The sequence below is a fragment of the Pelmatolapia mariae genome, linkage group LG20 (assembly GCF_036321145.2).
Source record: "Pelmatolapia mariae isolate MD_Pm_ZW linkage group LG20, Pm_UMD_F_2, whole genome shotgun sequence".
In the NCBI taxonomy this organism is placed as follows: domain Eukaryota; kingdom Metazoa; phylum Chordata; class Actinopteri; order Cichliformes; family Cichlidae; genus Pelmatolapia; species Pelmatolapia mariae.
The window spans coordinates 7,104,511-7,237,680 of record NC_086244.1 but is presented as its reverse complement, the minus strand read 5'-3'; the positions used below and the strand labels follow the sequence as shown (position 1 = coordinate 7,237,680).

The following is a 133,170-nucleotide window of genomic DNA, read 5'->3' as shown; positions in this document are numbered from 1 at the left end:
AGGTCTCTCTTGGAAATGAGATTTTTAATCTCAATGAGATTTTTACCTGGATAAATAAAGATCTAATAAAAATAAATTTAAAAAAAACAAAACAAAAAACAAAAAAACACTCAGTGTCAGGGAACTCCAGTGTGGGAACTAGTGGCTGGTTAGATGCATTTGATCCCATGCTGTCTTTAACTAAATGACTTGGTTCACTTTATGGCTCAGCTGTATGTGGGGTTATATCATGTTATTTGGGCACCTGTCCCCTGTTAGGCTTAGCAATTCCTCCAAGAGTTTCTCGATGAGTAGAGCTTCTAGCTCTTCTAGCTCATCTGTGGCTGTGAAGGCTGCCAGTTTTTGGCTTGCTCTTATTACCCCACTGGTTATGAGTATGCAAATACCCCCAGTAGTTATCTTGGGCTGCAGTTAACTTCAGAGGAAGGGGTCGGTCTCCCATGACAAGATAAAAAACAATTATCTGGGATACATAAATATCATAAAATATGCATATATCTCTATCAAATCTGACCTGAGGTCTGCCATGTTTTTTTAATTCAGTTCTCTCAGAACTTTTGGATCTAAATTATCAATGGGTTTTAAAATTGTGCTTTAAATATAAAAAGTTACCAATATTTTACTAAATGTTGTAAAAAAAAAATTGACTTGAAAAAACATGTTTTTGTAAGGTTTTGAGCTAAATGTGGAAAAATGTTGCCTTTAATTTCAGCATGTTTCACTTTACAAACGGCGCCCCATATACATGTAGCTGTCCTCCTATGTCAGCTAACACATTGACATTTCTGTCACAATTCTGCACTTGTCTGTCTGGGTTCCCATTTTTAGAATTCTTACTTACTGGAGTTCCCCCATGAATGAAATCAGTTCTTCAGGTGACTCAGGAGTCACCTGCCAGATACTGTCCTGGAAAATGTTTAACAAATACAAGACTGCTATATAAATGATGATTACGTTAAAAGCAAATATTAAGTATTGCTGCCCACCTTTGTTTCTGATAATGTCACTTTTAAAAAATCTTATCCCATCAACTCTCATGGGTGAAGTTTGGCTTTGAGGGTTGGGGAGGAGAAAAAGCTTTTGAGGACCTTTTGATTTCCAATCCAGTTCTGCGTTAAAGGATTAAAGATGAAGCAACAGTACTTCTCTTTGCTCTTCTGAAAGAAGTTTGAAGATGATACCACAAACATAAATTATTCACAGAAACACAGCGTAGAAGGTAACTAGACTTTACAAACAACCATCAGTCATAATGCTAAATTTGCATCTTCAAAACTCTCTGAGCTGTCTTCAACCTGTTTTCAACAAATTCAATGCAACTTGACTGAAATCCTGATTCTAAATGTTCAGCAAACACACACAGTCAGAGAGGTACTGTTTGAAGTTAAGAGTTAACCTGAGTCACTGATCATTTACAGTATTACAGAGTCTGGCAGTCTTTGCATGATGTAAACGTTACTGTAGGTTTCTAGCTGACTCTCAGGTGTGCCAGCAGGAAAGAGGCTCAATAAACCTGCACCCTGAGGTTTCTCATGCAGGATTGAAGGAGCCAGACTTTGTTCAGACAGCTAGGATTGTATTTTTACACTGACCCTGGGTCAGCATGAGTATCATACAGTTTAAATGAAACACGGGAACTAGCACATATTTATTATAGATTCAGTGAAGCTAATTGGGAAATTTACTGTGAATCTGTGGCAGTGATTAATCTCTTTACTGGTAACTTTATTAACTAGTAACGTAATTAGTCATGGCAGAAGCTAATATTTCTGTCCTAACATTGTTTAAACAGTAATTGCTTTACTACAATATAAGCAAATGTTTACACCGTAACTAGCACCATAAAGATGGTAAAACATGTAATAATAGGTATGTCCCAATTCATAGGCCGCATCCTTCGGAGGACCCGGACTTCACGGTCTATGTGGGCCAGGTCCTTCGAAGGCCGGAAGTGCAAGGCTGTGAAATGGGACAGTCGAGCCTTCCGATTTGCATCACCTGTCAGGCTCAGGAGAGACTCGGAGGCAGACCGTCACTAGAGTTCACAATTTATTTACACACACAGACACCAGGTGCGAATATATACAGGTGAGGGGGCACAGGAAGAGGGTCTCCAGGGAACACAGGCACGGGAAGGGACGGGGCTATGTACACAATCCTTGCAGGGGCTCAGGTTGGCTCGGACTCCGGCTTTTAGCTCACCCAATGGTGGTCCTCAGGCTGGCGAGAATCTGGCACAGGGAGGAAGGACAGGTAAGTTGCAGCACAAAGAAACTCGAGAAGAAAGCTTGACTTGCAGTGACAATGACGAGTGTTACACAATAATCCAGCGAAGAAGCCTTCTCAACCGCCGCCTTAAGAAGTGAGCGTGGTGATGAGATGATTACTCCCAGGTGTCCGAGCCAGGGGCTGGAGCCGTCATGACTCCGCCCCAGTAGAGCGCAGTGCGCAGGAGGGAAGAGAGAGACGCAACATACTTGTAGCCATACAGAGACAGCCGAGAAGGCACAGGGTCATGACAGTACCCCCCCCCCCCCCCCCCCCCCCCTCAACGGGAGCCTCTCAGCGACCCACCAGGCTTACCCGGATGCCGCCGGTGAAACTCGCGGAGCAGACCAGGAGCCAGAACCGCCGACCGGGGCACCCAGGAACGTTCTTTTGGCCCGTAGCCCTCCCAGTCCACCAGGTACTGAACGCCCCTCCCCCGCCGCCGAGAGTCCATAATGCGGGTGATGTTAAACACTTCCTGCCCATCCACGAGCCGGGCGGGCGGAGGGGGCCCGGAAGGAGGGCACAACGGGCTGGAGAGCACGGGTTTGACCTGGGAGACATGAAAAACATTATTGATACGCATGTTGCGAGGCAGCTTTAGACGGACTGACACAGGGTTGACCAGGGCCTCGATCTCGAATGGACCGATGAACGCTGGGGAAAGTTTCTTTGACTCAGCACGAATGGGAATAAAGCGCGAGGAGAGCCATACCTTTTGCCCAACCGTATAGTCCGGCGCAGGGATCCGGCGGCGGTCGGCGAGCGCCTTGTTGCGCTCCGCTGTCCGTAGCAGAGCGGCTTGGGTGGACCGCCAGGCCCGGCGGCACCTGCGGAAATGATGTTGTACTGAAGGGACGGTATGCTCACCTTCCACGGCTGGGAACAGGGGTGGTTGGTAGCCTAGTGAGGCTTCGAATGGCGACAGTCCCGTGGCTGATGAGGTCAGGCAGTTGTGGGCGTACTCAATCCAGGGAAGTTGCTCGCTCCAAGTGGTCTGGTTGTGAGAGACGACACAGCGGAGTGCTGCTTCGAGCTCTTGGTTGGTACGCTCAGTATGTCCATTGCTCTGAGGGTGGAAGCCCAAAGAGAGACTGACCTTGGCGCCGATCTGCGTGCAGAATTTCTTCCAAGCCCGAGAGGTGAATTGGGGCCCGCGGTCAGAGACGATGTCCATCGGGATGCCGTGAAGCCGGAAGACGTGGGTGGTGAGCAGCCGGGCGGTCTCCAGGGCCGTAGGAAGCTTCGGGAGGGCGATGAAATGAGCTGCCTTAGAAAAACGATCAACGACGGTTAGGATGGTGGTGTTACCTGATGACGGTGGAAGCCCCGTAATGAAGTCCAGAGCTATGTGGGACCAGGGTCGCCCTGGCGTGGGGAGCGGTTGAAGAAGCCCGGCGGGTGGTTGGTTGGGACGCTTGTTCCGGGCGCATGTCCTAAACAGGACAGGAGCAGACTGCAGCGGACTGTACGGGCAGCAGAAAGGATCATCGGTGCCCCCCTGCCCTCCATCCAGGATCTGTACCTCTCAAGAACCAGGAAACGGGCAGGGAAAATCGTCACAGACCCCTCACACCCTGGACACAGACTTTTTGACCTGCTGCCCTCTGGCAGACGGTACAGAAGCCTGCAAACCAAGACCACCCGACACAGGAACACTTTCTTTCCCCTCGCCATCTCCCTCCTAAACAGTTGACCTGTCACACTGCTTCCCACTGCCAGACTGCAACTGCACCTTATGTACATTCTGTAGTATTCATTCCACCTCATTTCATTTCTGTATTTTATGTACATAAGTTTAGTTATTTATAGTTGGTTTACACAGCTTTGTGTATGTATGTGTATGCATGCGTAATGTACATATAGGTGTGTGTGTGTGTGTGTGTGTGTGTGTGTGTGTGTGTGTGTGTGTGTGTGTGTGTGTGTGTGTGTGTGTGTGTGTGTGTGTTTTTACATTGCTGTGCTTGAGAGCCACCATCTACCGGAACCAAATTCCTTGTATTTGTCTGCACATATACTTGGCCAATAAACACGATTCTGATTCTGATTCTGATTCTGATGTGGCGCATGCCCTAACGTACTCCCTGGCGTCCTTGTCCAAGGAGGGCCACCAGAAGAATCGCCGGAGGAAGGTGATGGTGCGGCGGGCTCCGAGATGACAGGTGAACCGGGCAGTGTGGCCCCAGTGCAGCACTTGGGCGCGGACGGCAGCAGGGACAAACAACCGACCAGGGAGGCCCGTGCCCGGGTCGGGGTCAGTATCCTGGGCCTCTCGCACGAGAGCTTCGATCTCCCACATGACAGCTCCAATAACACAGGTAGCTGGTAGAATCGGTTCAGGATCAGGGTCTCCCTCCGTACTGGAGAACTGACGGGAGAGCGCATCGGGCTTCACGTTGCGGGACCCAGGCCTGTAGGTGATGGAAAAATTGAATCTTGTGAAGAAGAGGGCCCACCTGGCTTGCCGGGAGTTTAGGCGTTTGGCGGACCGGATGTACTCAAGGTTCTTATGGTCGGTCCACACGATGAACGGGTGTTCCGCGCCTTCGAGCCAGTGCCTCCACTCCTCCAGAGCCAGTTTGACCGCTAGCAACTTCCGATCACCGATGCCGTAGTTCTGTTCTGCAGGTGAGAGACGACGAGAAAAGAATGCACAGGGATGGAGTGTACCTTCGAATCTTTGTGACAGAACAGCTCCCACTCCAGTGTCAGAAGCATCTACCTCCACCACGAACGGTTGCCTGAGGTCGGGTTGACGGAGGATGGGGGCAGTAGCGAACTTCTCCTTTAGCAGGGAAAAGGCCTCCTGTGCAGAGAGGTCCCACTTAAAAGGAACTTTGGGAGAGGTAAGTTTAGTGAGAGGTGAAGCAATCTTACTGTAGTCCTTTATGAAGCGTCGGTAGAAGTTGGCGAATCCTAGGAACCGTTGGAGTTGCTGGCGGTTTGGTGGTTGGGGCCAGTCCACAGCCTGGACCTTTTCAGGGTCAGGTTTGAGATCCCCACGAGAGATGATATAGCCAAGGAAGGCCACCGTGTCCACATGAAATTCACATTTCTCTGCCTTCACGAACAGCCGGTTCTCCAGGAGGCGCTGCAGGACCTGCCTCACGTGACTCTCGTGCTCAGCCTGAGATTTAGAGAAAATGAGAATGTCATCAAGGTAAACAAAAGCACATCGATTAATAAAATCCCTCAAAACATCGTTAACTAGAGCCTGGAAGACCGCGGGCGCATTGGTTAAGCCAAAGGGCATGACGAGATACTCGAAGTGTCCGATATGTGTGTTGAAGGCGGTCTTCCACTCATCTCCTTCACGGATTCTCACCAGGTGGTATGTGTTTCGCAGGTCTAGTTTGCTGAACACTGTGGCCCCCTGGAGCAGTTCGAAAGCGGAATTCAGGAGGGGAAGAGGGTATTTGTTTTTTACTGTGATCTTGTTGAGGCCGAGGAAATCAATACACGGCCGGAGCGTTTTGTCTTTTTTGTCAACAAAGAAGAAACCTGCCCCCACTGGAGAAGACGACGGACGAATTATCCCAGCTGCCAGAGAGTCATTGATGTATCTCTCCATGGTTTCCCTTTCGGGCTGTGTGAGGCTGTAAAGGCCAGAGGGCAGGGGAGCCCCAGGGAGAAGATCGATGGCGCAGTCATAGGGCGTGTTGGAAGCGAGCTCGCCTGATCCTTACTAAAAACTGCTGCGAGGTCATGATAGACGGGAGGAACTGCCGATAACTCTGGCGCTTTTGAAGACTTCTCGGGGAGGGGAGAAGGGACAGACAGCGAGGCGGCCCGAAGGCAGGTCATGTGGCAGTCTGTACTCCACCCCATAATTTGCTCCTTCTTCTAGTCAATATGGGGGTTGTGTAGTGAAAGCCAAGGATAACCTAGTACGAGCGGGGTCACTGGTGCTTTAAACACACAGAAGCAAATGTTCTCAACGTGGTTACCGGACAGAGTGAGTGTGACAGGTAAGGTGATGTGTGTTATGTCTGGCAGCCGGTGACCGGACAGGGCGGACACGCGTAGAGGATGAGGCAGTGGCCGTGTGCTGATGCAGAACTTGGAGACCAGCGACGCATCAATGAAATTCTGTTCTGCACCAGAGTCAATTAACACAGAGAGGGAATGGGACATCGACCGGAGGGTGAGTTTTGCAGACAGCAAGAGACGGGGAAGAGGTTTGTTGCCGGACAGGTTGCCCACCAGTACCCCCTCCATTACTGGCGGGCGCCTCCTTTTGCCAGTGCCGGGCAGGCAGAGATGTAATGCCCCTTGCGACTGCAATACAAACACTCACCCACGGAAAACCGGCGTTGACGTTCCGCAGGAGTGAGTCGAGAGCGTCCCAGCTGCATGGGTACCTCCTCCTCAGTTCCGGAGGCTCTAGCCTCCCGTGCGTCGGGCTGGGGGTCCCGAGAAGCCAGAGGCTCGCGAAACGGCTGTCTTCGTGAGCTCTGGCGCGCCCGCAGGCGATCATCCACCTGAATACACAGGGACATTAAAGCGTTAAGAGAAGCAGGAAGCTCACGCATCATTATCTCATCCTTGAGCTCTTCACGGATATTATTTAACAGAGTGGTCTTCAGAGCCTCAGGTCCCCACTTGGTTTGTGCAGCTAGGGTCCAGAAATCAACAGAAAAGTCAGCCATGCTTCGCCTACCTTGCTTCAGATTAATCAAACGATAGCCAGCAGCCTCCGTACTAGAGCCTTTGTCAAACACCGACTTGAAGCGAGACAGGAAGTCATCGTAAGACATTCCGGGGCAAGCCTGCAGCTGGGCCTGGGCCCAGGCCAGGGCTCGATCTCGTAGTAGCTGGGTGACGTAAGCAATCTTAACTCCGTCAGTAACAAACACATGCGGTAGTAATTGAAACTGCATAGAACACTGCAACAAAAATCCCGCACATTTTCCCATCTCCCCAGAAAAGGCCTCAGGTGAAGGTAAAAGCTTATCCAGCGACACCGCGGAAGCTACTGAAGCTACCGCGCTAGCAGCCGGAGTAGCAGTGGCTGCAGTAGTGACGGCAGGAGCGTGTGTTACCTGGGGAGGGGCCACAGAAAGCGGGTTGTCGGCCAGAGGAATCCGCTGGGCGAAAGCCTGAGTCAGAGATGCCACTTCTCCACTGAGCCTTACTAGCATTTGTTCGTGTCAGTGCAGAAGCTCCTCCAGAGACATGGGGGCTGTCGCTGCCGAGGCTGGGTCTGCCGAGTCCATAACGATGGCTGGATTATTCTGTCAGGCTCAGGAGAGACTCGGAGGCAGACCGTCACTAGAGTTCACAATTTATTTACACACACAGACACCAGGTGCAAATATATACAGGTGAGGGGGCACAGGAAGAGGGTCTCCGGGGAACACAGGCACGGGAAGGGACGGGGCTATGTACACAATCCTTGCAGGGGCTCAGGTTGGCTCGGACTCCGGCTTTTAGCTCACCCAATGGTGGTCCTCAGGCTGGCGAGAATCTGGCACAGGGAGGAAGGACAGGTAAGTTGCAGCACAAAGAAACTCGAGAAGAAAGCTTGACTTACAGTGACACTGACGAGTGTTACACAATAATCCAGCGAAGAAGCCTTCTCAACCACCGCCTTAAGAAGTGAGCGTGGTGATGAGATGATTACTCACAGGTGTCCGAGCCAGGGGCTGGAGCCGTCATGACTCCGCCCCGGTAGAGCGCAGTGCGCAGGAGGGGAGAGAGAGACGCAACATACTTGTAGCCATACAGAGACAGCCGAGAAGGCACAGGGTCATGACATCACCAGCTGTCTCGGTGGATTTTAATAAGCCGTGTGCTCCTTGCTCGCTAATGTATAGCAGGACATCGGAGTAAATTCTCGATCCTTCACACTTTGTTTAATCAGTTTTCTGTTTGACGTTTATTCAGCTGTGTGAAAACTATAACTTTAATCTCAACCAAACTAATTTACTCAGGAACAAATAAAACACTGAAAAAAGCCAAACAATAAGATTTTTATGGTATCTAAGTGACTTATTTATCATGTTTAACCTGCTTTACCAGCTATCGAACTTGTGGGTAACAGACATCTCCGAAAACGTCGGAGCACTTTTGCAAATATGTGCTGTCTTGATAATCCGAGCAGATATTTGAAGTTTACACAGCTACATTCCTCCTTGAAAATATGTTAAAAGTGTATTTTGTGACTCGGAAACAGTAATAAAAGTAATATTAAAACTACGTAGCATCTGGACTTCTTTAAGTTGCTTGAAGATGTTTCACCTCTCATCCGAGAGGCTTCTTCAGCTCTAGGGTCAAATACTGGACTGGGACTCTGGGACTCTCCACCATTTGACCCTAGAACTGAATAAGCTTCTCGAATGAGAGGTGAAACATCTTCAAGCAAATTAAAGAAGTCCAGATGCTTTTCTTTACAAGCATCTCAAAGCTATTATATTAGCATTTGCTGTATTACTCCGCACAAGCACATTAACATTATTGACACTGCTGACTTTTTATAGTCACTCTATAAATGCTGCCCATTTAAATGGTCTTACCTGTAAACACTTCCGTATCCACCAGATTCCAGTGAGTGTGCATTCGGGAGTCTTCCCATCCTCCTGTTAGTGATCCTCCATCTGGATGGATGATAACAACCTTCTGAACAAACTAGCAGGTGGAGATGGCCCCTACTGGCCCGTATCTATGGGGCTGATATCTGCTAATAATGCCCATTGTATGGACTGAAACAACAACAACAACAACAAAAACACAAGAGATAAATGACTACAAAAATGAAACAGGAAATAACACAACAGGCGAATACAGGCAACAGTAGAAAAACACAGAGACAACAGCTAAACCAAGTGACAAGAAAAACTATGGAGACTACATGAAAACAAAAACATGAATGAATTCAAAGTAGAATAATAATTCTAACACAACTCAGAATGGAAGAACATTAATAGAAAGAATAGTAAAACTCAACCTACAATAGTAATTAAAACTAAAGCTGTGGAATAATAATTAAAAGCAAACTGAAAACTTTCAATAACAACCTGAAATCACAAAATAACCCATCAAGACTCACAGGCAATGACATATTTAGGACTTATGTTAAATGATGTTTTCGGTCATAAATGGTTTAAAATGCAGCTACTAGTGTGTGCAAAACTACCACAAAAGGGAGCTTATTAAATGCCCATCTGTTTGGATCACAAAGCTCTGCTGTCAACCAAAGTGTTTACTGATAAATAATAATATGCATCTGCATTTCATATGCTAAACTCACTTTTACACAGGGTGTTACATGCTCCTATGTGCCTAAGTTGCCAGATCTCCATAATAAATTTGTCTAAAAGCCATAGTTTTATCAATAGTGAGTCTTTTGGACTGGGAAAAACATAATCCTGCCACTTTTACTTACCACTGATGTTTGATGAGGTTCCTTTGCTGGAATGTAGCATTTTCTTTGTTCCAAACATGATGCTGCTAATTTAAAGCAAATTACCATACATTACAATACATTTGCGAATATCTCGACTTTAATGACAAAGTATAATGTCAATAGTGCTTCTAATAACAACCCTAGAGGCTTTAAAGCTTTAGGGGTGCATTTACTTTGCTATCTGTGGTAAACAAACGTCTGCGTAACATATACACGCATGGTGAGAGCGGAAAAACTGCGCGTTCACTTCTTAGAGAGGAAAATAGATATAGGTGTTACCATAATTGTACATGAGATATCCCGTGGCATTTTAGAATAGAATAGAATAGAATTCAACTTTATTGTCATTGCACATGTCACAAGTACAAGGCAACGAAATGCAGTCAGAGGATATCAGAATTGTCTACATTACAGTTCACGGTTTCACAAAAACTCGTCCTGTGTATTCTTGCAATCTTAAATTGTATTCTTGAATTGATTTGCCCCCTTTAAAAATATTTGCAGAGCTGATTTTCCTCAAATATTTGAAACATTTATCTTCAGTTGCTGAAATGTGTTGGGCTTTAAGGGAAGTACATTAAAAACAAAAATGAGATCTAGACAAAACAGTTTATTTTACTAAAAAAAACGTAAAAACACAGACTTTTTTTTAAAGCATCAACAATGCACTTATTATCAAAAATATGGGAAATTTGAAAGAAAAGCCTTTAGTTATAGTTAGACAGCAGAACAAGAATGAGGAGGCTTGAATTCAAATGCTCAAAGTATAGATATACAGTATATACAACATAATCAAAACTGACCTTGACTTTCAGCGCGTGTACATACATGTGACATGCTGTTAACATTAACCTTCTGTCAGCAGTGAAGCATGCAGTATCATATCCTATTTGTTTTTCACACATTCAAGCTGCAAACCTCCCATGCATGACACCATGCAACTACATCACAAATGCAATAACTCGTCTTTTAAGCTTTTTAAGTATTATTTTTATGTTTCTTACACAAGTCTCAGATGAGTCTCAGATCATGCGTACTCCTCATGTTCATCGGCACATTTCAAGTATCCGTGACTGAAGTTTGGTTAGAGGTGTACAGACTAGTGACAGCTTGGCGAGCTTGTTGGAATAGCTGTCTGAGCTGAGAACAAATATCTTCACTTACATGCAGGTAAACTAGAGGATTGAGTGCACTGTTCAGACACACAAGGCCACGGCTTATTTGATGACCAACATAGACTCCATTAGACCATTTATGACATGTCCCCTTGATTACACTTAGTCTTGACAAGAGGTTGAGATTTTTTAATATATGATAGGGGATGTAACAAACAGAGAACAGAAGAATCAAGATGAATAACAACTTTAAGCTTCTTTGTTTCACTACTTCATCAATGTTATCATTGCGGCAGAGGACAGCAATCATATGTCCATAGCAGCTGAGGGTGATGAACAGGGGGACGCAAAAACCAGTGAGTGTCCGTCCCAAGCTGTATTTCAGATAATCTTCAATGCACTCATCAGAGGTTGTATCAAAGCACTTTGCACTAGTATTGTTTGTGGGTGATTTGGGGAAGAACATGTCTGGAAGACTTTGAACACTCACCAACAGCCAAACCATGACTGAGATAGCCACAGAATGAGTCACAGTTATTCTCCCCATCATCCTCATTGGATGGACAATAGCCAAGTACCTGTACACACTGATACAGGTGAGGAATCCAATGCTGCCGTATAAATTCAGGTTGAAGCAGAATCTTGTTATCTTGCAAAAGGCTTCTCCAAATATCCATTGATCATCCTTGAAGTAGTACACCATCAGAAAAGGGAGTGTGAGCAAATACAAAATGTCTGCAAGTCCAAGGTTGAAAACAAAGACAGAGACATTCCCCAGTTTCTCCCATTTCTGCAGCACTGACTTCAATCCCAGTCCGTTAGCCACCATGCCAGTGATAAATACTAAAATGTAGACAGGTGGCAGGAATTTTCCTGTAAAGTCAAAGCTGATGCAAGAAGAGTTGTTCATTGTGTCCTTGATAGCAGTCGGTACAATTTCTCCTCCTCGATGAGTGAGAGCCTTCACTGCACAGATCAAAGCACACACACATTTATACACTTCCTGAGTTGCGTCTGTGGGCTATGAGATAACTGACTCACCTCTTTCACTGAAAACAGGAAAATGTGACCATGCTGTGCAGAAGTGGCAGTTTTCACACGTTTATACACTCTTTTGTTTGCTCTCTTTCCTGACAAACCCATATGAGAAGTGAAAGTTCAGCTCTAGTTTTGTAGCCTATGCGTCCACAGTCTGAATCTGTGGGTTTTCAACATTTATCTTATGCCTGTTCTACAGTTTGGTTCTGTCCTGCCAGTTTAGCAAAAATGAGCCTGCTATGCAACAGAAAATGACAACACAATTAGCTTGTAAAAGAGGTTTCAAAACTTAAATTAACAAACCAGAAAATCATTTGCGTGGATGTTACTCTAACACATACTGCCCATATTGATACTGTTGCAGCCTTACCCCAATGGTAGCGGGTTCTCCCAGTAGCACACTGCTCCCCCCTTTCCTTTGGGACCTGTGCGGTAGCAGTGTGGGCAGACCTACAAAGCAGAGAGGTCCACAGTGTACCCACAGTATAGCATGCATTCCCACATTTGAAGCCAGTATCAAGGGTCCAGTGGGTGATCTATTTGGGCCCCACAGTGCAGGGCCCACGTGTACTCCACGGTACATTACAGCCACCAGTTGTTAGGAAGTGTGGACCAGAAAGTTACCTACGCTTTTTAAAAATATAGTTTTGTCACTTTGTTGTTTACAAGGTGTCACCACACGTTTGATTTGGCACTACATTATGGAGGCTTTTGCCATCAAAGAAAGAATAATTTACTGTAATAACTGTAATGTAATAAAGTCTGAATTCTGAGTTATTTTGCAGCACATCAAAATGATCCAGTTTAACATTCTTTTGTTTTTTAAGTTTTAACCTTTTTCTCAATTTTAGATTTCTAACAGTGTAATAAAATATCTTCAGTGAATTCATTTTCATGTTTGGTTCATGTTTTTTATTATAAATTATATTGCGTCAAACATATCCATAGATTGCTTTGCTTAGTGATGCCAAAACCAAATACAATATTAGTTCCAGATACTAACACTGTACCTCGAGCTCCCCAGACCACAAATTAGTATATATAAATGGACTTTTAATAGAGATCATGTTCACTTTTTTCATTTCAGAATGTATCTTTATGTTCAGCTCATGCTGCTCATGAACCCACAACATCCTTATATCCACCACTGTAGATTTCTAAGCATACTAGGTATTTTTAAGTGAGACTGAAAAAACCCCTTAAAGGAACAATAAAGAAATATAACACACTAAGCCAGTATCATAATAAGAGTTATTAAAAGTTAAATTTATCCTCAGTGTGTATTTTGCTGTGCTACAAGCAAGTTTTAACAGCTCATCAGCAGCAGAAAGTCATGACAGATGAAGTGACAGAATTAAAAGCTACAGTTTGAACAATGTAACTATTTATATAAAAATAATAACCAAAAAAGCACAAAGTCCAGTAGGAGTAAAAATACAGGGCACACTTTAAAAAAAAATCACTGTACATGAGACACCTCTTTACAGTTATTTACATCAGAATAATACATGAAAGTGCAATGTCATCCCATTATGTCACACACACACACACACACACACACACACACATACACACACACACACACACATACAAAAAGTTCAAAAGTTAAAAGCTGCATTGCTCACGTCAGAGAATATCTAGAAATTGTCATTACAAAAGTTGTAATCGTTCTGTGGGTTATGTCTTTAACAAATACATATTTCTACATCACTGAAAGTTGAATTTATAGACATAAGTTACAAGTTAGAAATAAAAAAATCAGTCTTTAAAAGTATCTTTATGACCGGTTGACATCATGGTCAACTGTCTTCAACTTACAATATAGATTTTAGGTGACATGCTTCTCTTTTTACAGGCCAGATTTCAACAATATTGGATGAGTTTAAGCTGATCCATTTGCCCAAAACTGAATAATAGTATATCTACATAGTGTTTAACTTTAGCCTAAAGATTTGGGAAAAGTCTAGATGTTTTCAGTGATTTTAAAATATTACTTTTGATATCCAAGGCGAAACATTATTGGGAATCACTGTACTGAACAATTCTGGGAGGAAAAAAGAAATCAAATCAGTGCACATCGGAAAGTTATTTGTAAAAGTATTTCTAGAACTTACTTTGTGAGATATACATGTATATTACAGTCCCTAGCTCTCCTGCATTTATGTTTCTTTTCTCCCTTTCTTGTAAAACACGTCTACTTGTTTTCTATTGACTCTCAGATGAAGTCACAAACTGGCAGAATGATGCTTTCCAGAAGTTGTGAGCTGTAAATAAGTGCAGACATATTCATCCAAAATCAGTCACAGTTTCTAAAATGATACTATTCTCTTTCAGTGTCCATTCGTTGTTTACGTCAATCCACCTGGGGTACTTTTATTGTGCAGCCATTGAAACATTCACTGAAGTCTATATTTTTAGTGAGTCCGTGCTCTTACACACTGATCAGGGTCTGTATCCCCACAGAGCAGGATTTGTAAAAGGTGCATAGGGGCAGTTATTATGACAGGCGCATGACTGGATCATCATTACAGCTCGTTGCAGCAGTCTGCCAGTGGGACATCGGAAGGTCACATCAGCAGTGCTGGTTTGGTAAGGTGTGCAGCATCGCGAGTCAGTGCACTGACCACAGTAACGGACTCGGTAGGCATGAGTGCTGTAGCAGCCCTGGTGAACTAGCCGAATGGGTCCTGGTGACATGTAGCTGGCCTTGCACTTTCCTTTCTGTCCCCACTGAAACAACAGTGAAAAGAAGAAAAAGCAGGTAATCAGTGTAATGATTCAGTAAGGCTAAAGATTCAAGATGTTTAGGTAGCCTTCATGACAATATGAATTTTTTAATATATTTTATCTGCACATCAGTGACATAGGCCTACAAAGCCTCTAAAAAATCTCTAGAGCCTCAAAGCCTCTAAAAATAATCGATGGTAAAAACAGTGGTTAAAAAAAAGGTCAGTGAAAGGTTGTAGTTCTCTTAGTTAACAAGTATAAACATTGACTGCAGATTTACAGGAAGGCCGACTCCACTCTGCTGCATGAAAGTGGGACCCACAGTTTTCAGTGACTAGTGGGAACTACTTTATAAAGTCACTTTTAGTACTTTTAACACTGAAATGTTTAATTTTTTTTAATGTAGTCTGGGTTTAGAGGAACCCCTCCCCCATCTGATTGATGAAATCTGTTTCAGTATCGTTCTGTGTCAAAAGGCAGACCAGAGAAACGAAACAAAAAGTGGAATTGTTCTGTCACTGCTTCATTGTGGTGTCTAACTAGACAGATTCTTATCACTGTTTTCATAGTTGCCTTAAAATATCTTTTTACCTTTTGTGATATTGTGTTAAAAATGATGACATATCTCTGAAAACTTAACATACTTTGTGTGACCCGGTGAACTTTCTCGTTACAGTTTTGAAAGAAGCAACATGTGAAACTGCAATCAAAGGTAAAACCTGACAGTACGTGTAAATGTACACATTTACAGGATGTGGGTTTTGTTAGCGCTCACCATGGGCTTCCTTGGTGCCAGCTGGAAAGTGTGGCAAGGTCGCACCTTACACAGGCGAGTTTCTATTTGCAGTTTGCATGCAGGATTCTGGTTAGAAACCCGTGTGGAGACCCCCGCCCCACAGATCTGGGAACAGGCACTCCACTGGGTGCTCTGCTCTACACAAGAGGAGGCAGGTGAAGACTTGTTGTTTTGAAGGCGATGCCTCTGCAAAGATGGCCATAACTGATCCAGTTTCATTGCTGGGTGGGGAGGGAAACCACACAAACTAATGAGTACAATAATAGAAAAATTCATGTCCAAAGTTCATGTTGCATTAAGTAGACAAATGTGATTCTAGTCTTTGTGAAAATTTAGCACTTATTAAATTTCTTAATGAAAGTTTAAATACCTCAATAAATGTATTTATTTATTCATTTACTTTAATAAAGCTTGTTACCTGTTTTCTTAGCATATAAACTATATGAAGTATTGCAATTATCTATGCATAGTGTGTTACACTTAGAGCTACAACTTGTTTAGTCTGCACAATTACACCTAGAGCCTAGGGTCTTAACAGTGGGTAGACCACGGACACAGATGCCGTTCTCCATGTGCCCTGATGGGCTGTTTGTATTTTACTCTGGGCAACTTTTTTCATTTATAGTAAGTGTATTATAAGAGCAGCTTTTTCCTTTACGGTAGTCAATTATCACATGATACTGCTCAGCCAATCAGATCATTTAGCACGGGGAAAACACAGCTCCCTGAGTAGACGTGATGCAGAACAGGAAACTGAGAGTAGAAGGGGTAAAGCAGAGATGATTTATATGTAGAATGTAGCTAAGAAGAAAAAACAGAAGGGGGGACTCAAACTACACCTTTCATCATTTTTAAATCAGTTTATTTGAAGACAACTTTATCAAAAGTTCTTTTTCATTATTGAATGCAAACCTTATTATGCTTGAAATTAGCAAAGAACTTTTTAGTATTATATTATTATTAGAATAAAATAATAGTAAAGATTGTTGAAATACTGTTGAATTGTATTTTCTTTTGTTTGACAGTTTCTGACTATATACTGGCATCGATACAACTGTAAGCATACTTCAAAATATATTGCATTTACTTAGAGTGTGGGACTTTATGATGTTGTGGACCTTTGTTTGAGGAAATTTTCTCAGTGGACTTCCTTAAATTTCAATTGAATATCCCTGCTCTTGCTGAAGTGATTAATCACTGTGGGATCCTGCGTTGAGGTGGCCCATTGCTAACTACCTTAAGTCTGAGCTACACAAATACTGGAAATGCATCAAACCTTTAGAACAATCAAAGTCTAAATGCACCGAAGCTAAAACAACAATGATCTGAGACCGCATCATTTCATCAATGCTGAAGATTCCCTGCCTACCATACAGGAATTTAGTCCTGAAACCAGGATATCTAGATGTGAATGAGTTTGGCATATTTTAGAGAAAATGAAAACCATCTCTCTAAGTTTTTATTTAAATTTGTGTCAAATCTTACCAACACCAATAATCCTTCCAACTCTAAAAGTTACTTTTAAGTTGGGCAAATCCCCACGTTTGCCAAAACGTTCATGGAGATCTTTTCATAACTTCTGAATAATCACGCTACCAAACAAACAACTACCAGTGCAGAACTGTTCACAATCTGAGCAGCTGACTCCTCTCATTACCTCAGTACTTACATATTTATGGTGAATAGCCTGCTTATATAGCTTCCCAACAGAGTTTGAAAACCTTTATTTTAAAGTAAAGTAAAATAGATCCTGTTTGGACTTTTTCACCTCTCTGGTTCTTTTTTTGCTCACATCAAATTTTAAAGCTACATTTAGTGCATTTTTGTGCAAATAAAGCCCGCAAAACTAACATGTAGAAGTCATAATAACCGGCTAATTTTCAACGATGACACAGTAGGTTTTGTATTGAAGAACAAAATGTTCCTTTGCCGTTCTCATAACTTAGTTTGAGTCAGACAGTGTTTGGAATTCCAGATGTTTTCAGACTGGCTTCATTTCCCTAACACCCATGTCATGTGCTCACACACCCTTTAATGAAGTAATGAGGTCTTGACATGGCTTCATATATTTAATTGTCACACAGCTTTGGTTGTTGTTATGAAACTGGGAAGCATGGTGACTGAGGGAAAAAAAAGGATGTTTTCACCAAGAAAAATGTGGTTTATATTTGGATTTTGGGAGTTTTCCTTTTGCTTGACACACCCCGTTTAATGCACAAATGCTCCAGTAAAAACTTCCAGACATGACCGCCAGTAACAGAGCTCATAAAAAGGAATGAAGGATTATATTACATATGGATTGATCATCAGTGAGGAGCAACTAAGACTCATACACTACATGAACATACGTTTGGCACTAGAATCCAGACACTGGAAAATATGTTGCAGACATCCAGCTCTGATGTCAGGAAAATTTAAAGGAATCATTAAACATGTCAGGCTAGCTCTTTTCCCCACCTGTAAAACATCAAAATACATCTGTATCAGAGAGTCATGCAGCCATTACCTGTAATTGCATCCTGAATGACTGTGTTTTCAAGGTTTTCACACACCCATTCCTTGCAGCATTTCCCAGGTACTCGGATGTGTTGTGGGTTGGGACAGTCTGGAGTGGGAAGACGAGCATTCAGCGGACAAGCTGGCACGCAGGTCACCCCGCCCCCCCTGCAGCGGCAGTAAGTGTCACAGGAGGGCTGGAACGACTGCCCCTCCTGGTAAAAGATCCCATTGACCTCACAGCCCAGATCCTTCTGACCTGTTAGAAACACAGAAGCCATCTTTGCTTACCCAACTTAATCAGGAAATGGACAGATTAAGTTAGGTGGAAGAAGCAGAAGAAAACAAGAGAGAGGTGAGGACACAGGAGCTGCTGTCCCTTCAAGTGGTTGCATCACTTTATGGAAAAGCAAGTCTCTTCAGTGAGACACTGTGAAGTTGTTTTTCATTTGGAGTGTTGTCTCTGCAATTTATCATGCTCATGGGTAATCATTACAGGAAATGTGTCAACAGCGGTCCTGAATCCACTCAGCTAAGCAGACTAACATTAAGTGTCAGTCTGTGTGTCCCAGTCATGCAAACTGGCTGAGGCTCTATCTACTCCCTCCCTATGTGTCCTCCACCCTAATAACCTACCCACACAGACATGGGCCTGGTTGTTTGCTTGTTAGAAGTGACACTCACTGACACACTCCCCAGGTAACCCAGGGAAGCTGGCGCTGTAGTCGCACTGAAGCCCTCGCAGGTTGTCACAGGGAAACATCTCAGTACAGGACTCGCCTAGTTGCCGGGCACACACCTGGCAACACCGGCAGCCATCCAGCACCAGGGGTACTCCTGTGGGGCACTGAGGGACAGGACTGGGGCAAAGGCATGGCCTGTCACACAACTGGCACAGCACCTGGAGGAGCAAGAAAAATAAGTTAGAAGGTATGACAATACGACAAAACCTGAAAAGATGAGAGAAAATCATCATAAATCAGTCTTCTGATGCTGAGATCATTTCAGTACCAAAATTATTACTCTCATTCCTTATGAAAAGAAGCAAAGAAAATATTATAAGCATTCTCAGAAGCTGAATCGGTATCCAACGCACTAAAGCCAAACCACTGCTTCCAATTACATGTGTCTGAAGGAGCCAAAACACAGGCGAGGTCTGGCCAAGTCCACTTTCACTTTACAAGAGAAGCCTTCAAGGTTTTACAACAAAGTTACTGTAAAGAAATGCAGTCAACAACTTTTCTAATACACAACTGCAAAAAAACACAGGTGGGACTTCTTATTAATATTTTACATCATATTCAAGGAAAAAAATGTAGTCCCGCCTTTTATGTTGTAAGAGTTTTCTGTCTGTATTTGTGATGTTACCATAACACTGAATGTCTGCTGGTTTCTAACAGTCGGCTAGACAAAAAGTTGATGACAAGTAAACTGTGATTTCACTTCAATTTCTGGCATTTGATCAACCAAAAAGGACATTAACAATTAGGTAAAAATAAAAATATTAACAACAGTCTTGCTTGTCTAATAAATCACCTTTTCTTGATGGATGACTTTAATCATCTCATCTTTATTTCAAATCATTGTAATAAAATCAAGGCAAATGCCGTCTTTGTTTCAGAAAACATTAACAAATACTCTAAAAAGGAAATGTATTGATCAATGAAGGACGAAAACAAACAATTCAGCATTACATACCTACAATACTCTCTGATAAAAGTCTCATTCAGAATCGATTACTGTAAATAAGCTGGAGGAGGCCTCACCTGTGTAGCCACACACAGCAGTACAGCCAAAGCAATCACACAGTCACACAGTTGTCGGTCCATGGGGGCTTGTGTTGCTGATGGAGCTCGGTCTGTCTCACTGAACTGTGTGACGGTGTGGTGTGACCAGTGCAGCTGTTTGCTAACTGCTCCTTCTTGCGCCTCCTGACATTTATAAAGTCTGGACTCTGATGTCACGGGCTGACTACTGTGTAAACAGCCACTGGACTAGTATCAAATGTTTTACATTCCTCCTCCCTGCTGCCCATTTCCACTTCCATACACACACTCTTTTTCCTCTCCTCCCTCTCTTTCCAGTCTTGCGGGGTTCTAAGTTTGCACAGCTTCACATAAGCTAAGGAGGGAAAAATACATTAGCAAGGTTGTCAACAAGTCAAACAACTTTCAGGGCTTTTGTGGTAACAATTCTGATTTAAGTGGAGAAGAATTTATGTAGCTTATGTTTACATAATCTGCTGGTCAGTCAGATATAGTTCATCTTTTCACAGAATGAATATAGAGCAGATATTTTCACGGTTTTTCATTCCCAGATCCCTCAAATGCTTGTGAAACCCAAATATGTTGAGGGGTCAGACTCAAAAGAGACTTAATCCTTCTCTTAGCTGTGGTTTCCATGGTGTAAAGGTGGCATGTCAGAGGTTTGCATGAATTTGAATCATTGTGATCTCTTGTGAGAGAAAATGAATGGGAACCTGAAGGCAAAAAGCAGAAAGAAAAGTGAGGCAGATGAGACAAATTCAGTTTAGGTTGAATACGAAGTACATGAAGTACTAACCAGGAACTTGAAACGTGAGGCTTATTTGAAATCACTATGTTGGTGTTGTTCTTAAACATCATAATTAAAGTCAGGACTGGACCATCATTGCAATCATGTTGATGTGATGTAATACCTTTGTGACCTGTGGAAAAACACAGCAGCTGGAAAACCTTTTGGCAGAAACATTTTAAATCCAAAAACCTTTCTGATGTCTAGTGAGGCGATATAAAGAGCAACAAAGTTAGTGTAAGAGTCAGAATGTGGTGGATAAACAATTCCATTTCATTTGGGAAACTGGACTTTGTGTCAAACCAAAAGGTCAGCGGTGATTTTTGTTGACTACCTCTTTTTCAATATTATTTTCATTTTCAGTTGCAGTTTTGTTATGTTCAAGCAAACAAAACACAGAGGTTTGAACTAAAATAAACATTTTAATAAATCACAAATGTGTTGGAAAGTCAACTTCACACACACTCACACCCAACACAGTTTCAAAAATATTTAAGACTAGTTTTAGATGAAGTATTTTTCCTCATTTACAAAGCTGTGACATCACAACAACCATTTGGTCAGATTCACCTGTAAGACTTGAGCATCATGGTGACCTCTAAAGTGAAGCTGTATCACAGGGTAAGCCCTTTATCACCCTTGCTAACTCTAAATGGTACTATCATTCACAAAATAAACATCAACATTTCTGATAAGACTTAGACCATGAACTCATTAGAAACCTTCCAGATATCTGTACAACAAGATTTTATTTTGAAACTGGAAGTTTTGCCCCTGTCAACCATTAGAAAGAATCCAGTTTTAAGACACTTCCCCATTAATTAGGACTATAACTTGTGTTACAATTCACTCTGAGAGGACATGAGCAAGCAAAACCACCAAGTTACTGGTTAGACATGATTCATAACCACAATCCTTACATCATGATGGCAGCAAAAGTAAAATCAGCAGATTACCAAAGCAATTAAAAAACTGTTTAGTAACCAAGTTGGTTTCAGTTTGTTTTTTTTCTCCGCTCCTTCATGCCGATGTGGTGATATTTCCCTGGATAAGCAGAGGCTTTGACCTGTTTCTACAGCAACGTTAAGAACATATCTTACAAAAGTGACATTAAATAAAAAAAACATTTTTTACCACTATTATATACACAAATTATAACAATCATTCATGTTGTGGCCACATTTGTAAAATTATAGCAAAAAGATTGCAGACAGTCATCAATAGAAAGTAATTCATCATTATAAAAGAATTCAGTCTAAGGTAAACTAGGAACAGATGACTAAGATTCAACAGTACCCATTTCTCACATGCCTGGACGGTTATGCTAGATGAAAATCAGTAATTCATCAGGAAGAAATCGCTATGTGTGTCACATTTCATTAGGATGTTGAAATGTTAAGTCTGAATCAAGAAGTTTTGTTTTCATTCTAGAAATAAATATAATTTGCTTTTATAGCACTGTAACACAAAATATAACAATGATACAGTCAAAGCCACAGCGTCCCTTGACCTAAACAAAAATACTCAAGCCACTGACTTAAATAGAAAGCAAGCCTTTCATTAGAAAACAATTCAGTCAGAGGAACACTAGGAATGGATTCCTAAGTTTCAACATCAACTTTTTCTCACATTATATGGGTGGGCAAGAAAGACATCCAGTCATGACTTCTAAATAAAAGGAGACAGACAGAAAGATAGAGAAGAGGAAAGAATGTGTGTAGCTTACAGGTGGACTCCAGGTGGCCTGCCAGTATGGACATACTGCTGGGGCTCAAACTGAGCTTTCTCTGAAACTATGCTTTCCTGGCTGCTACCATGTGTTTTCCATGCCCTCCAAAAATGACCGAACCTGGAAGGATTGCATTGTAATAGCTGCTAGCACCACTGTAACATGCAGCAAGTTTAAGCAACTACTCCAAAGATCTCAGATAAAAGTAGAGGTTTTCTTCAGTGAATCCCACATACTGAGACAGTATAATAAGTTATTGTGGCGAGTGGAGATTTTTTTAAAAGAGTGGATATTAAAGCCATAAACATATGTATAAAAAGTAGAGGAAAAATATGAGGTTTAAGCTGAATATGGGCAGCAAGTTCACAGACTGTCGGTCAAGCTTCATTATTCTTGTTCTTTGATCAAACATGTATGAAAGGGATGTAGTCAGCCAGTATCAGACACAGTGAAATCATATCTGCCAATTTAAACTGAGACTAGCAAAAAAGGCTCAACACATTTTTCCAAAGCCTACAGATGTTGGAAATGTCCCAGACAGTGAAGTATCACTGTCACTCGCAATGAACTCCTTTGAAGAAACCCCCAAATCCAAATCCTGCACAATAACCTCCATTCAGTTTGGGTGAATATTGTTTTGGTATGTGACGGTATGCAGGAAAGTCTTTTGGATTCCTTGTTGATTTATGAATGCAAAACCTACAGGGCAAAGTAATGAAAATATTATTTGTCCTATAAATGTTACTAAAGAATTCATTGATCTGTGTGCTGAAAGAAAGCCCGGTCACTCTACCAAATCTGTCACTGTGAACCAGAAATGTCTAACACATGTTCAGGGAGAGTGGTCCAACAACCCCAAAATTCCTCAGCGTGCAAGTAATACAAAATACAAGGCAGGTTCAGTCTGTGGTGCAGATACTCTGTGCTGATACTCTAACATTGTAAAGTTCTTTAATCATATGTACACATGTGATAATCAAATGGGCATGATTTGTCTGAAATCAGACAGTATCCTGCACTCATTAAGGTTAAAAAAGTGCTTCCACATTATTCTTTTTTTATTCTTACTTGAAAATTAATCAATTTAAATATCTGATTGGCAGCTGAATATTGTTTTTCCATGTAGACGACACATCATAGAACCTGTTACACGTGTTTATTTCTATTAAATAACTAAATTAACAGTTCAGAAAACGTGTGGTGGAAACGGTTTATTTGCTCTCTGAACAAATGTACACTTTGGTTTGTTTCTTATTTATTAAAATGAACAACTTTAAAACAAAGCATTCAGCATCAGGAACTATAATAACATATGTATATGTTAATATCATGTTTTAAAATGAATAAATGTGTATGTAAATAAACTGCCCACTGAATTTGTTCTTCTTCCAAAAATAAGTTTTTGTACCATCAACAGTTGACCGAGACAATATTTAGCTCTGCCAGTTTGTGGGTTTGGGTGGTGCCAACTAGCTGCCTCTGACTGATTTAAGTGTCTCAGAATAAACATGGTTTGTGCTGTAAAAGCCCTGAATAATACTAAAATCTTCTCCCAGAACAACATTTGACACGTATTCAGTGAAATGCAGAGCACTTCAATTGGTGTCTAAGGTTTTGGCTCTTAGAGTCACTGAAAGTTTGCACTGGCAGGTTTGGCTCTGCCAGATCTGCAGGTACTCTTTCAACAAGGTGGGCAAATCAGCCTTGAGTGCTGGAACTTCCACAAATAGCAAAAACATCCGACTTGCTGTCTAGTCATGGTTGACTTTACTAAGCTATACTGAGTCATTATTCCAGGATCGCCACCACACCCTGCAGAGGTCACAGACTGAGCAGTCCTCCATCCAAAACAAAATAAAACCTCAAACTGCCTTTTCTTTTATGTCTGATTCCTTCGGCTCTGGTGCACCTCCCCTCAGATTGTCAATAACACCGTCTTTCAGTGAAGCTGAAAAACTTCTGAACACATTTTTAATTTACTGAATGAAAACTCAAGGATGTAGAGCAGGAGCTCATGAAAAATACAGTTGTCAAAAACATCTTTCTAATATGTTTGATCAGAAGATGGTGGTTTATTTCAGCAAATGCCTTTTTTTTCTGGTGTATGGTTCGTTAATAGTTTTTTAGGTGGCTATTACCTTTCTTGACACCCAAGATGTGTGTGCTCTCTTTCTATCACATAAACTATGGATGAATGAAATACACAGTCCTGATTTCTTTCCTAGTTGTACTTCCAGACCACATAAGTTGTTCCCACCAGCCACGACAGCCTAACTGGTGTGAATCTCAGAAGCAGCCAAAAAGCGCAGCTTAAAAAATATTTTCCTAAAATTTTCAATAGGAAGGAAACAGACAAGATGAAGGGGTGAACATTTAAGCAGATGAAAAATGTTCCCAAACATTTATTGAAGTGAAGCGCAATAAAAGTGCTCTCACCCCTCAAGTCCATGTGTTTCCTCTGAAATACCTTCTGCAGAGGAAGTGCCACAGGTGCAGTGCAAAGCTATTACATGATGTAATGTACAACTTAGATTGAATAAAGAGGTCTACATCTATCCAAAATAAACAACTGAGACATGATTTAATTCTGCCAAGACACTTAGCCAGACACTAAATAGAGTAATTACCAAAGTTCCACACACCAGTATCTAAAAATGTCCTAAGACAGAACTGAAAACCACAAAATGAAAACCATACCAGTGAGAAAGAATTTTGATGTATGATTTAACATGATAATATGATAAATTTAGTCCAGATGTCAGGAGGCACCGTAGGACACAGACGCACACTTATAGTCAGTACTCTTCCAACATGAATTTCTCATGCTGCTGGTTTTGCTTAAAATTATACCTGAATTCCAGGCATTCCAGCACAATGTGTGAAAGTCGAACAGAGTTGCCACAGGAACGCTCGTAGCAGGCGATAAGGACATCGTCAGGTCCTAAGGTCACTTCCTGACGTACACGGGGCCGAGGTCACTGCCGTGTCCACAGCGGAAAAAGAAAAACACAGCTCGTCTAGACACACATCCACACCCACTCATCATGACTGCTTCACTGCGTGGGTAGAGGTGGAAACAACTGTCTGTGCAATGACAAATCACAGCTCTGCACAGCTCCATGTGTCAGTTCCTCGTGAAATTATAATGCTCTATGTTAAGTAATATAATGGCAGGAATCACATGTAGACTCAGGGCTATCCCTACTGTGGAAAAAATGGTGGCCAGACCACCATTTTTTCCTTAGGGAAATATTGCTACTATTGGATGGATTTCTGTTACGTTTCTGCACATGTTCAAGATTTTATTGAATTCACCCAAGCAGTTTTACTCATATATCCAAACATTTGCCAGGTACATTTTTCAGGAATTTTTCTGTAATAAGACCATAAGACTGACCTTAAATTAAACAACCAGTATGCACTTACAGCTCACCTGGTTGAGCAAGCAACCCATAAGAATAAAAGTATGAAACTAGGCAGAGAAAGCATGGGAGAAACTCTATACATGTAAGGGTTGAAGTCTGTCAAATAAATTGAGAAAAGCAAAGAACAGGTGGACACAGACACACGCCTTGATCAGTTAGAGAGATTCAAGTGATGTCAAAAACTAATGCTTGGGTTCCCTAAAATTATTTGTACCTTCTTTCATATTCCTTTCAAGATGACCCACCAGCTTCCCATCAACCACAGCTCTGTACTCTGTGATTAGTGCTGCCAAAGAACTTCTAAAAACGTAAGAACTTGTGCCCGCCTAACTGTTAGTTTCCTAGCATAAACATTTATCTTCCCCTGACACCACCTTGCAATCTTCTGCCTCTTTCATATTGCACCTCTCATATAGAATATAATCCACCTTTGTGTACATTCCTTCACTCTTATACGTCACCTTATGTTCCTCACTCTTCATGAACTCGTCACCACAGCCAATTTCATCCTATCTGCAAAATCTACTTCTCTCTGCCCATCCACATTTCTTTTCTTAAAATCATACCTACTCACCACCTCCTCAGCACCTCAACACATGTCCAGTTAATGTGCTTTTTGGCAGATATTCAACGTCACCCCAGCTTCAAAATCTCCTCATCCTGTTTGACTTTTCATCCACAACACTGTTCACACTGTTCACTTGCTCTTCTTTCAAGATTACCCCTACTCAAGTTCTATCCACATATATATATATATGTATATGTATATATATATATATATATATGCTAGATGATGTTAATGCAGCACTACGGATGATACCTACAACCACGATTACCGACACTAACAAGCTGATCTACAATACAGCAGCAGTGATCAGTGAGATGCTTGGCTATAAGTTGAACAGCCACAAGGGGCAGTACCCCCCATGGAGAAGGAGGCTAGAGGGCAAGATCAAAGTAGCACAAAGGGAGGTTAGCCAACTAACGGAGTTGCAGAAAGGCGCGACAAAGAAGGTGCATAAGAAATACAGCAAGCTGTCCATACCTGAGGCCTTGGAAACTGCCAAGCAAAGACTCACAGCCTTGGCCAGCCGCTTGAGAAGGTACACCAGAGAGATAGAAGGCAGGAGAATAAACCAGCTGTTCTCCACAGAACCAGCAAAGGTGTACTCTCAGTGGCAAGGGAACAATAAGAGAACAGCACCACCAAGGCTGGAGACGGAGCAATACCGGAAGAGCATATGGGAGAAGGACGCAACCCATAACGGCAATGCTCAGTGGCTAGTGGATCTGAGGGCAGACCATAGCGACCTCCCTGAACAGGGTCCAGTAACCATCACAGTGGCAGACATCCAAGAAAGGGTCTCCAGTATGAAGAGTTGGACAGCACCAGGGCCCGACATGGTTCATGCCTACTGGCTGAAGAAGCTGACTGCACTCCACAAGCGTCTGGCAGCACAAATGAACCAGCTGCTAGTTAACGAGAGACACCCGGAATGGCTAACCGAAGGTCGGACGGTCCTGATCCTCAAGGACCCCAAGAAGGGACCGGTCCCATCCAACTACCGACCAATAACCTGCCTCAGTACTACATGGAAGCTCCTGTCAGGCATCATATCGGCTAAGATGAACAGGCACAGGGTACAATACATGAGCGGGGCACAGAAAGGGATTGGCAAGAATACCAGAGGCGCAAAACACCAGCTACTGGTAGACAGAACAGTCAGCCGAGACTGCAAGACCAGACTGACCAACCTGTGCACAGAATGGATTGATTACAAGAAGGCCTATGACTCAGTGCCCCACAGCTGGATACTGGAATGCCTAGAATTGTACAAGATCAACAGGACCCTAAGAGCCTTCATCAGGAACTCAATGGGGATGTGGCGTACAACACTAGAGGCCAACTCCAAGCCCATAGCACAAGTCACCATCAAGTGCGGGATCTACCAAGGAGATGCTCTGTCCCCACTGCTGTTCTGCATAGGCCTGAACCCCCTCAGTGAGATCATTAACAAGACTGGCTACGGATACCGACTACGAAACGGAGCGGTTGTCAGCCACCTCCTGTACACGGATGACATCAAGCTGTATGCCAAGAGTGAACGAGACATCGATTCACTGATACACACTACCAGGCTATACAGCAATGACATTGGAATGTCATTCGGACTGGAGAAGTGTAGTCGGATGGTAACAAAGAGAGGGAAGGTAGTCAGAACTGAAGGGATTGAACTACCAGAAGGCAACATTGCAGACATAGAGGACAGTTACAAGTACCTGGGGATCCCGCAGGCGAATGGGAACCATGAAGAGGCCACTAGGAAAGCTGCAACCACCAAGTACCTGCAGAGGGTCAGGCAAGTCCTGAGGAGTCAGCTGAACGGTAAGAACAAGATCCGGGCCATCAACACCTACGCCCTGCCCGTGATCAGGTACCCTGCTGGGGTAATAGGCGGGCCAAAGGAGGAGATAGAAGCCACTGACATAAAGACAAGAAAGCTCCTGACCATGCATGGAGGGTTTCACCCCAAGTCCAGCACCCTGAGGCTGTACGCTAAGCGGAAGGAAGGGGGCCGGGGACTGGTAAGTGTCAGCACCACAGTCCAGGATGAGACAAGAAACATCCACGAATACATCACGAAGATGGCCCCAACTGACAGCGTGCTCAGTGAATACCTCAGGCAGCAGAAACCCAAGAAAGAGGAGGAAGGCGAGGAACCATCATGGAAGGACAGGCCCCTGCACGGTATGTACCACCGGCAGATAGAGGAGGTGGCTGATATCCAGAAATCCTACCAGTGGCTGGACAAAGCTGGACTGAAAGACAGCACAGAGGCACTAATCATGGCAGCACAAGAACAAGCTCTGAGTACAAGATCCATAGAGGCTGGGGTCTATCACACCAGGCAAGACCCCAGGTGCAGGCTGTGTAAAGATGCCCCAGAGACAATCCAGCACATAACAGCAGGGTGCAAGATGCTAGCAGGCAAGGCATACATGGAACGCCATAACCAAGTGGCCGGCATAGTGTACAGGAACATCTGTGCCGAGTATAACCTGGAAGTCCCGAGGTCAAAATGGGAGATGCCCCCAAGGGTGATAGAGAATGACCGAGCTAAGATCCTGTGGGACTTCCAGATACAGACGGACAAAATGGTGGTGGCTAACCAACCGGACATAGTGGTGGTAGACAAACAGAAGAAGACGGCCGTAGTGATCGATGTAGCGGTTCCGAATGACAGCAATATCAGGAAGAAGGAACACGAGAAGCTGGAGAAATACCAAGGGCTCAGAGAAGAGCTCGAGAGGATGTGGAGGGTGAAGGTAACGGTGGTCCCCGTGGTAATCGGAGCACTAGGTGCGGTGACTCCCAAGCTAGGCGAGTGGCTCCAGCAGATCCCGGGAACAACATCGGAGATCTCTGTCCAGAAGAGCGCAGTCCTGGGAACAGCTAAGATACTGCGCAGGACCCTCAAGCTCCCAGGCCTCTGGTAGAGGGTTAGGATAAAATCGCCCGCAGGGACGAGATGGGTGTTTTTATTTATATATATATATATATATATATATATATATATATATATATATATATATATATATATATATATATATATATATATATATGTATATATACATATATATATATATATATATATGTGTGTGTGTGTGTGTGTGTGTGTGTGTGTGTGTGTGTGTGTGTGTGTGTATGCAGATGCTTGCTTTTCTTTATCTCTTGATGTCTCTAACATGCCTTCCGCCTCTCATATTTCTTAGTCTTAAGCCAACAGTAAAACCCTGATGGCCACGCACCATTTCATTGTTGAAATCAAATATTTGATGTTTGCATGTTTGATTTAGCAAAGATTTTATGCTAGATGCCCTTTATGACACATACCTCCATATGTTCTTGGGAATGACAGTAGGAGTACACTGGCTTGTGGCCCCTCTGTGGCTGGGTTAGTTTCAGTAAGGCAGGATTTATAGCAGTGGCTATGAATTAAATGACCAATTCAATTACCACATAAACTAGCAACTAGGTACATGCCTACCCAGCATCAGTACACTAGCACTCTATTGCTGATGTACAGATTTAACTCAAAGCCCCACAGAGTTGCTAGGATGGCTGTAAACTTAGTCTTGCTTCCTTATGTCCTATTTTTAGGTGTTAGATTTTCCCTCTTTTCCACCAAAATTACTTACATATACTGCTATCTCATCATCCTCGTGTCTGCTTACTTTTTTCATCTGACCCTGGGTTCAGAAGGGTGTTTTTGGAGAGCTGATTGTAGCAACATGGAATAAAAATATTCTGCTGCATTTGTTTACTCACCTAAACCAACAGCATATCCATTTCTAGTTTCATTTACTAAAAATAAATCAGAACAAATAAATACGGAACAAGGTCTCAATTCATGAAGGCAACCACATCCTAGCATGGCACTCAGAGGCTGTATTTTTAGTTGAAATTGTTGCTAACTTCAGTTAGAGGAAAGATACAATCTGCTGCAGCTGCAGAAGTTTAAAACACAGAAAGATTGTATGTATGTATCTAAAGCATAATTTAGAGCTGTGGACTTATCTCATGTTACGCAATATAATGATAATTAAAGCAAACAGTACTGAGGAACAGTTGGATGAACATTTAGCAGGAGTTAAGGACACATTTCCAATGAAATGTTTAATTTACTTTCCAGTTAGACTTCAGTTGTAAGATAAACAGTCTAGTCTTCTCTAGATCTGCATCGGCAGTTAGATCTTTCACTGATGGCACGCAGGCACCTGTCTCGGTGCGTGGGAGTACTCAGACTGAGCTGTTTTCATTGTGGTAGTTCAGAAGCCGGTGTCACAGTTCCTTATCACAATGCAATTAAAAAAATATTTTGATTTACAGAGAGGGCAATGCAGCATAATCTGGCTTCTAAACCTGAAAGACTGGTTTTGAATGATTTAAAGTGTTGACAGTTCTTTGGAATACTTTTTTCACTTCTCTGTTTGTTATAAGTAATATCTTATTATATCATTATATCTTACCTGCACTTAGTTTATTCCGCACTAGCGGTCAAAGGAGTAATCAAAGTTTCTGTCAGTTATTTCCAGAAAATACACCTGAAAATTGGACCCTGAAAATTATTATAAAAATTCCATCCAAAAACAGCTTTCATTTCTTTAATATACGTTATAAAATAAGATGATTTCTTTCTTCTTTTTTGTGCCTATTGTGAAGCGTTCTAACTATCGCAGATGCTCTTGAACCACTAAAAGGCGAGAGAGACCTCTAGTGGCCAGAGTGAGTATAAAATGCAGTTTGCCCTTTATCTTTTGACTCTGATAAAAATCAGCTTTCTCATATCCTGACATGCAGAGATAAATGCACAAAAACACAAACTCATCAGCGTTAAATTGTTTCTACTTTGAAGCTCAAGCGTAAAACTTTTTTTTCTGATAAAGCTGATGACCCGAGTCATTCCTCTGTTTGGATCAAGTCATTCACATTTGTCTAGTCACTATACTGGCTTTGGTCTATGTGTTGTTTGTGGTTTCTCTGTACTTATCTTTTCTCTCTGCACTTTCCCCTCTCCCTGCACTGCAGATGGCTGCCCCTCCCTGAGCCTGGTTCAGCCCAAAGTCTCTTCTTAAGAAAAACGTTATGTAATGCCAGCTCTGCATTTTGTTATAATTTGGTCATTTGCAAAAACACCAACTAGTGACAATGTAACATCTTTGCTTAATGGCAGAAAAATAATCGGACCACTGAGCTTTTCCTTCGTACATTTAACAAATGTTAGCTCACTGTCTTATCAGTGAGGTTCTTTCTTAAGGTTGAATAGTCTTTATCTTACAATAAAAAAATCACATTGGGACAACTTTTGTTAAGTTAGCTTAACTGAATTAAATACATGGTTCAATTTATAGATCTAAGTTCAATTTACAGATTTCAGTTTCAGGGTTCTGGTATTTCCCTTTTCCACAGGCAGAGCTGAGGCATGGCCAGAAGTGACTAAAGCCACAAGTCTGCCCATCTCACCCAATGGTAAGGACAAGATGAAGTCTCTGCTATGATACTAAGGTGCCCATTAAACAGTGATGCTTCCAAAACAAGTCATACTCGTTCTGTCTTTTTGTAGTTTCACTGTCATGAACTTGACTCTGTAGGTCCTATTTTGTTTTGTTTGTTTGGTTTGGGTTTTTTTTGTTGTTGTTGTTGTTTTTTTGCAGTTTTTAGAATTACTTGGTCTGCTTTCCCAGGAAAGAGTTTCTTTGGAACATCCATTCCTGGGAAAACAGAAGGCAATGATTTACAAATCTGATAAACCCATATGTTTTTTACAATGGAACATAGAAAACATATGAAGTGCTTAAACTGTGACATCGTATTAAAAACAGCTTATTTTGAATTGGATGGCAGCATCGTGTCTCAAAAAGCTGGGATGGGGCAAAAAAAAAGGCTAGAAATATAAGGGCTGCTGCAAAGAATCTGCTGGAGCAAAACTTTGCAACTAATTTGGTTAACTGACAACAAGTCATTAACATTAGAAGTTTTGCTGGTTGACTGCTACAGCTGTCTCTCAGGGCCTCCTGGGGACTGTGCAGTTAGCCTCATGGTAGTAAAACTAAAAAGAAGAATGAAAAATGTTCTGCTCTTCTCCCCTCACTCTGCTTCCCTTTTCTGGGAGGCAGTGGGGAGGTAGAGCGTACAGCCCTATCCGGCGGGGAGGTGTCGGAAACCAGATTGGGCGCCCCCTTCCGGCTCTCCTCTCTGCTCGCTCCTATCTTATCTTATCTTACTTGTCTTACTCCTCTCTGTCACCTTTTCTGTCCCTTTGAAGAAATGAGACTCCATAAATGCTAAAGAGGTAAGTATTTCTCAGTTGCAGTGAATAGATAGAATAAACTGTAGAAAATTAAACAGGAGAAAGAAGAAGAAAAACAATTTTAACATAAATCATTGACACACTCCGGGGCCTGATCAGCCCTGGCAGGGCCTCCTTGGATGAGGGTATCTAGTGACAATGGCCGAGACACCCGATGAATCCAAGGTCCACTACTGACGATGTGTCCCAAATTTTAACAATTTAGATCAGATATCTAATCCCTAAACCTAACCAGGGAAAATGGCAGGCTAGCTTGGGTAAAAGAACGAAAGTTGAGGCACACAATGATGTGTGCTGCTGGTACTCTGGTCTGCTTTCCTCATAACAGCCATCCCTCAAGAATTTCTCCATTAAAAGCAATGCATTGTCCTGGATTGTAACATCTAGTCCTTTACTGAACCATTACTGGGTATAAAAAGAGCATCTTAGAGAGGCTGAGGTTCTCAGACGTAACAATAGGCAGAGGTTCATGCATCTACGATCTGAAGATGCAAATTGTTTCAGAATAATGTTCCTAAATGTAAACTTGCAAAGAGAGAGAGAGAGAGAGCCTTTATTTGTCAGTTGCAGTTGCCCACACTGAGATGACAGACCTTGCCAACCGTACATACAATACAAAACATCACATTGGGGAGACAGGTCAGGCTAGGTAGCAAGGAAAAACACCGAAATTTGTAAAACAAAAGGTCAGACCAGGAGAAAAAAAGAATTTCTGCTCATACTGATCCCTGATACTCATACTGAGTCAGCATGAGGAGAATACAAAAAACTCCAGCACATAAAAAGCACAAACGTCATCACATCATGGTGATGGTGTGGCGTGTCAGTATCAGTGCACATGTGTGCGTGCGTGTCAGCATGTGTGTCCTGTGTTCAGCCTGAGAAAGTGTTCTTTCACCCATTAGGCGAAGATCAACAGTCCGCAGCCTACGCAGGTGGCCTTGAGGGATCGGGCGAGAGAGACGGTTTGTTCTCGTTATCATATCTCTTGGAAGAATTGCTGTTGTACTCGTTGGCGTCAACCTTCAAGCGCATCCAGCTGGCGCAGTCGGGGTGGGGGGTAGCCGAATGAAAGATGATGGATATGTTGTTTTAGAGAGAACACACTGCATCAATTTTACAGTTGTTCTAGCATCCATCACTGGTCTCCAGGTTTATCTCCCGTTTAAGAGCTGTAAGCTCCCCCAAGATCTTTCCCATAATACGTTCAGTATGAGCGCTTTTCCCACATTTTCAATCAAAGCGGCCAGTCTTGTGGGGTTTTGAACAGCAGACTTTAAATATCAAATAATCTACAGTACATAATATCCACAATATAGATTTCTGGTGAAATCTGTGTTTGCAAGGGAAAAGGTCAAAAATCTGTATCACATGCCCACGATGAGTGGATCCTCCAGTTGCACTGCATTAAAAACAGACACGATTCTGTCATGGAAATCTCTGCATGGCATCAGGGACACTTCCAGACATCAGTGTCTATGAACAAAGTTCACAGTGCCATCCAAAAATGCAGGTCAAAGCTCTATCATGAAAAGAAGAAGCCATGTGTGAATGTGACAACTTTTGTGGTCGCGTTATCTGAAATTTAAAATAATTTTTCTTTTTGGGTGTGAGCAACATATGCTCACATTTTTTCAGGCATGTCTTGTGTAATGCATTCAATACAACTGCATGGCTTTGCAGTAGAAGAATCCAAGTGATAACGTTGACCTTTCAACAACTGAAAACAAATTTCCCACGCATGGGACTAATAAAGGTTATCTTATCTTAAAACTTTTGGCAAATCACGAAATGAAAAATGCAAAGAAAAGCAGCTAGACATCTCTATCAAACAACAACATTCCTCTCCCAAAATCCAGCAGTTGGTCTCCTCAGTTCCCAGACATTTACAGACTTTTGTTAAAATAAAAGAGAATGCTGCACAGTGGTAAACATGGGCCTGTCGTGTTGCCGACATCAAACTTAAAAAGACTTTGTTTCCTTCTTTAAAATTTTTTCTCATTATTTCAGTGTAAACATTTAACATTTTGTTTCGCTTTATTGTAAATAAAATATGGGTTTATGATCTTTGCAAGTCATCAAACTCTTTTTTTATTTACGCACTATTCCAATTTTTTTGCAATCAGGGTTGTATTTTCTGTGATACTTTTGAACATCTGCAACATAAGACATGGAGATGAAATTAGCTATGTAAATTTACGTTTTCATCAATATGTCCTGTCACATTGAGGAATGTGGTCATGTTTGCAGCTTTCCTTTGCATAACAACATGTGAGATTTGTGAATGTGAGAATATTTGTAGGAGGAGAAACCCAAACAGCAAATCAAAAGTGTGCCAAAGACAACACCCACCCTCCTTCTCCCTCACATAGGGCTGTTGGTGCTGCTTTGTTCGGGTTGAACAGCCTGGTGTAGTTTTGAAAACCCAAGATCACCAAAATGAGAAGCAGCACCTTCCTGATGGCAGGACTAAAACTCCACAACTGAACAAGACCTTTTGAAAATTTACCAAGTAGTTTGCATAGTTTATGTCCAGTATATACAAAAGCATATAACACCACATGGTAGAAAGTAAATCTACCTTTGGTTTGAGTAGACATTTTAGGTTATGTTTCACTGCCACCTGCTGGAAATTTGCTGGGCTTTCTATTAGCAGCTATAACACCTGTCCAGCCTCTGCTGCACAGACTTTGCCATCATGTCCAGTCACAATGATTTTGGCAGTGCACTAATGAGTGTATAAATCCTGTCTTTATTTTCTTGTTACTTGTGACAACTCTGAAGGCCAAGCAGGTGTTTCCAAGTGACGCCTAGCTGTGAATGTTCACTGCTGATTTGTCAGTTTCTCTTCCATTTTCTGTTCTAAACACTGGATAAGATTTAACCACCAGACTTAAAAAAAATCAATTTAAACAGAAACAGTTTGTACTGAACTAAAGAAGCAAATAAATGTTCTCTAAAATGACTAGAAACAGCAAGCCACAAGCACATCTGTTAGTAATTATCATGTCATTCAGAGAATATGTGAAGTATTGCAAGATTAAAGCAAAGTCATAAAGTGATATTTATGACAACCGTTTTGTGGGAACAGTTTGGGGGAAAACCTGTATCCTGTTGACAACATGTCCGTGGTGCTGTCCATAAATAAAAGGTTGTCTAAGCTGTAAAAGGAAAGAAAGTAAGAAAGGAGAGAGCTCCTTCCTGGATTGCACAAACTAACTTTGAGTGAGGTCCTGGCCAATATCACTTTTGGACTATAGTAAAACTTTTGTGGCTGAATGAAATCAAATCTGTGTAGTTTGTAGCATCTGCTTAACGGCATGTCTGAATCTCATTGATTAAAATGACATGTACCATTTCCAACATTACTGTATTTGTCAAACATCAAAGCAAACTTGTCATTTTTGATACCCTACAAGGAGCAACAAAAAGCAAATATTTAAGATATGTGTAGGCCCTTTCTTTCGATATGAATATTTGTTTATTCTTTAAGACAAAGACTTCTCTGTTTCTTATGAACAAGATAAAAAAGGAAATGGGAACTGTCGACCATGCATGTTTTTCTCTCATTTCTCCTGTGCCTCCACAAAACGTTTTTCAAAGCATTATCTAATCAACCTCGCTAAAAAAAAACTTTATGTGTAAGGCCTTAGATGTTAAAGACACATCAGATTTATAGGTTCACATCTGTAGTGCAGCTTTTTTAAAGCATGATGCCATTGTCTCTACATTAATGGGGCAGATGAGCTAACAGCTGTTAACAGTTAAAATGTCAGACTTGTGTTGACCAAGAGTCAGTCCAGTTCTTGCACAAGCGTCCTTATCTTTATTAAATGCTGCACTGTTTACATGATAATAAGCATGTAATGGAGACTTATTTATGGAAGAGGAAAGGAGTGAAGCGAGGCACTCAGATATTTTTTCACACTGGCTCATTGGAATGTTTTCTTAATTGAAAATGGATTCTTTGTTGATGAAAAATTGTAGGATTGCTCTGAGTTACAACCACTTGTTGATGCTAGGAAGTGAAGAGAGGAACCTCTGTGTACGCTCGGTCTTGAAGAGGCTTTAAACAGAAACTGTGTCTTCAGCACCGGTGGATATAACAAAGTAACTCCAGTATTGCTTAAATACATATCTGCATAACCTTTTTTTTTATGAAAATAATAAGTACAATTTCGGATAATTCTACAGTTGTTTTTAATGAAGGAACATTGCTAGTGTATGTCTTTGAGTACTTGTTGCATTAGTATTTTTACATAAAGGACGGGGATAGCCACTTCCTCCACCACTGGTTTTCAGTGATAAAAAGGTTCTTGAGAAAACTGCTCACAGCAACACAGACAGATTATCTGGACAAAGAAGGACTCTGGAGCTGCTCAAATCTAATTTTCCAGCTTTAGGCCTCACAAATAAAATTCTTCTGGCCCGTTTAGTTGGAAGCAGGACATTCAAAACCTCAGCAAAGAAAACTAAATTACTATCTCATAACGAAAATGCTGATGATTTATAATAGAAAAAGAACAAGGGGCTCATACAGAAATGTCATTATTATGAATCATTTTAGTGTTTTTTGTCAGCAAACAGAAGGCTTCTGTGGATTGAAAGTAGAAACTAAGTGGAGAGTGGTCACATGTGACTGGTGATGATGATTGGGCTGATTTCAGTGGAGGCTAGCATTGGTTAAAATGCAAAATCTGCTGCCAAAGCAGATTGAAAATACAGCACGCAAGTTTGACATTCTGCTCACAGCTGTTTGGACTCTGATTTCACCCAATGGAGTGTCAAGTTAAAAGAGGATGTACTCACTTTGTTTAGATTCCCATGGACCAAACTGTTCTTTGTGTAAAAAAGAAAATACAGTTTTTAAAAAGTGTTGTCAAAGCAGACAACAAAATTTTTGATTAGGCAGAAATATTATTGAAATTTGAGCATCACCTAAAACAGGTTTTTGTACTCATGCATAACAATTCATTTTCTGCTTCACTGAATTCACATGATAAGGTTGATCCTCTTCATTAGATTTCACCATCGCATCCTGTTATAATGCTCACATGTCACACCTCCGCCATACACACAGAGATGTTTTTCCTTTAGGCAGGCTTCTATAAATTTCACTCAACTAATTATTATATCACATTAAAATTGGGGGAAAACAATGTGTTTAATAAAGCTTTAACGTTTTCCTTCCAAATGCTTTCCTAGTAAATAATATTACTGTCACGGTTTGGCAGGGCAAACCGTGGGGGTGTAGGGAAGGAGGACCCAGGCGCGGTGCTCTGTGTATAAGCAGTGCGTTTATTTACAGTGTGGTAAATATCGATGCACAATTAATCCTCGTGCTCCCCAAGACTCCCGTGTGTGTCTTCCAGTGGCGTCCGTGTTCGTGCTCCCCGCTGTCGTGACTCTGCACACCCTGTGCATGCTGTCCTTCCTCTCCACGCTCCTCCTGGGGGAAAACAATGGAAGCAGCCGTTAGACACTGACCCTTGCGGGCAAACACGATCAGTACTTCCTGGACTAACACACTGACTTGGGAGTCTAACTCAATGATCCCGCGTCGGTGGGAGCTCCAAGACTCTCCTAAGTAGCTCCCCCGACGAGCCCTGATCAGCAGCAGGTGTGTGGCTTCGGGTGTGGCCAGTCACCTAGCAGGGCCACACCCACCAGGCCTGAAGGCGCCTGTAAACAAGTGTTCAGACACACCTGCACCCATACACACACACACACACTCATATCTACAAGCATAGAGAAGAGGGGCAGCAACACCAAAAATACATATAATATAACGAGTCCATAACTGCTCAGGGATCCTGGGTCGCTCAGACCCAGGACCCTGACAATTACATGTTTATTGTAGAATAAGCATGCAGTAATATATATTTCTTTCAGTTATATATAAAAAAATGCAAAAGTAAGCAAATTATATGATACATGATACAGCAGAGGCATCAAGCAGTTGCAATGGCGTGTGTAACATCCAACAACAGATTAAAGAGAGGCTTGATGCTGCAGTGTTACTGACCCGGGGGCTTCCATGCAGTCAAATGTTGATCAAAATGGACTAGAACTGTGATCTGATCCAGGGTTTTTTATTCATATACCTTTTATTCAAATTTTATTTAACTTTATTCAATAGTGCATCAGTTACAGTTATGTGTTAAACAGTTAGGCAAACAGCTTCTTTGCGTCACTGCATTGCATAATTTATCACAATCCACTAAAAGACTGCTATCTGGGTTTTTTGTTTTTTGTTTTTTTTAATGGAGACTACCACATAATTTTCTGTACTTATACATCGGTTAACCAGTTGCCTGCTTTCTGCAGACAGAAATGACATTGCAGTAATTCTGCATCTATGTGAAGTTGTTTTTAAAAGCGATAACAACAGCCTCAGAGATGCAGATTAGTGATAAACATTTAAAGAGAAACACGATGTCTTTATAGTTGCAGACGATGGAAACCAAAGCTGTGAATGTGCTTTTTACATTTTCTGTAAGTGGTATGAGAAACTGGGACCAGCTGGTTAAGAGAGTAAGCATTTTATCTTTGTGATATGAAATCTGAAAATACAAAAAGAATGAAAGAAAGAAATTATGATATGTTTATATTGGCAAACTAAAATCTAAATCTATTTGATTTACAGCTTGATTTGAGCATCTACAGAGGTCTGATTCATTCCAATATAATGAAATCTCTATAATGCATAGGTGTTTTTAGGTGCTCTCAATCTAAGTGCCCTGTGACTAACACACTGGGGCTTCTGTGGGTAGAGATTCAGCTACAAAGCTGTGGCACTGGTTTACCTTCCTATGAACAGTTTGTGCAACTGAAGAAGCTGGTCGTTATTAAAGCTCCGACTAACAATAAGCTGTCAATAAGGAATAAAGAAATCTGGTTAACATATCATCTGAAAATACAAAACAATCCTCAAATTCCCACTGCCATATGCTGCCATTATTATTGTTTCCCAACTAAAACCTAAAGATAAACTACACCGGTTTCAGCCCTTAATTTAGGTCTGAGTTCAACACTTTTAATGCTGACAGAAAAAGAGTCTAACCTGTTGTTGGGATTAGGAGGTTGTGCACTTTCCACAGGCAGCTATTTGAAGCATTGAAGTAGGCCAATGGCCCTTGAGGTAAATGGATTCTTTTAAAAGCTCCAAATTGTCAAAGTGAAGTTTATTACAACAAAATTAATATTTCTGTTTGTGATTATTGTTCTTTTCTGGGGTCTCAGTGATCAGAGATTTGAATAAATGCAAATGAATTCGCTGTTTCATAACCTGGTTTCATATTATTAGGCTAATTAGATGGCTGCAAAGCTCCCATCACATGGGTGCAAAGCTGCTGCCACAGACAACAGAGCCATTAATCCTTCTGCTCGCTGTTGTTAAGGCTACGCATGTTTAATGCACACTAAAGCGCACAGCCTGTTGCTGATCTGCACACTATCACTTCTCACTTTGTAGTACAGCAGAAGCAGCCCTTTGGCGCTGCTTTTTGCATTCGGGAGGGGAAAAAAGGCGTGTCCCCGAGTCATGCATATAATAGCAAGGCGAGCGGCGATAAGCTTCGGTTCTCCACTCGTCAGCTCTCTGTACACCAGCAGGCTCAGCCACAACCGCGCATACTCTACGATGGCCGATCGCTCATCTGAACAAGTAGTATTCAACAAGCCGAAGGTACGTTCACAGCTCAGCCGGCTCACTGTAGTGTGAGCTTTAATAATTCAAGCGGAAAGTGGGTGAATTATTGAAGGGGCAGAATTTTCCATGGTTTTACGCCCGGTACTCCTGCTTTGACACTGTTTGGAAACCCTATTGTGAGAACCCCCTCGACAAAAAAGGACTCAAAAGAAAGGTTTAAAAATTAAACATAAAATAAAGTTTAACTTTTTTTTAAACAACTTCCTTCCTGCTGTCGTAATACCCGCACTCAAACACGGAAAAACTTTATTTTTCTTGCTTGGAGTTTGAAATTTGGCTACCCTCCTTTAAACGGACAAAACCCGGTGTATGAATGAAAGGAGCCGTGTGCAGCACCTTTCATTTCAATGCCCTTTTGCCGCAAAGCAAAGAAATTGGGGAAGGTCTCCAAACTTGATCGTGGCAGTTAAAAATTGATGAATTAATGTCCACTCGTGGCATAAAAGGCTTTATGCGCCGGATTCTATCCTCGCTGAATAATAAACAAACGAAACACAACTTTTACATTATTTTCCTAATATAGCTTATCAATAATACTTTTAAAGGGATGATACTGACAACCGATGACCATACCAAAGTTTAACAGTCAAATGAACGTTTATTAGTCAGACAGTTTGACATGCAAATCAGGCCCACAGGCATGAAGTGTATATTGGTGCTCTTTGGAGCCTGGTACCTGTTCTTCTTAGAAGCAGACAGAGGCAGAGAAAAAGATGTGGGTTCTGTTGCCATGCAGTGTTGAGGTCACGTGATGTTGGTTTGTGAAAATTTTGTAAATTGAGATAACCTAACCTCAGGGTGCGGTGGCTGCTGGAAGAGATAATCTCATTACACACTAATATGCAGTTGAAGAACTCATTGTGTGCAGCAACAACTGTCACCGGTTCACCAAACACGTTTTACTGTATATGCTGAATGCGACACAGTGCTGTAGTTCAGGATTAGTGCGGTATGTGATCATTGGGTTTTGTTTGCTAAACTATGGTTGTTAAGCGAATTAACTCCACCTATGAGGCTACATGACTTGTTTTGTTTGTCTGTTGCTTAGTTGGATTACTCAAAAAGAGTTTAATTAATTTTTGTAGAATCGATGTTTGGCCCAACCTAGAAGTTCTGGATCTGGATTAAAGTTTCAGTAGTTTCACATCACATCTAAATGAGACTGAAAAAATGAATAAATAAATGGGAGAAATTTTGTCTTCACGTTCCAAAGAAGGACAAACTAATCCAGATGCAGATAGCGCTCTGGGTCCAAGAATTGAATCTATGCATATTGTCATATTTGGCAACCTGGCATATGTATTTTTAATATTTAATATTTAACTTCCAATCGCATAAAACTGCATAAAGTGTTGAACAGTACTGTTATGACCAAGTTTCACATTACTTTTTCTGCAGACTGGTGCTTAAATTTTCAGGAAGTTTGGTCAGACAGACTAGTTTCAGCGGGTTTCTTTGCTGTCTTAGGTCTGGTCTCTGCTAATGTAATAATTCATTTCTTAAAGAAATGGCTCATAACACATACATCATTACAAAAACACTAAACATTTTGCATCTGTGCATGTCTTATTTTATCAGACCACCCATTCTAAACCAAACATATTCAGTGTACGATCCTATAAGGCAAAGTAGCAAATGATCACCACTGATTGATTATTTTTGTTGATCACACAATGATTGCTTCATCTATAAAATAGCAGAAATCTCTGAAAGGTTTCAGAAAGACAGAATAGTGTGCTCTCATTGAGCTTCTGTTATGTTTTAGTGCTGCACAGCTGCATCACATTAAACGTGCAGCAGACAAATAGAAATATAAAGTTTTGTGCAATGACAGAAGTCAAATGTTGCTTCAAAATAGACCCAACTGGAATCCTGTCCAAACTTCTTTTTTTTTTAAACTTTCTATTTTAGGATTGCCTAACAATTGCAGAGTAGATAAGTGGTCATTTTCTTAAAAAACAGCTTCACAAACAGCTTGTTTGTGACACTGGTTTGTATAAGGCACACAATGTACTAGAGGAACTGCCATTTTACTGAAAGAACTACCGCATAAATCCCTGAACTTGAACTTGATTATCCAGCTGTCTCCTGTCTGCAGACAGCCATCAGGCTGCAATATTGCTGACACGCTCGGCTTTTGTGTGGTGTTGTAGGCAAGAGACATCAACAACCTCAAAGATGCACACTCATTTCTGTGGTGAACATTTGGATAGAAACATCTGCTCTTTGGTTTCCATTGTCACACCAAAAAAGATGCTGCTACTGAGCTGTGTAGACGGTTCATGTAATAGAAGCAAATCTTGCTCCAACTAGCAATTTTCTACTAAGTTGTTGTGTTTCAATAGGATATTACTGGACTCTGAAAAAAGTCTTTAAAAAGTGCAAGGTTGTGTCATTGAAGATTTTTTGCGGGCAGAAAAAGATCATAGCGAGAAATACTTAATTCATCTCATATTTGGGAATTTCTATGCAGTTATACAGTTAAGTGGTTGAAACTTTTTAAATTTTCAGTTTCTTCTTTGATGGGTGACACACCTGCTCTGAAGAGTCTGACACCATGATTGCAGCAGAAATACCTGCATATCTATTTAACAAAACTCTTATATAAAAACTTTCAGCTTCATGCTAACTTTCGAAGTCATGCTTACTATACAAAAAAGAGGAAAATATGTATTCATGTATATATAATACATGATGGCTTTTGGTGGTTATGTTGTTATTTGTTATGTTTTGGCATGACAATATAAAACAGAAAACAGCATAAAGCCGTACCTGTAGAGCTGGAAGCTAATAGTGTGAAACGCCTTAGGCAACTTGTAAGTATTAATAGTTGCTACTTTTCCGTCTCAGTTAATTTATGAACTTTAATCTGGAGCCTTTAAAGTACCAGAGTTACTGAAAACTGAGTAGTGTTACTCATTTTTCTAAAGTGATCAATAGACAAAGACAGACTTTGTAATCTTTCCATAAAATTGGGATTTCATGGCTCTGTCACAAGTTTCACAGGCCAGCATTGCAGCACACTTAAATTCAGAACATTTGATGCAATGGAACTACTGGGCTGAAGTTGTTTTTAACATTACTCACAGCTTAGGCTTGTTCTTAGACAGAAGTATGATAAGAAGGTTGTGTGGCTCCACTTAACTGACATAACTTCATTTAATACAGCATAAAGCCTCTTTCTGCCAAGTGCAGAGCTACAGATAGGATATTGCAGATCTGTATTTTAACAGCTCCAATTAAATCATTAATGTTCATTGTTATTATTGAAAGTTCTGATATGAAAATTTTTTTAGAAAACCGCACAGAGATTTGCCATATTTCCAAACCCATCATTTAACAGGTGCCAGTGGCATCAAGCCTTTGAATTCCCTTTTATGTTGGAAACACGCTTTGAACCATATGAGATGAAGCCAGACTTTTCCAGGTGTAAAAGATGCAAACCCACAACATCTGGCATTTTCCAGGGAACCAGTAGGACATCTGAAATCCCAGTGCTCTTAAATTCAGCTGTACAGGGTTTAATAAGTCTTTTCAGAGCCTGACACTTTTCTCTATAATATTTATTTAATGTGAAATATCAGTTTCTAAAGAAGCAAAAAAGGGTGAATAAACATCCCAGCTGTCAGAATGTGATGATTTTGGAGCTTGAAAGTGAGTACATCAGCTTTTCCCACTGAGCCCTGCTTGCTTCAGAGCAATAAAAACATGAGCTTTTTTTTACATGTGCACTGCAGTATAAACCTTTGTAAACACTGATAGAGGTGCACATGAGAATACAGCCAATGTGAGAACTGTGCTAATAATCACAGTGCACATGTAGTTACCATGTGTTCTGCCTTCACCCTACCTCATCTTTGGATAATGTCCTAAACTGTCCCAAGTTTCTCTGATTTTAAGCTTTAGCAAAAACAGTGTCCTGTGTAGGTTCCCACTGCTCAATCAGAAGCGGATTAAGGCATATTAATCAGTTGATTAATGCAATAAAAAGATTCAACTTTTATTGAAACAAGTTTCAATAACCTTGCCTAGTTCTTTGCTCATCATCACTTCTAACCAGAGGTTAGAATTAAATGTCTGTGGTAGGAAAATTTTCATTTGAACCTCACTGTGACAACCAAGGTCTCAGCTGTTAAGGGAGGGGCAGAGATTTATCATTTGTCATCTGGTTGGATAAATCAGCACTCACAACGATGGAAGGAGAGCCAGAATACTTATTGTGACCCTTCCCTGGCACTGCTGGCCTTTTCACCACTTGTTGCTCTGTCATGCATACTGCATTCACGATGGGCTGCAGCCAAATCACAGAATTGCAACACCACCCCTGCTCTTGCTTGCTGCTCCACTGACATCATATTTATCTTCTATAAACTCAGGTTTATCACCACCAGGTTTCTGCATGGAAGTATTTTTGATAATCAGTTTATTTGGTAACAAACTTTCTCATTCACAGGTTGAGCTGCATGTGCACCTGGATGGAGCCATCAGGGTGCAGACCATTATGGATGTTGCCAAGTGAGTTAAATTTTATTAGTTTTTTCATTATTGACTATTTATATTAACTTTTTGAGCACTGTTTTATTTGTTATGCTGATTAACTTTAGATATGGATGGATAAATGAAAGTCAGTAAATAATAAAGTAGAGCAGAGTCATGGCAGGTGTTTTGGACGATACAGGCCAAAGAAAATTCTGCAGCTTTATTTTCATAAGGCGTTGGCCCATTAGGAATTGTGTTTTGGGAAATTATAATATGGAGTGTGAACTAGGATGGCAGAATTTTTTTTACATGGTACCAAAATCAGTGACTCTTGATACCGTTTTTGATGGTAAAAATAAAAGATATTCCCACTTAAACATAAACATAAACTCCGTTATTAGAAAGTAGTTTTAAATCACTGATATGGTCATGGCGGACAAATGAGTTAAAATCTTAAGATTATATTTTGTTGACAGGACACAGACTGAAATTAGGATGGTTGTCAAGTCGCCTACTAACATTATTGCAAGGTATAAGGCCGGTGTCCTGCAGGTTTTAGATGTTACCCTGGCTCAACACACCTGAATCACATGATTAGTTCATCACTAAGCCTCTGGAGAACTTCAGGACATGTTGAGGAGGTCATTTAGCCATTTTAATCAGCTGTGTTGGATCAAGGACACATCTAAAACCTGCAGGACACCGGCCCTCGAGGCCTGGAGTTGCCCACCTCTGGTATAATGTTAATTGCATTATGTTAGCGTGCGCATTTAGCCGTTGCAAACATGGAGCATAGTTGATTTCATAATGTCACTACCTGCTGTCTCAAAAAAAGTGGTAACTTGTATTTGAGGAAAACATCAAAAGGTATTTTTATGCCTGTCTGTAACTTCCTTTCTTATCAGTGAGTCAGGGCGTAGTTATTGTCAGAGCTGCTCTCTAGTCGCCATCTTTCTAGTGTAGTTTTTGCAGTGGCTTGTGGGCAGTTTTCTTCTTCAGCATGTAAGGGTATTACAAAAACATTGGCAGGTGTATGCTGTCCATGTCAATTCTGAGCAATGTGAGCCTCGGTACATACGCTGCTGACACTGTCTGCGTTGTTCCTTAAAAACTGTAATATCAAAAGATTAGTTCTGGTGACATGCCTAGTGTAGATTAATTTAAGAAACCAATGCTACAGCAGCAGTTGCATTGTTTTCCAAGAGAATACCTGCAGAGAAAAATTGGTAGTTTCTTAGCTTTATTGTTAGAAGCCCATACTCACTGAGCAGACAACACATGCTACCATATGAGCATTCGCTCATATGGTAGCCGTGCCCTGAATCTTAACTACTTTGAAAATTTTAAATTCCAACCAGAGGAGCCGACCCTGCTGGCAGTTAGAAAGAGTGGACGTTTAAGTCACTTATTGGCTTTACATTTTATTTCAGGAGGCTACAACCTTCCTTTATATACAGGCTATATTTTTTACGACATTTGTCTACCATTTTTTCCTAGTCAGGTAGTTCTCATCTCATTTGATTAGGCTAAAATAGCAATATACTCCATCTCAGAAGGCTTGGGATTGAAGTGGTGAATATCAGTCACCAAAACAGTCAAATGTTTTTATTCAAATTTTTAATGGTTTATGTCACACAAATTACTGCTGTTCCACTTTTCTTTTAAACAAAGTACACAACTCAGTTAAAAAAAACATTTATACAGGCTAAAATTAAATGTTTACATTTCAATGCAGTTTTTAATTTTTTTTCTTTCTTTTTTGTGCCCTATGTTAGGAGGCGTGGTATACCTCTGCCAGTGAATACTGTGGAGGAGATGAAGCAGAGGATCATTGTTGCAGAGCCTGGCACCCTCACTAGTTTCTTAGAAAAGTTCAATGAGTATATGCACGTAATTGCGTAAGTGCCGCCGTGCCACATTTCAGTTGCATACTTAGCTAAGGTGTTTCCCTCTTGATCAGCTGACCCTGGGTGCAAAGAACGAGTTACTAATAGCCTAGTTAAGCAGTTTGTTATCACACAAATGTAGCTACTACAGTCATAGTGCATCCAAAGTCTTTGAAATCAGGATGTGTGGTATAGTTTGTGACTGATGATACTGACCTGGCAGGATTATGCAATATAATTGTGCACCATGACATGGGGTTGATTTTAAATGTCAAACATACAGAAGAGGAACACATCATTACAGAGATCAAGTTCCACCTCAGCAGCCAAATTAAAAGGAGAGTGAAGTTGTTCAGGGTTCCTTTCCGATGTCACTCTGTCTTATAATTAGTCCCCGCAGTAACTGGGCTCAACCATTTAAAAAGACCGAGTACAGGCCTTCAAATGTTCAGTGGCCATAAAAGAATTCAACAATGACGGCCTGTATAATGTCTGTAATGCTTCATGCAGTTGTGCTGAATGGACTCTTCTGAATCAAGGCGCTTAAAGCCAGGACAGCTTCAACAACACAGGGAACCTGCTAGGCTGGGTTGAGCTTAGGCCGAATTGTTGTATGAGCTTGGCAGTGATGAGGCTGTGTGTGTTCTGAGGGGGTTACTGTGAGGACACTGCAGAACATGCATTCAAGGCTGGTCAATGAGCTTTCGCTTTCATTGTAAATGCTGGAAGCAGCGTTGTTCGCAGTCACATGATGTGCAAGTGAAAATGTGCTGCTGGAAAAGAAGGAAAGCTCTAATTCTCTCAGTATTCACCCAGTATGAAAGTATTGTATTGTCATGTAGAAAATTATGGAACTATTTCATCTGAAAAGAAAAAGTGTTTTACAAATTCCCCTAACAAATGAGACCCCCTGGATTGATCCCAGGAGGAGACACAAATTCCTTTGACATTGTGTCAAGAAGGGCATTCAACATTTTGGGGTCCAGAGTCCTTAAAGTCCTTATACTTATGCCTCTCCAATGTGCACTGAATCTCCTACAGTGTGTCAACACCAAGTATTAAACATAATTTCAATAAGGTGAGATCACTTGGAAGAATTTGCACATTCTTGTCAGTGTAACTGATAAAAATAACTGATAAAAATGTTTTGCTTATTTCACCTGGTTTTAAATTGTAAAAGAAGGCACAGAGGATCATTATGCACAACATGGAATAGTTGTCAGTGTCAGCGAATTTAATCTAATACAGATTATAAGTCAATCAGCACCATTAACGTGCAGAAAAATACGTCCCATATCATATATCATATCAATAACACTTGTGCTAACTCCTAGAAATGCTTATACGGCGCATTGTGAAAGACAGTAATGTATAGATAGCTGGTTAGGAGTGGCCAGTGGTTTTGCTTTTTTTTATCATTGAGATAAGCTTATCAGAGCTAATGGGCATTTTAATTTGTTCTGTGTTTTTCTGTTTCAATTCTCAGTGGAGACCGAGAGGCCATTAAAAGGATAGCCTGTGAGTTTGTTGAAGACAAAGCCAAGGAAGGAGTGATTTATGTTGAAGTTAGATACAGCCCACATCTTCTAGCTAACAGTGGAGTGAAGCCAATTCCATGGAACCAGGAAGAGTAGGTATTTAGTTTGCACAGCTCAAATAAAGGATCAAATAAACTTCTGATTCATTTACTGGAACTTTTCTTGTTGTCTTTGCTCAGGGGTGACTTAAACCCAGATGAGGTGGTGAGACTGGTTAACGAGGGCCTCTGCGAGGGGGAGAGGGAATTCAATATCAAAGCCAGGTCCATTCTATGCTGCATGCGCCACATGCCAAGTAATGAACTGTTCATGCTCCTGTCTGCTCACACAACCTTGTGAGATAAGGTTTCTTGCTGTACTGTGTTCTGTCTTGTCTTAGCCTCTGCCTCAGTTATTGTTTTTAGAAAATAATTAGAAAATAAACACAAGTGCCACAGAAAAACACAACATGCTAACTTAATTTATACTATGTGTATATATATATATATATATATATATATGTATATATATATATATATGTATGTGTGTATATATATATATATATATATATGTATGTGTGTGTGTGTGCACGCAAACCTTTCGTATTTCCTTCAAATGAATATGCTACAAATTGTTGGTCTCCAATGAGCACTGTATAAAAATGTCTGATGGACTGTTTTAGACAAAAGCACTTTGAGCTCATGAAATGAAATTGCTAACATGACTGTGTTAGTTCAGGGGATGCCACGGTAATGTAGTAGTTAGCATTGCACCTCACATCCAGAGGTTTCTGAGGTCAAACCATCTAGGTGGATGGAGCCTTTATGTGAGGAGTTTGCATGTTTTCCCACTTAGGTAGAGCCTGAACGATAGTGGATTTGCCACTGTTTGGTGGTTTAAAAATCCAATATATGAGCCAATATTCTCCTCTCAGATACACAATATATAAACAGATTTGTGTAGATGTTTACGAGGTTTTACAAAGATCTTAGAAAAATGACAGTGCAGTATAAATATATTTTTAAAAGTCCTGGATTACTTATTTATTCTCCTTGGCTCTGCCTGGTTAGCTGGTTGTTAAGTTTGTGGTGTATTAAATGTACAATGTAAATGTGCTACACACAAGGAAGCTACAGAATTCCCTTCTGGCAGACAAACTAAGGGTGGTTCCCATGTCTGCTTTGCTTTATTCCTTTTTATTTATTGGCTGTCATTAATAGTAATACTAATACATCAGCAAGTAGCTAATATCAGCTGATATATTGGCCTCACTGGGTGATTCAGGTGCTTAACTTTTCCCACAGTCAGGTTATTTGGTCATTCTAAATTAGCTGTATGTGAAGATGGTAGTCCATCCCTCTGTGTCAGCATCATCTACCTAAACCCTTGGCCCAGTGTCATCAGACATACTCTCTATCCTGTGACCCATCATTTATATGTCCCAGAATCATGTGACAAACAGCATGTGATTTAGTGTTGTGATGTTATGGGCATTACTGTCTGAAAAAGACCAGGGGTACTCAAAACATCACAGTTTTTGTGGTGTAGTATTTAGGTATAACTGGAGACCCACAGTTTGTAAACTATTCATTTTTCTACATCTGTCACAAGCTGTGATAAACCAGTAACATGTCCAGGGTGTTCTGCCACTCCTTGACAGCTGAGATAGGCTGAATTTGATAAACAGTTAAGAAAATGGAGGAACGGATGATCATAGATAAACATTCCCTAATTAGCACTTAAAAGGATATCTTAGGCTAATGAGAAAGCCTCAAGTTTTGGTATTTCCTCTCAGTGGTTATTGATTAAATACTTCCAAAGTAATTAGGATTAATCCTCAGAAGGATTTGATCACTGAACATTTGTTGAGGTTTTTGGCCATCAAAGAAAATAACAATATTACTTGTATTTAGAGGCAATAAAACATCAAGGATTATATTTTTTTTTAAAAAAAGCATTAGAGATCCACAGCTTTCACAGGAGAGGGCTAACGAGTGCTGTGTTACTGCTATCTGCACAAGTACACACTTCAAACTGTTGTATCAGTAATTCTAACTGTGGTAACATGAGCAGTTACCGTTAGCAGCAGCAGCAGCACTGATCGTAGAGACGTGTCCTGCAGCTGTTTCCTGTATAACCGTCAAGTGAAATTCATATCTGCCATCGTGCATTTTCTAGTACAACTCTCACAAAAACAGGCTGAAACTGTTTACATTTTATTTTCATTTGGGACTTTGTGAACGGGACATCTGAATTTGTTATGGTTTTTAGACAGCGAATACAGATACATTACAAGCTGTAGCATGCAGGTAGAGTAGTTTATGCTTAAACGCTTTACAGTGCATACATATGTAACTTTGGATTTATGTGAAAGTAGAATATATATCAGTGAAGCAATAACAGACAGGATGTGACGCGCCAAGTTGAGGAAACACTTTATTTCTTTCGTGCTGAACATTAGATAAGAAAAGTGACTCCACTGTGTTTTTGCAATAAATATAAAACCAGGAGATTAAGAACAGCATGGAGCAACCACGTTTGTATGTTCAAAGGTTACAAAGGTCACAAGTTGCTGGCACTGGTTTCACATTGACTTTACAGACTATTTCATTAAGAACAAAACCTCTGTTATTATCAGCCAGGTGAATACAGTTATGAATGTTCATTAATGTTGTCTTGAACTTGTCATGCAAGAAGATTAATCATGTCGTCACATTTATGTATCATTTAGCATGTGTGCTATCAGTTAGCAGGACCAAGCTGTTTAGTAACACATGTATGTTTTAAATTCTCCAGGCTGGTCAAAGGATGTTGTGGAGCTGTGTAAGAAATATAAGGATGAGGGAGTGGTTGCCATTGATTTGGCAGGTGATGAGTCGCTCAACTGTGAAGCCAATCCAGAACACAAGAAGGCCTATGAGGTGAGCTTGTTGAAACACCAGTATGATAAACATCATCCATCAGAGGGAACTTTAAATTGTCTTTGTTTCACAACAATGCCATATAATCCAGCCTCACCCCCTTCAGCTGTAACAATAAAGTATTATGTCATTTTGAGGTCATAAAAATACCTTTACAGTCGTAAAAAATCTAAAAAGAAATGCCTAACTACAATACCTTTAAAAAAACACCTTTACAGTCGTAGAGTCTGTCATGCTCCGAGTGGCTACGGCCAGATAAATATAGCTGCTTTTTTTGCACCATCAACTTTCAGGCATCCTTAGAGTATTGGAAGCTTTATTTTACAGCTACATGGAGAGAGACGTTTGTGGGATCGTAATTTTCCACAGTCAAAATTCATAACCGTTGGATGCATCACCATGAAATCCTTTGGGAACCTTAAAATAAATGGTCCCCAAAGGATAGATTCTATTGACCTGCATTTTAATGCAACACTGTCAGCGAATGATGTTTATCCCTTACATGGTAAGATGTCTTACATACAGATTTAGGAGAAAATGCTTCTCAGATGCTATTTTGGTCATGCCCCGACTTTTCCTCTAGCACCACAGGATGTAAACATTTTTGCACATTTTAAATGTTTTTAGTACTTTTTAAGAAATTGGTTTGGTGCAAATGTATTTCTAAGTCAGACTGGAATAAAGACTTTATCATCTCACAGAAATATATGGTAAAAACTTCAGCTGGTACAATATTTTTGTTTTACAACAGTTTACCTAATAAGATGCCTGACAGCCTTGATCGTAGTTCCTAGTTAGCAAGCTCGAGCATGCACAGACACTTAACTAAGCGGTTGATTGTGTTTATGTTTACACTTTGCATTAATGTTTTAGCAATATCACTGTGGGCATGTAATCATTGTGGATTTAATTGGTGTATAACTTCTATGGAATGGGGGCTCTAGGACATCGTTAGTCTATTTGCTGGTCTGCTGAAATATCCTGACAGCTGTAGGACGGATTGACATATAATCTGTTTTTCCCAATCATAGATTTTCTTTGGTAATGCCCTGACTTTGCCTTCTTCTTGTTGTTATAGGTAAAATGTCTCAAACTATTGGCCCTTATTGCAATATGATAAAGACGCTCTCCTTAGAATTGATCACTTTGATTTTCTCTGCCCTTTTAACTATCACCGATTTTAGTTGCATATTTAGAGGAGCACGCAGTAAAATTTAATTTATATTGTGTATTTTATCATAATCCTAGTTTTCTTTTGACGCTGCAGCTAAGTACAGCCGCACAGAGCTGCCAGCAGGCTGTAAATTTTCTCAGTGAGAAAGTTGTATTTATTTATTGGCATAGAACACTATATAGAGAATTTATGTACTGATGCATATCTCTATCCAGCAAAATATGGGAGAAAAATCTAATTTCCCCAAACCAATTTCCTCTTATGCAGTGAAGCTTGTCAGAAAAATCCAATTTCATTTTCTGCCAGCCAGTATTGATTGATTCTGGGAACACCACAGTAAGTAATCAGTTTTCCCTGTCAGACCTTAATGAAGGAAGTAGATTAATCACTTAATGCACTGAAGTGCTGGATATTTTACATCAGTTAATTACATCAATTTTACATTAATTACATTCTGAAAGACAGGAGGGGTTATGATTAACAGCATGGGTAGGTATCATAATTTGTATTTCATACTTTTTTAGTATGAAAACAAAAGAGTAGCAATAATAATAGAGCTAAATACTCCCTAAGAGATCTGACTGTGGCCGTTTGTTTTGGTATTCTGTTGTTACTGTCAGTGATGCACAGGAGAGAAACTGTAGCAAAAATCTGGCAAAGAGAATACAAGAATTGGAAAGGCAGGAAAAACACACTTGGTGGTGATTAGAAATCAGAATCAGAATATCTTTATTGGCATTGCACACTAAGAAATGAAGTGCAGTACCCTTTAAGGTATAAACGTTATATATACAAAATAAATAAAACAAAATATAAATAGGGAAGGCTAAACAAAAAGACAGACATTCAGAAAATGTGCACAGCAGTGCCTTCATATCCTGCGTCATCTTCCTGATGGCAGCAGTTCAAACACATTATGATTTGGGTGTGATGAGTTACGTCAAATATTTTGAGCTTTTCTGAGAAGTTCCTCCAGAGAGTGGGAACTTCACAGCAGCAACCTTTAAACAACATTTAAATGAGAAGTAGGTAGGAACAATTAAACACACGTGAAACAAACGAGGGCATACGGTTGCAGAGGCAGAAAAAAAGAAGAAAATCATAAAGAAAGAATCTAAAAAGTAAGAATCTAAAAACACAAATAACTAACAAAGACTAAGGCATGAAAACACAAAAGTCTGGGGGAAAATAACTCTAGAAATTATTAATAACTAATGGATACCTCAGAAAGAATCACAATTTCAAACCCTTGAAGTCTTTTTGAGTCACGTGCAGTTAAACATTACAGTAAGTAATGAGTTTAGCCTAACTTGTCCTCACTGGATGCTTGAATCATTTACTAAGCTGCTGTTTTAATATTAATACCCCCCCCCCCCCCCCCCCCCCCCCAAAACACTACGTGTTGATGTAGTAATAGTATAAGTAAACACTACATGAACTTTCATCTGTGAACATGAAAAAAATTCCTTTCAGTCACTGCCTCGGCTTGTGCGTCAATGAAAATATGCGTCATTTAAGGTGAGCAGTAAGTAATTCATAAGCTAGTTGTAAACCGTGTTGTGCAGTTCCAGTGCAGCATCTGCAGATGTTGCATGAATTTTGTTGGCTGGCTCATTATTCATTAAGCATCAACAGAAACTACAATACCATCTGAATGACTGAAGCATTTCTGTAATGTTATTCAGTGTAGGTTAAACAGCCTGCATGCGTATATGTGTGTATAGATAGGTAAATATTACAGTTGCAGCTTACATGCACTCATCTTGGATATGAATGTTTGGGCTTGCAGTGATTTCTGTGAACTGTTCTTTTTCTTTGGAGTCATTGCACAACATCTAGAAAAAAACCTGACTAACTTCTTGAGGCCAAGGTCTCTCAAATTTCTGTTAATGCTCGTGATTAAATACAGCTGGGCTTGTTTTACCACACTCACAGGACTGACAAACACATACAAATACATCTAGTACAACTAATAATACCCAAATTTTGTTTAAAGTACCTAAGAATGCTCATGTTGACCAAACGCTTTCAACCAACTTCTGGCATAATAATCTAAGGGGTTTTGTTTGTATTTTCTAACCCTGTATACAGAATTTTTATTTCAGACAACCCCAAACTTTGAGTGAAGATACGTGGTGTACAATCGTTAAGCACTAGAATAATTCACAGAAAACCTTTCAGTGCAACTGTATGTGCATTAAGTAAATTTACAGTTTACATTATTTGTATTCATTGCATACATTTTATTTGTTACATTGTTGTCATCCTCTTTGTTTTTCCTTTAGAGAGACATTGTTTTTCTAGCATCTCTTTATGACGAGCAGTATTTATCACTATCTGCTGTGAAATGTATATACAAGCCCCCACACTGTACAGGAGAGCTGTAATCTTGAGGTGAATCTATATTGATGGAATAACTTTCCTTCAATTATTAACGAGTACCAGAGCTGACAGACCAAAGTCCTCCCTAATATTGAAGGTTATCTTCATATGTGATCATTAGATGCATGCAGTATGTGCTGATTAAGCACGACACACTCGGTGTGCCAGAGGTTGTGGATGCTAAAATGAAACCAGATGTTCAAACCAGAGTAATGCCTTCTCTATATTTAGTTTCCTTCGATGACAAATTAAACATTCATTTTTATTTCAATGTGTACCCACTGGGGGAACATTTATTAAAGTTTTCACTTCTGCCAAAATAAGTGTGTACAAGAACCTGTCTACATTATAAATGGCACCCCAGCCAGTGGTACACATTACAGATGTGAAAACCAAATGTTTGGCTGAGTTATTTGATTGCTGATGCGTTTCATGATTGATTTTGTTCCCAGGAAGCGGTACGCTGTGGGATCCACAGGACAGTTCATGCTGGCGAGGTGGGGCCGGCCTCTGTGGTGAAGGAGGTGAGCTGTTCAACAATAACTTGAGACATTTGTGAACGGGCTGGTGCAGCCCACTGATTGTTTAACCGTCCGTAAAAGCATGTTTAAACAAAACAGTCAAGCCACATGTTAACATCAGAATTAAGGGCAGAGGTCCAAAGAAAACAAGAAGAGCATAGCTTTATGTCTGCTGTAGCCAAGCTGAAGGTTAGTGTGAAAACAAATTGGGAGTGCCTTTAAATTGCTCCATACATACTGTGTGCATTTTAAGAAAGTAAGCAGCTCAACAATGAGACATTTCTGAGTGAGGTGGTGGAGTCATGTTAGTGCTTGCATATCCTGAAATACCTGTAAACTAAACGATAAAGCCACATACAACAAAAAGGGCAGGCATGTAACAAAATAAGAGAATAGTTATATATTTAGTGTTGCCCATTTGAAGCCTGGTAAAAGAATAAATTTAACACTGAGTAAATACTATCTATGGATAAAGAATGACACAACAATGGAGATATGTGAAGGTCCAGCACCATAACACAAACATGTGAGGCACACCCACAGCCAACCCTGAGAGGGCCCCTTTCCTCCAGCAGAGAGCAGACAAATTTTAGCACAACTTCTTCGATAGCTGGTTCATTATCATTGCAATATAACTGAAATAAATTATGTAACACTTACTGTACACTGTTGGGTGACTGCGGCTCATGTGGTGGAACAGGTTGTCTATCAATCAGAAAGTCAGGGGATCAGTTTTCTTGGATTACTGTGATAGTGAACCTTATGTTGTCCCTGATGCATCCATCGTGTGAGTGTGTGTGAATGTTAGATAAAAGCACTGCATGAATTTGTGTGAATGAGAGATGTAGCAGAAAGTGCTCAACATGAGTAGAAGTACCAGCCGAAATAAAGTGTCACAGCTGCTGTCACTAATCATGCAGTAACTCGCTGTGGCAGAGCACAGGAAGTTATTGTACAAAACCCTGCCCACTCTAATTAGATCTTTGCACATTCTTACTGCGTAGACAAGATATTTAAATAGAGCAAACTTTCCTTAAACGCTCACTGTGGGTCACACATCTGCCGCTCACCTTACACTGAAGCTACGGAAGTGTTCTCAGTTTCGTTTGATGTTGTGTAAACATCTACCTGGTAACACGGACTGCATCCTTCGCAGCTGTTACTGACTGGCAGCGGCATGGTTTATTCGAACTCCACCCCTTTGTGGGCCTACAAGGGTATACTTAAGAACCCAATATAGGTCTACATACTGTGCTTATTTTTTACTGTCCATCCAAACTTCTGTAGTGCATAACCACTTTATGTCTGACTAAAATAAAACAGCTGCTCTCTAAAGAACCCATCCTTTAAACTGACAGTTCAGCTATGGCATAACATCTGAATGTGCCTCCAGAAATAGCTTGAAGGCACTGCTGACATGTGCAATTTTCTGCACTTTATAACCTTTCACCTCTATGTTATGAATCTCTGTTTCAAATTTAGGCTGTGGAAGTGCTGAAAGCTGAACGTGTTGGACACGGTTACAGCACTCTGGAGGACAAGGACCTGTACAAAAAACTGCTGGCTCAAAACATGCACTTTGAGGTAAAGAACTATGTGAAATTCTCAGCATTTTCATTATGAACATGAATCATACGCAAAGTTATCTAATCTATTAAATGTACTTTGCTCTGTTCACTGTTAGACACTGATAATATTGGTCATTACAGACAGGAAATGAGATTGTTCTACTAGATGATTACATTGATAAAGTGGACTGGAGGGCTACTAAGTATCTACTTAGCAACAGTGATACACTGACCCCTAGTGGAGAATTTGATGTTTGCCTCTTCGTCAATTCCTTGCATCCTTTCCTGCAAGTGGAAGAGACACATAAAGCAAGAGACACTTTATAAAACCAGACATTCTCACAGAGCTCAGTTTATTGTTTTGCTGTAGCCTCCAGCTGTATTTTCTGGTCTCAGATGTCAGCTGTTGATGATGGTTTATATATTTAGGTCTACTGCTTTTAGATAAATTCACAACATGGCAGAATGTGACAAGGACACAATATTTGTGTCCTTTTCATGCAGTTGATCATCTTAAATAAATGAAACAACATATGAACACAAAGAAACCTTATCTTTAGAGTGCTCCAGCTACATATATACCAGCTATATGTCATGGCTCTTTTATACGTCATGGGTAAGAAGATTTCTGCAAAGTATACAGCTGTGGATCCTCAATTTTAGCTCTTGCAAGAAGCTTCCTCTCTCCTCTGTCCTTCAGATGTATTTTAGGAATCAAGACATCCTTTGAGATGGGACACTGAGATTGATTTCACAAGTAGGAAGTCTTGAGGAGTTAAGGAGGTACAGAATAGAAAAATGAGAAAAGACCTTGGAGTAGTCTCTGATGCCTTAGTGCGGCACTTAAGGGATCTATGGCATCATTAATTCCAAGTGTGCTTTTCCTGCCACAAGTCAAAATGTCTACTCTGAAAAATGTGTTTTAGAAAAAGAAAGACTGGAATATTTTGGCCTCTCAGTTTTGCCTTTGCTGTTCTGATTGCAGACGTGTCCTATTTCGAGTAAGCTAACAGGTGCCTGGAAGGAAGAATTTAAAATACACCCCGTTGTCACGTGAGTTTCTTTTGTTTTTTAATAAAAATTATTCAATTATTTTATTTAAATATCAACTAAATTTGGGCACTTATTCATTCTCCCACTATTTCTTTCATGCAGGTTCATGAATGACAAAGCTAACTACTCTCTGAACACAGATGACCCTCTGATCTTTAACTCCAACCTGCATCACGACTACCACACAGCACACCAACACATGGGATTCACCGAGGAGGAATTCAAACGACTGGTGAGATCAAATGCATGAATAATTGTAGCAGTAGTTCACAGGAAGAATTCATTTGAATATGGTTTGAAACGAAGGCAGGGGGTGTAATTGCAAGGTATATTGCATCGTTAATTGAAGCAGGGACCAAACCTTCCATGGAGAAATAATGCACTGTTCACCGAAGAGCCTCAGACGCATTTTAACCAATGCACCAATTGAGCTTCACATCCAAGTTCCACCAGGTTTGGAATAATTTTCCAAGAGCTCATTAAAAGGATGGTGACACTGAAATTTTAATTGGCTTTTTTCCAAGAGCGAACTTAAATCAATGCTCATTTAATCTTTATAGCAGATTGTGAAGCTACATCCAGGAAACAGCTAGCATAGCTCTATAGAGGTAACGAATATGAGCTATAAAGCTCAGTAATTGCAACATTGTGGTTAAATAAAGACTAACATAATGTAAAAAAGGGCACATTTTGATTTTACTGGAGGATTAATTGCCAGACTATTTCCTGACTGGGAACAGTGACAGAAGAGAATGCCTGTCATCACTGGGAGTATGACAGGTGTCTTTTCCTGCCATATTGCACCAGGATTCACGGAAACTCTGGTCCAAAGTCACCAATTGTGGAGTTACATTTAGTTTTTCATTTTATATATGATAAGCAAGCATAAGTATTCAAAAGCACAACAGTGCCATTAAGCAGTAAGCTGCAGCATTCTGCACCGTTTCTGTCTTCATCAATCTCATCTCATCAATCTTTGCTGATTCAGGCCATTTATTGCAAAACTAGCAAATGCAAATTGTGTTTTAAAGATTAATGCTTCAGTAGCTCCATATATTTCTCTGTGCATTTATCATATAACATCTGTATATGAATTTGAAGATGCACAAGACACTGTTTTTCTCCTGTACCTCTATATTCACTGCACATACATGAGTATGAAACTTCTAGCTGACTGCTTACTGTTGATGAGAGTGTTACTAAGTTCCCAGATTCCTGAACCATTCCCTTAAAGTTAATTCCCCAGCTCAATGTGAAATCTGTCTTTTTGTGTCTTACAGAACATTTGCTCTGCACAGTCAAGCTTTCTACCTGCCAAGGAAAAGGAAGAGCTACTTAAAACACTCAGTGAGGCCTATGAGATGATCCAGAGCACTGCCTTTTAACCCTGACCAGCAATTCTGAGGAGAAACCTAAAGCAGGGACAAATCACTCTGAGACCTTAATCTTCCATGTGATGCAGTGGAACATGTTTTTAGTCATTTGTAACCCAACAAACAACATACACAGAATATTACATCAGATATGCTGTTTACCAATGGGTAGCATCCTTCATCTTACATACCTGTATATCATCTGTTTGTGTATTTATCAACATTGCATCTGATTACAAGGTGCAAGCAAAAAGTTCTGGGACTCAGTCCACAAAAATCAGAAACTATACATAATTTAAATTTGGCTGTGCTTTTTTTTTTTCTTCTTGCACATCTCTAGATCGCTTCCAGCACCACTGCTATTTTTATATTGTTCCATAGAAGGCCCATTGTGTACGCTTGTGACTTTCACCACAGACCTCCAACAGAGAGAAAACATCAGCTGTGATGGCACACGTGGCATTAAAGGCACAGAAGATTTTTTTTTAACACAAAAAACACAAAAGCTTCACTCAAAACCAGCCCTGGTTACCAGAATTGGCTCCCTGCGGCTTCATCTGCCTCGTAAAATGAAAATCTAATTGAAGGTGTCTGGGCTAACTCTAAAATGACAGGGAGAGGAGCTCATTCATGGTGTAGCTACTCTTTTGCATTGAACAGATCTCACTGAGGTGGTTCAGGCAGATTCAGGAAACATCAGATTGTCTCTCAGTTGGCTCAGGAAAACACTGGAAGCTGTAGGAGGAGCATATACAGCAGTGGTAGGAAGACAAGGGGACAGTATGAGATGTCTATGAAGGAGTCTACAAGCAGCAGCTGTGCTGGAAGTGGTAAAGAGATGCAGAAGAAGATAACCTTGAAAGGAAGAATACCCAAATGTACATATGGGTTTTTTGCATTTTTATGGGCCAGATCCCAGAATTCTTTTTAATCATACTTAGTATTTGCATAGCTTTAATGTGTTAGTTATGGGTGCTTGTTTTGGACATAGTCAGGGTCCCCTGCTGTGTCCAAAAATATAGAATGAAACATATTGTGTTATATCAGAACTTTGGATATACAGGGTGAATCAAAAAGAATCATCCGATTTCAAAGTGCTTTAATTCTGCAGCCGTTGACTCCAGACACGTTCGCAAAAGTGTGGGAGGAGTTTGACTCTCGTACGGACATATGCCGTGTGGCCCAAGTAGGACACATTGATCACTTGTGAACGTTTTGTATGTAAAATTTTATATTCAGCCATATATTTTAAACTTTACTGCAAGCTTCTATGTCCATTGTTTAAAAGAAAATAGCCTTTTGAAATTGGATGATTTTTTTTTTAATACATCCTGTATTTATCATCTTGTGTTTACATCCTTTTGTTGTAAGGAGAATCAGGGAAGCATTGAATGCACAATTACACTTCTAAGTAACAGGTTTAACACATAACCAGACTGGAAAAGGAAAAATAGGGGAGGTTATTTGTAGTTCACACCTTAAACGTTCATCTTTGAAGAAAACCATGACGTGAAGGATAACTGAAAGCAGTGGAGGCTAAGAACTGCAAAATATAGTTCACTTTGAATATCCACTGTTCAGTTGCAGGTGAAGTATCGTAATCTAGTGTTAGAGACATGTGCTTTTTCCCCTGTATGTGCAAAACTGCAGGGCGCGTCAGGTGAACACAGCTCAATACCAAAAATTTAGTCTTACATGTGTACACTAGGTGGCACACTACAGTTACCTAGATAGACAACATCTGACTATGGTTTTGCATTTGATAATTACTCTCTTTACTCTTGTTTGATGTATGTATTTATTTAAAAAAAAAAAAAAAAAAAGCACATCCATTTATAACCAACACATTTATGGAACAAAATAAAAGCTACTATAAAATGTTCCTGCTTGCCATCATTTATTTTCTGTCACAGTTTAAATTAATGGTAACTTTAAATATCTTTCAAAGAAAGCCCAATCAATAATATGAAGTAAACTCTGTGATCTAATCATTTATCAAAAGCCTCGTAACCCCCAAATATTGTACCTAAAGATTTCTTTATTGTATGAAGAGATAAATAGGTGTAAGGGGCCAAGCTATGTGGAAATGTAAACATTAGCTTCCTGTGGTCACTAACACACACAAAAACAGCGTTCAGTTTTATTTATGGTTCTGGTGCAGCTTAACCCTGAACCCATTAATCCCGGTTTGGCTGAGAGTCACCACCTTTACAACTTCTAAGCCTGCTCTGGTTCAGATTTTAAGTACGGCAACCTGCAAAATATAGTTAATTATCAACGAAAACATAAAATACGAACGTTGCAGTAATTCATAAGTATTTTATTACACAAAGAAAATTGCTATCACAAAGTTATCACTGAACATTTAGCAATAAATATGAATTTCCATACACGACAGTAAAATGGGGACTATGTTGGTAAATATATAAAGAAAAGACTCAACGGTGAAACTGAACACCAGGATCACAAACACACACACATACATAGAAAGAAAATGACAAACAGATGATAATGAATACCCCTCCATGACAGTCCCCCATTAGGCTGGAGCAACATTTCGAGTGTTGTTATGAACGAATTCTGTTTAGCTCAGTCCATCTCCGCACCGCAGACCTTAATCCAAAGTTTCTGTGCTTTCTTCTCTCATCAGGAATATAAATAACTAACAGAGTATAAAGCAAAAGCGCAGCATCTCAGCTGTCAGTTCTACTCTGTTCTGTTCCCCGTGGTACAATCGGATTCAATAAAAAGGCGAACATTTGGAGCCCCTGAAGCTCCAAACAGGCCGGCAGTGAGCGAAAGTGTCCTCATGTCCAGTCAGGAGAACCAATACCAACACTCTCCATTTCCTTACTCCATGTCTCTCTACTTTCACCTGCTTCCTCTCTACATTTCTCTGCCTCCCTTTGGTCTCTGGCTGAGCTTAGGATGGGCCTCCGCTTCCCTGGGCAGCTTGGCTGTTGGAGCCCTCCGCCTCTGGGGCTGGGGAGGACCCTGGGTCTCCTCCTGCCAGGTCAGGGAGAAAAAAAAAGTCAAAGATACTTTTAATTTAACTCTAAAAGACGTACGGCAATCCAAGTAGTAAGAGAATCCTGAGGAAGGAAATACAACTTCCTTCAGCAGCCCAGTGTTAGTATGATTTGACTCTTCTCACAATATCAGCATCCTGTGGTTTGATTTATCTCGGTCATTTAATTGTCAACTTATGGGAAAACTGTCTTTGACTGAAAACAAAGCCAGCAAGAACAACCGTGTAACACACAACAATGCAGTCTGGTACAACTGACATTAAGACCCCTTCCTCTTAAAAACTAGACCTTTGACTAAGACTGAAGGATGCCACAACGATGTGTCACTGTGCTGCAGTTACAATTAATTCAACACTGAGACAATCAAATCTCACAGAGCCCATAAACTGAGTGAAATAGTGTTTCTGTGGTATATTTTGGTGCATCTAGTTCAGGCGGTGTTTTGTCAAAGAGATAAGACTTTAATGTGGCTTAGATCAAAGTAATAGTCTTGCACAGATAAGCAGGAATTCTTCTCAACTAGCTTCAGGATGATGAATTGTGGTTAAACTGTTTTTTTCAGAGTAGAAATCACAACAGTTCTTTCAGCTCCGGTCTGGCAGAAAGAAGATTTGGCAGATTAATGGTGCCATTCTGGAAGAATTTTACAGATATCTGTGAGAAACAACAACAAAACAAAGGACTTCTAGTAGTGTGAAATCTTCATGTAGCTCAGGCCTCTATAACATTCTCACTGCTGTACTCCAACAGACTCAAAAATAGTTTTCCTTCTCAGATTTAAAACCATGTCTTTATTTTATTTGCCTGACTGTAATCACAGAGTGATGGAGAAAATGTGACTTTTCTTTACTTTTAGACTTTCATTCATTTAAATGATTTAAGTGGTGTTTCATCAGCATCAATTAATCTTTCTTACAGTCAACCAAATACCCAAACTGGTCTAACCACAGACTCTAACCTTGTGTCTCATGCGTACTCGTTTTACACCTCTGAACATAATTTAAAAAATCATCAGGTTTTAAAATTAGTTAATAATTAAAATACAACCTCAGATGAGCCACATAAAAAACAGCATGCTATGATTTATTAATATTAGATAACAAAAATGAAAATACAGAAGCCAAGAAAGAAAGACACGATGATCTTAAAGAGGCAGTTATTTCTGTCCATCAGTAAGGCCATATCCAAACACTTTGAATAAGTCTATCATTCTACAAAGATTATTCAGCAGAAAAAATCCAATATGTTGCCCAGGAGTGAATGTCCCAGTGAAATAACCCCAAGGTCAGATTGTGCAATGCTCGGAGAAATTACAAAAAAACCCCAAGAATTCCATTTCAGTCATTTCAGACATGTCTCAACGAGTCTTAAAGTTCGTGACAGTACAATTAGAAATAGACTGAACAAGTACGGTTTGTTTGGAAGGGTTGCCAGGAGAAAGTCTCTTGTCTATAAAAAGAACATGGCATCTTAGGTTTGCAAGATTGCTTCTGAACAAACCGCAAGACTTCTGGAACAACATGCTTTGGACAGACGAGACAAAAGAAGAAAGGTTCAGCCATCATTGGCAATCAAGTTGAAACTTGATCATGCATGCCTGCACTTTATCAAATTTCAAGTCGCTGCTTCTGAAAGTGGTTCTACAGGCTATCGAATCATGAGAGACACTTGCTGTAGTTCTTCATGCTCAATTCTGCATTTTGGCTCAGTTTTTGTTAAATAAATAATGACATGGTGCAATGTGTCATACGTTACTGTTCATATGAAGTTGTATTATAATGATTTAAGACCTGCTAAGGACCTATTGCTGTTTTTTAAATATTATTATTTGGGGTTTTTTGTTCCTAATTAAGAAACCTACATTTAATGTTGTAAAACAAATAAATAGATTAATCTTGCTAAACAACTGATATCTATGTAGCGTTAACTACTGGCTAAGGCTCCACAAACAAATGAGCAATGCCAAAATCATGTCCATCTTTGATATACAGTCTTTGGGTTTTACACTGTCGGCCAGTCTAAAATCTTGCCAAGCAAATTCTTTGTTTACAATATGCAAAACTATATGCTTATTTTCTCTGATTTGCTTTCACACTGTATAACACACATTCATTCTGATGTGGCTTTACTGACCTGCAGCCTTCAGGTCCATCTCTGCCATGTCTTTGGTAAGTTCACTGGTGCTGGTCACTACTGACCCCTCCCCTGAGATGTCGGGCACTGCGTTCCTGCGGCCTGTGCGATCACAGTTGATGAAGTCTGAATACGACGTCTCCACATCCATCATCTGCCCATGACCAGCGCTCTCATTACACCTGCCAGAGGGAGGAGGGGGTGTCAGACGGCTGTGGAAGTGTTGCAAGAAGCAAATAAATCACTGTGTTGTCTCCTTTCAAAGCCGTGGGTGTACTTTTTCCACTTTATCCTGTGCATTTCTACTTCGGTATAGCCAACAAGACATGTAAAATACTGGCAAGTAAGTGAAAAATCACCAAGAATAACCCAAACGGAGAAACAAGCAGCTACTTAGAAACAATTCTACAGTGGAGGGATCACCAAGAGGAAATTAATAAACAGATTAATGAAGGTGTTCGTAATTGCAGTTTCTATTTTGGTATACAATTAATGACACTCTTAACATCTGTGCTAATTGGTCATCCTAATTACACTGGGGAAAGGGGCTCTCACTAACAGTTGGGCCTGTCGACTAGAGTTAATTTGTCTGTCTTAAACGTACTTACAAAAGAAAAAAGAAAGAAAAAGGTGAAAGCTTGAGAGATTGCCAATCAATGTGGAAAACAAGGGTAAAAACCTAAAGTCATTAAGAAAAAAAAAAAAAAGAAAACCAGCAGGGATGTGGCCAGAAAGAGTCCCAGCAAAACAAAACAAACAAAAGCAAATCAAGCTCCCATTAGCTTTTTATTCCTCTTCTGCTTCCTGTTCTCACTCCATACTTAACTAGGTCATGGACACCGCCAACCACTAAAACACTACAGAGTCAGTATTCCTCAGAGACAAGAACAATAATAATACTGCTCCAGAAAAGAAAGTGATAGAAAAGATAAGAAAGTAGTCCTCTGATGCAAACATGGGGTCACGGAAACCCAGAGACCGCCTGCAAATGCCATCACAGCTGCTGCTCTCCTACAGCTTTATTCCCTGAAGGTCCCCCCACAGGCTAGCACAGAGAGCAAAGACCTCTCTGCTCTGTATGTGCAGCATACATGACTACAACTACAGACTCTAACTCTCTGTTAAAGCATTGTTAAGTCACAACTGAACAGCTAAACAGCAAAGCCATGAATCTTTAACAGACTTGAGGGCGAGTTGAGGAATGAGAGGGGAATAAAAATGAGCTGGCAGACGCAGAAACGACACGCTGACCTGGGGCCAGTCTGTTCCCAAACTCTTTCACTCACATCCCCTTTGTATCGTTCAAAGAGTCCCACAATTGTTTTCTTTTCTTTTACAGTGCGTGTGCGCCATGCCAAAAAGGAAGCACCCAGGGTCGTTCACTGAGAGGTCAGTAGCAGCTGCAGATGTAGGCGATGCTGACTGGGAAATCTGCAGTGAAGGGCAGGCTGTAAGCCCCCGTAGGTAAGAGCAGTACCTCTGAAAATGTCACTGAGTTCTGGACTACTGGCATTTCCCTGAGTGCTTCTACCAAACACAAGAGCCACTCTGTATTCACGACAGCAGATGGTGGTGTGATCCTCTGATAGATTGTCATCTAGATAGCCGAGCTATAGAGTCATTGGTGAGTAAAAATCTCCGTGGGAGACCAGTGTCTCACAGGTTCATGAGTACACCTAAAGTACCACCTTTTCCTGGAGCGCGAACAATCGAGGATTTCATTAACCACCAATTAATCTTGATATTAGAAGGAAAACATCTGTGAAATTTCTGATTATTCTTTTCAGCAAGTTCAATCCTACACCTTTATTTCTGGATTACACTGAACAAAGACACAAAGAGATATTATACTAGTGCTAATCAGTCACGCACAATAAAAAAAAAACACTGACAGGCAAAGTGGGTAACATAATCTAGTAGCAATGTCATGTTCTGATGGGAAACTTCAGGTCCGGGAATTCTCTTTAAAGTGGACTATTATGCTACTTCAATCTCCATATTTATTTTCTTGGACTTTACTAAAGAAACATTGTATCTCACAATCAGCCTTGATGCAACACGTCACCTTATCCAATGTTTGAAGCTGTTGAGGCCTATCCCCCTTCACTTTCAGGCTACTTTCTTCTGATTGGATACCCCTCACAAACAGAAGGTCTGAACAACACATGGGCGGGGTCTTTCACCTTGCTTTATCATGTTACGGCTAGCCTATAAAATAGCCTGACTTTTTCTATATGCTTGTTTAGGAAGGTGGTTTTAATCTTGTGGTAAATTTGTGTAACTGACATAATATTCAAACCTATCCTGAGATTGTAGTTTATTGGGTAAAATTGCACATCTGGGCACATGTTGTACTGTGTAGTTAACACCGTTTAAAAATAAAACAATAAGTTTAATTGTTGAAACTGAATTGCTTAACAAAGTAGCAGTGTTACTAGTTTTATAGAGTATGAACTGAATATCTTCTTGGTTTTGAATGCTGACTGGAAAAAAAGGAAGACAAATTACAGGGAGAGGGATTTTGAAGGAAAATTCCCACTTCCTTCAACGGAGCAAACACCATGCACAATAGGGGCATAATGACAATGCAAAATTAAAACACAGGCTACAGCTCCAAAAACTATCACCAAGAGCTGTCAGTACCTAATAAAATCAAGGGACACTAATTTACTGTAAACTCTTTATTGTTACAGCTATTTAAGAGAATGTTTGTTATTCCAAGACGATGTGTGAAAAATATTTGCGTGCTAGCTTGTTTTGTTGTAAACTCAGGGGAAAACGACTTGCGTGGATCTGACATAAGGTAACAAAATACTCCGAGCCAAGAAGCACTCTGTCTCATAACCACCCATCCATTTTCTTAACCGTTTATCCAATTCAGATTCACAGGAGCCTATTTCAGCTGTCAGCTGTCTCATAACCTCCCCATAAAAATGCAAATTGTTGTTTTTATGTTTTTAAGTCAAACGTGATTAAACCAACATGTTATAATACGTCAGGAGTGATATTCTGGACTGGTGAGCAGATGGACCAAAGCAAACATGAGACAATCTATCCTCTCATCTAATCCTCTGCAAAAAGAAACGAAAAGAAAAGCTAATAGACAAACCAGCATATCAGTTTCTTTAAATTGTAGTTGTTGCTCTATGAAGACAACAATTTCACATCACATTATAAAACAATCACTCAGGCATGCTCCTAATGAGTGCAATTTCTACACAGAATGAAAGATTTTAATGGGAGATCTATCGAACAAACAGCGAACACTGACTGTGTGTTCAGTGCACCAATGACTGAACTTGTGTGGTTTGTTATGTTTGCCTTTTTCTTCTCCACCGGCCCACTTGTTATATGGCTTATGGAAGTCTCATTTAATTGCCATTTGTTTGTTTAATTAATTGGCTTCCTTGCACATGTGGATCAAATCCTACCATGAGATCATTAACAGGTTTCCATGGAGGGATGACGATGATGATGATGGTGATGATGCCGTCTGCTCTTCAGCTGGTGTTTACACTCTTCTGTGCCTGACTGCCTGGTCTCAGCTGTGATGGAAGCAGTTTAATGGTGGTGCATCTCACTCGATACAGATATCCACACAACCAACTGCGATGATGAACTTGTTTTTGTGGCGCTGGCTCGACTGACTGAAGCAGTGGAGCTTGCGGCTGTTGGTCACATGACGCGATTTGTATAATGCAAATGGATATGGAAAGTTACTAAGGTGCAAGGTATTGTATAAAAAATAAATACATTTTAAAAAAAGAACATCAAGAACCTTTCTTCTAAAAGTAGTTAACTACAGGTCTTGTTTGATTGATTACATGCAACCAACCTACTTTAAAGGTGATGCCTTCAAAGTGCTCAATCATGACCCCAAAACTAAAGCATGTTCATCCTAAACTTATAATAAATGCCAATCAGCAGCAAACCTTCATGTTTGCAAAGTTGAAACTAGCAACTGTTTGGCATTTTTGCCTGATAGATGAAAAGTCCAGAAGATAAGCAGACCTGCCCCTTATATGTAGATGGCCTTTATGCATGTCCTTTTAAAGACGCACTGTACAGTACGCTTAACAAATCCACCTTCCACACAGATTTGATTCATCCCCCACTTTCATGTGGAAATGTCAACAGTACTAAATTCCAGGAATTATGACTTATGGTGCTCTTAAAGTGCATGTCCTAGTTTGATTAAAAAGGCGCCTTTATGCGAAAACCCAGGGCAAGTACACAGAGGGAAATTCTACACTGCTGCAGCTGGAAACACTGCCACCAGACAAATGTCACAGGTGTGTGTGTGTGTGTGTGTGTGTGTGTATATACACTTGAGACAATATAACAACTCAACACTCCAAGGGAAATCGCCACATCCCAGCTCATGAGCTGAACTCCGCTTAGCCTTACTCTCTTTCCCCTTCTTTTTCCTGCTCTGCATTGTATGTGTCAACAGTTTCCGATGTAGGCAATCACTTTCGGGGAGACATGCCAATTCAAATTCATATTCCTCCAGTATTATCTCACACACAATACACTGTAGCCTATTGTGAATGAAAGCAAAGGCTGAAGAAAGCATGTACAACAGCAATATCAACTGTATACAGAGAGGGTTCTGACAGGTTTAAACATGAACGGTGACCACACTGGGTGAGGTGACATGTAACCGGAGAGGTTGGGGCATGTAGATATTAGAAACAAAAGCCTTTGAGATCACTATGGGAATATGAGTCAGCACAGTTACTTATGCTGGGCCCATTAGAGAGGCAAGCTCACTTCAGTCCCAGCGGAGCCTTTTAAGCCTGATTTGTGTGTAATAAGCTTGTATTATCTGCAATAACCCACACAAAGACCAACTTCTTTGCTGATTCTGACATCCATTAGGGCCATCTACCTGTCCAACTTCAACTCAGTCAACTAGTTTTTGAACAGTCCTTGAGTAGGCAAAAACTCTCCATATCACAGTCATCTGCCTCATCTTAAAATTTCCACTGGCCTATTTTTGGTGGTTTAGAGTTAATAAAATCCAAACAATTACTGAATCATGTTAACAAGAATTGTTTGACTAAACAGCTAGTTGACTGACAGAAAATGTATTTGCAATCTAGCAAGGTTTAACAGAGGAATACGTTCAACTGTTTTTGTGAGAATATGATGCTTTTATTTTACTGTAAAACAGTAAAATTAATGTTTTGGGGTTTCGACTGCTCGCTGGACACGTCAGGGTGTACAAAGACATCAAAATGATCTTTCTGTGTGTATTTTTTTAACCCTCCAACAAACGAAGATTAATCTTGAAAATAATTACCCAAACGAAAGCTACAACAGAGAACACAATAATTATTATATTAACAACACAATGCCAGACTGAGCTTCCCAGATGCCTGCGAGAAGACACAACAATATTCAGTTTACTGTGATTATAAGCAAATTAAAGAAGCCAATCCTTCTAATGTAGAAGCTGAATCTGTTCAAACTGCTTGAAATATATAGCATTTCAATTTCTGCCAGTTTGTCACTTTTCCACATTTATAAAGAACCACAAACATCTTCTTGATTTGAATCTTTACTAGCTTGCAGTTCCACATACTAAAACTTTTTGTTTTATTTACGTACAAACAGTGCATTAAAACAGGTGACACGGAATTAACGTCAAGCTGTCTCTCTTACCAAAGTAATCAGAGTTGCTTCATCTCCTCTCAGGTCCCTGCAAGCAGACACAAAGTATTTAAGACAAACGCTCCTGAATCGGTTCACCCTCCAGTGCAGAGCGTTGCACTCTGAGAGCACCATAACACTAGTGTGCTCAGCTCTTTGCCCTCCTGCTCGCCGCCTCTCAGCCCCCTTGAAATGTGGTCTGGGCACTGTCTATTCACATGATGTCAGCAGCTGCTTGGTTGACAACAAGCCCACTCCAAACACAAAGGAGCTGTATTTCCTCATCAGGATTAGCATTGTTGTTCCTCCCTGGTCTTCCTCTCATAAATAAATAAAAGCTCTGTCCATTCAACTTTGTGTGTATGTGTGCCCCATATCCTTCCTCTTCTTATAGGACCCAGGCTGGGTGGGAAGACCTAACTTCCCCTGGTGAAGTGACTATTGCAACTTGGCAACCCATTAGCTTTTGCTCTTCAGTAGCCTTTTACTTGTGCACTGGGAAAAACCTTCCCTGCTGAGGAGACAAGAAGACGCTGCCTTAAAGAGGTTTTCAGCACCTCTCTCTCTCTCACTGGCACTAAAATCAGAGGATTACGATTAAGTCACAGTAGAAGCCTCCATCTTCTCTGTCAGACATGCAGAATTATCACTGATAACACTGGATACTCAAAGCAATTTTCCATCTCCTCTCCACTGAGCGGAGATACCGAGAATGATCACTGCCACTCTCATATAATTGCCATCCTAAATGAGCGTACTGAGCTCCTACGCCTTAAGGCATTATGAATCAGCCGAAGAACCGGAGATAAGAAGGCTGACCAAGGCTATTAGCATCAGCTACTGTGGAAGAGTCATGAGTGAACTTATGAATAAAACAAAAAGGAGCTGCATCTTCAGAAAGCTTCAGCCAAATCAAAAATCAATCTCACTCGGACAGATTATCTCAGCAGGCAAGCAGAAGAGCAGCTAAGTTGTGGTTCCCCACTTCGTAAGTCTGAGCACTTCAAAGATCAATTCCCAGCATTTGTTTCTCAAGAGAGATCAGTGCTGGAGAAAAACACACATATGAATGGCTTTGCTCCAAAATGAGTTATCCACCATTAAAAATTACTCCAACTCCCACACTGACTACCATCATATTCCTCTAAGAAGAGCTACAAATTAAGGATTTTACTCTGAAGCATTTTGCCCGTACAATGACATGAAAAAAGGAAAAGGCGTTTTCGAAAAACGCTTCACAGCACATTGCAAGTAAGGCTGCAACTCCAGATTATTTTCTTGATTAGTCAACTTGTCTGCAGATTCCATTTTCTTCCACTTATCCGATTTAGGGTTACGTTGGGCCTGCAGGATATTACACTTGCAATTGGACAAGAGGTGCACCGTGGACAGATCAGCAGTGTATAGCAGAGCTAACAGACACAGATGACCATTTGTGCTCGTATTCACACCTACCTTACAATCACCAATTCACCTATTAGATTAATTTGTATACAATTTAAATAAAATTCCCCATGCATGTTTATTAAACTTAAGTCAGCTTTATAAGAGATTTTTTAGACTCTAAAAATACAGTCTGCACATTAGAGAGGCATTCATACAGGAAAGATTCAAAACTTGAATGAGATTTGCACAGACCAGGACTGAAAGGCTTGGTCATCACTGAGCTTCAGTTGAGCATCAGTAATATTGGGGCCTGCCCAAAAGCCCAAAGGATACTAATAGATGATATCCACCCCAGCCACAATCTGTTGCCTGTCTGGATGTTTCTTTTGTTTGAATGTGAAATTACTGAACTCGTCCACCATACTTAGACTATAACAACTGTATTTTTAAGGATTATCATTTAAGGAGCATTTCTCTTTGTTTTGTATCTTGGACAGGTGACATGTAGAATCTTTAAAGTAATTCTGAAAAAACAAAACACTGAAGTTGTATTATCGCAAGAGCAAAGCTCAGTAAAAACATATGTGAATAAGAGTTGTTTGTTTGTTATGTCTTTAAAAAAAAATAGAAAAAGAAAGAAAAGAAAAAAACCCTGACACTATTTGTTTTCAGCAGGAGTCGGATCGACCATCTCTTCCCCTGCCTGAGAAACTTCAAGCTGCACTGGCTTTCAGGGAATTAGAAGGTCAGAGTTTCAGCGAGTTACTAAACCAACACAAGTCTTGGTGGTCAGAAAAAAATCAATCAGAAACGTTACAGGCATCCTGTGTGGTTAAGTATGTGTGTACATGAGGTCTTCTTCATTTTGTTCTCCAGGATGCCAGGATCAGTGTTTCAGGTGGGCTGATGGTACGTAGTGACTCAACATTCTTCCTTCTTAGTTGTTGAGGTCACAAGACGCCAGCATGTCCACACAGCAGATCAGTTAGCTCAGCGATTCCCAACCTTTTTTCCGCCACAGACCGGTTTATGTTCGACAATATTCTCACGGACCGGCCTTTAAGGTGTCAGGGATAAAAACAACAAAATAAAACCAGTACTAGTACAAAAGAAAGAAGATTTATTTATAGCACATGGGAAAAGGCCCAGGGAAACAGAGTTAACGCAAAAAACGATAAAAAAATAACGATAAAAAACCCTGAAAACCATAAATTTCACACCCAAGCCTCAACTCTCCTGGACTGGTACCGGTCCGTGGCCCGGGGGTTGGGGACCGCTGACTTAGCTGACTTTCTAACAAACATGGTTGACATCAACTGCACCGTATATGGTCCGATATTGATGTTGTATCCACAAACACATCCAGCAAGAAATATTTCTCACAGTATTGCAATAAAGGAAACATGTGTCTTTTAAATACATGTGATTAACAAATAATTTGCTAGCTGAAAGTTTGTGAACAGCCACAAAACATCCACTTCTCTTACACAGGCTAGTATTACAGGATTTTATAAGGGTTTTTGTTGTTTTAATCTAAAACACTATATTCTGCCACAGGATCTTTACCCTACAATATAAAGCACCATGAGTTGACTGTTGTGATTTGGTGCTATATAAATAAAACTGAATTGAATTGCCTCTCTGGACACATATCTAATCAGTGTTGGTCAGTTCACTTGGTGAGATAAGAAATGGACTTAGAGTCAGAAGTCCCTGTTTGAGTCTCCCTTGCAGCGGTTCTGGGTCCCATTCTGAAACTTGTATGGTTAAACCCTTTGGTTTTCTTAGAAGCCAGTGCCTCGTAGTCACAGTAACATGATCATGCACTGTGTGTGTGTGTAAACAATACTTCATTTTATATGGACTAGTTGACTAAACAGAGGAATCGGGGACCTTAAAGATTAAATAGTTGAATTCTCTAAACATTAGGGAAAGGTGCTTCCATGCTTCCTTTGCTACAGGATACACTTGAGCGCCACTTGTAAGATAAGCCACAATTCAATGTGACGCACCATTTGACCATTTATGGAAACAAACCAGTGACGATTGACGCAAATCATGTAAATTACTGGGGAGTTTTGCATCTTGTTGTGCAACTTGCTAACATGTAAATACATTTTGAACTTTAACATATTTGTGTAAACCTACAGTATATGTGAACAACAATGCAGCATTGCTTCATTTTATTCTGCTTGTTATGAAGTTGATATACTATGAAGTGAAGTCAGACTGGAGCTATACTGAAGTGAAGCGATGGTTCTAATGCAACTTGGTTTGCATTAGTTTTGTTTTTGTTCATGAATTTTCCTCTACCTTTTGTCCTGACCTCATGCCCTTGTCTATTGACGTAAAGGACAAGTGGTTAGGAAAAGATCTGGATGGCAATGTTTTTGGCTGTTTCACTGCAGCCTTTGATGCCTTCTGCCATTAGTGACTAACACAGCCTCAGGTTTCTAGTACTGAACAGAGACGAGCCCATTTGCAACCAGAAGCAAAGTTGATTCAAGGGACACAACCTGAGGACATTTATCAGACCTCCCACTAGAGCAGGGACTTTATTTATCCTCTTTCCATACACAGTCCTCAAGTACATGTGTAAAGTGGAATTCCCTTTCAACTAGCCATTTCCAGTGTTTTCTGACCACCATTACATTATACTTCATTTCAGATTGTGCACCAAATCTTGGCTATTCCTTCACAGTGAGCACACTTTTCATCTCAGAAAAGGAATCTAAATCAGTTTTCTAAAATGCTGAGCTATTCTTTTACACATTTATTTGTAATGTCATTCTGAGGTAATCACACCAAAGCCCTGCATGATTTCCACTTATTTTATCAGACATAAGCCACACTGATTACTGTTGCTCAAAAAGTAACAACTGCTGAAAAGGGAAACCCTTTATATAACGTGCTTTTGCTGAATATGTCTAATTAAAGGAGACAGATCTCCTCTAACTCGGCATTAAAATGTCAGTGTGCTCACACCAACTTAAATTGATTTTTTTTTAAATCTGCTCAGTTATTTCATCTGCTGAGCAGATGGCAGGGCCACATAATAAACAAGACTAAAGAGACAGACAATACTTCTACTATAGACTGTGTCCTCTTCTGTTAGCACAGCTCACTTAGCAACAGCTGGGGCAATCGATACTCGTTTTAGAGGAGGGGGAGCCGGTGCATCATGATATTGCTGTGCCAAATGATACCCATCCACAAGAAAACAATGGGATTACATTTGCCTCTCTGGAGGTAAGTAAAGGTTACGTTACCAGAGATATTAAATGTACAACACAGTACTCCAAATAACCTGTAATCAATGAGTATTTCACAGGCAGTAGAGAGAAGTGTCAAGATATATGAGACAGTCCGCTGTAGCAGCATTTTCTGCCTCAGGCTATAGGGATTCCCCTGGTTTGTATGTGTGTGTGTGTGTGTGTGTGTGTGTGTGTGTGTGTGTGTGTGTGTGTGTGAATAGGATGGGTGTGACTGATTCCCATCAGCCAACCATGATTCATAGCTGAGTCAGGAGCAGGTGCTTCAACTGGACTGTAAAATGGGGCCATGATTATGGCCCCCTTTCCAAGCAAGGGGAAAAAAATTCTCTCATCTCAGTTTCAGAGTGCTGCGGCAACTGTTCGTTTAGATTCTCATCTTTCATGAGACTGTTCACGGGCAGTGTTGTCACAAAAACGAATGTGTCAGGAGAAACCGATTTTATAATGAATGACTATCAGAAGCAAACACAGACAGCACTCTCATCTAATACAATCAAAGCAAATAAAAGAGACGACTGCTTCCTGAAATTCATCTCACCTGAACAGTTACCGTCTTGTTTACTTAACAAGACAAAATAATTCATAACTATATAAAGCAGCTCCGAGGGGGATTTGATTTGTTAAGGACTTAGTGCGGCTATACCATCTAAAAAATAGCTGAAAAGAATATTTAGTTAAAATTTTGTAAAAAATAAAATAAAATAAAAAATTAGTGTTAAAAATTGGTGTTAAATATATCATGTTCCCACACCTTGTATATATTTCAGTTCACTGAAATGTTACATTATTGGGTTTTTGCAGTTCAGTCAACCAACGAACGAAATGCATGCTGTTTATATTCCGTTACAGGGGTGGATGCTCACATTAAACATTTATAATAAGCATATTTACAAGTAAATATTGTGAGCCAATAGCTCAGGCTTCAGACTGCTCTAAATGTTCAGTTTCAGCCAGTTTTTTTTACACCCTTAGATCTGCATGATGTCATAGAAAGGACTATTCCTAATATGGTCATCTGGAGCACACAGTTTTGGCTGTAAGCACAGAAGCCCCACCTACTTGCCTGCGTGTATGACAGGCAGCCAATCAGAAGAAGGCTGGCTTGAATGAAGGGGGGAAGGGAACTAAAACAGCTTCTTTTGTGCATGGGTGATTTAAGGAGCTGCACAAAGGCCTGGTGTAGTAAAAAATAAGGATTAATAGTACTATTCTTAGTAGAACAGTTCCCTTTTAACAATAAGTCAGTTTGGTTGTTTGTTTTTTTAAATTTGATAATGTCAAGTCCCTCTCTTTTTAATCACTTTTTAATCTATTAAGCAAGAGGATAATAATATGACAACAAGTGATAAAATAATGAACTGCACCCTTGATTTTAATACCTTTTTCTGAAAAAAATTAAATAAATAAATATAACATATTTGGACTACACGGTTACAATTGTTTATCCAAGCAGCTGCTCTCATCTCCCTAAAGGTGAGGATCTGACATTTTTCTCTTAATGTGCTTGGGTTCGCTAGGTAACACCTTGAAATTTTAGAAATATTCATTTTTACAATAATAGACAGAAAAGCGGTAAATCTGCGTGAAAAAGAAATATTTAACCAAATTTAATCTGAAAATGCCTGCTAATGTAATGTTTGGAAATCTGGAACACTTAGGAAATCAACAAATTTCAGGAAATGAATCAGCAGCAGCAGCTTTGATGATGATTACAACTGTTAAATCAAGGCAAAAATCTTCGTGTCTTTCTTCTAAGATGACAAGATTTTCTTCTTTGTTTGTATTTGACATAATTTACGAATAAATATTTTTGGTCAAAACAAATTAGATTTAGTGTGGGTGAAAGCAAAGACAGCTGTTGCTATACGGTATGAGGAAGATTCATGTATAATCACAAAGAAGACTGAATTTGGGCCACTTCAGCTGGAGATTAATTTTTAAGTCAGTCAATTAATCAATTACTTTCTTCAGCTCCAATTAGTTCCTGTCACCCCATTCCCATAAGTCCTCAGGTGTGATTGAGCCTTCTTTCTCTGGAATCCAGAGGGTATGCAGGGAAGCGTGGTGTTTAACTGCTGTGCAGGTCTGTGATTTTCCTCCCACCGTCCATTCCATCTTTTCTAATTCTGCTGCAAGGTTGCCCATTTCTATTTCTGTCCGCACATTTAACAACACGAGACCTCAACAGGAAGCAGGTGGTTTGTTTGCCTGTGTTGTTTATGCCCTCTCTTTTCCCAGACTCTCTGCACACACACTGGAGGCTGAATAAGACCCTTGAGCTAACGAGGAGGAGGAGGAGGTGGCGGCGGCGGTGCGGCGGAGGACGATGCAAGGACAAGTGGTAGGTGAGGGGACTGGAGAGTAGGTGGTGATGAAGGTAGGGGGTGTGAGAGGACAATGATGAGGATGAGGTGAGAATGGAAAGCAGATGAGGACAGAAAATTCATGAGGTTATTGAAAGGGAAAAAAAGGGAGGATGAGAGAAGCAGAAAAGGAATGCATCCATGTTTATTGTGCTTTCTAAATAAAGACAGAATCCCTCACAGGCTCCAATGTTTTCATTACTTTTTTTTTGAGAACTTGAGACACACAATACATCCTGCTCGTGAGCTGCACACAGACATTTGACCAGTTTGTAGCAGAATATATGGCTACTATACCAATATATTGGCTACTTCCTAATGCACCACCTGTTAGAGGGATTTTACCCACAACTCCCTCAACCCACTAATCCTCTCTCTTATAAAATAACAAACATCAGAAAACGACTTACAGTCAGGCACGTCTCAGTCCCAAAGCCAGAAATGTGATTATACTAAACACAGCTGCTCTTTATGCTGCACTGGAAATAATTTGAAGAAAACGATTCGCTCCTCTCACCTGCCCCGACAGCCCCGCTGCGTCTGAGGTTTGCCAAGTAATTCCACTCAGCTACATCATCACACTTTTCTCCCACAAGTCTAGGAGGATGTGGGCATCATGTGATTCGATTTGCTGAGTTGACGGGGATACAAAGGCACATACGTAACCCTCCTCGTGAGCAAACACGCCGATACAAAAAAAAAGGAAAAGAAAAGAGCAGAGGCAGTCATTGCACCTTACTCCATATCATTCATGATGGTATACAGAAAAGCTTTGGTTTTTACAGTGTGCAGAACAGTAAACCTATTGTGATGCAAATCATATCAACTACATGGAAGTATATATTTACAAAAAATGAACCACACACATACACACATTCGAGTGCCAAAAATTGCAGTTTTTCTAATGGCCACTTGAGGGTGGCTTCAAAATTGAACAAAGTTTGTTAAAATTCCAAACTTTACAACATTAAAAAGAATGTTTACAGCCTGGTACAAAAACATTTTGGCCTTTATGGGTAATACAGATAGTCAAAGTGTATAGTTTCCCCCTTGACAACACTACACAGTGGGTGAATTCTTTTCCATCCATCTGGAATCTGAAGTTATTGACAGATGTCCTAACAGAGGGAGATGCAGCCAATCGATGCCTCACCTCTGTTCGCTAAACTGAACTTCTCAGCAGTGTTTGTGGTGTTGGTGCCTTTTGTTGTGCTTCAGTTCTGGTAAATGAAATTCCAGTACTTTATTCGTCTGTAAAGTTTATGAATGTAATTTGCTAGTGCTAGCTTATAATTTAGCACTCCACCCCACATGGCTTCAAAACACTAATACTGAGGCATCTAAAAAGCAGAGTCCAGAAATCACAGGGTATGATATCATAATAACAGAGTCAATTTCTGAGTTTTAACTGCATTATATAGAGTTACATATGGGCGAGTGATATACAATACTTTAAGGAAATACTATATTTCAATATTGAAATATTTCAAGGAAATTTGTGATAATTATATTTACGACAAGAAGATTTTATTGGTGATGGCAGCTTGCGGGCAGCAGCATCAATTACTGCAAACAAAATTACGTGCCTTTTCCATCCTTTTCTAATGAGCGACTGTCACTGATGACAGACTAGTTCATTTAAAGTGAATCTATAGGCACAATGTGTCAGCAGCAGCAGGAGCAGCATTACACCGTTTAAGTAGTGACTTAGCATTATATACAGTGACACATCACACATCAAATAAGAACAAAACACCAAGGCTTTAAAAAAGGAGCTCCTTTTCCCCCCCGTTACAGCATTATTCACGGTAGTGGATTCAAGCAATGTGAGAGATTGTTATGAGGCTCAGGCCAAGTCTTTTTCAGGCAATTTAGTTACAATTGCCAGTCTTTATATATAAATTTAAGTGCTTGCAATAACTAAAGTAACAACCTTCCAACTATTCAGGAGCCTCCACAATGAAAGCTACTTTCGGCTGCTCTGTTATTCACAAGGGCTCGCCTTCATGGGTAGCTCCTTAGCAGATTTTTACAATGGATGCTTTTTCTGGCATAACCCCCAAAGCGATTGGTGTCCCATCCTGGCACTGAACCGGGGATCTTTTGCTTGTTAGGTATGCCACTACACTCATAAGCCTCCACTATACTGTCACATAATAAAATTAAAAGGTCCAAAATTTTGTTTTCTTAGAATATTGCATCTTGGGTTGAGTTGTTTTTTTTTTTTTTAAACCAGTTCCTTAAAGTTCTCCTTTTTCACCATGTAATTTCAACCCACTGTTTGCTCTTCCTGGTATATGGAGTGTAACTAGAGAGTGCTCCAGCAATCCTTAGTGGAGCCATTTGTTTATTTTTGGGCCACACATGACTAGCTGCTTGTATTTCTCAGCTGCCTTCGTGGTCTGATCATCTTTTTTTGCCCGGGTGCCGAAACAAGTTTGTTGTTTCCACCGTTAGCAGGAACAGCTTTCTTGCATTGTCATCAGAGGCTGATGCAATGGAGGCCATCGCTCTCAGAGATGCCGGGGATCGTGTCATGTGCACAATGGGACGGTAAACCCATGACACTTTACATCATGTAAAAATATATACCAGTATTACTACAGGTGATATGATGTGGCGCAAAATATGCGGCAGTGGAACAACTTCAGCTTTAAACCTCAAAACTTGCCCTGGCACCATTACCATACATCAAAATATAAACTTAAAAGCTTCACAAAGGAGCTTCATGTAGGTCTTTAGATTAGACTGACCAATGTAAGTATGATGTACTATAAAAGTGTATGGATGGAATTTCTTGTATTACAATGCCTGTAAACAGCAAAACAAAGAAAAGGGTTTTTAAACTGTAGAGTAAATATCACAGTAATAAAGTATAGTAGTAGCTTTATGATGAAGCTTTTTCTTAAAAAAAAAAAAAAAAAAAAGTGACTTTTTTTTCAGATTTTTTAACCAATTCTGAAACATGTATGACCAAATTTAATCTCTCAAAATGTGCTTCTTTCATGGAAAAAAATAACTGTTTCAGAATAACTAGCAACTGTTTCAAGAGGGCCCTTGTACCAGTTGGTGGTCTCACAGTAACAATGCTCTGCAGCACAAAGTTGCACAAATTTTAGAATATTTTCTCGGTTACAAAAAAAGATTCCGCCTCTATCCTGCTTTTATTGGGGAAAGCCAGGCAATTACAGTGGTTGTATGAAATTAAACATACTATTACATTCCAATACAGTCAGCCAAACATAAGCCCTCTGTTAAATTATAAAAAGGCAAGCTAGTCCGATTTAAAATATGAATACTGTATGTCATGTTAGGTTGCTTGTCTGACAGAGAGAATTACATGATCATAGGTCCACGCAAATATTCGCATGTCAGAAACATCTGTCCTCGAGCTATCCCTCTGGAGCCAACTCGTACAGAATGTGCATAACTCCCGTAACTCTTACGCAATTTTCATAATTTTCATTGTTTACGGCTGTAGTCAGAAAATTTTGCATTACAAACTCACAAGAATACAATGTGCCAGACAAAAACATAGTACATACATTAAGTCACGATGTGCGCCCAAGTGAACCAGGTGTTTGATGCCGTGGGCACTCCAGCAGGAAAAGCTTTCTCTGTGTGGACTATTCAGAGGTACAAACAAGGTGAAAGAACACATCAACGTGTGCGCATATGTCTGTGTCTGTGTGTGTGTGTGTGTCTGACACGCCGCAAAGGGAGGAGGAACCAGAGATGACGGAGTCAGTTTGTGCATGATGTCTGGACTTGTTTGGATAATTACCACACCACCTGACTGATATATTCCCAGCATTCATAGAGACAGCACAAGTGCAAGTCCAGCACAGCGTCCGCTATAAGTGTCAGTCCCTTTATTATTAATATAATTTTCTTTGCCTTATTTTAATACATATTAACCCTTAATTAACAACTGAGTTTGCATTTGCCAAATGTAGCACAATGTCTCCAAAGCACAGATTAAGGAAACAGAAAGAAGGGAACTACAGCAGGCAGCCCAGGAGGAGATCAGTAAGTATGAGAGAAAGTAAAAGGTATGCCAAATGTAACTTTACTTATTTTTTTGCACTGACCACCTGTCACCCAAAATGTCTTGCACAGTTGTCAGTAAAAGTTTGACATTAGTCAGGCCTCATATACTGCTTTTTGACAGGCCATTAATCTACGTATGAAGCAATTAATCTTATTTGGTTTTATTCTAACAAACAATGGGGTTCATTAATTAATGGATCACCATTTTTATTCCTTTCCACATTTTTCCAAGTAGCCTCTTATCAACATTACTCATTGTTTCCTCTCCCCGGGGACTTGGATGAAAACCTTTTTAGGAACAATAAAATATTTTAAAGCAAACACAGCCTTAGAAATACTGACGTGGATCAAATAAAAGCATAAATCAGATAACAAGCTTCTGACTCCCTGTCAAAAAGCGAAGATCATGGTGTTCTTTTTACTTTAGGGGATTTTTGCCTTCTCGCCATTTTAACAGTTCAACGATTTCAGCACTTTATTCCGATCACATGGAATTTGAAACAGGCCACTCCATCTAAAATGATTAAAGTACATTTTTATTTTTCTATGAAGGGGGTTTCTCATCAAATCATCATTCCACCGACCTGCTGGGCCAAAAAAAGGGACGCATCAATTTTACTTCCACATCAGTTCACGTGGATGGGAATCCATTTACATAATAAGGTTTGATTAAAAAGTCCCCTTCCAACCAGATTAAAACTGTGTTTATTTAACACCTCAGACCTATCTGTGATGCTGCTGTGCTGTAGGTCCACATAGCTGAAGTAAGAGGGTGTAACTCAGCTTTGCTACATTAAATCAACAGGCTTAATGCTGAAAAACAGATGTGTTGTTTTAAAGGCGACCCTGCCAAACTATGTCATTAATCTGGAAGTTGAGAGACATTAGGGAATAGCTTTGGGTCTTTTAATAGCAACAGATATGCAGTATCAAACCATTTCCTCTAGCCATGTATCAGGTAGACAGAGGCGCACAGGTGCAGCCTATCCCAGCACACTGGTTTCCAGTCTTTACAAGGCTTTGGACTCAGTTGTTGGAATCAATTTTCAGTTGGAATGAAAAACCACAAGACCCGTAAGCATTGCTTCACCAATAGCTTCTTGAGTATGACACACTCTGACTGGATGCGGTTTGATTGCACTGTGGACAGTTTGTTTTCAGAGCTGTTACTGTAAATTTCAGCAGTGACCCAGTTTAACAAAAAAGATCCATTGACCCTCTTTAAAAAAAAAAAAATAATGCTGCAAAATAGCTGCCAGTTGGCTTATCGAGTACTCATCACTGACATTTTTGCCCACAAGCAAAACGAGGCCATGTAAAGCTGGTGAAGCTGGTTAAGGACACAGCCTCCATCACAGTCCAGAGATACCATCAAACGGTGGCAGTGCTGTAAGAAGATTTGTACATTTGTGGTTGTGATTTCTTAAGCATCCACTTCCTGTTCTTCTGTTAGTCAGAAATGGTCTGACTACATTTTTTAAGACGCAACGTGCCTTGTGACTCTATGAGGAAGTAATGTTTTATAGAAAAGGATAAAACAGATTTTTGAATAGAGCACTGCTTTTTAAATGAGATTTTAATTGCCCTAAAGTGGCTGTAATTTAGATTTTTTTTTAAAAAAATATAAAATGGCAATGTAAAAACAATGACTATGAAGGGGGGAGGGTCACTGACAGTGATTTCTGGTTCCCTCCCACGATTCTCTTTCTGGGCAACTACAGCTATTTTCAGTTAAAAAATAAAATCTCTAAAAACCTACAGTAGACCAACTGCTCATCACCAAAGAGCTGACAGATGTGTTAAGGGGCCAGCTGCTGAACATTTGTAAAGCATTTAGCTGAAGTACCAGAGATTTCCCTCAGGAGTTGACTGAAACCAAATTCAATGAGGAAAAATGTTAATATTTAAATTACTGTACAAGCAGGAGGCACCTAATGAATAATTATGAAGCTCTTAAAGTATCAGACAGATAAATAAGGAACTTTTTGACAGCTAGGTGTCAAACAGTTCCTTTGTACAAACTGAAAGTCTGCCTGTACATTGAAAGCAAAACAAATTTTAATAATGCCAATTAAGGCTTTTAGCGCCAGGCAAATTCCTGTATTTAACTGAGTTTCAGAGTTTTAAGAATTATGCATCAAAAACACAAGTCTTGTTGAAAGAATATGTTCGACACCGCAGACTTAAGGCGATAATGTAAATCTTTGCTTTTGAAATGCATGTTTGGGGATTTGATCAAAAGAAGACAGTGCTAAACAGAAGAAAACAACCAACGGCACAAGTTGTAATCTGAAGCTCCTTCCTCCTTCCAGAGGTGCATTTGGCTGCATTTATTTTGTAGTGAAACTCTAATGTGTCCCTACAAGGAAGCAAAGGGAAAAATATGTCATGAATGCAGGATGTGGGCGTCCTTTTTTTTAATCTTGCCCTTTGCTCTTTTGCAAGTCGCTGTTGACTTTGTGCTCCAATGGAACAGCCATGGCATAAATATTAGTTCTTTAATCATTTGTCTGCTAGCTCTTGCTAAACAAATGTGTCACATGACTGGCACAAAGACCAATAATAACTGGCCCTTAAACCTTCTAGATGAAATGGCCCTGAAGTAAGAAAACCTCAGCGCAGTGGTGAGCTGAACACACATGACAGGCATGACTGGAAGCAAAGCTAAAAAGCAAAGTCCTGTGATTTTCCACTTATGTTCCAATTGGCTTTTTTTTTTTAAGTGTAAACAAGGTATTTGTTTCTGTTGGTCTTAATGCCCCATCCACCACCCCCCAGTTCTTGCATCTCTGAGACTGAAAAGGCATCATTAGACCCATCAGTGAACAGCTTTGTTATGCCCATGCTTCATTGGCAAGGTTTTCCAACATCACCATAACAGCTTTTATGACATGTGACCATTATGCACCCTGTGGCTATTTAAAGCATATCTGTGCTTGAGTCATCAAATGTACCTGTAAACCATCATCGGCACTGTCTCCACCATCATTATTAAACATTAGCAAGATAATTAATGATTTCATTTAGCACTGCCAGCAAGATAAGACTTTCAGAAGTGCTCGGCAACAGACGACAATGTGAAAAGAGCAGTGATGGGAAAAGAAAATGACATTGAATGAACCATGTGGGTGTTGATCTGAAGCGCTCTTCTCTTACAAATCCTAGTTTGTGTGTGGGAAATGGCACATGCTGGATTTGTGTCCATAAACATCATTAACCCATGGCCCAAGAAATGAGGTACAGTCTGTGATTAATTCAATTTCAATTTTAAAAAAAGGAGAAATTTGGCTTTGATTATGTGGAAGGACAAAATAACAGAAAGACATCTTCGGCAGAAGCATCTTCCTGTTTGTCACACATGACACAAAAGACTGATGGCACTCATTTTCTCCTCATGGGGAAGTCAGGAAGCTATAAACAGAGTCACTTATGGCCTCCGTGCACAGGGCAAAGAATGTGGTTCGAGGTCAGCGCAGCTGAACTGACAAATCCCCACAAAATATGTACACATTAAAACACGTGATCATACAGGGGGAAGCATACAAAAATAGACCAAGAGCACTGTGTTCACTTAGTATTAAAACACTGAGTCACTGCTATGGACTCAGATACAGGCTGTTGCTTTTGTGGTCCCTGTTATCTTAACCATGTTAGGAAGGTTTCTGGGCAGTGGGCTGACATCTGGCAGACGTTTTGAACCAAATCAGAGAATAGATTGCTCCATTTTGCTAAAGCATGTAAAGTCCTGTCCTTACTGCAAAGGAAAGCCTTGAATGTAACTTCTTTAGAGTTCCATTTAAAGCACCACAAAGACATAACGTCTTAACAATAAAAAAAATCTTGAAGAAAACAGGTTTAACCTTCGGTCGGGCTACAAGTGGAATACGACAAAGCTGTCCAGACAGAAAAGGAAAGAGTGACAGAAACAGCCACACATCCCACCCATGCCATGTGTGCTTAATGCAGGCACTGAGCACAGGGATATAGGAGTCTAAATGTTCTTAGGCTAATCATGTTATAGTTGGCAGCCCTCAGCAGAGGCAGATATGATTTCTATCTACTGGCATATTTTAAAGGAGCAGAATGGTTCTGAAAGCTCTGGCCATACAGCACTGCAGACAATCATAACTGCACCGGCCTGACCTGATTACTCATGATTTAACTGCTTTTCGAAAAGCCCGTGTCACAAATTGGAAGATGTGTAACCCACTAAAAGGCCTCCCAGGACAAGTCTTTCTAACAGTCAAATTACAAGGACGTGTAATCCTAATGGTAAGTGGGCTGCCTTTTCTTCTACATGCCTTTTTTGTGTGTAAATTTGATTGAAATGCAGGAGCTCTGCAGGGCTCTGTCCAAGGTCAGCAGGGCATGTGTGTCTCTCCAGTAGCGCAGGGTTTCCTAGCATCACTGCACTCTCTGTTCTGGCTGTTCTCCAGCCCCCTTGGCGTTTTTTGATAGATAACAGACCATGTATGGTTAGCTGGTACAAAGGGAGGAGAAGAAGCAGCAGAGAGTTGGTCCAAAGAAAACCACATGCGACATCAGTCTCTACAGACTGTGCAGGATTTAATCTTAAACTCTTGAGGTGACCCAGTTCTTTGGGACGTGATTTTTTTAAGGAACATTAACATCTTAAATGCAAAAAAATCTCATAATTTCTATTTGTATGTGTCTAGCGTTACCCTACATAAAATAGTTTGAAATTGTCTGTAAAACATTCTCTGGCTGCAACCTGAAATGTTAAGATTTTTTGGTTCTCTTCGCATCATCTTGTAGTATGATTGCCTTTATTTATGACTATTAATCCATTAAAACAGGAATAATGCACGACTTTACTATTCGATCTCTCCAAAAATTGGAAAATGCAGTAGTGATATGCAACAGTTCCACTGAGGAAAAAAGGGACAAATCAGTGCAGGCCAAATACTGCTTTTGCTTAAGCTCATTCCTCTGCTTACCCACTCGGGCTCTGACAATAAAACAACTGGTTGTGCTATGGCAACTGTATTATTTTGACTTAATCACAACCCCTGGTTTATTATTATGCCTCGATTACTGTGCACTGGGCTCAGGGAGCACTTTTACTTAAAGTCACGCAGTAGACAGTGAAGCAAACCACCCCAGGCAGGCGAGAAGCCAGTGTTTATTTTCACCAGTGCCCATGCCCAGTAACACTGGCACTTGCCCAGTAACACTGGCACTTGCCCAGCAACACTGTAAAGTGGGGGGTCCCAAGCTGATCCCCACCAGGATGCTGATGATGATGCTTGAGAGCACCATCTCCAAGCAGCTCTGCTTTCTCTTTCCTATTTTTTAAAAAGGAGAAAAACTGGACTGGGATGTTTCTAATCCACTCAGCAGCCAGGTTATTTGCAAGCAACCTCCTGTCAACGCTCCTATGTTATTCGATTGAGTAAGGAAATAGATGACGAAGTTGATCTGGGAGGTGGGTGATCTGGGTGCACTGACAGAGGAGAAATAGCCCAGTTGATGAGCGAGGAGGTGAAGGCTTTCAGCAGCAATCCTGTCTGTCATTAGCTACACTGAATGCAGCAGCTAATGTGTGGGAGGGACGTGGATGCCAGCCCTTTAAACTGTACACACACACACACACACATATATATGTGTATGTATGTAAAGCACGCAGGCGGCCAGAATAATAGACACACTTGAATGCCTCATTCTGTCGAGACAAAAATGTGAAAATCTTTAACAACCGCAAGATAACTCAAAACAAAATAAGCCCTTGTAGAAGTAGGCGTTCGTGTGTATACCGTTTGGATGCAGTGTGTGTACAGTGGACACGCACAGCTCTGCAAATCAAGATGTATTGTCTAACGCTGGTCGCTGCGCTGGCTGGAAAATGCCTTCCTAACATGATGTAGAAGGCTCGCTTCGTGACTCCACAGCTCCCTGCGGCTGGTCACTCCAAACATGAGCGTTCTTTGTTTTGTTTTTTTACGTCACCAAACCAACAATAAATAATACATTTTTTTCAAAGCAGCAGCCATAAGAGCAACATCGCCAATACAAAGAGCGCCACTAACCTTGGTCGGGTCTCCTCCTGCTATCCACTTGTTACAATGGAAATCTAACACCATGGATCTCCAGTTAAGTTTCCTGGCAGTCGGACAAAAAACGCAGCGCGCCGAAGTGGGCCGAAAGTGAAGCAGGATGGTGTGTATAAAAAACACAGCCCCTGGTGAAGAGAGAGTGCGTGGCGAAAACCTGCGTGATTTTTTTTCTTCTCAGGGTACTGTCGGCAAACAACGGGGAAAAGGTTGTGTCTTCAAACAGCTGTTTTCCAAAATGGAGTTAGTCGTGTCTGAGCCAATCACAGCGAGTCTGTGGAGGCTCCCACTCCTCCTGTGGGCTGGAGCCAAAACCACACTGCGCTCCGAAGATAAAACACCCACAGATTAGACGTCTCTCTCTCTCTTTTTATAAAAGGAGGGGGGGTTCTTCTAGCTTTCATGTCACCGAACCTTTATTTAGCTGCACATCAAACCAGCAGACACCTCATGGGATGAGATTTAGGAAAGCCCCAGATGTTTTTCATGCTATTTCTTAAAGTAAATACTGCGTGGAAGGATTATCAGTGATGCAAACTGTCTAGAGTTTATTGTGCATGTAGACATACAAACATTCCCGGCTTCAGCTTTTGGTGTTGAGACAGCTGATTTTTTTTTTTTTTTATCTGATCGTTTTGGGTGATGTAGTATGCGGTAGCGGTGCACTGCATTGCATGTGTTTTCGTTTAAGCACCTAATAAACGGGCACTACTTTGGGTGTTCGAGAAAATTAAAATGACTCTGCAGGCCAGTTTAGTACTGCACCTTCATAATGGCTCAAACGGTTAAATTACTGAATTTCATCTTCCCCCATGATGCAGCTGCAGCGTATTAATATAACCTTTGCATCTGAGCCACATACCCAAGCAAATAAATGAAAAATAGGATGCAGGTGTGGTCCCAGCCCTTACTATTCTTTTTGGTTTTTCGACCAACTGATCAAAATTTTTGCAATTTCCTCATTAATTCTTTATAATTTGTTTAAAATTAATAACCTAAAGTGGCATTCAAGAAAAATTAGTATTCTTACAGTCGCTCCTAATCATTTGGATATTTAAAAATAGCTCTTGCTCGGCCATCAAAACTGAATCTCCACTCATTTCTCAAGTATTGCTTGTTGTCCTGTCCAGGTAGTCAGAAATTATGTATGACATTGTTTATACTTATTTTAATGCAAAACTATAACAGAAAAATATATTACTATGGTGCATTACAACCTAGTCATGGGTCCGGTGTAATGGATTCAATAAAAGCACAAGTGATAAGCTATAGAAAATAGTATTTTAGCTTTTGGAATTAACTAAAAATAAATTTAAGGTGTGCAAAACTAAAATATTTTTTCTAACCAGTGGGGTGTGGATATATCTTCAGCACTAAAGTGTTGTCAAACTTGCCAGATTCTCAGTTTTGTTTTTAGTCAACACTTCTCTGCAGTTTAATAACCTAAAAACAGAAAGAGACTCAAGCTCCATCCGCAACAATCAATAAAAAAAACAATACATTCAAATATTTTTTGTAACTTTTGAAAGCTCCAACTGCTTTCACATCTCTCAATGACTAAACTGAGCATGATATGTAAAATCAGAGCAGTGCCCCTTTAACTGTCTCACTCACTAAACCAGCGTCATGGAAACAGCAGAGCAACAATAACAGTGTGGGTTGTGCAGAGTTAAAATAAAGTTAAAATCTTATGAAAGAGAGAAGAGAGAAGAAATTAATGAGTTCTGTGTTCTCGTTCCAGATGGCAGAGGTACAGCAGCAAACGAGCAGGCTCACAAGCCACAAGTTATTTTAATCTTTACTGAAAGATATACTTCATTATTGTCTAAAATACATATATATTCTATAAACTAAATCTATAAATCCCAGACTAACCTAATAAAAATTAAGAACCAGTTATGGTACAGTAGCCTAATGCATATTTAAATGCCATCTTCATCCTCAGTGTTGCTCTACTGTCGCTAAACAGGATGTCCAAAAAAATGTACTCATAGCACTACATTTGCTGCTGTAAGGAACAAGTAGCATTTAATTCTGAGGTACCATTTTAAATGTGTAATATGTATTTTATTTTGAAAGTTCACTCACTGCTGACCATCTAGACCCGGCTGCTGCCCATATGGTTGACATTTCAACCTTTTTGGTTTGAAAAACAGTGTGCAAGTGTGCTTTGATGTAAGTTTCCACTCATTGATGTGGTATGTTTCTAGAAGTATTACTCTTGCAACAGTGCTGTGTACATAAACCCTGCTGGACTACAACATTTTGCTCCGCCTGTCGTCAATATCCTTCAGCTGTCTCTGCAGTAATTCAGTGAGCCCTCACATGCGAAGTCATAGTCAAGCTAGCCGCACCCCCAGCCGCACCTACAATGTTGTTGCACCGTTCTTACGCATATTACGGTACGGGTGCCGACTGGCTTAGAAACACGAGAGTCTTCTGTATCCTGGCATTTGTCACTATTTTACTAATCAATCCACTTCGATTTTTGAAATATTAGAAATATATATATGTATTAATTGATGGTTCTTACACTACACTTAAGTATATAATAATAACTTAAAAAAAAAAATATATATATATATATATATATTCTGACTACTATTTTTGATATTGTCTATATTATTAATGTTATAACAAACTTTAAGAGGTGACGCAAATATTTCACTGGATTCTTACTCTGGGTTACCCTCACTCTTTCCCCTCCAGCTCACAGCCCAATGAACTGTAAGGTTTCAGAGAAAATTAATAGTAAACTTTACCCAAATTACAATACTGTACTTTGAATATTTTCAACTTTGAGCTGATACCAATGCAGTGTCGATCCTCTTCAGTTTGCTTACCAGCCTTGTGGAAGTGGAGCATGCTGAAACAGGTAGATAACTCTGACAACACTGCATTGGTTGGGTGTATTGAGGGTGGGCGGAAATCAGAGCACAGGAATCTTGTAAGGAACTTTGTTGAGTGGTCCGGATGAAATCACCTCCTCCATCTGAATGTCAAGAGATGTTGGCTGACTTCCAAAGGAAAAAAACTGGGACTATGCCCATCAACATCATGGCCGTGGAGGTCGAAACACTGGACAGATACAGGTACTCTAGCACTCACCTGAATGACAGATTAGACTGAAAGACCAGCAGTCTGGCAGAAATCATGTGACAACTTGATAAAAATGTACTTAGACGAATGGAAACTTCAAAATGCTTCTCAAAACGTTAAGAGTTAAGAGTTTTCCAAAAATATAAATGTAAATGTAATGGCAATCTGAGAAGAAAAATGAGTACTTTGTATGTTCTTTTCTGATTACAAGCAATGGAGTACTTCACTGTCCTAAAATTAGTGCACCGAAGCAAAAGATCAGAATGCTTCTCCCAGCGCTGCTTTTGTGGCGTCTTTGGAGACCCATGAATCCAATATGGGAAACTCAGCTCAAGACAGATGCAATTATGTTGTGAAAATACCCGCAACTTCCCTAGAGCCTGCAGCATGCCAACAACAGCATCCACATAACAAACAAGACACAAATAGCATGTTCTCTGTTTGGCTTTTCCTTTACTATCTTCACAACAACAAATATCCTGCAACACAACACAGCTTATAGTCAGACATGCTTAAAATAAAAATACAAAAGACTGAACAAAAGCAAGTTAGCTTTACCGCAAGAAAACAGATGCAACATTATTGCACATTTCTGTACATGGCCTGGTGTACAATTTGGCAAACTGGAGGTCTGTAAAGCCAGGCCTCAATGTTCTAGATTTCCCCATGTGACCCCTGCGATCGGGAACGGCCCTGTGTTAAGACTGTGTGATGAAACACAGGCAAACGGGTTTAAAAAAAATAAAACATAAGGCAGATTATCTGAACTTAAAAGATAATCCTCTTAGAAGATTCAAGCCAGGAAACTTAACCATCAGCTAAACAAAGGCTCTGAAATACTCTATGAGTTACATATTTGGCTAAATCTTTTTCGGGTAAATCTATGACATTGTCCTTTCTCTTGTCCTTTACAGCGATGAAGTATAGCCACTCTTATGTAAGACGAGTCCTGATGAGAACAAATATGAGTTTTGGTGCACACAAAATTGTCAACCAAATCCAACATCATTTAAGGCAATGTACTAGATGGTAGCACACGCAGAAACCTTATGAATCGTGGGGCAATGCAACCATGCGGACTGAGCACTAATTGCCAATATAACACCGAGTATAAGGACGCTAAACAAAGTTTAGGAAATGTGAGTTGAAGAAGCATTTGTAGAATTATTTCTCAGCCAAAAATATTAAATATCCCCATCTGTCTTCAAATGCTGTTAAACTGGTAAAAATGTGTACACTGAAAGCAGTTTTTCCCTTGCTGTAGGGAGCCTGCTATCAAAGATTGAGGACAAAATCCACAGTCTTCATATGATGCAGAAAGGCTACGAGCCTTCATTGCTCAATCATCCAAATAAGAGGATGACTTCAAGAGTTACAGCGTTTTCCTCCCCAGGCAGCGTTTCTGTGCTACTCAACAGTGAAGGTCCAATATCAAAAAAGCCATTTTCAAACATGCATTGCAGCGTGGGGCTTTTCTGGGACTTAAGACTGTGTGTGATGCACGCTAATAGCAAACTGGCTGGTCTTTAAACTGCCAGTTCCCTGGTACAAAAAGTGATGTCAGATTGCAGCAATGTGTGAATAATGCAGATAAAATTGTGAGTGGGCATCATGTGTGCTGCCGCCTGCACGCTCTAACCTGGCAGCACGCTCGCTGAAATCAAATAGTATTTCAGGAGTATTTCTAGTACTGCGAACAAACTTGAAGCAAACCATTTCAATACTGTAGAAAGCATCCCAGCCTAAGACTCCTGAAGGTTTTAAGTTCATATGTGAGGATATCTCCATGTGGAATGTGAATTAAAGAGAGAAACATTAGAAGACAAACTATAATTGTCAACTAAATGTATCAATCCAACCACTTTCTATACTACATTTCAAATTCACAGGAGTTGCAGGGTTGCAGAGAGGGTCGGAGATTGCGCCAACTGACTTTGGCAATACATGCACAGGGAGAATATTAAACCCCTTAATATTAAACAAGGTTTGAACCTGGAGATTCTTTTGCCAATGTGAAACAGTGCTAACCACTGCACCACCCTAGCTAAACACAAAAGGAGGACTGTGGATTTGGTCCCCGATCTTGAAATAGGATTTTAGAGAAATGGCAAGCAACACTGATCCTTATACAACCGTTGCAAGAGCTTGGTTCGCCTAGCCGGCAATAAGTCGTTCCCAGTGGGTGATGGGCTCCGCCAGGGCTGCCCTTTGTCACCGATTCTATTCATAATTTTTATGGACAGAATTTCTAGGCATAGCCAAGTGGCGGAGGGCTTTCACCTGGGTGGTTTTAGAATATCATCTCTGCTTTTTGCAGATGATGTGGTTCTTTTGGCTTCAACGGGTGATGGCCTCCAGCTCGCACTGGAACGATTCGCAGCCGAGTGTGAAGTGGTGGATGAGAATGAGAATCAGCAGCTCCAAATCTGAGGCAATGGTCCTCAGCCAGAAAAGGATGGAGTGCCGAACTCCAGGTCAGGGACGAGTTCTTGCCCCAAGTGGAGGAGATTATGTATCTTGGGGGTTTGTTCACGAGTGACGGGAGAAGGGAGCGGGAGATCGACAGATGGATTGGTGCTGCAGCTGCAGTGATGCAGACGCTGTACCGGTCTGTTGTGCTGAAGAGAGAGCTGAGTGTAAAAGCAAAGCTCCCAATTTACCGGTTGATCTACGTCCCTACCCTCACCTATGGTCACGAGCTGTGGGTAGTGACCAAAAGAACAAGATCACAGATACAAGTGGCAGAAATGGGCTTCCACGAAGGGTGGCTGGCATCTCCCTTAGAGATAGGGTGAGAAGTTCAGCCATCCGGGAGGGGCTCAGAGTAGAGCCACTGCTCCTCCACATCGAAAGGAGCCAGCTGAGGTGGTTCGGGCATCTGACAAGGATGCCTCCTGGGTGAGGTGTTCTGGGCATGTCCTACCGGGAGGAGGCCATGGGGCAGACGAAGGACACGCTGGAGAGATTATATCTCTTGGCTGGCCTGGGAACGCCTTGGTGTTCCCATGGACAAGCTGGAGGATGTGGCTGGGGAGAGGAAGGTCTGGGCTTCTCTGCTTAAGCTGCTGCCCCTGCGACCCGGCCCCGCATAAGCATAAAAAGATGGATGGATGGCAAGCAAAATCTGTTGTGAACCAATATTATAAACCCCACCGATAATCAGTTCTTAGAGGTCATCAATATTGGCTGAACATGCATCAATGTATGAAAAAAAAAGCATCTTAACCAGTACCTGGAGCTGCCTTAGATGAATGATTGAATGCTGGGCTACATGTGAACAACAGTAGACTATACCACCTAAGTGCTGCTTACTTAGTAAAATAAATCATGTATAATATTGGCAACTTGCCCTGTAAAAGTCTACACATATGTTTCTTAAATGAAACAGAAAATGTCCTCTCAGTGATGGGAGCTCTGCGACTACAGCGAACATCAGTAACAGTAGTAAAGCTGAGAGCGCAGCCCCCTGAAGGTGTCGTCATCATGCCCGCTGGCCTGTTCTCCTTCAAAGAGCATGGACTCTGGAAGCACCACGCCCTCTAGTGGATCCGGCTGGCAGAACTCCACTACAAATTCCTCCTCGCAGTCCAGCAGCAGTCTTGACCACGCACTCATGTCCAGCTGGCCCGCGGTGCCGCCGTATTCCTCTGGTAGGACCGATCGTGGGATGTTTCGGTGCAGAGAGCGCAGATCTGAACCGTGGAGGATGTACTGTGTAAGAAGAAGACAAAGACATGTCAGCGACCTCACCTGCAGCTTTAATATTTGATGTGATGAATGTAATTTTAGATTTATCAGCTTCAACTTTCACCTTCCTACAAAGCTTCACCTTTGCCATTTTCATACTTGAGATGTTTTATGAAAAAGGTTCAGGAATTAAAATCAACCTCACATTCAAGAACACCTTCTCGTGCACCTCTGTTCGTTTGTTTTCAGCCCAGCTTTTTAAATTTTTTTTAGATCCCTCAGAGGAAGTCTACTTCTGTCCCTTTGTACTTCTGCATCTGCAATGCACGCTGAGCCTCCTGCAGTGTTAACTTCACTCTCATTTTCTGGAAGTGTATGAAGCTTCAGTGAGCCAAATCTGGCAAGCAGGACAGGTGGTGAGAGAAGATTGTTTGGTTCAGGCCAAAATAACTCCTGTGTTTTTAATGTGCTCTATGTTGGCACCGGATAACGTGCTGGCACGCACAATGGTATAGGTCGATTCCATTGGATGTTCGCCCTCACACGCCTCAGGACATCACACAACCCAGTCACTGTTGAAATAAAAATGACGAGAACGCTCCTGGTCTCATTTCTCACTTGACATTCTGCTTTTAAGCTTGGAAACTGAGGATATTTTGTTTGAGAACAGCATGGTCCTAGAAGGAGACTTTCAGACTCACCAGTGACAGTGAAAGTGGTCAAAAAAGGGCGTCCACTGAGCAAACTAAAAATGGCACTCACACTGCAAGCTGTCTGCACATGCCCAAGGAGAAGACTTGGAATGGGGGCTGGCCATGTGTAAATGTAATAAGTGTTGCTGACCACCCTTTGTATGCCAAGAAGCCACTTTTGCGAGCAAAAATGAAAAATAAAATAATCTGACCACTAAATGCCATGCACAGACTCAAATTTGAACACAGAGGTGCATTTACTATATCCAAATTATTGCAAACTAGTATCTATTTATTTTGACTGTACCTGCTGATTTTTTGTTGTTTTTGCTTATATATTAACATAAAAAAAAGATAATATGCCACTGTTGCATTTACAGCTTGTTTTTGTTGACCCCAGTGTTAATTACAGATGTGTTACTATGCGTTTTAATGAACACAACACAAGGCTTACCATACCATTTTGAAAAATTGTTGTTCTGTTTGACCATTTTGGTTTATTTCTCTGAAAAGGAAACGTGCTTAGCTTTTCAGTTTCACAGATGAAAAAGACTATCAGTTTGAAACACAGGCTACAGAATAAAATGAGGGGCACGATTCAAAGCGGGCCTTTGTTCCAAACAAAAGAGTCAGAGACAGTACAAGAATACAAGAATAGTTACCCTCTCTGCCATCTTCTCCTTGAGAAACGGCTTAATTATAGCAAAGATCCCTTTGAAAATCCGCGGCTCATTAATTATGTTAACGGCCTTGATTCTGATCGGAAACCCATCCTGTGAATTAGAAGAGAAAACAGTCACAGCTGGGCCTTGTCAAATGATTCACACATGCTTTGTGTACTTATGTAAATATCAGACACTCTGCAGTCACGACAAAACACCACAGGCAGCGTTCAGGAGCTGCTGTGACTGACAAGTTTTGCACTAATTCCATTTTTTACTGCAATATCATCAGAAATAAGAATCATTTTGAGGTAGTGATTCATTAAGTAACCATCTCAGGGTGAAACTAGCAGAGTTAATTCCCTTCGACATAAGAATATCATCATCAGATAATGGCTTTATCAAATAATACTCATTATTGCTCACATTAGATTTTTGATGTCATACCTGGAGGATGCTCACAACTTTTTTGGCGAGGAACGGGCCTGGATTGGATGCTTGTGACATGCCCACTCCGGTGTAGTCTGCTAAAATAACAATGCCGTTCACCTGCGTTTCCTCCGGCTGAATCAGTTTCTCCAGAGTCAAATAAATCGCTCTAACATTGTCAACAAATGGGTAATCATTTGGTTTCCATTTTCCTGTAAAACAGTTAGAAGTGAGTAATCGTGCATTGTGAGCGAACGCTTTTCCTTGATAAATTGTCAGTATTACTCATTCACAATAATATTTAAGTGTGTGAGTTTGACAGAATAATGCGTCAGATAAATCGAGTATTGTGTGAATTTTCCAGTGACGATGAAGCCGACACCAACCTGGGCGCAGACAGAGGATGTATCTTCCGTTGGGGTCCGGCCGTGGCAGCACTGTGAGAAAGCCCAGGTCGAGGACGTGTTTCACTGTGGATGGCTTCAGGTCCTGGAACACCTCTGGCCAAGCCTTACGTCCTGCATGGTAATTGAGGAGCAGCTGCAGGGCACGGTCATAGTCGAACTTCCTGGCCCGCAGGAAGCGCAGCAGGAAGGCATCATCAAGTCGTGTCCTGAGATTGGGCTGTTCCTGCAGAGCCAAGAGGAAAAAAAAAAAGTAAATTGAGAAAAAAAAAAAAGAAAAGAGGGAAGGTCATGAATGGCAACAACTAGAATAAACAAAATACGGCTTATGACTAAACAAAATAAAACACTGAGAAAAATGGCTAAATTAAGCTTGGTTAGCATCTATCTGTCCATTCTTTACTACTTCTCCAGGCCTGGGTTTCACTGGCAGCAGTCTAAGCAGAGATGCCCAGTACTACTCCTCCCTGTCCACCTCCTCTAACTTTTCCAGGGGAGCACAGAGGTGTTTCCAAAGCCAGCCAAGAGATAATCTCTCCAGCATCTCCTGGGTCTACCCTGGGGTGTTCTCCCAGACGGACATGACTGGAAAACCCCACTTAGAGGCACCTGGGAGGCATCCTGGTCAGATGTCCAAACCACCTCAACTAGCTCCTTTTCAGCCTGTCTCTAAGGGAGGGCTCACCCCGTACCGTACCTATCGGACCAATCCCCAGCTGGCATAAGTGGAACTAATAAATCATTACAAAAGAATCTGGTTAAAATAATCTTTTAAAAAGTTGTCAGAATAATTGTATCAATGTAAGGTCAAACTGCTTGAAAATAACACCTTATAATAACCCAAAACAAATCTGTCCTATTGCCAGGTGTCAATGCTATTACTAAACTCTAAACTATTAGAAATTCACCATTTAGCCACAAGTAAAAGGATCATTGCACTTGCTGGACCAAGTGAAATGATCCTTTATTCTGATAACATGGGCACTTCAGTTTATTTTTAGTGAACCTTCTTTGTTCAAAGGACCAAACCTTTGAGACTTTTCCTTCACTAATAAAGAACATGTACCACCGTTTTAGGGGAAAAAACCAAAACCTTATTTTTAAAATGATTTACGTCCATTACACATTTTATAATAAATTTACGTTGAGCCTTCAGTGGGAATGTGTGGACTTTAAGTTAAGTCTACTGTGCTATAGGCTGAAGAGGAAAGAAAGAATTCAGAGGTGGACCACCTCATTGCTGGAAATAACAAAACTACAGATCATATTTCTATAAGACTAAGACTCCAACCACTGTCAAAAAATGTCTGCAAGACAAACAAAGACAATTCACATGGACCGCAGTGCTGCTGAAATGCAACAAATAAGTAAAATTATTTTAATTGACAAACAATTGAAATTTGGCCTTGTTCAATAATACCTTTATTCACTGCTTTTTAATGCTATCAAAACACTATAGCAGAAAAACATGGGACCTGAGCTAAAATCCATACTCATTTGTCACAGGTCATAGTGTCATTGGAATATTGAACAGTGCAATCACACACTGTATTTTTTCCTAAATGTCATGTAGGAGAGTTACAAATACATTAAAAAAAATAAAGGATGTGAAACGGGACATAACGTGGAATCAGACCCCCACATCCACCTTCAAGAACAACCTTAAATCTGAACTCTGAACGTCTAAAGCTTTGTGATATATTTGGGACAGCACTGACAAAATCTGTCCTCAGAGAAAAACAGAAACACTTGCCAAAGTTCTCAAAGTACCATTGTAATGGCTATGGCAGGTGTTCCCAAGTTCAAAAACACAAATAATACAATATTACATCAACCTTATATTTTTAGGGTATTAAAAGTTAATATACTATCCTAAAAACAAATGGAAGTTTGTGTTTTAAGGAGAGTTTATAGACCAAGACCATAATATATGTATATACAGGCTATTTTATGGGAGATATAACCTCCTCTGGATGCAACACAGGCAGCTATCCATCTCCAAATGGACCGGATAAGAGTCAGGATCTGTTGCTGAGGAATTGCTCTCTATTCCTGCAGGAATGTGGCCTGGAGCTGTGAACTGGTTACTGGCTCTGATGAACACAATGACCCAGTGTGCCCCAGGCAAGTTCAATAGGAGGCAAGCTGGCAAATGAAGTGTCTGGGTTTGCTTCTGTTCCAGAAAGGCCTGTTCTACTCTGACAGTGTCAGGCCGTATGTCAAGCAGACACTGTCCTGCTGAAACAGCCGCAGGGCGCTGCTGCAGGAGTAATACAAGTTCAGGTTAGAGCACCTCAACTCGGTACCTCAGTCTGGTCAGAATTTCACCAAGAACAATAAGATCAGATGCTCTCATGGACACGCAAAGCTGCAGCAACAGGATCCAGAATGCCAAAAGCCTGGCCCCAGTCAACGTCAGTCAGTCGTGGCATGGTGCCACTGATAACAATGCTGTGCATACACTGTTTTATTGTGCCCTGATTCCACTGGCAAGAGAATACAGCAAACTGAACCAATTCTCGGTTGTACAAGTGAGCTCATTTGTGTTAAACAAATTAACAAATTACCAATCTCGCCACTGACTAAAACCAAACAACTGGAACTAAAAACTACTTCACAATATAAAACTTGCATTTCTTTTTTTGAGTACCATATTATGTTTTATCACAGTGGTTCTCAAATGGCGAGCTGAGGCACACTGGGATGCCTTGAGATTTTGCATAAACCACACACTGCAGATGTACCAAAAGTAATGAATGAGATTTAAATTCACTATTTTAGTGCTAAAGGATCTATTTCAAAGTGAGGAGGTAAAACGGATCACTTTCCTGTGTAGAAAACATTAACACCAATAGATTGTAGGTGAAATTTAGGCCCCAGTGCTGCAAACATGCCCTGAAAAGTGCCTAATAAAAGAACTGATTATTTTTCCGATCACATGTAGGCTATTTTTGGCATATATGAATACACTTAAATTTCATACTGAAAATTCCTTCCTGTATTTCCTTACTAACACTTCTCAAATTCTTCGCAAAGGTACAGTCAAATGTTACTTGAAAGCTTTCAAATTTTTGCCCTCTGCTTTGTAAGTTACCCTTCCCTGCATCATTGTTCTGCCCTACCTTAAGTATCATGTCCCTCAGTGCTTGGACATCCCGTAGACGCCATTCTGGCTTCTCTTGGAGCTCCTCGCGTGCCTTGGCCACCAGTTCAGGGGTCAGGGTACAGGAATAGATGGGTGGTGGAGGACTGGGGAACCAGCTGTGCCCTGCAGCTGCTGACGAGTCCACTGTAGGACCACCGAGATCGATGGACTCATGCTGATCGGCCATGGAATGACTGGGTGAAGCTGTTAGGAAACAAGCACGGGTGAGGGGAATTAACTTCTAAATACCATAGCTTTACTTCAAATAAGAGCAGCGATACCCCACGGCCTGACACCTTCATTATCAATAATTAAACGTTATTATCATATTTTGTACCAGTAAGTTGCCCCTGCACAGTAAATGTACAGCAGCACAAAATAAAAACTGTTAAGTGCCTGAACATTAGAGTAAGTGTCAGGTACACTCACAAACTGCGCAGTTTTAGTAAGTAGCTCAATTTCAGCTAAGTTTAGCAATAGATGTGGGGACACGATGTTCCCAGATACACAAGAGCGGGATGCTCTCCAGTAACTACCCAAGACTGCAAACACTGCATGCATTCACTCAAGAATGAGTCACAGCGCCAGAGATTCTCAGCTAATACAGCCTGAGCCTAAACAGAGCATATGTCCGGATAATGACTGAATACTGACCAGAAAATGGGTCTAACGGTAGCCTTCAATGACAGACATAGAGTGCTAAAAGGCCGCTGGTAAGTGATATATGAATTCAGAAAACATCCGCAAAGATCAAAGCTACAAAAACCACTGTCAAAAAAATCACAACGGACCTGTCAGGAAAATCCCTTTTCCGGGTACAGAGCCGGCGTTAGCTCATTGGTGCTTTTGTAACACGTGATGCACTGCGCCGATGAATCGTGCGTCTTTTGTTTTGATGCCGATGCTGCGTTCAAGTTTGATCGGAAATTAGGCAAACCTATATGTCACAAAATTAATAGCGTGACTGTTATGTCAGCCTGCTGTATTTCAAATTCAAATGCGATCTTGAAATATCCAGCTTTTTTTCTTTTAACAAATTACAAACTAATTCGTTTCAGGATTTACTAACATAAACACGCACCTGGGTACCTGAACCTCACATCTCTAAAACCAACAGTAACAGAAACGCACACTTTTTCAAAACACTGTTGTTTGATTCAAGCACCAGACAGGTAATTTTATAGCTCTGGGGTTTTATAGCTGTAGGCTAATGTAATGATCTCATACTTGTACGCAGGTTATACCATCCTCGTATTGCATTTCAAAGCAGTAGATGGCAGAATTTACCTTCATGTTTCCGCGGCTGCTTCCTTGCCACTGTAGGCTTCATGTCGTCTCGAAGGCTATGTAGGTAGATAATTTTTTAATACAAATTTTACATTTGGGATTCGTTTCACTACAGGATTGATCATACAACAAGGGGTTGGTGTTTTGTTCTTTAAAAATGCAAGCAATTGACTAAATGTCTAATTAAAGGGGGCGAAAAAGAAAGAAAATATGGATATGAGCTTTAGGCTAATGTCCACTACTTGTGTCAAACCAATTTAACGATGATGTATTGTGATATACATCCAGGATATGTTAGGTATTGTGCTAAAGAGAGAACCAAGAACAAGGCGGGGGGGTCCCATGTAGGCTGAGAATAACTGATTAAAAATAAATATGTTGTAGGAAAGTGGTGTATAAAAGATTATGCATGATTTTCATGGTGACAAGGCGAGAGAAATGGTTTGTGGCCACCACATGTAAAACCATTTCATTTGTGAAGGTTGGCTTTTTGTTGCCTGTCCAGTGCACTTGTCATCACTTTCATTTGCACAAATCCAAGTAAAATAGTTTACACAATAGTTAGGCAACAGTTAACAATAGTTCAGCCTTCCTAACCAGACAAACGCCTGCAGTTTAACTGACATCATGCTTGTGTATTTTAAAATTGGCAAAATAAAGTGTAACTAAAACTTAAAATTAAAGGGTCTTGAGGACAAAGTACAATATATGCATTGTGCATTGTGATAGAGTGGATGTGGAAAGCATCATAACATTAAACATAAAACAGCAAACACAAGATTTCAGTAAAGCGCAAGCACCTTAAAGCTGAACTTGAGATGTTGCAGATATGTGACTGCTAACCATGTGACATTAGCTTTTCTTTCATTTTGGACACTTTGGAATGGTGACAGTGTACAGTCAATTGAATGTCAGACAAGCTTAGAGACCAACTGGTGACCATCTGGCAATCACTGTTCATGAGAGGAAAATGAGTGTTCCCCAACCAGTTGCAAGAGGTCGCCAGCAGTTGCTGGGAAAATATTTGCTAAAGTCCTTAGTCAAAGGCCTAGAGACCAATCAGTGACTCTCATATTTCCCCAGCATCACACCTGTTGCTAGGGAAAAATGTGTATTCCCTAGCTGGTTGGAAAAACCTCTTTCTGATTGCTTTGCTTGCTAGCATATTGCTGTGGTCCCCCATAGTTTTCATGGGAGTGACAGACTTGTCTACAAATATTGCCCAGCTGCTCTTAGAGCTGTGGTGAAACTGTGGCAAGTGCAGTATAAACTGGAAACCAGGACCATTCACCTTCAGAGTTAAAAGCTGCACCTTTTAAAACATGTTGACTACATTACTGAGGAACAACTTTTAATTGGAAGGCAAAAGTCTCAATTTCCAGTTTGCATCACACCCTTTTCACAAGTTATACTACAATTTTTTGCATAGTTAGCAGAAAATTACAGGCAACCATGGAAATCTGCTTGCAACCAAAGCAGTCAATATGTTTTTGTTGCAGGATCTTGTTTGCAACAGATTTCACCCAGCGAGAGCCAACAATCTCCAGAAAGTACAATTTTGTTTCCTAGAAATCTCAATAGTTATGTCTCACCAATGGTCCTGTTGAAGCTCTCATTATGGGCAGTAATATTAAAAGTAATCCTCCTCTAGATACTTCTATTTTTGTACTTGTTTTGAATGTAATGCTTTGTTTCCATTGCAAAAAGTAATATGAGCTTAACAATAGCACACACAGCATTCATTGTTTTCTAGATGCAGTGCACAAATATATCTGCATCTCTCTATCTGGAGTCAGCGCTATCTGTAATGATTTTATGGCAGCTTATCAGCCTGAAGTTGCAGTAGTCTATCAGGGACCAAAAAGCACTGCCACGTTGGACCTATTTTTTTTTCCACTAGAGACTTCCCATTTATCTTTGAAAGAATGTGTAATGCAAATGCAGTGAATTCCTTGGTGGCCACTTCTCTTGTGACCGTAGTATAAATACATAGCAGAAAAAGCAATGTAAAAATAAACCGTAAGATTTATTAACTCAACTTCACATTGTAAGGCAAAACATTACCTGGTTTTGTAAGGCAGTACAGGTTAAAAGGCACAATTTATTCCATCAGTTAAACCATGACAAAGTACTAAACAAAACAAAACAAACAAACAAACAAAAAAAAACACACAATATATTTTTAAAACCCAACACAACATATTATTGGGAAACTTCTTTAGCATGTCTGCCTGTGACTTTTTAAAAGTCTCTGTGTAGATAACAATATACAGCCCGCCAAACTTGGTTATACTGGAGTAAATTTTAAAACTTTAAATTTCACTCCTGTAAATATGCATATCCCAGTGTATAAAACAAACCCCATATATTTTAGTTTTGCCACAAAATATTTGAGAGCAACTCAAAGGAAAAGCTGAACTCTTTAGAGGAATTTTCTTTAGCTTTTTTTTCTGAGTTCATTTTATTGTTAAGAAACATGAAATAAAAAATAAAAAGTTAAACACTAAATATATGACAGTGTAAGGCCTGTTGTAACATTCATGAAATACTGACATGATTACTTTGCCATTTCTAACATAAGCCTTACTGCACACACTGAGGACATGCATAGGACATAATGGAATTGAAGTTACCCAATAATGAGCTATAATATATACAGCAGTGTACTTCTAAGTGTCAGTCTTACAGAAAGGCAGTAAGCCTAGAAGATTACAATGCTTATGGTTTTATCTGGCCTTCACTGAGCCATGAAGCTCAGCTGCAGCTGCATACATGTACAAAGTGATGCCTGAAAACTCAGGCTATCAATCTGTAAAGACCACACCTGCAGATTTTTATTATGTATATATATATATATATATATATATATACATACAGTATTCAGCTACTTTAGGGTTCCAGTCAAGTTAACAGCTTCAATGCTGATTGTGTATAAACATACATTTAAAGACCCTGGTTTAATTAGAAAAAAACTGAAGGAATAAAGATTTAAGGGGTTGTTAAATGGCCTCCTGTTTTGTAATAGTTGGTTGAGGGATGGAGGTTGGCTGCTTGGGAACAGTGGCTATGACCCCCTGAACCATTTTATAATGTTCTGAGCTGGAGGCAGCGGGTGGAGATGGAATTGGGGTTTCAGGAGTGGCTGAAAAGTAGAACACAGAGAGAAAGCAGTTACTAAGGTGGAGAAACTGCAGCACAAGCAGGTGAATATTTATTATCTTACAGTATGACGCGGGGGTAACACAAGATTCCAATAAGGAATAAGCACTTTTGTGAAATTTGTCAGAGCATTAAATATGTTCAGAAAGAATAACAGAAGTTTTCTTTTACAAAATAAGCCAGATTAGTTTCTGTGAACAACTTAGGGGATTATTTTGCCAAGCCTATTTGGCCTTCCAGCTACCTGACTTGGCTGCACATGGAGCTGCGTGAGGAAAATTTGATGGGCTCTCTTCATTAAAATACAAATGATTAATGATTGTGATCACCTTCATTAGACTTGAAGTTTTTACCATATGTAGCAATAAAAATCCCTGACAGTTTTAAGCTAATGACAGACACCAAATCTTAAATGTAGCAATGCATTAATGTATTTTGTGCTTACAGATTTGACCATTATGGATTGGCGTTGGCATATTGCTGGTCACTATAACATTGGTGCTGAGGTGCTCCTGAACCAGGTGAGGATGCAGAGAGTGAGGTGCATGTGGTGCTTCATTAGCAGAACCTGGAAGAAAAAACCCAACAATTGTCAGTTAATCGTAATTTATTGCTGAATAGTGGTTTGATGCAGTTCTGTCCACTTAATGCAATGCCTACAGTTTCAGAATTCATGCTATAGTAAATTTTGCTAAATCTATCTGTACTGACAACCATTTCTCACCTCCAAGAAGCATTTCTTGAAGCAGATTGTCAATCTTGGCCATGCCGAAGAGTTTCACAAACTGGATCTGTTCAATCATTTGCCAGGTGATGCTCTGTAGTGTCGGCAGGAGCAGGAGAAGCTCTCCAAAACGGCCTCGAGAGTCATATTGCCTGTCGTTGATGTAGTCCTCCAGGCTCACCTGGACCTGGTATCGCATCCGCTTGATCTTTCCAGGGTCACTCAGACCTTTAGCATCTATGGGCAAATGTTAGCAAAGAGAAATGTTTTAATGACCAACATCTGTATATAATGTGGTCTAGCTGAGTTTTTCAAGTTTTCACTCAAGTTACTGGCTTGGAAAGAAGCTCAAGAATCTGAAATGTTTGTCAGGACTGGTACCTGGGTCAAAGAAAACTATGGCTTTTAAGCAGGCATATTCATTGTCATCTATCTGAAGCTCTTGGAAAGGAAGCACCAGCTCATCCAGGATTCTCACTGCTACTCTGCCCACCTCCAACTCTGGGCAGTTTCTGGGAATGATGTGGTCATTTCCTGCAGGAGAAACACATTTTGGGAAAACTCACCATTGGAATAGGGAAACGGCATGATTATATGCAATATGAGTGCGGTATCATACTGCATTGTGTGTCAGTTTTACCTAATAAGAGGATGTCTTTGTAAAGCATGGACCTCTTTGCAGCACCGAGAAGGAGATGTTCTCCTGCATGAGCTCGAAGCAATGCCACCTGCAATGAAAGTGAATTAAAAGACAGTTTGCTATGAAATAATAACTCCTCTATGTGATACGTGTTTATATTATATAGTTCTGTCTGTTTTTTTTAAACTCCCCTCACATGAACCTCACTGGTTGAACTAAAATTGGCAAAGAAGGCCATCTCACTGTATCAGCAAATCAGTTACTAAGGCTCGGTGATCACACTGTTAATGATTCTGCAGTTTGTTTTTTTTCAAGAAGCAGTGTGACATTAAAACCAGCTCATCATGTTCCAGCTGAGGATTAAAACACATTAACCATTCTGGTTGAAAATTTTAAGAGAGAGTGATGAAAAACCCTGTCATCCTTAGACACTGGAAAACTATTTCCTCCTCTTTTCTTTTTTCTTTTTTTACTGCAGTGTTATTTGATTAAGGAAGAACATAGTCAGTGACAGTCCCACAGCCACGTGTCCCTCAACCCTCATTATGGTTTTGAGTATACTGGTTGATGAATGACCAGAGTGTCTATACCACTGTGTACACTCTGTCTGTGTATGGGTCTCACCTGGTCATCCAAGGGCAGGTCACAGAAGGCTGGGATGTACTTGGCCCACTCCACTAAGACCAACAGCTGCTGTTTCATGGACTCACACACATCTGTGATGGTGGCGATCTTTTTAGTCCGTATGTCACCATTGAGTATAGGAGCAGGGGATGTGATCTACACAGGAAAATGCATTTATGAAGTCATTTGATGTCTTGTTACAGTTACAGTAGATATGAGCCCCAAACATGATGTACGGCCACCTTACCTGTCTTGACAGTACGTCTGCCTGGATGAGTGCGTTGATGGATGGTAAACTGCTGTCTTCATAGCTGGATCTCCTGGTACTGATTCTGTCTCGTTCGTTCTGTACAGCTAAAAAAAAAAGAACATTCACAGATTTATAACGTGGCAGCAAGATGTAGGTTGCATTTGCAAAGCAAAAGATAAAAGTGGAACTTTCATGCAGTTATATTTTTGTAAATGCAAGAAAAGTGCTGAATTTTCTCATTTCCTTTGTTGCACAAACACGGAACACAGAGTGATTTGAAAGAAAAATATGTCTTCCAAGGTTGCCATGTTTATCAGTATATGGCTATTATTGCTTGGAAATGTTTGCTCAGCATAAGCTGGTCAGAGACTTAAGCACTCCGTGGAGTGAACATTAACAAAGTAGTCCTCTCCTGGGTGTTGCAACACACTTAGACAAGTCATATCAATTTAGTGGAGACAGCTCAAGCTCTGGTAGTGATTTGCTGATTAAATTCTCTTTTGTTTTGTGACGCAAGAGATTCTATTGTTTTAACACTAAAAAAAATTCACATAGATTGACTTTTGAGATTGGTTTAGTGAAGAGATAAAAGACATCTACCTTCTTTCTTCATGCCAGCTCTGAAGCACTTCTTCAGTCGGCAATACCTGCATTGATTTCTCTTGTCTTTGTCCACAATGCATTGTCTGTTAAACCTGTAAAAGTGAGTGGATTACGTTTGTTTGTGCTATCACGGATTCAAAAAGGAAACTTGATGAAGGAATCAATACAAAGTGCAGCAATTGGATACAAATTGAAATAGATGAAGTAAAAATTCCACATGCTTTATTTTTCAAGTATCTTAAACATGAAGAATATATACATATATATGTAATGATTGAATCCATCAACATTTAATCACAAGACTGTAATCAGAAGATTGCATTTTTAATGATAGCAATCTTTGCTTGTCTACACAGTGGCACATAACTGAGAATTAAATGCATTGGCTAGATGTCCATTGCTTTTTCATTGTCACACAAACAGTAGCAGTATTTTTTAGTTGAAGAGCCTCCCTCACCTGCATGAATACATGTGGTTTTTCCGGACGCTGCGTCTGAAGAAGCCCTTGCAGCCATCACAGCTGGAGGCACCGTAGTGTTTACCTGTAGCTCTGTCTCCACATATGGCACACAAACTGCCTGCAGCCAGGTGGCTCGCGGCGTTCATGTTAGCGCTTTCAGCTGGTGAGGAGTCTGACATGAGAGAGAGAGAGAGAGAAAGGAAAAAGAGGCTCATCAGGCCAACAGGCTTTTAGGTGATTAGCTTTAATTCACCGGAACAAGGTTACCTGAAACTAGAAGAAGCGTGTTTTTATTTTTAAAAGTCTAATCATATGCCAGACAGCAAACTTGAACTGCCAGGTTGGTTTAATTCTAGGTGTGAAAGACCGAAGTGAAGACACTCATCAGCTCCATTGACAGCTGATCAAAAGCAGCCCTCCAGAGAACTGCAGGGATCTGTTAGCAGCCTGAGTAGCTCAGATAGCGTCAACAGAGCTCAATTGATGTAGGTTTGATTACCTATGAAAGGCAATCACTGGAGACAGTTTTTGTTTAAGCCACTCTCACAGTCACCAGAACAAAGCTGATTATCATAGTTTGCCATGACACATGCTAAAGAAATGTACAATATATAAAAGTGGTAGGCTGGTTCTTGGAGAGGCACTTTTAAATATTTTTCAATGACAGAATATAATTGTGTAAATGATTTAAAAAAGTTTTGTGCTGAGATAGGTCTCCATTAGGCTTCCTTTTTTTTTGCTTCTTTGGAAATTTTAGAATCAGGATCACAGCCAGATGTCATGGGAGACTGCATATACAAATACGTTGGTGTCACTGTAAGCACATATCCAAAAACTACATCCATTCTCCTCAGTTTAGACTCTGTGGGAACAGACCGTTTGTAACAAGAGAAGGGTGATCATGATACTAAAGCTACTGCTTCATCACCGAATGAAGATCAATCCCCTGTAATCAGTCTGACACCACATCCCTGTACAAGCTGGAACAGGTTAAAATTGGTTGGGCCAAATGACCCAAGTGCACTGAGAATACGACAGTCTCGTAAAACAAAATCTCTTAATGTTTCATCGCACCCAAGGTGGTAAAAGAAGACCACTGAACAGGATCATCTCTCTACGAGCAGGAGCAGATGGACAAATGACCCCTTATATCACTTCACGCCAGAACTTGTGCTCTCCTCTCCTGACCAAAGTTTTAAATCAGTAAAAGTTTCAAAGTTCAAAGGCAGCGCTGCATATATGAGACTCACCTGCACCCAAGGGGAGCACTTGCATGTTTTCGAACTCCAGCGTGGTATAGGCTGGGTCCAGAGCTTCGCTGTAGTCTGCCATGTCCATGTCTGCTAGTACTTTAGGCCAACAAATTCTCAACTACTTGACAGTGGGACAGAAAGACTTGTCCAAGAAAGTAGAGTGCCCCACTCCTTCTCCTTCTCCACCTTCCTTTCTCACACCCCCACACACCTCAGCAAACCCCCCTCCTTCTTTCTGGGTCTAGCTCCGCCCAGTGACAGGACAGCTCCCTGGCCCAGTTGAGTGGTATAGGGACCTACTGGTGTTAGAGAGGTGAACAGTGACTGACAGCAGAGCTGGTGTCCTTCTCTTCCTTCCCTCATACCACTAACCAGAGAAGAGGTGGAGTGTCAGTCCGGTTGATGGTTAACCAGAGTGTTCACTGGTGAATCACAGGGTTGTTTTTTTTTTAAGAGATAGCACAGCTTTGATATCTGCCATCGCTGCATGTCAGTAATGGATAAACATTTCCTCAACCTGAGCTATGTCAGTTCACTCCTACTACATCATTTGACACCATTTTGAACTATTCATTTTATAGCTGACACTTTCCTTGCATGCCCATATCACATGCACACCAATTAAAGCTTGGATATTGGTACAAACGAAAGTGCCTGCAGAAAGACCTGGAATAAGGCGGAAAGTAACTAATTCCAATTTTTTTTGAAATTTTACAAATTTTGAAAGCACTTGAATATTTCTGTTTGATGCTACTTTACATTTCTGCTCCACTGTGAAAAAACATTACAACTTTTTTCTTGCCTTTTAGCTCAGCAGCCCCCCTTGTCTCCCCTCTGCACGTCAGCCAAAACACTCAGAGGCTGCCTTTTGTTGCTTAAATATTCAGAAAGCTTGTATGACTCCAGGTCCAAAGCTTCCAACCGATCCTCACAGATGCTCCTCTGCACAGATAGAATAAAAAATATCAAAACATTCCTCTGGTTTTGTTTTTGATATTTAATATTAACTGAGGCTTATTCAGGAATCACTCCATGACAACAGACGTAGTTTGCACATCAATATATTACGGAAGTTATTAATTATTATTTTAAACAGAGGATAAATAATTATATCGCCTGACTGTTTATAAAGCAGTTTAACTTTAAAGCCAGCTTGATTACCTTGACCTTGAATAATTGCACTGTACTTTCGTCAGATAAAAAGTAGAGGAAAAATACTTTTACCACCACAAGATAACCACAATCAAATAAAATTAACCACCATATTCAAACATACTTCCATGTGTATTACATTGCTAGGAAACCTGAGTTAATTCTGCCATAATTAGCGGGGAAAATACTTGCTTAACCACAAGTGATGCCTTTATGTAAAAGCCTTCATTGTTTGCTATAATGCAAGGTTCACGTGAGGCTTTTCCAAGAGCTCCAAGCTTGTTGTAAAGGCGGCTGCTCCTCTGAGAGACAGCTTAGATGACTCAGAGGAGCCTAAAGAAGCCTTTTAGAAAAATAAAAAGAGTAATGGTGGGTCATTTAATGATTCTTTACAGAAATTTTACATTTAATGCCACAAAATATGCAATAAAATGCAGTGAAGTGACACCGGCTTGTTTTACAGTTTACAAGGTTACAGATTTATTAGTTGTGGGTATAAAAAAAGCATGAGCAGACAGAGTGAATCTTTTAGAAATGCACAAACATACGCAATTCTGAAAATGAGATTTTTAAAGGTGAACAGTGAACAGAGTTAATCAAACATCTGGCCCCCTCTGCCCCCGAGGATGGAAAATAGTTCAATCAAAATCTGAGTTACAGAGTAGAGAGGCCAGCTTGATGCCTAGATTAAAATCCCTCATCCAAGCCACCAACTTTTGCTCCTATCCAGTTGTCTCTTTCAGGAAAGGCCTTGTTCATGTCAGCAATACAATGCCAAAGCACAGTTTGCACACATTACAACAGCATGTAAAAGAGTCCATGCTAAACTATCCAGTCAGCAGTCCACACATGTATTATGAAGCAAAAACTAACACAGAGGAACCTGTTAAGGAGTTCGTTTAAAAAAGTAAAGCAATTAATCTCCTCAGTTGTTTTCTATTTACAGTTATTAAAAGAGGTGATGATAAGTAGCATTAATTATGCGTAGTGCAAGTTTTTTTTTTGTTTTTTTTTTTTGTCGGGTTTCAACATTTGATATATTAATTTTGTTCAGTTTTTTAAGTTATAAGTTAAATCATTTGAAAATCATTGAATTTACTTTTTTTTTTTTTTACATTTTACAAAGTATCCCAAATCAGAACTGCTGTTTACTAGATAGTTTCTCTTTTTAGATCCATAAATATAGAAGAAGTATTATGAAGCCATTTCTAAGGCTCTGGGACACCAGTGAACCACAGTGAGAACCTTTATCCACAAAGAAAAAACTTGGAACAGTGATGAACCTTCCCGGGATTGGCCGGCCTACCCAGAAAAGCATCAACGACTCATCCAGGAGGTCACAAAAGAACCCAAAAACCTGCAGGCTTCACTTCTCCATGTTAAGGTCGGGATTCATGATTCAACAATAAGAAAGAGACCGGGCAGAAATGGCATCAATGGGAGAGCTTCAGCAGAAAACTGCTGCTGACCAAAAGGAACACAAAGGCTTGTCTCGCATTTGGCAAAAAACATCTTGATGAACCACAAGACTTTTGGGAGAATCTGGACTGATCTGGAAAGTTTGAGTCCTGTTACATCAGGCGTAAAATTAACACTTTCATAAAAGAACATCATACCAACGATGTGATGGTCTGGGGCTGCTTTCCTGCTTTAGAGCCTGGACGACGTGTTGTAATTGACAGAACCATACTTTCTGCTTTCTACCAGAAAACCTGAAAAGTCATGCACGCTTGAGTTATGCAGCACGCCAATGATCTGAAACACTCTACCAAAAAATCTTGAACCAGCAGAGTCAATATCCGGTCCCAAATCTGATTGAGATGCTTTAAAATGATCTTAAACGGGCCGTTCACCCTCCAATGTGGCTGAATTACAACAATTCTGCAAAGAAGAATGGTCCAAAATTCCTCCACAGTGATGTGGAGGAATGTGTGGATATAAGTAGTAAGTAAGTAACATTTAAGTAACACTCTCCCCTGCAGCTCTGCACTGTCATTATTCTGACAGTTTCACTATATATCCTACTTTATTTATATAGCACCTTTCAAGACAAAGATCACAAAGTACTTCACGAAGAAACACCAGAGCATTTCAAACAAAAACAAATAAACAGTTAACCAAACGCAATTCCATTGCATGGTTGTTAATAAAGGAAATCATCATCTTAAAACTGCATTTTGTATTTAGTCAGGCTATTTTTGATCTAATATTAACATTAGTTTAACGATCTGAAACATTTGAGTGTGACAAATATACAAAACCTAAGAAATCAAGAAGGGGGCAAATACATTAAACACAGTAAATCTCATGGGTTCCCTGTACAGTGTAAAGACCAGATGAGTAGAAGTTGATGGTAATTTAAAAACTGTTCATGAGTATTTTATTTAAGCCTCATATACAAAAATATTTACTGTATAATTTAACAGTTTTAATTGAATGTAATTACATGTGAAGGTAAATGTGCCACCTTTAAACTGAAAATAATGCAGCATTGGTTATTAGGCACATGTGCACTCAGTGAATGATTTTCATGCCCAGAATCTGATTGTTTACATAAATAACTTTTGTGTTTGCGCAAAGCAGAAAGCAGGCTGATCCTGCATGTCACACAGCAAACAAGAGCCTTGTATTTGCAGAAAACGTACTAGTACATAGCAATAGGTCAACGATCTCAAGTTCAGACGGACCTCAAAAGCACTAAACCCCATGTAGGTGAAGTCGTTAATCATGTACTCAAATTATACGGTGGGCTCATAAAATTATTTATCTTCATGCAGGCAAACATCCATGCCTGTAGACTTCTGTGTGTGACTGAGAGATGATTTGCTTAATGATTAAATATTGATAAAAAACCCTCTTACTAAGAGCCAATCAGAAAGGAAAATGGAAGCAATCAACTTCTGATTAAACTACTGTTTTTCTGAATGTCAGGAAAGGTCACAGATTTACATTCACTTTAAGCTTTCATGGTAATTAGACACTTTAAACAATGCAATTAACTTAACGTAGACCCATTATCAAAAAATGATTAGCAGCTTTTTGCACACTCCTACAGTGTGCACAGGTGATTGTTCTGTATCAAACTGGAGCATGTTGTTTCACTTGTGTGTGCAGAGGTCATCCATTACAACACTGCTTCATGTTCGATCCATGCTGCTCTTCTGCAATGCCCATATTTGCTCAAGAAGTGTGCTGATTATTTCAAAGCAGTCAGAGAGTGGGGGGAGAGGGAGAAGAACTGATGATTGGAGAATCAGTGTGGAGCTTTGAATGAGTCACTGCAGCAAATCTTATCTCCCCCTATCATTAAAGTACTTGTATCATTGCTGCCATCTTAAATTTCTGTGAACTCCTCAAGGAACAGTCGTATATGGGACTATAAAATATAATCTGCATGGTTATAGCTTTCTTAATCATAAACCCACAAACAGTTTTGATATGTTAGAAAGGGCAGGCTGAAATTCTTCCGTGACTTATCTGTGATTTGTGGTGGGGGGAGGGGGGGGGGTGGTTTTAACATACTGTACATTTCCTCAAACTGGACCGACACGTGCAGCCAACATAGGCTCTCTGGGCAGCTCACGTTCTTGCTGATGTCAAATTCTAATGTAGCCACTATATTTAAATTAATTAATTAAAGACTACAACTCATCTTAGGCAACATTTTTCTAAAGGTATAGTTTAATATGACTGTAAATGTCAGTTTAGCTTGTTTAGTGTAGCATAAAGACGGCAATATAAGGAGAAGCAGCTAACCCGTTTAGTTAAAACATCTCCGGTAGCTATGCTAATGTGTTACTAATTTTATTTCATATTGCTCATGCAGTCATTCAGTCTAATGCTAAGAAGTAAATCATTCATTATTCATTAATACTGGTGGTAAGAAAATGTTATATAGCTTGATAAAAGAGCTCAGTATGTCAGTGTTCCTGGACACAAATTTCCTGCCCTTGTTTTTGTGTCCCTGAAAATAATGTTTTGTTACTTCTTTTTTTTTAATTTGAAAAATACTTGGTAAATACTAGTAAATTTCACTTTCTTTTTTTTCTCTGTCCATCTAAATGAAAACACAAAAACAATGTCAAACACAGCAACAGGTGGCGGTATAACCCTAACTGTATAGAAATGTTGGCAAAAATAAATGATTACATGGTAAACAGCCTGACTGTAAACAAGGAAATAAAGGTGCAATGATGAGTTTCTGAAAATCTTAAACCTGGACGAAGTTTTTCAAAAGTTTAAAATTCTGTGGTTCAAAATGGCAATATACGTAGAAAAACTGTGTTTACCAAGATATGTGTGTACATGGGAAAAGGGGCTAGGTTTATTGATTGATTGATTGATTGATTATACTTTATTCATCCCGAGGGAAATTGGGTTAAGGCTGCCAGCCGTGCCAGCGCCGTCTTAGGCTAATGTATAGGCTAATGTCGTGAAATATAAAGTCATACAGCATGACAATTCATTGTTTCCATGAACTTGAATAAATACACATCTTTTATGTAACTATTTGACATTTTTCTCTGTTTTTTTTTTTACACTTGTATTATTTTTCAGTGTTTTTTTTATTTTTTTTATTTTGTATATTTTGTTATAGTTAGCATGGTGACGCAGTAAAGAAACTGTGCATTCACCTGCTTCTCAGATGGTCATGTTTCCCTAGTTTGGAAACATTCTTCTGACTTTGTTGTATGTTTTTAAGTGATAAGAACACACATGTTAAAAGAAGATGTGTTATTGTGTGTTTTATTGCTGTTTTATTACACTGAGCATTCAAAATACATACTGTTGGCTGTTTACAGTAAAATACTGCATTGACCTGACCTGTAGGATTATTGCAAATAATCTAGGTCACTTAATTCGGACAGCAACTGTTGTACTAAAACTGGCTACATTTCCTCTCCAGGGCACTCATATGATCCTTTATAAATAGGAGCAAAACCCCCAAGGTCAGATTGTGTAGTGTTCTGAGAAATTACAAAAAACCAAGAGCTCCATCCCAGACTCTGCTTGTTGAACAAGTGTGGCTTGTTTGTAAGCCATACTTGTGCAAGAAAAAGCAACGCTGCATCTGAACACACATTTGGTGAAAACACATCATATCATCACAAACATTTCATACTAGCTGTCAAACACAGTGGTGTAGGAGTCATGATTTGGTTTGGAGCCACAGAATCTGGGCACCTTGCAGACACTGAGCCTACTACGAATTCTTGTGTATACCAAAGTATTCAAATTAGAGGTCTCCTGTGCATAGAGACAGTAATTGCAGGTACACCTGTTGTAAACAGAAAAAATCAAACCATCCTGACTTTAACCTAACTGAAATGTTGTGGTAGGACTTTAGGAGAGCAGTGTGAACCAGTTCCTGCACAGCGCAATGAAGCAACATTATAAAAAGGGTGAACCAAAATTCTTCTACACTTCTGCAGTTATATATATTATAGTTATACAGAAAATTATTACTTGAAGTTATTGCTGCTAAAGGTGGTTGTGCAAGCCACTGAATACTTATTGTATACTTATTTTCACTTTCTTTTTTTTTTCTCAATGTTAGGAGCATAGATAAGCCACAGTGGAAACTTGTGTGCATGTGTACTGCATAGAAAACAACTACTATCAGGTAAGTGCCAGAACTTTAAAGCCCAGGGTCAGGTCATAATGTTTGTGGTGCTGTAATACTCAAAAAAAAATCTTTATGACAATTCGAACCCCCCAAAAATACAATCAGTGACTTCTATTTAAAATATAATAAAGAATGCAAGATATCTAGTCTGTGATAACATGATAACTTTACTAGTTATTTTCCAAATTGCTGAACTCCATTTTCCAATAATGTTCACATGAAATGGCAAGCAATAGAACTGCCAAACACCTCACAAAGCAGTCAGTGATTGAGTTAGCATGCTAACATTGTACCTTTCCATGTAGAGATGCTAACTTATTTGAAGACTTTTTTTTAATCATGGCAACAAATCTCATTCTTAAGGCTGTTACACAACCAGGTTCCCATGGTGTTTCAAGACAACAAGCCTATAACTCGGATTATACATGTGATTTTGATTAGGTTTTTATTACCATGTTATTGCCTCTTTAAATATAGGAAATTTTAAAACCATAAAAAAGTTAAACATTACTAGTTGGGTTCAGTATGTTGCAGAGTGTCATGTGTATTAAATCCTGACCAGACATGGCTACAATGACAGTTACAATAACCCACCACTGTTGTCATTTCTTTCTATTGGTACTTTAGTACTGGAGTTGTGTTGATGTGCCGGGACCAGATTTACTAGGCAATTGTGATGCAGCAGTTAACAAAACCACTCAAAACAGTCATTCATCAACAGTAATCACATTTACATGTGACAGCTTAAGCTTATCAGCAAGTCAATAGTGTGTGATTCAGCTACATGGGGGCAGAATATGCATACAATTAATGATTTTTTTATTTATTTGTCTTGTAGCAGGTTTTTCTCTGGTTGTATTAAATGCTGTTAAAGGATGATTGTCTTGCTTTGTTTTTTAAAGTAGTCAAATGCAGGGATTGTTTGAGAGCTATTTATAACAAAATATAATGAAATAAAGTGAAATAAGTAATCAATTATTTCTTTTTTTAATGTAGTGAACAGAATATAAATAGAGTCTTAAGCCAAAGCTGAATTTTGATAAAAGCTGCAGCTGGCAATGGCCATTTGACTTTTAAATGAAGTGGGAGGCTGCCATGTTAAAATGTGATGGGCCAGACTGAACTGTCTTATAATCAGTCACCCAAACTCTTGCCCTGAGGCTAAAAGTCAAAGGATCGCTGAGACCTGATGTAATACTTGTGTGATTCTCCCCTTTGAAATTTCAAACTCCAGTTTGTGAACAAAGTCCTGTCTATCTTCTGAATAGGAATCTCCGACCACTGACCAAACTCCATTTGTAACCACTGCCTATTTGTACCTTCTCCTCAATGACTACATTTCATTTCCCCAAGTCCGATCTCAAAGGCAGGCGGCAGGGAAGCAGCATAATAAAATCAAAATGCAGAAACCAGCAGCTGGGAGGAAAAAAGACGAACGTGGTGGCCTGGAAGAGTTAATAAGATGTGGAATATAAACTCTGTGGGGACTTATTTTGCTTCTTTCAAAGAGAGCTTCACCTTAGTGGAAAAGCAAGGCATAACCAGGAATGTGTTGATGTTGATAAGAGGAAAACAGAAGGAAACAATGTGCTGGCTGCAGCAGATTTAAGGCCGGCAGAAAAAGCCTGCTGCAGTAGATGGAGGAGATAGGTGAGTAGAGTGTCATGGCAAAGACCTTGTCAACAGATAGCTATCTGCAAATAACACAGCTTATGCAAGCCCGTGTGGTTGAGTGGGGGAATATCATATTTTCTGGGCTAGTGGAATATTCTGTTCCTATAATAATGCAGATTTATCATTTAAGAAGATTGAATTACTGTCTTGCATCATTTTCTGATGGTTTTATGTGAGCATGTTTATTCAGTAAAATTGTGTTATGCGTTACTCCTGCCTCTGTAGTGGAAATTACTTTGACAAAGCTCATATAAATATCTTATTTTTCCTTTTTCCTGTCAAATATTAGCATTCTACTTACACAGAGAAGATAATGCAATCTCAAAGGCACACGAAGCCTTATTCATTAAAAGCCAGTTTGTCACCTTTATTTACACAGTTTTTAAGGTTTTGTGCTAAAATGACAAATCGGATTGCCAAAGAAATCCTTAAAGAGCCGTCTTCATGTTAATTAAAATGATTTCAAAGTTTTATCGTTTAATGTTTTCAACTCACTCTGTTTACTTTTAAATTAGCTTTCTGAAGATGATTTTCATCGGGGCTGAAATAAAATCTTTTCAGTGAAAGAGCAGGCAAGTTGTCAAATCGCCCTCATGGGTACTGTTTGCTCTCATGTAATGATAAACCAAGAGCGTCTATTAGTTGTCTCATGATATTATAAGAGGTTAAAGATTTAGCTAATAAATTAGATAGGCTGATGGAAAATTATATTACAATACCCTTTTCCAGTTTCTCTTTGTGACTTCTACCCACTAAAGGCACTTTACTAAGGTGTATTTCTTTACAGATATTAACTTAGGCCACAAGTATTTCTTTATCTCAAAGATTTATTAGGCAATTCAACCTTTCAGTACATCTTTTATAAATAAAACTGAAAGCGACACACTTTACAGAAAAACAAATTCACAAAAACATGTTTCTACTTCAGTCAGACTGAAAACCTCAAGTAGCCCCTGTGCACTAAATAAGTAAACAATTACATCAATAAACATGAAGACCTATGCACTACGTAAATCAATCACAGCATGTGATAAGGGTCTGTAATAATTAACCCTGTTTTGCTGAAGATTCATTTTGACTGCTTTTCCAATCCCCTCTGTCAGCAGCTCTGCTCGGAGCACCTTTATCTCTCTAATTCTCTATAGGTCCTTCAGTGAGCAGCAAATCAATAGACATTTAACCTACAAAGCTCGAATAACAAGACGTGAAGTATTCAGCGCTGCCCTGTCAACGTTAAGTCAAGAGTGCTTTTTGTCCAGCATCTTAACTTGAATTATAATGAACACAGTACACACAGAGTGTTGTCTTTATTTAGTAGGACGTTATCATCACAGCATCTGTAATATCAAATATTTTTTTTATTGTTAAGTGAATTAGCTCAGCTCATTTTTCTCACTGATGTTCTCATTTTAGTCCTTCTGTCTGTCACTGAGGTGACCCGATGTTCTCATTTTATGCAGCACCTTAACAGGTCTGTCAGGGGTGGTGAGCAAAGTACTGAAAGTGTGGAGTAACAGTACCCTAACCAAGTGAAACAATACTCCATTCTCGTTATGTTTGAGGAAATTCTCCCCTTTTTAATTTCAGTAAAAGTAGCCACTCTACGATGGAGAAATACTTTGTAACAAATTGCTACTATGGTGCAGTAGAGGATTACTTGGTAACAGTTTGTTAGAATAGTACACTGGAGAATTACTTTTTAACAAGGCGTCACAATATAGCACAGTGCACTCACCTGCACTGTGCTATAAGTGAAAGTACTGTATGAAGTGCACAGGAATTAGCATCAGCATAGTTTAATCTATAATAATACATTACATGTTTTGTTTTTGATAATCTGAGTAAGTAAACTGTAACTGCAACTAGCAAATAAATGTAGTGTCGTAGAAAGTGTAGTAGAGCAGAGGGAAAGCAGCATAAAATATGGAAACAATGTAACCTCATCAGGTATTTTGCAAAATGAATGTGCTAAACTATGTGAAATGCAGTCAAGTGGAAAGTACAGTATTCCCATCTGAAATTGAGAAGAGAATAACTCATACGTAGAATTAAATGAAAAATTCTCAATTGAGGTTAAACTGGAAGGAAGTCCAGGTGGTGGTTAAGCATGGTTTGCTTCTTTCCATCACTAGGCCCTCTACTTATAGTCCAGTGTTTGTGTCAGTGCTGGTGCTTTCCATCAGTGTCAGGTAATATGAAATCATTGCTTGTCACTGCCATCTTGTGGACATTCAGCAAATCAACACTCAATCCACTTCTCTGTTAACCAGGTTCGTACTACAGTAGTTGTTTAATGCACAAACTGTTGAATCTCTGAAACGTCCAAAATATTCATGATAGAGTCAACTTATTGTAACACATGTTCAAAGAAGCAGCTCTGGTAGGAATTAAAATACCTTTTTTTGTCAAAGCAGCTTTGCAACATGTTTCTTTTGAAAGCCTCGAGCAACAGTAAATTCACAGTACAACAGAATATTGTGTTCATTTTCACAGTACTGTCTTCAATCTTCCAGGGGCTTTACCTCAAAGATTTTAACAAACACACAGCAGGAAAAAAACAAACTACAACTAAGTTTATGTGTCTTTTACCTTTACCCGGGTTGGTAAAGTGGAGGATTCCATCCTGGCCATACATCCCTGGGAAAGCTGAGCTCTGACAGTGCGCCGGCCAGCTGTGTGAAGGCCCATGAGCCTCGTCGCCTCTCCCAGGCCCGGCCAGGCTGAGGCAGGCTAGGAGGAAAAGCAGCTACTGGATAGTGTTGTTTGCTGGGGCCACCAGGCCGACTGTAAGGGCCCAAGGCACATGGGGATAATCCCCTAATGCCTGTCACAATGAGATTTGATTGGAGACTTGAACACTCGGATTATTAGTGTCAAGAGAACAGTGTGTAATACCTGCTCTCCAAACAGGTTGCTAATTGGGCTTTCTGCCTCTGTTAAATGCCCAAGAGGCACACTGAGATTTGTTAAATGTCACATTTGATGTCAGCACAGATTAAGTTTCATTTCATTAGCTGAGTGGTTCCTTCACCCACTAATGTAACTTTAACATAATGCAAGCTTCAGCTATTTATATTATTTCACTATACAAATTCTTTTAAGGGTCATGTCCCAGCATAAGGAAAAAACCTTACAAACTAGCTAAAGGGAAATATCAACACAAAGTTTTAAAATGAGGTAACTGATTTATCAAAGTGATAAAAGGAATGGAAAAGAAAACAAATATTTCATGGTGGCAAAAGTGGACATTAGATAAGCCTTGCTAAAAAGGGCTTTTCATTTCATCACATTATGGCTCCTTATGGAGAAAGCCCACAATAACTCAGTAATGGCTTAGTGATTTTATCTGTCATTTGAGTCATAATCTGACTCAGACCTCATAAGTCTTCCTGTGCTGTTAAATCTTGCACGTATTACATAATATGCAAATGCTGCAGGTTATTTCTTGGTTATGTCTGACTGAAGCTGTGAGGAACATTAAAGTCAAAGTGACCCATGTCTGAATGACAGAATGCCATAATTTGACCAAGAGCACTTCAGTTTATGTAATTTAGTTTGATTCCTCCAGATAGTCTTACCACATGGGAAAAGTAGGCATGATTTTTAATTTTTAAGAGTGTGTGAGTATCTGTAAAAGACCTACATTTGCAAGTGAGAAGGCCTAGATGTAAATAAAAATGGACAGAGGTGGAGCCAGAGAGTTTTTATAGGGGTGGCCAGGTAGATATGTTAATAATTTTTTTCCCCCAGGCAAGTCACCGTTTGCCAAATGTTCAGGTTTGGTCACTTATTTTTAACATTTGCTTATATGGACATACTATAAACTATTTCTTGTTTTTGTGTATTCATATTTATTTTTATGTAACAATAATCTAAATAGTGGCTGGTTCTAGTTAATATGTGCGAGACCATCAGTTAGGGAAATGGTAACACAGTTTGAACTTGAACAGTTTGTAACAATATGATGTAACTCGGTGTAACTGATAATATGAATGTGGCTACAGTACAAGACAATACTAATCTTCCAGTGTTTCGAGAGAGTACGTTAGCTCTACATGTATAAACTGTTAAAATGATTGCTTCAAACAATACTTTCACTTTGAAATAAATACTGACCAGTAAATGCATCTGTTTCTGTATTTGTTCTGTTTTTAAGTGTTTCCTCCATTTTAGCTTTGCTCTTTAGCTCTAGACATGGTTGAATTATATAGGATTATATAGATTTGACTCTTCAGTAGGTGCTTTTCTACCAGCTCACTGATTGCTTTCACTTTTAGACGTAGGCTAACGCAGCCAGAGGATCCAGTTGAAACCCATGCAGGTACAGAGAGAATAATTAAACTTCAAACAGGCCACAGCCAGTTGCTGAACCAGGAGGCAACAGTGTTAATTACCAGTAGTTTTGTTAGGAGGACATCTCCTCAGTGTACTAATTTTTTTAATTTTTCTGCAAGAGATTGAACAATTACAAACTCTGCTGCACATTGCAGTATTAAAACTTTTCATAGAAAAGTTCATTTTTGACCTAGAAGCATTATCTTGAAGCTGCCAAAGCAACGGCCACATCCATAAACACCAAAAGCAACAAAAAAATGGCATTTCCCTGTCCATACTAACTCCATCTACAATGATATTTATAATCCAATCCAGAGCTGCAACTAAGCTGTAAATGAACTTGACATGTTTATAACCAAGATTTTATGACATTGCTTCACCTGAAACATTAAATGCATGACTGAAGCAACGAAAGTGGCTGTTCTGCCACCAACATTTGAAAAATGTAACACATTTTTTGACAAAATTACTTCTTTAGCGACCTATGAGTAACAACCTCTGCCTGTAACAGAAAGTTTCATTATTTAATTTGTAATAATAATAATTGATAATTGTATAAATTTGAACTTTGTAAGCATTACTTTGTTTATAGTTCATGCAGACGTTATGAGAAGGTTAAACCTTTGCATTGCAACGTGTCAGTGTTTAGAAGTACTAATTTTTTTAAAAAAAAAGATGCCATTATCATGAGAAATCCTCATCTACATGCCAGTACGATGACAAAAAAAAGAGTGCCTTGAAAAATATTTTGTGTGTATAGCTTTATGTGTTTAATGTAGAATGTGCCCTGCTGTCAAGTCTTTCAGCTTTTTAGGCAAACAGATATGTGCTGAGGGTCTGTTCAACGGCTGTTGTCATGTTTGCATTCACCAAGTGTCTCTGCCCCTCTGCAGGGCTTGGGAGTTTGTCCAGGCTGCGACCGTTAAGCAATTAATCCCATGTGTCTGACACAAACTATGTGTGTTCTATGAGCTATAAGTCACCTTGCTAAGAAGGTTTGGCAGCTTGTGCCCACAGCTGAGTGTGAAGGAGTGAGAAACCTGCTAAAAAATACATAATTTATCATCATATATTTTATCATCTTGATAAAATCTCAGTATGAAGCAGACTGTTTTCAGAATGTGGAAATATACGGTTTTGCAATAGAAGTAACATGAGGTTTGTAGCTTGCTTGGACAAAGACGCATAGTTTAAACCTGAGCTGGGCCAAAAAGAAGCTTAAACTACGCAACTGCCAAAGAATGTATTTATAACATAAATGTCCTGGTTTTGGAAGATTTGTCAAGCATATACTGTAAACAAGTCCTCTCAGAAAAGCTTACTATTGTATTCATTAGAAGTCAGTACTCCAAACATAAAGAAAAGAAAAGAAAAGAACAGAAAAGAAAAGGTTTTCTGCTTTTAATGTTTGCTAGTTCTGTAAATTAGCAACCAAGATTATAGTCTGCATTGACTCGATAGGGTGTAGCTTAAAGAATCACTTTTCATAGCTTTGCTTTTGTCAACAAATCATATGAAAACTAAAACTGCATTTCTTAGTAATTCAGCCCCTGCCCAGCCTGTCTGTGCTGCTTAGTCACTAGAGACTTGGTGGAAACTTTAGAATATGCACATTCATAAATTTTAACTAAGTAAGATATAAGATCTCTGTGCAGATTTTTCTTCTTATTTCTCTTTTTTTGAATAACACTTGGGGTTTAATGTACATTTGGTGAGTATTTAGGCAACAAAATATAAGTCTGTGTGTCAAGTCAGAAGTGACCAAAGTTCTAAAAGCACAATCATACTTGCTTTTCTTTTTTCAAGTACCACACATACCATATGCACCATATGTATTGAATAGGGTTGTCAGAAAAATTCATATTCAGACATTCCCATTTCACATTCAGTTTGCATTTGCAACAGCATTGATACCAGCACTGCCGTCTTCACCTGCTCCGATGACACGCACCTTCACTAAGTACCCAGGTGCACAACCTTTCCCCTCTTACTAGAAGCTGAACACATGAACAGTAGCACTACAAACACAATGAAGCATCTTAAAGACTGACGCCTTGGTCTTTATTACGACTGTTGGGAGGTCAGTAAGTCTCCTGTTTTAACAACATTTAAGTATTAAACAGTTATCTGAAGTGTTGACCTTGCCAGTGTCCGCATTAACATGAGCCATTTAAGTATTAGCAGTTACCTGCCGGTAGCAACTCTTGGCTATAATAAAATGGTAATGTTAATGTGGTCTTGTCTGTCTGCAACATTAATAAACAGTATAAATTTAACAGGATAACACAGTTAACTGTAGTATTATGTTATTGAGTTATTACTGGGCACGATGCAAAAAACAACATGAAAATCAGAATTTTCGGATTCTGAACTTGTTATCTAACACACACATACACCGAATGCACTGTGTTGTTGAGGAAAATGTGAGGACAAAGAAGTTGATATTAAGCCACGATGAGCCGGTCCTGTTGTTTCTAAACATGGACAAGGAGGAAACAAAGATTCTAGCTTCATTCGAGTCTCCGAAAAAAGCGGCAGCAGGGAGAATTTCATACTTTGAACCAGGAGTTAAAGCTGTATCACAACTGCTTTCATATATATGTCAGGATGTCAGGGGGGCAGTTTGAACTCTTGTTGGCAGAGTTGGGACCACATCTGAGGAGGCAGATGAATCATTTCAGAAAGCTAAAGAAAAAGCTGCAAATTCGTCCAGTGAAATTATGCGGTCGGTGTGAATTTGCACATTAAGAATGGGTGAATCCAAAAAATATTATTAAAGCACAAAATATTCTCACAAGTTTTACACATCTGATGTGTAAAGCCTTCAGGGTGTCAGTGGAACTTCCATATTATGGTCACCTAATGTGTCTTCAACTGTGCTCGAGATCAAGGTCAGAATTTACTGAAACAAGATTCATTTGTTGTGGACACGACTGTGAGCCTGCTTAACTTCTCAGTAGATTTAAATTCTCATGACTTTGTGCGATACAACCACTGACAACAAAATGCACAGCTTTCTTTCTGTGTGTCACGCATGATGATGACCTGTGACTGTAATTCTAACTGACAAAATAACACATCAAACAAAACTGTATAAGTGAACAAAATCATGATGCTCACTGTTCTATGCAGTTTCTCTTTATGCTGCATTTACTGTGTCATAATGAAATGAAATCATCTAGAGATTTATGCCGTAACAAAAACCCTCACAAAACATGAATTAGAAATACAATTAAATAAAAATATTGTCCTGTCAGCAACTAAAATAGCAGGCCTTAGCAGCCTGGAAATCTTATCCCTGTCGCTTCACTCTTAACTGAAATGGAAAGGTAAATGGAGCTGGATGTAAACCGGCCAATGCAGAGAAAATTTAGAGAAGCATGGGGTGTTCATTTGAGAGATTAGTGTTAGTATATTCCCAGTTAGCTAGCCCATAGGGGGTTTGCTTGCCAGCTACAAAGTCCTAGAAGCAAGCCTGACAGCGACAACCTTGAAATACTGCCGGACACATATGTGAGAAGTTATTTTCACTATCTGAACTGACTTTCACTTCAGTGGTCACTAGGACTGAAATGTATGAAAATATCACCTCCCTCCTTTGTACAATTCACCTTTTCTGTGTAGCTGTTCCTTTCGCTGAAAAAATAGCCTACATATAACGAATTGGCATAGTGGCACGAGAAGAAATGGGGAGCAAGGAGGGAAGGAATAAACGAGCAAAGGCAGACTTAAAACAGTGGGCAGATATTTTCATTTCTCATTTGGCCAGAGCTTTGTTTAAATGGATTTGCATCCCTGGTGTGACATGCAAATTATTTAATGAATGACCACAGAAGCAAAAACTAAACTCCCACCAACTGCTGCATCAGACAGCTGGTATGAGATGATGCCGAGTAAGGCCTCTCTAGAGATGGTTCAAAACAGTTATGACAAAGGGGCGGTTTGTGTGCCTGTAGCAGCGATGTGTCCTTCTGCTGTTTTGTGTTTGCACAGCACCTTATATTGTAGCCATAAAATAATGCAGAGGCTTGTCACGGTGTCATAGTGAGGTTAAAATGTCAGTCTTTTTATGTATAGTGTAACTCTACAGAAAGAATGTTTTCAGAACTCCATAAAAAATATCCAGTCCATGAGCACAGCTTGTCAAACAGAGCAAGCTTAAATCATTTCAAATCAGCCTGTGAGCCCTGTCACGCTCACTGTACTCTTACAGCTCTTACATCTCAATATCTCTGAACCATCATCTCCATCAGGCCCAGCTCCCATGGCCTTTTTTTAACGACCTCCATATCTCTGACACACCTCCTGGATTACAGCCGTGTGAAAAAGACAGACATGTATGGTGGTGATATTTCCACCCTGAATCCCTCGTGATCCAGCAGAGCTCTGGAGCCAAGCAGCTGCTACACAAAAACACTGAATAAGAAGCAAAAATAGGCAAGCAGCTGCCACGCTTAGCCTCTTTTTAAACTAGTCGGCCACACGGATAAAAGCAAAAGTGTGTACTCACCAAATGGAAGTTCCATACTTGAACTGACTTGTGAGTTTACATTGACCATGTCGTCCTCTCCTTCCTCCCGAGCATATGTTTTAAATCCACTATTTTCTCCCCTCACCATAAGGTGTAAAATGTGGAACTCTGGCACAGGGTGCTGTAGTGCGAGAAGGGTGTTGTTGGTGCAAGGTAAGGCCGGTGTTGCTGCTGTTATCTTATTGATTTTCCTAATCTGGGCAAATGTGGGTGGGGAGGTTAAACAGTAACCAGGCTCGTATGGACACCAATCTATATAGCAGCTGTAGCTATGGCAACATGATGATAGAAACTCAAATAGACATAAAGTTATTGTGCTCTTTTCCCTCTTTCTCATCACCCAACAGCCATTTTTCAGTCAAAGATGAAAATTGTGTTTATGTAAAATAGAATGAAAGAAAGAGGGTGGGGAGGGACATAAAAGACAGAGGAGTGGAGAATGTACTGAGGGTGGCAGCAAGCATACTGTATGACGAGTGACATCATCAGTTTTGTTTTGACTGAGGAGAAAACATTACTGCTTAGCCGTTATATATCTGGGGCCTGAACTCTCTGCTGATGCCAAAACATCCCCCTAATTTAAAATGTTGCCTCCCAGCAGAGATGGAAGCCCAGCTTCATTTCATTGGAGAATGAGTTTAAATCAAATATATCGTTTGATTTTTTTTCTTTGGCCTATAAGCTGTTGAGATGTCTGCCTTCTTTGAATGTAATGAAGCTAGTTGGCTCTTTGCACTGTGCAGAAAAATACATTTGAATAACTCAGTTATGACACAGTTATTCTAAAACTACATTCACCAACCAAAAGAAGGTGCTCAGCATGATAAATGTGGTAATCATAAGGTCAGTGTGTGGCTCCTTCGCTGTACATTTAAGAAGTTCAATGTTATTTTTCACCCCGATGCTTAAAGGCAAAGAATATGTGTGTCTGTGTGAGTGGATTATAGTGTAAAAGTGTAAAATCACTTTTAATGGCTAGCAAGAGTTGAAAATCATAATACACCTATCAATTTACAATGTTTACATCCTGTTACAGTGTCACAAGCCCTCCTCTGGCTTTCTTCTGCTAAGTGAGACGGTTGGCGTGTAAACATGGATGCCATCCCCTCACCGGAGCTGTAAAGTTTGCAAGCTTCACGCTTCAGTTGGTTGGCAGGTATGGCTTGGTAGACAGAGATTAATTCCCAAATGAAATTGCTTACAAAATGTTATGTTTTCATCCTTGAGCTAACTGGGACACACACCAAACAATCTAAATGGATAAATTGAGACAAAATCTGTACATTTGATTTGGAAACGAGCCGTCCTTTAAGATAATTCCACTCCAGCTGCATGCAAACAACCATTTTTGCTTCCATAGGGACATTTGTCATATTTTCTTTGGCCAGCTTCAAAAATATGCATTAATACTTTCCAGTTGCTTAGTTTAAGACTCTGGCTGAAGATTGCAAAATCCACTCTCTGGCACCTCTAAAGCTCATTAACTAACACACTAATACTGCTTGTTAAGTTAAAATCGCCTAAAATGTAAAAAACAGTAAGTGTAACAGCATCTAAAGAAGAACCAGATTAAATATAATGTGTTAATTTAATAGGCTTAGCTTTACTAGGAAAAGGATTTTGTTGTTGGTTTCTTCCGAGTTCAGTTTCTCTTGCTAATCATCTGCAGGCATGAGGCGGTATGGATATTCTCATGAAAATTTCATCCAGGGAGGATGACGGTGTTTTCCAAACTGTTTGTATCAGTGGAAACTGATTGATTGAAATTCTGAAAACAGTGTATGCAATTACCTGTAAAACCACACCTGCACAAAAATGTAGAGTAAGGAGAAACACCTTGCACAAAGAAAGAAAATTACACCCACTCTCCATTTCTGAATAGAGCTGCTAAATAAACAATCATTACAGTCAACAAAGTGCTGATCTCAGCTGCTCTTTATACTTGTTTGTGAGGGACTTTGTTTGCTTGGGAGAGACTGGTTTCTGTATCAAATGTTTTACGTTTGGGTGTGTGTGTGTGTGTGTGTGTGTGTGTGTGTGTGTGTGTGTGTGTCCACAAATCAGTTGAGCTGGGAGGCACAGCTGATTCCCTCGTATTTTAGGCCATAAAAGCTGCATTAGGCTCGGGTTTATGACAGAGAAAGTCTCTGATGGGTAAATGGTGAGCTGTAATGAGATGAAATGCAGGACAGAAAATTTCCTGCAGCTGCAGTGAATAAACACAAGTGGTGAACAGCGGATTACTTGTACTGAATATACAGCCTCATCAGTTATTTATAACTTAATTAATGTTCGGTCAGGCAAACAGGCAACCATAAATGCATCGTCATTTACTGTGGGAACGAGTTCACAGTTTAGAAAGACAATCAAAGATGTATATCAAGGCTAAAATGAGCAACTTGTAACATAAAACTGCTTTTTTATTATTATTAAACGGGTTTTAACAGTGCAAAGCTCCTGAAAGTCAAAGTAAATAACAGTTTTAACATTATTTTGTAACTGGAATAGAATTTCAAGTGTTGCAGTAAATAAAGTACTTACAGTACAAATGGTAACAGTGGTAACTAGACATATGCGTCATTTATCCAGCTTTTGTGAGTCACATCTGGAACTGTTGTGCTTTTTTTTTTCAGTTTAAAAATTAAAACACTGTGTTGTGTTAATAGCCTCTTTCTTGTGTTAAAGTCTCCTGGGTTTTTTGTTCAGTGTGCACTGGTTTCTCCAGCAGGAGCCTCCGTAGCTGGATGGACAGAGAGAACATGGCTTTCCAGTCTTATACGGAGCTTCTCCCACCCAGTTTCCTCTGAAATACAAAGAAATATAATGCTAATTAAAAGGTGAGATTCTGAGTGTAATAGTTAAATGAGTATTTGCACCTGTGAGAGCAGGGTTTGGGTCTGTATTGGTTCTTTCTTTTTTACTTAGAACATGGACGAAAACAGCAACCGTCTATTTTCAGTTTTTGTTTTTTGTTTGTTTGTTTTTGTTTTTGCCAACTTCATTAAGACATTTGTATATACAAGTAAAGCTCACTTTTTGTTCTTGAAATCTGCCTCCTGTGTCCTATTTGAACCCGGTTTGAACTAAAAACATTAAACTGATCCCATATGTGTGAAATAAAACAGATCATTTGGATTTAAAGCATTTTCAAGATCTAATAGTAGACTAAAACTGAAACTACAACCAACAATGATTAGATTATTAGCATTTGCATAGAGGATACTTATTTTCTACTTTAAAAAATAAGCATCCTATGTGTCTCGGAGGAAGCCACAGGTTTGAGCTGCATCTTCAAACTTTTGGTGAAAAAGTGAATGAGCATATTTCCCAAACTTTACTTTATCAAGTAGTTGCAGACCAGCAGCGTTGCCTCCCTCCAGGTGCTGCCGAACACGTCCATGTTGGAGCACTTCCTGACAGCACATCCCACTCTGTTGGTGCTCGCCCACACCATCTGACACAAACCATAAACACGTTTTCTCTTCATATGCACACAAGTGAAACCACACACATTTACAGAGGTTAGCGCTAATTTGAAAACAGAGCTGTTGTCATAGATTGGTGTTTTCCCCCACTGTAATATTTGTGATATAAACATTTTCTTTAGGTCCTTCTATTGATTATGAAAACTGCACCATGTTTAGTCCACATGACAATTTTAAAACCCGGGATGATTCATTGCTAATTTACAATAAGCACTAATAAACTTAAACTTACAAACATACTCTTGAAACACTTAAACTCATACAACTGTTAGGCTGCTTTACCCCCAGAAATATGCATTTTAACCCTCCAAAGCAAGAAAGTAGTGCTTAATAAAATAAAAGAGAAAAGGATCCGACCTTTTCCAGAAAGAATAGATCATAAATACTTGATTATAATCTAAATGATGAGTTTTTCAATAACTGAAGCCACATTTTTTATGGAACACATACACTGATGGTGCTATATTCACTGTTTTAAATGTGCCTAAAGAGCTGCACACACTTTACATTATTACATTATTATGATATACAACAGAACACAAGACATCTGATGGACACGCATTGATTCTGTGTAAAATCAACAACCCTAAACAAGGAGTCCTGAGCATAAGCATCATAGAGTCAGACTGAGAATACACGAAGAGACAGAAAACACAGAAAAACTGTGAAAAGCTCTTCAAAGTGCCGAGAAAAAACCCACCAGATAAGTGCTTAGAAAAGCTGTGTGCTATTGTATTTATAGGTGAGCTGAAAAAATATTTATTTAATTCAGGTTTTCACTGTTTTCTGCATTTTGAATGAATGAAATTGATGATAAATGTATTTTTTTTAACATCTTAACACTTAGTTTCACAGTATGTACAAACATATAAGTATCTAATGGTTATTATACAGCATAGGGAAGAAAAACACATGTTTAATTTTATCTAAGCTAAGATATCACTCAAAACTACTAAAATGGAATCACTGAGTATATCATACCTGAGTGTAGTGAGAGCACACTGATCCACTGCATCTGTTTGGGTAGGAGAAGTGATGCCTCTCATCGTTCCAGGACCTGACCAGATCTGTGATGGACTGGTACCTTTTAAATTATGAATCAACATATCATACATATAGTGTTTGTTTTATTTTATTAATAAAAAACAATTTATGATTATAATGAGCATTCAGTGTTTCCGCAGTTTGTTAGCTATGTACTACCTTCCTGAAGTGACTGACAGGTTTTGACCCACGTATTTCATGGCCTGTGTCGGACCGTGATCCCAAACGCATCGTGAAGCCCATGAATCAGCTGACTTAGCAAGTCCCTCATCCCACAGCTGCATAAATAGCAGAAAAGGAGAACAACAGAGGAGCTGTCACTAACAGCCAATCCCTAACATGACATGACATTTTTTCCTAATCTGTATAAAACACCAAAGCCAACACACAAAGTCATACACCCAAACTATGCAGGCAAAGCTCCCAAGTCAGGATCACATTATTATTGTTTTTCTCCATGGTTACTTTTATTGAAGGGCCAACAATAAAACAGTAATTTATCACTTTAACTGATTGCAGTGACTAGTGGCTGTAATGACTAATTCTGCTATTTTATATTGTTAGGTAGCACATGCAGTAAAAAGTAGCATAGCCCTCTGAAATACAATGAAGAACTTCAAAATAACATAAACAAAACTACAAAAATACCACAGAATTGTATTTAATGCAAAGTTATCAAGAAGATATTGTTTTGTCTTGAGCACTGTAGAGTATTTTTTTTAAGTTATTTGTTTTCTTGTCATATTTTATGTATTCTAGACATGACCGATTAATCAGTTGGTTGATATTATAGCCTATATTGGCTTATCACCAATTCATGGGATTCAGCTTACATGGATGGATTTGGGAATTCTGTAATTTCATAGTTTGTCCAGCAGGTGTCTCTGACTCCCCATTTTTAATGCGTTCAGCACTGTCTGCAGCACATGTAGCAGAGCTGGGGTCTTCACTATCAGCTGCCTGCTAGTTTGTATAATGAACTGCTGGAGGTAATAATCACCTCACTATTTAACCTTTTTAGTGCATTTCATACAAACAAACTGTCTATATGTGTCCATATATACAAGTGCCTCACCATGTACTCCATATTAGCAGCAGGAGGAAAGACCTGAGAGCGGACTCGGTTATGGTAATCCAGCAGGGCATTCATCTCTCTGGGAGAAATTGCTGGTTTACGTCTGCTGCGATAAGCATTGACGCCTCCAGGCATCATCCACAGGGTGGCAGCCAGCATAAGCTGAACACAAGCAGTCATCTGAGGCCTGTGGAGGAGGAGGAGGCAGCAGCTCTGAGGAGCAGAGCAGATTACATGATAGTCAAATTCACAAGTAAAAAACACAGTCAAATCCCAGGCATATGGTAATTTAATAAGTTGTGTGCTGATTTTGGTTAATTAAACCAGATAAGAGGCAAAAGAGTGTTTCATCAACATATTTGTAAAGGTGACCCTTGTTTGCAACTATTCATAAAAGGAAAAGGGGCCAGTTTAACTCTCTGGGTTGAGCAGGTGACCTTCTGCTGCAGAGAGAACTACATCAGCCTGGGTTTGAGTCTGACCTCAGGGCCTTTGCTGTGTGTCTTCCCAACTTCCTCCACACTTTACTGTCTCATGTTTCACTGTGTGCTGACAAAAGTGAAAAAAGCCCCAAAAGGTTTTGACGTCACTTTGCGATGTGTTTTGTTTCTATTACCTATTATTATTATACTTATTATTATTATTTAATAACAAAATTTGAGAAATATCATAAATCGTATGGATTTTATAACAAGTCCATATCAGTTAGCAATCACACAATTAACCTTAACAACTACTTGAAGGACAAACGAAGTATAAAGTTGGTGTAAGATGAAAGATTTGTTAAATAACAAGAATGTCAATACATTTCAGTTTACCTAAATTTAATGCATTTTCCCGATCAGAAAATATCATTTTACCCATCCACTGCTTGTTTTTGTTTTGTTCTTATTTTTTGTGGTCTTCAAAAAAAGTATGAGTCAAGAAGTATTGATAGTACACAGCAAGGTATTGATAAAAACCATTAGAACAGGTCAGAAACCATGCATCACATTGTCGCTGTTTGCTGAAAGATTAAACGTTCAATTAATTTAAACACTTCATTATCACATGTTCATTTTCTTTGCAGTCTTCAATCATGCCTTGTACACAGTGCGTGGAAAAATCTGAGCCTCGTACCTGCATCAGTGGATCCTTTCATAGAGTCAGACAAGCTGCAGAGGAGCTCCTCACTTCAGAGTGAGCGTTTGCAAACAAGCCCGTTTGTCATGTGTGGCAGGCAGTTTTAACTGAAGCACAAACCCTCCTGCATGCTGCTTCTTCTTCTTCTTTCCTGAAAATTTATTGTCTGTCTCTTTCGTTCTCCTTACTTCACAAACACAGGAAATTGCGTCTGAGAACATGAATCTCAATCATAAAATATTTTACCGACCACCATCATTTTTGACAGGGTCAGAACCACATCTGATTTGATTTATGAAAGGACTTTGGTGGACTTTACTTTAACCTCTGTATTTATCAGCAGCAGCAAGTAAACATTTTCACAATGAATCGTGCATTTTATATGTTTTAACTGTATATTATTGTGCATTATTCTTAATTAACAATGCAAGCTTGGTTATATTATGTTGTTGTACATCTGACTGCAGTAATTTCTAAGTGTGGACAAGAGGAGTTAAAGTTGTGGTTTTAACACCTAATGATAAATACTGTTCAGAAATAATTATTACTGGAATCAATAACAGATATCTTTATATTAAATAAAATAAGAATTCAGAATTTCAGAGCTTGAGGCTGGTTTATGGGAGATGTTTTGGTTTCCTTACCTCGCTGGATTTCTTCAATAAAAAATACAATAAAAAGCTGAATAAGCAGTCTGATAGGAAGCTTGTAGGAGATGGGCGAAGAATGTGCATTTAAGAAAAAGGAGGAAGAAACTGGCTGCAGACTCAGGGTTTATCTGCAGCTATTGTTGATTCAAGAGATTTTGAAGATGCACTGCATCACCTGGATCTACAAGTAATGGGGTCAGAGAGATGACACATGGGAAAGCACAAAACTGGACTACAAAATGATGAAATCTTTACTAGATATAAATTTTGCCAGTGACGTCATGACCATATCATTGATCATGTCCAGACTGCATGCAGTGCAGCTGATATTTTTAGAGCTCTCAGTGAAAGTCCCCTTGTATTTATGCTTCTGCTCTGCATGCTGGA

The 133,170-nt window shown here is 39.9% G+C and overlaps 7 protein-coding genes and 1 long non-coding RNA gene across 13 annotated transcripts; 1 reads left to right on the top strand and 7 right to left on the bottom strand.

Annotated features, from left to right (window-relative positions):
- Positions 1-10,401: 10,401 nt before the first annotated feature.
- Positions 10,402-11,698, bottom strand: si:dkey-78k11.9 (P2Y purinoceptor 1). The gene has a single exon (XM_063464914.1). It carries the CDS (start codon positions 11,696-11,698, stop codon positions 10,733-10,735), a length of 966 nt encoding a protein of 321 aa, XP_063320984.1. The 3' UTR covers positions 10,402-10,732.
- A 2,504-nt stretch (positions 11,699-14,202) lies between these two features.
- ccn5 (cellular communication network factor 5) lies at positions 14,203-19,674 on the bottom strand. Its single transcript, XM_063464824.1, has 5 exons — positions 19,612-19,674; positions 18,530-18,746; positions 17,856-18,104; positions 15,329-15,570; positions 14,203-14,556 (listed from the first exon to the last, which is right to left on the bottom strand). The coding sequence occupies exons 1-5, from the start codon at positions 19,672-19,674 to the stop codon at positions 14,269-14,271; spliced, it is 1,059 nt and encodes a 352-aa protein (XP_063320894.1). The 3' UTR covers positions 14,203-14,268.
- Positions 19,675-37,709: 18,035 nt separating this feature from the next.
- LOC134619544 (uncharacterized) lies at positions 37,710-39,593 on the bottom strand. The gene is made up of 3 exons (XR_010092007.1): positions 39,488-39,593; positions 37,958-38,162; positions 37,710-37,873 (listed from the first exon to the last, which is right to left on the bottom strand). It is a non-coding gene; the product is annotated as an uncharacterized LOC134619544 (long non-coding RNA).
- Positions 39,594-39,818: 225 nt separating this feature from the next.
- ada (adenosine deaminase) lies at positions 39,819-60,857 on the top strand. Its single transcript, XM_063463368.1, has 11 exons — positions 39,819-40,111; positions 44,589-44,650; positions 46,390-46,512; positions 47,987-48,130; positions 48,218-48,333; positions 50,814-50,938; positions 54,947-55,018; positions 56,498-56,599; positions 57,569-57,636; positions 57,739-57,868; positions 58,917-60,857. Exons 1-11 carry the CDS (start codon positions 39,968-39,970, stop codon positions 59,019-59,021), a joined length of 1,191 nt encoding a protein of 396 aa, XP_063319438.1. The 5' UTR covers positions 39,819-39,967; the 3' UTR covers positions 59,022-60,857.
- Positions 60,858-61,378: 521 nt separating this feature from the next.
- Positions 61,379-87,279, bottom strand: pkig (protein kinase (cAMP-dependent, catalytic) inhibitor gamma). 4 transcript variants are annotated; one of them, XM_063463373.1, is made up of 3 exons: positions 86,948-87,279; positions 64,172-64,383; positions 61,379-62,015 (listed from the first exon to the last, which is right to left on the bottom strand). In XM_063463373.1, the coding sequence occupies exons 2-3, from the start codon at positions 64,323-64,325 to the stop codon at positions 61,933-61,935; spliced, it is 237 nt and encodes a 78-aa protein (XP_063319443.1). In that variant the 5' UTR covers positions 64,326-64,383; positions 86,948-87,279; the 3' UTR covers positions 61,379-61,932. The 4 variants fall into 4 exon arrangements, with proteins under 4 accessions (XP_063319443.1, XP_063319442.1, XP_063319441.1 ...); XM_063463372.1 differs by lacking the exon at positions 86,948-87,279 and adding an exon at positions 69,839-70,005; XM_063463371.1 differs by lacking the exon at positions 86,948-87,279 and adding an exon at positions 69,839-70,003 and having other exon boundaries at positions 64,172-64,353.
- Positions 87,280-90,506: 3,227 nt separating this feature from the next.
- ttpal (tocopherol (alpha) transfer protein-like) lies at positions 90,507-99,947 on the bottom strand. Of its 2 annotated transcripts, none has more exons than XM_063464874.1 (6): positions 99,881-99,947; positions 99,067-99,293; positions 95,927-96,170; positions 95,559-95,752; positions 95,112-95,222; positions 90,507-93,781 (listed from the first exon to the last, which is right to left on the bottom strand). In XM_063464874.1, the coding sequence occupies exons 2-6, from the start codon at positions 99,274-99,276 to the stop codon at positions 93,503-93,505; spliced, it is 1,038 nt and encodes a 345-aa protein (XP_063320944.1). In that variant the 5' UTR covers positions 99,277-99,293; positions 99,881-99,947; the 3' UTR covers positions 90,507-93,502. The 2 variants fall into 2 exon arrangements, with proteins under 2 accessions (XP_063320944.1, XP_063320943.1); XM_063464873.1 differs by lacking the exon at positions 99,881-99,947 and adding an exon at positions 99,744-99,874.
- A 2,436-nt stretch (positions 99,948-102,383) lies between these two features.
- hnf4a (hepatocyte nuclear factor 4, alpha) lies at positions 102,384-119,323 on the bottom strand. Of its 2 annotated transcripts, XM_063463887.1 has the most exons (11): positions 119,131-119,323; positions 108,892-109,031; positions 106,834-107,008; positions 106,374-106,468; positions 105,771-105,877; positions 105,524-105,679; positions 104,900-104,987; positions 104,641-104,793; positions 104,260-104,496; positions 103,981-104,103; positions 102,384-103,518 (listed from the first exon to the last, which is right to left on the bottom strand). In XM_063463887.1, the coding sequence occupies exons 3-11, from the start codon at positions 106,980-106,982 to the stop codon at positions 103,376-103,378; spliced, it is 1,251 nt and encodes a 416-aa protein (XP_063319957.1). In that variant the 5' UTR covers positions 106,983-107,008; positions 108,892-109,031; positions 119,131-119,323; the 3' UTR covers positions 102,384-103,375. The 2 variants fall into 2 exon arrangements, with proteins under 2 accessions (XP_063319957.1, XP_063319956.1); XM_063463886.1 differs by lacking the exon at positions 108,892-109,031.
- Positions 119,324-127,931: 8,608 nt separating this feature from the next.
- Positions 127,932-132,210, bottom strand: r3hdml (R3H domain containing-like). The gene is made up of 6 exons (XM_063464948.1): positions 132,131-132,210; positions 131,012-131,224; positions 130,096-130,214; positions 129,874-129,976; positions 128,746-128,861; positions 127,932-128,210 (listed from the first exon to the last, which is right to left on the bottom strand). Exons 1-6 carry the CDS (start codon positions 132,134-132,136, stop codon positions 128,087-128,089), a joined length of 681 nt encoding a protein of 226 aa, XP_063321018.1. The 5' UTR covers positions 132,137-132,210; the 3' UTR covers positions 127,932-128,086.
- Positions 132,211-133,170: the final 960 nt, after the last annotated feature.

Coding starts and splice junctions, on each gene's coding strand:
- ttpal (XM_063464874.1), bottom strand. CDS start 99,276: ATGGCCGATCAGCATGAGTCCATCGATCTCGGTGGTCCTACAGTGGAC. Junction 96,171..99,066: donor TGAGGGACATGATACTTAAG/GTAGGGCAGAAC, acceptor TTGGCTCTGCAG/GAACAGCCCAATCTCAGGAC. Junction 95,753..95,926: donor CATCCTCTGTCTGCGCCCAG/GTTGGTGTCGGC, acceptor ACTGTTTTACAG/GAAAATGGAAACCAAATGAT.
- hnf4a (XM_063463886.1), bottom strand. CDS start 119,176: ATGTATGGCCAGGATGGAATCCTCCACTTTACCAACCCGGGTAAAG. Junction 104,104..104,259: donor TCAAGAAATGCTTCTTGGAG/GTGAGAAATGGT, acceptor TTTTTCTTCCAG/GTTCTGCTAATGAAGCACCA. Junction 103,519..103,980: donor AATCCATAATGGTCAAATCT/GTAAGCACAAAA, acceptor TCTACTTTTCAG/CCACTCCTGAAACCCCAATT.
- r3hdml (XM_063464948.1), bottom strand. Junction 130,215..131,011: donor CTGCTAATATGGAGTACATG/GTGAGGCACTTG, acceptor CTATTTATGCAG/CTGTGGGATGAGGGACTTGC. Junction 128,862..129,873: donor TGTGCTCTCACTACACTCAG/GTATGATATACT, acceptor GGTTTGTGTCAG/ATGGTGTGGGCGAGCACCAA.
- ccn5 (XM_063464824.1), bottom strand. CDS start 19,674: ATGGACCGACAACTGTGTGACTGTGTGATTGCTTTGGCTGTACTGCTG. Junction 18,747..19,611: donor TGCTGTGTGTGGCTACACAG/GTGAGGCCTCCT, acceptor TTGCTCCTCCAG/GTGCTGTGCCAGTTGTGTGA. Junction 15,571..17,855: donor CATTCAGGATGCAATTACAG/GTAATGGCTGCA, acceptor CTCCCCACCCAG/CAATGAAACTGGATCAGTTA.
- ada (XM_063463368.1), top strand. CDS start 39,968: ATGCATATAATAGCAAGGCGAGCGGCGATAAGCTTCGGTTCTCCACTC. Junction 56,600..57,568: donor CTCAAAACATGCACTTTGAG/GTAAAGAACTAT, acceptor TTCTGATTGCAG/ACGTGTCCTATTTCGAGTAA. Junction 57,637..57,738: donor AAAATACACCCCGTTGTCAC/GTGAGTTTCTTT, acceptor TCTTTCATGCAG/GTTCATGAATGACAAAGCTA.
- si:dkey-78k11.9 (XM_063464914.1), bottom strand. CDS start 11,698: ATGAACAACTCTTCTTGCATCAGCTTTGACTTTACAGGAAAATTCCTG.
- pkig (XM_063463373.1), bottom strand. CDS start 64,325: ATGATGGATGTGGAGACGTCGTATTCAGACTTCATCAACTGTGATCGC. Junction 62,016..64,171: donor GATGGACCTGAAGGCTGCAG/GTCAGTAAAGCC, acceptor CTGACCTGGCAG/GAGGAGACCCAGGGTCCTCC.